Source organism: Rhinatrema bivittatum, chromosome 6, assembly GCF_901001135.1.
Source record: "Rhinatrema bivittatum chromosome 6, aRhiBiv1.1, whole genome shotgun sequence".
Classification (NCBI taxonomy): Eukaryota; Metazoa; Chordata; class Amphibia; order Gymnophiona; family Rhinatrematidae; genus Rhinatrema; species Rhinatrema bivittatum.
The window spans coordinates 366185150-366329328 of NC_042620.1; positions in this window are offsets into that span (position 1 = coordinate 366185150).

A 144179-nucleotide genomic window follows, 5' to 3' on the forward strand; every position below is an offset into this window, starting at 1 on the left:
ATGCCCGTATCTATATTACATCCCAATCCAGAGAAAAGCAAAACTAAATCTGCATTCTTTTGTTCAACAATTTTTTCAGGGGTATCACAATCATCCTTAGCCTCCATAATTCCACTATATAAACTTGACACCATTTTCTTTTTTCTTTTTAGAGCTCAAAAGAACCTCTAAAAGATTAATCGCCCTACGAGGCTCATTCAAAAGTGGTAACCTGTCCATCAGTGCCCTTATCTATAGGTATATATATGTCGTGTAACTGGGTAGGTCATATTTAATAGATGGTTCTTTGAAAGATATTCGGTTGTCCCCTTGCCACATCTGAGCCCAAAATTTAATCCCATTACCCCCCTCCACATCTCCATATCAATAGAAAAGGAACAGGGCATTTCATCCAGATTCCTATGCAAACTGTAAACTGGGGATATGACAGCTTTACACTCCATGATGGCTTTGCATACTGCTCTCCAAACTTTGCCTATACTGTATATGTGCAGTAACAGGACAGCGTCTACAAATCTCTACACTTCTTGGATTAATAGGGTCTAATGTAAGAAGGGTTCCCAAACCTAAACCTTTTGTCTGGTTTTCTTTCTGCAGATTGGCCTGAAGCTGCTCACTAATATACACTATTCTTACTTCCCAGAAGTACCTCCATAAATTGGGTAAATGTATTCTCCCTCCTCATTTTGGCAGTTTGTACAAAGCCTGAATTTAGATTCTCGGTACTTTATTATGCCAAATAAAACTCGATAAACAACCATTAAGATCAGTAAATAGGCTGGTTGGAATAAAATGAGGAACTGGACTTTTTTCTATAAGCTCACAACGTAAATTGAGCAGGAGGAATCTCAATTACAGTTTGTCTCTGAAATACCTCCATTTATTACAAAATCTGGCATGTCTTTTGTTGTACAGGTTCCATCAAACTACATTACAACATGGTACTGTCCCTTTCATAATGCCTTCTCTAGTACTCTTACCACTAATTTAATGAACTACTTCACTAGGGAAGAGAGTGCACCTCGCTATTCGCCTACTGCATCATTATTGTGTGGTGCAGTCCATTAATAGCGGGCAGTAGGCCTTCCATTAGTGAACCCTGCTGCACATCTAACCACCAGCAGATTCAGCTTCAAAAAGATAATGTCTGCATTTTAGCTCTGATCTGACAGCTCTATAATTTCTGTTTGCCCAAACGTTTTCCCTTTTTCAAAATGCACATGTTGTTACAGAAAGGCAAATAAGAGTAGTCGGAGAGAAAATTTGATAGATTTTTTTTTTGCTACATTCTTATTGCTGTAATTTGAATGTTTAGGAGCCTATGTTAACTTGTAATGCATTTCTCATTGTTGAGAATATTGCTGAACGTGTACATCATCATCCACCTCGATGTATCTTAAATTATAGTGTTTTCCAGAGCTCTCTTCTTAGTAGGGAGTGACAGACACGTTTCAGTTGTACCAGGGCTGTACTAAAAGAACACAAGGAAATCATCCTGTGTATACACAGTATTAAACAGGCATAAAAAGCCATATCCAGAAACCCCAGCACAGCAAATACTACACAGTGAAATACTACAACCAATAATAATACACATTACTGGAATAATATTTTAAAACATAATTGCTGATCCATTACAGCCCTTAACTAGGACTGCCAACTGTCCTGATTTTTTCTTTACTCTATAGATTTTTGGGGTAGTGTGCTTAAAAAAAACCAAACGCTAAAATGTTCAGATTTTAGCCCTCTATTTACAGGTTAGCATCCAATCCCCCACCTCAATTCTGCAATATAGTGTGTGCGCTTTGGCAACTCCTCCGTATTAAGTATGTGTTGAATACATTTATTTTGTGTCATTTACGTAGACGTTAGCCCACAGTTTACTGAGAGGCCTGCAACATTTTACAAGGAGTAGTTTGCCCCCCTCCCCCCCCGGGCTGATAAAAGCAAATATTTTTCGGAATAAAGAAGGTTTGGAGAATAGTGGTCATATGATGAGGCTTCAAGGGAGTAGACCTAGGGATAACCTCAGAAAATATTTGCATGACTCAGTAATATCCTCAGAAAAGCTGGAGGATGGTGGATGCATGGAAAACCTCCCAGGGCAGTGGTAGGGGGCAAAACCAAGAAAGCATGGAACAAGTACAGAGGATCCTTAATTGCAAAGAAGTGAAAGAAAAGTCAGAGATCAACTGGGGTCTATGATATGGTAACAGGAAGTAATCATACAGACTAGCTGGGTCTTTATCTGCTATTATATTCTACGCTTCTAGGGTTTTCTAATGATGAGGAGTAGCAATAAAAGTTTGCATGTGTGTAAAATCCATCAGAGAACATATTAAACAGCTTCTCCAAGTGTTCAGAAATTTGCTAGTTAAAAGTTGGCAACCCTACCTTCAACGTGTTTATACTCAACATGTGCCCGTCCACCTCCCTTCCCCTTTAACCTCTTGAAACTGCTCCCCCTCACTAGCAAGGAACCACACATGATTTACACAAATCACATTTATTCAGGGATAAATATATATGGCCGCAGAATAGCAATATCAGTAATGACAACAACACAAAACAGGCTAATACAATTATCATCTGGATAACCCCTAGGTTATAACCCCTAGGTGACCAGCCCCAATGCAATCGGTAAACAAGCCATTGACCGACTAAACCCAGCCATCGAAGCCTTGCTGGGAGCTGGACCACAGAAGTCACAGGATCTCAGGTGAGTGCTGCTCAGGCTCTCCCCTTTTTCTTCTCCTCAGAATGCCGTTGAAGCGCAGGGGTTCCTACCTTGCTGCTGTGTGGGCTGCTTGCCCTAATTTATCTTGCCCCTTCCCTTCCCCTGGGCTGCTGCCCTTGGCCCAATGACCATAATGATGGGAAGGGGCCCATCTAAATGCTGGTCACCATGCCACTGCCCCCTTGGCAACCATTCGTTTGCCAGGGCCCCACCCCCACCCAAGCGCTACAGTCATCCCTATCCAGCATTAACTCTAGAACATCTTGAATGCCACTGTTGAAGATGTTCTAGCCTATGTCTGACAAATGCACCCCATCTGAACGGAATAACCCAGGGCAGCTTTCTTCTATCAAATTGTAGGGTATGTGCAACCCCTGCACAATGGGCATAAATCTGCACACCCATCTGTTAATCTTTTGCTTTGCCCTATCTACCGCCTGGTGAGAGTGCTCCCCCACTCCAGATGCACCTAGGGGTGATAAAGGACCAAATGATACAGGTCTCAAGATAGCCAATTGCTTTTGAAAAAAAGGAAAGGCCTGCCAGACAATTTGCCACTGTGGATCTTGCAATGGCCTGACCCTTCCAAAGCATAATGTACATCATTAGCCAGTATACAGGTATAGGCCACTTTAAAGCCTCACTCTCCCCAGCCAGAAAAGTCTGAAAATCAAACAAGGCATGGCAGTAGCTCCTCTTTGTGTTTTCAGCCAAAGAACCCAGGATCAACTCCCAAACATTGGGGGCCCAAGTTGCCATACCTCTGCGGCTATTGGGGTGGTGTACTGCTCTGCTTCCAGGGCGAAGAACCTGAAAGATGCCCACAAAAAGTGGGAGAGAGGATTAGCAATATTATTTTCAATACCTGGGATATGCGTGGCATGAAACTTGGCTGTTTAGTGAAGCTTATTCTAGCCAATCTTAAAGGTGGTTTTGTTTTTTTTTTTTATCTTTGTTTATTGAGTTATTAAATAATAAACACAAAAAACATAGGTACCGAGATATAAACCATCCCCAAGTAACCAGAACATTATAAATCATTAGAAAAACAGTACAGTACATAAACCTCTGGTTCCCTTCCCTCTCCCAGTCCTCCCCCCTCCCCCTTTATGCTGACCCTGGAGGTCCATGTCTGTGAGTTGGGCTGTCCGTCTCCGTACAATAATTAGAAGTCATGCACAATGCCGGTCCTAGCTGAGGTGGCACATGGGCCGAGTCTTGGCCCACGTGCCAAGACTCGGCCCACTTAACTGCAGAGGTCCAGGATTTTGCTTCTAGCACGCTCAGGGAGAAATAGTAGATACGGATTCCAGATATCTACAAACCTCTCATATTTCTGTGCAGAGGTGGAGGTTTTTGCCGAAAGCTGCTCATAGATTGCCAGTTTGTGAAGGTGTAAGCACCATTGTAAGAAAGTCGGGGCATCTTTGCTAAGCCATTATGTGAAAATTGCATGAAAATTGCATGAAGCAGCACTGTGCTTGCAACATGGACTTTTTCATTGTGTCATTGAAAAGGTGCAGTAGGCAGAGTATTGCCTCCAGAGACAGAGGCTGTGCTAGTAAGCGTCCAACATATTCCAAAATCTTAGTCCAGAACCGCCGAATAGTTTTAAAGTCCCAGAGATTATTTGTTAATGTAACATTCTCCGCTCCACATTTCAGACAGGACGCAGAAGTGGCCAGCATTCATTTATAAGCTAATGGGGAGACATATATGCGATGTAAGATATTGGGTTTCTCTCAATTGTGCATTCTCTATGCAGCTGGGGATGCCTTTGAAACACTTCGTTAGCTGAATCATAGAGATCTGGCATCCCAGATCTTGGGTCCATTGATCCGCTAAGTGCTGCATCCGATCTTTTTCAGCCAAGAGCGCCAGTCGTTTGGTCATAAATGAACACTTTGCGTCCATTGACTGTGGTGAGAGAAATTGGGTCAGTTTGTCCTGGGTAGCAGTGGTGGAGTTGGTTTTCATCCATGCACGAAGAAAATGATGTTTTTGAAGATACGCAAAGAAATTGCCCTGGGGTTGGCCATATGTGGTTTGGAGCTCTGTAAAAGATACTAGGTGGTCCCCATTGGCGTCGAACAACTGGTGGACGTGTGTTACTTGTACTGCCTTCCAGTGTGTAAATACTGACCATTCCCAGCTTGGAGAGAAATTTGGGAGTCCTGCTGTGGTGGCAAATGTTAGTGTTTTCCACGGAACATGCAGTTGTGAGCATAGTCTCTTCCAAGCTGTGCGGCAAGTCATGATGTAAGGAAAATCCCGGACGTGGGAGGGGAGTTCTGATCTGGAAGCCATGAGAAGTTTACCGATCCCCAGGGGTTTGGACCACTCCTGTAGGAGGTCAGCCGGTATGAAGATGTGCGTGTCACAAACCCAGTCTTTGAGATGGCACATCAGATTGACCACATTATAGAGATGAGCTTTGTTTTTCCGTGTTGGGTCGGGTTTCGGTTTGGGCGCTTCGTGGGAAATTTTGTTTTCCCGTGGGTCGCTTTTCGGCAGTGCGAATCGGGAAACCAAACCCAAAAACAAATTGAAAAAAAAACCCCGAATCAGAAAAAAAACCCACCCCAACCCTTCAATTTTACTTTATTACAACCCCACCATCCCGATCCCTCCCCAAGACTTACTAAAAGCCCTGGTGGTCCAGCGGGGTCCCGTGAGTGATGTCTCCCTCTCGGGCCATTGGGCCAGCCAGAAATCAAAATGACGCCGGTGGCTCTGAAAGGGGCTACCGGTGCCATTGGTCGGCCCCTTTAACATGGTAGGAGCAATGGACGCTGGCACCATCTTAGAAAATGGCATGTGCCATCCATTGCTCCTTCCATGTGACAGGGGCCGACCAATGGCACCGGTAGCCCCTGTCACATGGTAAGGGCAAAGGGCCACTGGCTTCATTTTGATTTCTGGTAGGCCTGACGATCCGAGAGGGAGACATCACTCGCGGGACCCCGCTGGACCACCAGGGCTTTTAGTAAGTCTTGGGGAGGGATCGGGATGGTGGGGGGGGGGTGGGGTTGTAATAAAGTAAAATTGAAGGGTTGGGGTGGTTTGTTTATTTTTTTTTAATAAATGTGCCCTTCCCCCCCGCACTAATCTGAAAAACGAATTTTCCCCGAAGTTCGGCGAAAATCCGTTTCGGGTTTTGGGTCCCCCAAACCACGACGAATTAGGCAATTTCATTGAAATTGCCTAATTCATGATTAAAGAATGCACATCTCTACCACATTATACAGATGGATGTCAGGGCATGCCAAGCCCCCTGCTTTAAGCGGTCTCATCAGCATCGTCAGACTGATTCTCGCTTTTTTGGAACGCCAGATAAATCCCCACAGTGCGCTATGCAGCTCAGCAATCTGAGGCTTTCGAATTCACAGGGGTAACATGTGCATGATATATAGCCATTTCGGGAGCTCAATCATCTTGAATAATTGTATCCTCCCAGATATTGATAGGGGTAGGTTCGCCCATTCTTTCAGTTTCTGTTTTATCTTTGTGAGTAAAGGATGGATGTTAACATCATAAAGATGATGAATATCAATTGGGATATGTATGCCCAAATATTTCATTTCAGAGGCTACCCAATTTAGTGGAAACTCCTCCGGCCAATTCAGATGGACCTGACCTGTAACATCTATCGCTTGTGACTTATCTCTATTGATTTTTAAACCAGAAAATTGGCCAAATTGAGCTTGTAAGTCTAGATCCTTGCGCAATGAAATATTTGGGTTCGTTACAAAAACCAGCATGTCGGCAAACACAGCAATCTTAAAATGGGAGTTCCCCACCCGAAAACCCTCTATGTAAGGGTGTGCGGTGATTGCCCATAATAATAGGTCTAAGGAGAGAATATAAAGCAGCGGAGATAGGGGACATCCCTGCCTGACTCCCCTATGAAGCTCAAAGGGTCTAGACAACATTCCATTGGCAACAATTATCGACTGTGGATTTTGATATAGTTGTGAGATATTTTGCAATACATTCCCATGAAACCCGTATTTCTGCAGTACCAAAAAGAGATAGTTCCAGGCCACCCGGTCGAAAGCCTTTTCAGCATCGAAACCCACAGCCAATAAGAACATAAGAAATTGCCATGCTGGGTCAGACCAAGGGTCCATCAAGCCCAGCATCCTGTTTCCAACAGAGGCCAAAACCAGGCCACAAGAACCTGGAAATTATCCAAACACTAAGAAGATCCCATGCTACTGATGCAATTAATAGCAGTGGCTATTCCCTAAGTAAAATTGATTAATAGCCATTAATGGACTTCTCCTCCAAGAACGTATCCAAATCTTTTTTGAACCCAGCTATACTAATTGCACTAACCACATCCTCTGGGAACAAATTCCAGAACTTTATTGTGCGTTGAGTGAAAAATAATTTTCTCCGATTAGTCTTAAATGTGCTACTTGCTAACTTCTTAGAAAGCCCCCTAGTCCTTCTATTATTCAAAAGTGTAAATAACCGAGTCACATTTACTCGTTCAAGACCTCCCATGATCTTAAAGACCTCTATCATATCCCCACTCAGCCGTCTCTTCTCCAAGCTGAGCAGCCCTAACCTCTTCAGCCTTTCCTCATAGGGGAGCTGTTCCATCCCCTTTATCATTTTGGTTGCCCTTCTCTGTACCTTCTCCATTGCAACTATATCTTTTTTGAGATGCGGCGACCAGAATTGTACACAGTATTCAAGGTGCGGTCTCACCATGGAGCGATACAGAGGCTTTATGACATTTTCCGTTCTATTAACCATTCCCTTCCTAATAATTCTTAACATTCTATTTGCTTTTTTGACTGCTGCAGCACAATGAGCCGACGATTTTAAAGTATTATCCACTATGATGCCTAGATCTTTTTCCTGGGTGGTATCTCCTAATATGGAACCTAACATCGTGTAACTACAGCAAGGGTTATTTTTCCCTATATGCAACACCTTGCACTTGTCCACATTAAATTTCATCTGCCATTTGGATGCCCAAACTTCCAGTCTTGCAAGGTCCTCCTGTAATGTATCACAGTCTGCTTTTGATTTAACTACTCTGAATAATTTTGTATCATCTGCAAATTTGATAACCTCACTCGTCGTATTCCTTTCCAGATCATTTATATATATATTGAAAAGCACCTGTCCAAGTACAGATCCTCAGGGATGGGATGTGACGGGTTTGGCAATGTGTCATTGCAATCCAAAGGCTAAGTAAATGCGACTGGCCTTCCTCCCTTTTACAAACCCTATTTGATTATCGAAGATTACATGCGGCAATATTCCACTCATTCTCATAGCCAGTATCCTAGCAAACAGCTTTACATCATAATTCAACAGGGAGATAGGTCTATAGGACGCGGGACCTAGTGGATCTTTACCACTTTTTTGGGAGGACTATAATGTAAGCTGTGGTGGCTTCTTTGGGGAACCCATTATGGGTCACTGCCGAGAAATATTGCCGTAAGGAGTCCCTTACCTCTACTTTTAGTAATGTATAAAAGTCAGCATTTAAACCATTGGGGCCAGGAGCCTTATGGGACTGGCTGACCCCGATCCCTTCCCAGATTTCTTGATTAGTGAAAGGGGTGTTCAGGTAGTGTAACTGCACAGTTGTTAACTGGGGAGGGAAAGTGTATGAAAAAAATTACTTTCTGCTTCGGATGTTTGGAGGTTTGAGTCTGCTTCATACAGAGCTTCATAAAAGTCCCTGAAGAGTTTACAAATCTTTGAACCTGACGTGTGCCTATTTCCATGAGCATCGTTTAGGGCTGCTATGAATGCTGTTCCCCTATGTGCCTGAACCTGGTTTGCCAGAAGCTTACCCATTTTATTGCCAAATCGATATAATTTATGGGAGCGGAGAAGCAAGTCTTGCTGCGTTGTACGGTGAATATAGCAATTTAAAGTATACAGCAAATCCCGATACTCCTGTTTGGTCGTTCTATTAAGGTGTGCTATCAGCCTCCGCTTCACATTTTGAACTGTCATGCTGTTTGCTAGCTATCTTTTTCTGTCGAATAACATACGTGATTGCTTCCCCCTGCATTGTGGCCTTTCCCGCCTCCCAAAATAATGCGGGATTATCTTTGTGTTGCGAGTTATGATGAACATAGTCTTTCCACTTTTCTAGTATGTAGTCTTTAAAGCCTTTAACTTCCGACAGGTGAGCTGGGAAGCGTCACCTCGGCTGACCCAGATCATTGCATGATCCAAACATTCCGCCAGCCTAATCTCTGCCATCCCAATTTTATTAAAACGGTGGGGGGAAACTAGGATGTAATCAAGGTGGGACATGGAAACATGGAAACATGGGCCCAAGCTATGTGAGTATAATCTCTCAATTCCGGGTGAAAAATTCTCCAGGGGTCTACTAGGTGTAATTGCTGACAAAGAAATGGGTAATTGCCAGGTTCTTGTGGCCTGGTTTGGCCTCTGTTGGAAACAGGATGCTGGGCTTGATGGACCCTTGGTCTGACCCAGCATGGCAATTTCTTATGTTCTTATGTACATTAACCCGCAAATGAGGTCCCGAATTGGACCAGTCAAGCACCGGGTCCATCACTTGATTAAAGTCCCCAGCCAGGAATAATAGGCCCCGGGTATGCAAGGTCAAAGTGTGAGCCAAAGTTGTAAAAAAGCTATGCTGATAGGAATTTGGTGCATAAACACAGCACAGGGTTACTTCCTCACCAAATAATTTCCCCACTACTAAAACGTATCTCCCCTCCTCATCAGAGATCATCTGGGCTTCATCAAAGACAGTATTTTCCCAACAGAATAGCTACTCCAGCTTTCCTATGATGTGCCGGGGAATATAAAACACTTTCGATACCCAGTCCCTGGCCAGTTTTTTGCTTTCTGCTGCTGTTAAATGCGTTTCCTGTAAGAAAGCTATTTTTGCGTGCTACCTTCTAAGCGACTAAAGCACTTTCGCTCGTTTTACTGGTAGCTGAGTCCTGCCACATTTCAGAATATGCTACGTATCTTGTCAGCCATATTCCTTCTGACACATGCCCAATGTTTTAGAACTACTTTCTGCCCTTATTAACATGGAGGCAAACCCCTCCCAGCCTAGGGGTGCCCCTCTTCTGCATAGTTGTTGGTCCCCATAATGAAACTCAGGACCTAACACCCTAGTGATAAGTTTCTCAGTCAACGTGTGACTTACCCTCCATGGTAACTCAGCGCTACCCCCTCCCCTCCCCCCTTACCCCTAAGATCCCAACCGTTTCCGCATAATCCACTTGTGTCCTCCATAAAAAGGAGGAATGAGACCACCCGATTAACCGCACCGGCTCCCCTGCCTAACAGATATACACATCTGGCTTTAACTAAACGCATGTTAACAGAATGATTTCCATTCAGAACATACCATAACATGAGAGAGACCTGTATAGAACAGAGAACTTAAATAGCAAGAGAAGCTAAAAATTCTCCAGTTCACTTTGAGTCCACCTTCTCGTGAATAAACTGTTGCACAGCTTCAAAAGAGTCAAAACTTTGCCAAGTCCCTTTATACTCCAGACGCAGTCGAGCGGGAAATTGAAGTGTAAATTTCAGCTTCCTATTGAAAAGATCCACACAAATGGGAGAGAACTCCCTGCGTTTGGCTGACACTGCAGCTGAATAATCTTGAAAAATCAGAATGCTGCTGCCTTCATAGGTCAGAGGTGTGCTCTTGCGATAAGCTTCCATTATGGCTTGTTTTATGACAAAAATTCAGAAAATGGGCAATAACAACCCTGGGTTTGGTGGCCTCTGGTTTCCTAGTCCCTAATCTGTGTGCTCTTTCAACAGTCACACTGCCTGCCAGCTCTGTCAGGCCTAGTTCCTGCAGCAACCAGGTTTCTAATAATTTTGCCAGCTCTCTGTCCGGTACTGCTTCAGGGATCCCAACTAACCTAAAATTGATCCTCCTGGATCGATTTTCAAGATCCTCAACTTTGTCTTGCAGGGCTGCCACAGTTTTTAGCAGCTTTTCTTGCTTTTGCATCATGTTTTGTGCCTCCGTCTCTATATCTGCCAGCCTTTGTTGTGTATCTGCGACCTGATTTTTTATCTCTTGCAGCGTTTCATTCCCCACTGTGATCTTGTCAGCAAGGTCTGTGAAACGCGGTTCTAGGGCTTTAACAACAGCCATCGATACTTCCCCGACTAGATCGGGATTGTCTGTCAGTGAGCCGGGGCTCGAGGGTCCGGCAGCAATCTTGGCGTCTGGGTGCCCAGGGTCACCGCTGGCAAAAAAGTGGTCTAGGGTAGTTTGAAGTGACCCTACGTCAGTGGGGGCCGCCACGGTGTGTTCTGAGTGCCCGGAAAAAACGGCAAATCGGCGGGGGAGCCGGAAGCACGGTAAGCCTGCTGCCTACCCGCTCATGAGGTCACATGGTCTCCATAAAAGGTGTTTTAAGTTTTTACCCTAATGAGAGTTAGCTTGTATGGAGCGACAACCTGATGAATTTGCTTGTTTATTTGTATACTTTAAACAGATCTCTTGCCAATACTGAGGTCTTTTCTCTGAGAAAATCCCGATCTAGTTATATTGAGATAAATAAAGTTTTATTATTTTAGATAGAGACAATACTGGAGATTCAAAATGGTTCTCAGCAGCAAATATATAGCTAGTTATTTTCTATATTTGTATACTTTAACCTGTATTTTATGCTCTTAATTGTTATTATTAGATGTAAGATGCTTTATGATGTTATTAGAGAATTTTAAGTCTGCTTTTCTTTTATGATTGTAGGGTATATTTTACCAAAGATTAGTTTAAAGTTACCTGTGTTATAAATTAGGTACTTTAGGTTCATTTATTTGTATACAAGCCGTTAAGCCCGTTAAAACGGGCTACATCCCTCTGTCTCTCACCTCCCCCTCATTCTCTCTCCCCTACCTCCCTCATTCTCTCTCCCCTACCTCCCTCCCACCCACTCACCCACTCCTCCCCAGCCTCCCTCTCCTCTCACTCAGTCCCTCCCTCCCACTCAGTCTCACTCACTCCCTCCCCCTCTCTCCCTCTCACTCTCCCTCAGTCCCACTCCCTCCCTCCCTCTCCCTCAGTCCCACTCCCTCCCTCCCTCTCCCTCAGTCCCACTCACTCCCTCCCTCTCCCTCAGTCCCGCTCACTCCCCCTCACTCAGTCCCTCCCCCCTCACTCAATCCCTCCCTCTCACTCAGTCACTCCCTCCCACTCTCTCTCTTCGTCCCTCCCACTTAGTCCGTCCCTCCCTCCCTCTCTCTCTCTCCTCCCTCCCTCGCTACTGGCCGCTGCCGCTGCCCGCTGCCGCTACCGCCGCCGCCCGCCACCGCCGCCCGCTACCGCCGCCACTGCCGCCCGCCGCTACCGCCTCCGCTGCCGCCCGCTACCGCCGCCGCCGCCCGCCCCCCGCTGCCGCTACCGCCGCCGCCCGCTACCGCTACCGCCACCGCCCACCACCGCTGCCGCTACCGCCGCCGCTGCCGCCCGCTACCGCCGCCGCTGCCGCCCGCTACCACCGCCCGCTACCGCTGCCCGCTGCCGCTGCTACCACCGCTGCCGCCATGTTTTTTGGTTTTTTTTGACGCTGCCTAAGACTGACGTGCTCGCCCGCACATGCGCAGTAGAGCTGCTCTCTACTGCGCATTTGCGGGCACGTCGGTCAAGCTTCATTTATCTAGTTAGATCAGATTATTTACTGTTGTGAACCATTACGATGGTCCTCTAGTGACGGTATATAAAACTAAATAAATAAATATTATTGTGTTGTAAGCAGGTCAGCACTAACTTTCTAAGCGGTTCATTCACCCCTACGGACTTGGCTGAGGACCTATTGATGACCTCCACTAAAGCCATGTTGTCAGACCTAAAGACAATGCCAGCCCTGGCCAAATGTTCTCCCCACAATATTAAGGCTACTACTATAGGGAACAATTCCAAAAAGGTAAATCATTTAGTTAACCCACTCTCATGCCAGTGCAGAGGCCAAACCTCAGCACACCAGGCTCCCCTAAAATATATACTGAAATTGGACCCTCCGGAAGCATCTGTGAATAACTCTAATTCATTGCTTCCACAGGGGGAGGGGTACTACCAAAACTCCATCCCATTGAATTCCTTCAGGAAATGTTCTCAAACTTGCATGTCTTCTTTAATTGCGAAGGAAACTGATATGGTGGCACTTTTTGGTGACCCCCACTGTTGCTAAAGCCATTCTGTGGGCAAAAACCCTACCCATAGGGATCACCCGGGAGGCAAAGCTTAGGAGCCCAGTTAGGGATTGGAACTGGTGCACTGTTGCTTTCTTAGCCAGGCACATGTCCCGAATGGCCTCCCTCAGCCTCAGCATCTTATCCTCTGCTAACCTGGATAACTGGCTATCAGCTTCCCTGACCTGCCCCCACAAAATGGCCGATATTCTCATTTCCCTGAACAAATATGGGCTCTGCCTCTTTGGAGCACCGACTATGAGGTTCTGCTCTCAACCAAGATGGCCGCCACCATCCCTGCCCTACCACATCTGAAATGCCCAGCATCCCTGCCCCTGTAACTCAAACAAAAGCAGCATCCTTGCCCCTTGCCCTGTAGTCCCGATTAGCACTGCGCCCCCCCCCCCCCCCCCCCCAGAAATGAGGAGAGAGAAGCCATGGAACCAAGGAGGAATGCCCAGCCATGCAGAAAAGGCCTGCTATCCACACCACCAAACTGCCCTGAGCCTTCGACCCCACCTTTCTCCCCCTTTTTCTTTCCTCTTCCAAACAAAACCCGCTGTGAACTTCAAAGAAAAGGGGGAGGGGGTGGCCAGGACCATCCATCAACATGTATCCCAACTTAATTCCTACCGGCGATCAGTATGGGCCTCCTTTCCTTTAATTCGCAATCCCTTTAAGGGAACATTCGGCTACACCCTCCCCCCATTGGCGCTATCGTCCCTTATTGTGTGCTCCAAGGAATTTCTTAAGATAACTCCACACCACTCTTCTGCAGCTATCGGCACACACATATCCTGTCGCAGATCCTACCTTAGGCCCCACCGATTCACCAGCCTGCAACATTTCTCCCCCCCGTGCCTTACTCGATTTTGTTGCACCTCCAGGATGCCACACTCCACATCGTGATCCAAGTGTCTTTTTACTCTTTTTTTCTTTTTGTGGCATTTTCTGGTTGGTACTACAGCAATTCATGTAAATATAATGTACTTGTTGTAAGTGATATTTTTACCTCAAGACTGTACTTACAGTATGTCTATTTTGTTGTAAAATCTATGGTCAGTGGCTGCTACATAGCTAGATGTCCTACTTATCCAGCTATCTAGCTTTAAATGTGCTTTGAATATCTGCCCCTTTGTGTCTGAGTATGTGTGGGTGGGTATCTTTTTTTTTCTCTGACACAGAAAGGCATCCACATACACACACACTCTCTGTGACACAGGCAAGACACATTCACACAGAGAGAGAGAATGTGTGTTGAGTGTCTGTGTCAGAGAGAAAGACACCCATGCACTTTCTCAAACACAAAGTAGGTGTCAAAGAGTGTGTGTGTGGGGGTTTTGTCTGAGAGACTGTGAGTGTTTGTATCTGACACTGGCTGGCAGTATAGTTGTGTCATTACTTGGCAACTGATTCAAAAGCTGATTGTTTGGAGAGACTTTAATATTGGATGATGGGGGGGGGGGGGGGGGAGCACTACTGACTGCATGGATGGAAAGGGGCCTCCAGCTGTGTGTGCTCAACCTTGGTCTTGGGTATGGTCCATATACTGTAGTTTACATATAATGTAAACTACAGTATATGTTGGGGACTTTTTTGCTTAGGTTATGTTAGGTATATGTTGGGGACTTTTTTGCTTAGGTTCTGTCAGGCTCTAAGTCACATGATGTACCTCTGAAGGGTCAGTTTGTCATGCTTTTAGGAACTGTTGAAACACATGCAGCAGGGAAAGCACAAGGAAGTTAGTTATATTCCCTGAAAAAAATCCCCTGGGTTGATATTTTCCTGCAATATGCCCCTGTCTGCAGCCCTTTAATTAATCAATTCAGTTTTTTTTCTCTGTAACTTTTCTAGTTCCTCAGCCTCCTGGACCTTATATTCCAGGTGTGGTCTATATTCTCATGTTTAATACATTTCAAAATCTGACATTTACAAATTAAGATCCAGCTGTACCAAAAGGCTTTCCTTATGTGCCTATAGGGAAAATGCCTGGTAAATCTGGTCCTAAATGCATGGATAAGGACATCCAGTTGAGATAGAGTTATAGATTGCATAAATGCTATGCATGTGGTGGAAACTGTTTAAAAATTGTTGATTTCTGTGAGAAGGAGTTGATGTTCCCAACAATCCTCTTCTCAACAACTCCACACATTTACTGTTCATTAGTGCCAATTTCTCACGGAGAGCCAAGAAATGATTCCACTATCAATTGGTGTGCCTCAGGGTTCTGTCCTGGGCCTTCCCTATATATGAATTCCCTTGGAACTCTGATTTCCGCTCATGGCTTTCAATGCCATCGTTATGCTAATGGCTCTAAGATTTACTTCTCTACATCTGAAATTTCACCAAGAATCCTGTCCCAGATCTGAGCCTGCTTGTCTGATATTGCTGTCTGGATGTCCCACCACCACCTTAAACTCAACATGGCCAAGACAGAGCTCCATATCGTTCTCCCTAAGCCCACCTCCCCATTTCCTCCTTTGTCTATTTCTGTGGATAACATGGTCATTCTTGTGGTTCCCCTCAGCCCATAAACTAGAGGTCATCTTCAACTCTTCTCTTTCCTCCTCTACACATATCCAAAACTCTGCTAAAACTCTCCCTTTCTGAACACACTACCAGAACCCTTATCAACTCTCTCATTTCCTCCTGCTTAGACTATTGCAACCTATTCCTCTTAGGTGTCCCAGCAAGCCCATCTCTCTTCACTACAATCTATTTTAAATTCAGCTGTGCTACTTATAATTTTCCAAAGTTGCTACACTCATATAACTCCTCTTCTGAAGTCATTGCATTGGCTCCCTGTTAGCTCCTGCATATAGTTCAAGCTCCTCTTTCTCACTACAAATAACATAGTAACGATGGAAAAAAAAGTATGCCAATCAAGCTTCTTAAGGGAGTAACTGCTACTCCATGCAGTTGCCCCAAGCCTTATTTTAAGGGTAGTAATATTTACAATCAAAACCAAGCAACTGTCAAACCACAACAAATTACTGCTAGCAACATTTTTACTGGATGAGGAGCCTTCTTGATAATTCAGACAATGCTGCTTGAAATTCTTTGCTTTGGGACTTGGCCGTAGAAGCCATCTTGTGCTTTTTCCCTTATATCTGCATGTTAATACACTGGGCCTTAAAAATCAGGGCCCAGCATTGGTTGTCATCTGAATATAATTCCCTTTTTATTTATTCCCCCCACCCCATCCCAGCCAAAGTGGGGAGTGATGATGCAAAGAGCCTTCACTCTACACCACCTCACTTCCTCTCCTCTTTTATCTCTCTCTATACCCCTCCCTCATGCACTCTGTTCATCAGACAAGGCACACATATCTGTGCCCTTCTTCTCTACAGCCATTCCCAACTCTGTGCTTTTCATTTGGCTGCGCGATTTGTTTAGAATAGATTTCCTGAGCTAGTGTCTTATGCTCCTTCTCTCACCTTGTTTAAATCCCATGTAAAGACTCACCTTTTTGAGGCTACCTTTAAATCTTAACTAACATTTTCCTAACCATTATCTTACTTTATGAAGCCCCAGTCTTTTCCCTGTATGTTTATCTTATTGGATTGTAAACTCTATTGAGCAGGGACTGTCTTTTCTTATTGTTGTTGTGCTGGAGGTCGACCCTTGGCCTGGCGCAGGATTGGTACGGCCCTCTGAGGGATCCCAGAGAGCGCCTGCCACCAGGAGGCAGAGCACACAAGGAAACAGAGGCAAGCTGTAGCTTCACCAATAACGGCCCAGGGGCTCCACGGGTTGAGCCCTTGGATTCCCGGGCTGCCTGGGCTTAGGTGGGCCTCTGGGGTTTTCCCAGAGAGATGGTGAAGAGGTGTGCCCACAAGGAGTAGAGGTGCGTGGCTGACGGTGAACAGACCGGAACAGAGACCACGGGTACAAGGCAGGAACTGAAGATCCTCTGGGCAGGGTAGGCAGTGCCTAGTAGTCTAGCTCGAGGAAGGCCGCAAACAGCATCAAGACAGGTGGGTCTGGTGGTCTCAGGAGAAGCAAAGAGAGTGTCCAAATGGAGCGCAAGGGTCAAAGACAGGGTATTCATCCGAGTAAGGTCAGCCAAAGCAAGGATCAGTTCCATGTATCAGTCTGTGCGTGTTCAGGGGCAAGCAGAGGTCAGTTCCAGGTATCAGTCCAAGCATGGTCAGAGGTCAGTTCCAGGTATCGGTCCAAGCATGGTCAAAGGCAAGCAGAGCTCAGTACCAGGTATCAGTCCAAGCATGGTTAGAGGCAAGCAGAGGTCAGTTCCTGGAATTGGTCCAAGCGTGGTCAGAGGTAAGCCGAGGTCAGTACCAAGTATCACTCTGAGGTTCCGGTGGCTTTTGGGAGAAGACGGATAGGCCCAGAGGTTTCAGGAGCGATATGTGGAAGGCATTATGGATTCTGAGGGATGAGGGCAAGCAAAGACTGTTTGTGACTGGACCCAGCTGGTGAAGAACTGGAAAAGGCCCAATGTATCTAGGCACGAAACGGACCGATGGTAGTTTGAGTCGAATGAAGCAGGTACTTAACCAGACCATGTCCCCTGGTTTGAAGCGTGACGCTTCACGATGATGGATGTCATAAAACCTTTTGGAGGTCTGAGCAGCCTTTTGAAGCAGTTGTTTGGTGTGGTTCCATAACTGGTGTAACTCCTGAGTAATTGCCTGAGCCACGGGTGGAAACACTGAGAGGAGAGGATCACCTTGCTGGTGGCTGAAAGGAATCAGTAAGTGTTTGCTTGGGACATTGACTTTTTAAAAGTATAGGGGCAAAGTTAACTATTTGGGAATATTATTTAGTGTGTTTGTGCCTTTAATAGTCAGAAAGGCAGTGAATAAACAAGTTAGACTGTTTGCATTTTTAAATAGTCAGTCAATAAGGTAGCAGTAGGTAGGCAGTGAATAAACAAGTTAGACTGTTTGTACTTTTAGTCAGTCAATAAGGTAGCAGTAGATAGTGTGTTTATTTTTAAAAGTCTGCAGAACTGAGTGTTCTCCAGACTTTTAAAGAGCTGACTGTTTGTTTTTTAATACTAACTGAGTGCATTGTATTGAAAAAAAAAAACCCCACAAAAAAAAAACAACCCACAAAAAAGTAGCCAGAAGCTAGAAATAAGCTAGGAGCAGTATATACAAAAGTAAAAAAGTTGAATAGTTCAGCTCAGTTACTCACCTTGGAAAGGTGTTGAGGTAGTGTGATTGGGTTTGAATAGGGACCAACATTTGTTGATCAAGGGAGCAGTGAGTCACTCAGGCTGACTAACTGAAGTTAGACTGTTTGTATTTCCCAACCCACCCACCCCTAGTTCATCCCTTAATTTATAGGCAGGTGCCACTTTCACAAAAAAAAAAAAAAAACATCAACAAAAACTTTATTGAGAATTCGATCAGACCCCGATAGGCCACTACCAGACACATAGTGAATTCACTAATACATTTAAAGGAAGTTAGACACATTCCTACTATCATAGCAACCTAAAACTTAACTAGGAACTGATCAAAATTGAGATGAAGGCAGCAGTCCAGCAGCAAGAGGGGGGCTTCCCAGTCTTTTGCATCGAGTGTCACATGTATGATTTTTTACCCACCGGTGAGAAGTTGTACATGTGCATGCGATGCAAAGAGCTCCTGGCTCTCAGAGAACGAGTCCGATCTCTGGAGGCTAGAGTGGCAGACCTGGAGGAGCTGAGGCAGACAGAGAGGTATATAGATGAGTCCTTCAGGGACATAGTAGTCAAGTCCCAACTTCAGACTGGCAGCCCTGGTGCTGCCTTGGAGGAAGAAGGTCTCATAATGGGAGAGCACTAACCAGGTGTAGCAGGAAAGGATCCTGTAGCAAGGACCTGCTCTCTAGGTGATGCATTGTCCTTTCGCACTGAGGATATCTCCCCAAGGCCTACTGCCCAGGAAGGAAGGGTTAGGTCGGCCATCATAGTTGGTGATTCAATTATTAGGAATGTAGATAGCTGGGTGGCTGGTGGGCGTGAGGATCGCCTGGTAACATGCCTACCTGGTGCGAAGGTGGCGGACCTCACGCCTCACCTAGATAGGATTTTAGACAGTGCTGGGGAGGAGCCGGCTGTCGTGGTACACGTGGGCACCAATGACATAGGAAAATGAGGGAGGGAGGTTCTGGAAGCCAAATTTAGGCTCTTAGGTAGAAAGATTAAATCCAGAACCTCCAGGGTAGCATTCTCTGAAATGCTCCCTGTTCCACGCGCAGGTCACCAGAGGCAGGCAGAGCTCCGGAGTCTCAATGCGTGGATGAGACGATGGTGCAAGGAAGAGGGATTCAGTTTTGTTAGGAACTGGGGAACCTTTTGGGGAAGGGGGAGTCTCTTCCGAAGGGATGGGCTCCACCTTAACCAGGGTGGAACCAGACTGCTGGCGCTAACCTTTAAAAAGGAGATAGAGCAGCTTTTAAGCCGACAGTCGCCCAGCAGCGCATGGTTCTGAGAGAGGTATCTTTAAAGGATACTAATGATACATTAGAATTAGGGCATCCCGACAGTGAGGTTCCAATAATTAGAAAAGTAGTCCAAGTGCCTGTAACTAAAAGCTCACCTGAGCTAAAAAATTCTAACTTATCCCTATCAATTAAAAAGCATAATAAAAATACAAACAAAAAACAAACTTTGAAATGTTTGTATGCTAATGCCAGAAGTCTAAGAAGTAAGATGGGAGAATTAGAATGTATAGCAGTAAATGATGACATAGACTTAATTGGCATCTCAGAGACATGGTGGAAAGAGGATAACCAATGGGACAGTGCTATACCGGGGTACAAATTATATCGCAATGACAGAGAGGAGCAGTCGGGAGGAGGTGTGGCGCTTTATGTCCGGGATGGCATAGAGTCCAACAGGATAAACATCCTGCATGAGACTAAATACAAAATTGAATCTTTATGGGTAGAAATGCCTTGTGTGTCAGGGAAGACTACAGTGATAGGGGTATACTACCATCCACCTGGTCAAGATGGTGAGATGGACAGTGAAATGCTAAGAGAAATTAGGGAAGCTAACCAAATTGGTAGTGCAGTAATAATGGGAGACTTCAATTAACCCAATATTGACTGGGTAAATGTATCATCGGGTCACGCTAGAGAGATAACGTTCCTGGATGGAATAAATGATAGCTTTTTGGAACAATTGGTTCAGGAACCGACGAGAGAGGGAACAATTTTAGATATAATTCTCAGTGGAGCAATGGACTTGGTGAGAGAGGTAACGGTGGTGGGGCCGCTTGGCAATAGTGATCATAATATGATCAAATTTGATTTAATGACTGGAAAAGGAACAGTGTGCAAATCCAAGGCTCTCGTGCTAAACTTTCAAAAGGGAAACTTTGATAAAATGAGAAAAATTGTTAAAAAAAAACTGAAAGGAGCAGCTACAAAAGTAAAAAATGTCCAAGAGGCGTGGTCATTGTTAAAACATACCATTCTAGAAGAACAGTCCAGATGTATTCCACACATTAAGAAAGGTGGAAAGAAGGCAAAACGATTACCGGCATGGTTAAAAGGGGAGGTGAAAGAAGTTATTTTAGACAAAAGATCTTCATTCAAAAATTGGAAGAAGGATCCAACAGAAGAAAATAGGGTAAAGCATAAACATTGGCAAGTTAAATGTAAGACATTGATAAGACAGGCTAAGAGAGAATTTGAAAAGAAGTTGGCTATAGAGGCAAAAACTCACAGTAAAAACGTTTTTAAATATATCCGAAGCAGAAAGCCTGTGAGGGAGTCAGTTGGACCGTTAGATGATCGAGGGGTTAAAGGGGCACTTAGAGAAGATAAGACCATCGCGGAAAGATTAAATGATTTCTTTGCTTCGGTGTTTACTGAAGAGGATGTTGGAGAGGTACCCGTAATGGAGAAGGTTTTCATGGGTAATGATTCAGATGGACTGAATCAAATCACGGTGAACCTAGAAGATGTGGTAGGCCTGATTGACAAACTGAAGAGTAGTAAATCACCTGGACCAGATGGTATACACCCCAGAGTTCTGAAGGAACTAAAAAATGAAATTTCAGACCTATTAGTAAAAATTTGTAACTTATCATTAAAATCATCCATTGTACCTGAAGACTGGAGGATAGCAAATGTAACCCCAATATTTAAAAAGGGCTCCAGGGGCGATCCGGGAAACTACAGACCGGTTAGCCTGACTTCAGTGCCAGGAAAAATAGTGGAAAGTATTCTAAACATCAAAATCACAGAACATATAGAAAGAAATGCTTTAATGGAACAAAGTCAGCATGGCTTTACCCAGGGCAAGTCTTGCCTCACAAATCTGCTTCACTTTTTTGAAGGAGTTAATAAACATGTGGATAAAGGTGAACCGGTAGATATAGTATACTTGGATTTTCAGAAGGCGTTTGACAAAGTTCCTCATGAGAGGCTTCTAGGAAAAGTAAAAAGTCATGGGATAGGTGGCGATGTCCTTTCGTGGATTGCAAACTGGCTAAAAGACAGGAAACAGAGAGTAGGATTGAATGGGCAATTTTCTCAGTGGAAGGGAGTGGACAGTGGAGTGCCTCAGGGATCTGTATTGGGACCCTTACTTTTCAATATATTTATAAATGATCTGGAAAGAAATACGAGTGAGATAATCAAATTTGCAGATGACACAAAATTGTTCAGAGTAGTTAAATCACAAGCAGATTGTGATAAATTGCAGGAAGACCATGTGAGACTGGAAAATTGGGCATCCAAATGGCAGATGAAATTTAATGTGGAGAAGTGCAAGGTGGTTCATATAGGGAAAAATAACCCATGCTATAATTACACAATGTTGGGTTCCATATTAGGTGCTACAACCCAAGAAAGAGATCTAGGTGTCATAGTGGATAACACATTGAAATCGTCGGTTCAGTGTGCTGCGGCAGTCAAAAAAGCAAACAGAATGTTGGGAATTATTAGAAAGGGAATGGTGAATAAAACGGAAAATGTCTTAATGCCTCTGTATCGCTCCATGGTGAGACCGCACCTTGAATACTGTGTACAATTCTGGTCACCGCATCTCAAAAAAGATATAATTGCGATGGGGAAGGGCTACCAAAATGATAAGGGGAATGGAACAGCTCCCCTATGAGGAAAGACTAAAGAGGTTAGGACTTTTCAGCTTGGAGAAGAGACGACTGAGGGGGGAAATGTAGAGGAGTTTAAAATCATGAGAGGTCTAGAACGGGTAGATGTGAATCGGTTATTTACTCTTTCGGATAGTAGAAAGACTAGGGGACACTCCATGAAGTTAGCATGGGGCACATTTAAAACTAATTGGAGAAAGTTCTTTTTTACTCAACACACAATTAAACTCTGGAATTTGTTACCAGAGGATGTGGTCAGTACAGTTAGTATAGCTGTGTTTAAAAAAGGATTGGATAAGTTCTTGGAGGAGAAGTCCATTACATGCTATTAAGTTCACTTAGAGAATAGCCACTGACATTAGCAATGGTAACATGGAATAGACTTAGTTTTTGGGTACTTGCCAGGTTCTTATGGCCTGGATTGGCCACTGTTGGAAACAGGATGCTGGGCTTGATGGACCCTTGGTCTGACCCAGTATGGCATTTTCTTTCTTCTTATTCTTAACTAACTCCTGCAACACAAGAAATTCTATTCTCCTTTCTCCTGCCATAACTTAAGTTAGGTTGAATAGGATTCAAGCTCTCCCGATGGTGAGAGAAAGTGGAGGGGGGGGGGGGGGCCTCTTAAAGACAAAGGCTCACAGATTTTTATCCTAGGTTACCAAAGATTATTGCCTGGGGCTTGCATCTGAAGTGCAACAATTGTAAGTAAAGTTTACTTGTGCAGTAAACAATTTCAGACTTTACAGAATTTTTGTCATGAGGACTGATTGGGAGGAAAGTTTAGCTGCCTGGGTAATAAAACATGGATGTTTTATGTGAGCCAGAACAAAGAGACAGACACTATGAATGCTTGGTGATGCCTTTTGGCCTTTCCAACGCACCAGCTGTATTCCAGCAGATGATGAATGAAATTTTCAGGGATCAGCTATATATCAAGGCTGTGATCTATCTGGACGATATCCTCATATTCTTGAAGGACCTCAACATCCACCAAGTCGATGAATGAATGGTAATACAATGCCTATGAGAAAATCACTTGTTTGCAAAACTGGACAAGTGTTTGTTCGAGAGGTCCTATTTACCGTTCCTTGGCTATATAATCTCTCCTCAAGGCTTTTCCATGGACCCAGATAAATTGAGAGCAATCCGGGATTGGCAACAACCAGTGGGACTTAAAGCACTCCAGTGCTTCTTGGGATTCCTTAATTATTATTGCCACTTTATCCTGGCTGCACCTCTGATGGCCCTGACATGAAAAGGCCAAAATACACGGAATTGGCTGCCCGAGGCCGTTACCGCTTTTCATTGTTTGAAAGAAGCCTTCAAAAAGGGATCCTACTTATGTCACCTTGACCCGACTCGTCCATTTTTAGTCGAGGTGGACGCTTCTGCCATTGGGGCTGGAGCTGTTCTAAGTCAGCGCACTGCTTCTAGTACCAAAGCTCCATGCTCATTCTTTTCTCAAAAAGTTTCATCAGCAGAGCAGAACTACAGTACTGGGGACCGCGAACTGCTCGCCATTAAATTGTCTCTTGAAGAGTGGCACCTTTAGCTCGAGGTCACACAGCATAAATTCACGGTGTTCACAGAGCACAAAAACTTAGAACATCTAAGTCACACTCAGTGCCTCAATGCCCGTCAAGCTCGATGGGCCTTATTTTTCTCAAGGTTCAATTTCAAGCTCCAGATCCGTCCTGCGGATAAGAATCTCTGGGCAGATGCCTTATCCCAGTCTTTTGAACCTGAAGACATCCCCAAAGATCCAACTCACATCATCGTCCCAGCTTGTATTTCCTTGTCTGCTACCCATCCAGTTCCTACCGGGAAAACCGTGGTGCCCTGACGACTTCGGGAAAGAGTTCTTCGCTGGGCACATGATTCCAAATTTGCCGGCTACCCAGGACGTGTTTGAACCGTGGCACTGCTCCAGAGGTTTTTCTGATGGCCTACTTTGGTCTCCGACGCTAATGCATACGTCGAATCCTGCAATGTGTGTGCACAACAAAAACCCCTGGTCGGGCGACCTCAGGGACTTTACAACCAATTCCAGCACCCGAGGAACCGTGGACTCATTTATCTATGGATTTTGTCATGGCCCATTTTGTACCTCTTCCAGGCCTACCATCTGCACCACCACTAGCACGTGTCTTTTTTCTTCATATTTTCAGACTGCATGACCTACCAGTGGATATTGTTTCCGATCGAGGTCCTCAATTCGTTGCCAGATATTGGCGCTCCCTTTGCTGAAAGTTCGGTATTAACATCAGCCTCATGACCGCCTACCACGCCCAAGCCAACGGGCAAGCTGAATGGATGAACTGCTCCCTGAAGGCATTCCTGAGGGCCTATATTAATGACCAACAAGACAACTGGTCGGACCTGTTATCCTGGGCAGAGTTTCCCACAACTCTCACATCGCCACAACTACTGGAACATCACCATTCTCTATAGTCTATGAGAAACAACATCGAACACCACTACCCATACCTTTCTCCATGCCATCTGCTGCGGCACAGGCTACTGCGTATACCCATAAAACATTGTGGGAACAGACGAATCTTCGCCTGCACCAGACCGCTTCCCGGGCCAAGAAAACTGCTGACAGTCATCACCGTGGAGCTCCTGAATTCCTCCCTGGCCAGAAAGTCTGGTTGAGTACCAAGAATATTAGACTCCGAATTCCTTCGCAGAGATTTGCTCCAAGATTCATTGGACCATTCCCAATTACCCGACGCATCGGACCTGTGACTTACAAGTTCTGGTTCTCTTCTTCCTTAGGTATACATAATACCTTTCATGTGTCATTGCTTAAGCCAGTAGTGTTGTCCTGGCCTATCCAGAAGGTCCCTGAGCCACCTGCATTGGTGCCAGAGACTGATATCATGTATAAGGTCCACAAAGTGCTGGACATCTGCCATAGAGGCCACCGATGGGAGTAACTCCTTTCTTGGGAGGGTTATGGACCCGAGGAAAATTTGTGGGAGCCTACTCGCAACATCTTGGACAAGACCCTCCTCTCAAGTTTCCATTGTGCCCATCCAGGCAAACCTCGATCTCCAGGAGGGGGGCTTAAAGGTGGGGATACTGTTACGCTTGCCGCCCATGGCAGCCCTGCACTGTGGCCCTCTCACCTCTCTATACAAGCTTCAGGCTCCAGCTCCTCATTGCTGGTGGTGGTGGGCCGCCAGTCTCAAGCTTGGACTTCCACCAGCACATCCAGTCCTGCTCCACTTCCCAGGACCTCTGCCAGGATGCCTCCATCCATCGGGCCTCTCCACAGGGTTCACGGAGAGATGCCACCGGCTGCGCTGCGCCCCTCCCTAGGCGCGTGCATCAGTGAAACCTTTAAAGGGCCCGCAGTGGGAACCTGGCCGCAGACCCGGATGTTGGCGTCAGTTCCCTCAACATATTAAAGCTCAGGCAGTGCTCCTCAGCGTTGCCTTTGCAACAGGTTGCCTTGGTCTCCTGTTCTGGTTTCCGAGTTCTAGTAGCCTTGCGCTTGTTTTGTTCCTGTGATTCCTGGTTCCTATTCCTTCTGTTCATGTCATCTGTCTACTGGATTGTCTACCTGGTTCTGACCTCCATTACGCCTGACTTCGCCTGCCTACTCCAAGCCTGACCTCTGCTATGTCTGACTACGCCTGCCTTCTCTGCCTTGACCATTGCTACGTCTGACCATGCCTACCTTCTCTGTGCCTTGATCATTGCTACGTCTGACCACACCTGCCTCCTCCATGCCTTGACCATTGCTATCTCTGACCACGCCTGCCTTCTCCATGCCTTGACTGTTGCTAAGCCTCTGCCGTGAATATTCTCGTTTGTATGTCCACCAGATTTTAAAAGACCAGCGAGAGCTCACTAGACACCAATGGAAGCATCCCACTCTAGGGGCGAACCCATTCTAGGGACCTCTTTCCTGCTCAAAGGAAAGGGAACTCTCCCTGGGGCCAGCCTGTCTTGCCCACTATCAGCTTTCTGCCACTTTACCTTACTGCCATACACAAGATGACTCATTCAACTCCTTGTGGTGTTCTTGCCACTATCATGGTTCCTCAGTGTGTTGGTGCTAGTCTTTCTGCTTGCTATGTTCCCCCTTCATTGCGCTATAGGATGTTGATGTCACTTGTCTTGCCACTTTGCCTGTCGTGCTGCCTTTGAGGGTTCATGCATCTGTTATCGGTGCTCTCTTTTGAAGCTGTGGTGTATTTTTGACACTCTTGCTGCTGCTTTGCACCTCTGTTAAAGCACTCTTGCCACTCCTGGTACCCCTTTGCCCCTTTAAAGTGCCTTAGGCTATTCATGCCACTTTGGTGCCACTTTGCCACAGTCTAAGTACCTTGGAGCTCTTTTCTCTTTCTGATGATTGCTCCCCAGAAGTTTCATCAGAATTGATAAGAAAACTCCAATTCTGCAGCCAAAAATAAGCTGCAAATTCTTCCCCCATTGACTTTAATGGGAAATAGGAAAACAAATACAATGTATCAACAAATTGATTTTCCCCTTTATGAAACAAATGCAACAGATTTGGGTCCCGGCGAAATTAATTCTGAATCGCAATTATGAATGTCATTAATAGTTGTTTCTTTTAGCTTATACGGGGACCTTCATTTTTAGTTTTTATTTATTTTTCCTGGGAATTTTAATATTTTAACAAAAAATATCTGTAGAAATATGATTTTGTTATAATATACAGGAGAAAAATTAGTATAAAAGTCACTTTTTCACTTTTTCACTGATTATTTTTTTTGTTATAACATTGAAAGTCCAACTAAAAATAAAATAAAATCTAAAAGCAATGGTCCCTAGTTATACAAGGGTTGCATTTAAACTTTTCTTAGCTGGCACATGGAGACTTGTTCTACTATTCAATACCCATTACTACTGCAAAGGCTTCTTTCTTGGTGCTTTTACAAGTTTGAAGAACTGATGGAATACAACACCTTTAGAAATTCATTCTGATCCTAATTATGTTACTTTTAGGGAGCCACTAAAAGCATGGATTTGGTCTAGGCTTTTTCATAACTGATTCTTTTCCCAGGTACCCCTGGACTTGAATTTTGGTCATTCCAGAGTGAGACTGTACCTTGAATACTGTGTGCAATTCTGGATGCCGCATCTCAAAAAAAAATATTGTTGCACTGGAGAAAGTACAGGGAAGGGGTATGGAACGGCTCCTCTATGAAGAAGTAAAGAGGTTAGAGCTGTTCAGCTTGGAGAAGATATGTTCAAGAGCAAAAAAATGCTGGGTCGCCATTTGTCAAAAAGGAGTAGAAACGGATTAAAAGAAGAAAAAACATTCACCCGGGTCATCTAGTTATTTGCAAATTGAAGCAAGACTACTATGAAGGTTGACGGAATGAAAGAATAAGATAAGTGCAGATTTTTGGCACACATATAAATTTTAATTGAAGTAATTTTAAGTGCAAAAAAAACTTTTTGAAAAAAATGGAATAATTTTCTCAAATAAGAACTGAAATGACCACATGATTAAATATAAGGCAGAGTTGAGATATGCGTGAGCTAAAACGATGATGCCTATTATGACGGTCATAAATATACAGTAGTCGAATATCATCTATAATCAGTGCGTCTACAATTTCTGGGCATTTCTGAATTTGTGTTGGCTACATTAAATATAACATAAGAGTTGCCGATACAGTCAAGCATACAAGAGTTATTATTCTCACTCTTTTTGGTTCAGCTTGGAGAAGAGACAGCTGAGGGGGGATATAATAGAGGTCTAGAAAATCATGAAAGAACTTGAATGTGTAAATGTGAATTGGTTATTTATTCTTTCAGATAATATAAGGACTAGGGGCAGTCCCTGAAGTTAGCAGGGATGCATTTAAAACAAATCAGAGAAAATTCTTTTTCATAAAGCAGATCTAAAGTTTTCCAGTTAACTACCCCTAGATTCATCAAAATGCATTATTAACACATGGATGGATATAAGAGAGAGAGACAGAGAGACTATCAAAAAAGCCTGTATAGTAGTGAAGCATTTATATCTCTATAGGAGGGTCATCTAATAGCTCTAGATGAGGTGTTGATGGTGCTTTGGGGTTTAGGGACCAGTTTCTCATGTAGAGTGAGTCCTACGACCAGCTTAGTACAACTCAGTGAAGATTTGACATCATTTGGAGTGAGGAAAGTCTCATAAAGATACCATTTCTACCATGTTCTCTTACTCTAGCATGATGGACTATAAAATTTCATCTTTGTGAGAATTTCCACTCCAAATGATGCCAAATCTTTATCAAGGTGTACTGTGCTGTTCATACATTTCAATCTACATGAGAAACTGGCCCCTAAACCCTAAAGCACCACCAACACCTCACTTTGACCTATTAGATGGTAGAGATGTGAATCGTGCCCTCGATCGTCTTAACGATCGATTTCGGCTGGGAGGGGGAGGGAATCGTATTGTTGCCGTTTGGGTGTGTAAACTATCGTGAAAAATCGTTAAAATCGTGAGCCGGCACACTAAACCCCCCTAAAACCCACCCCCGACCCTTTAAATTAAATCCCCCACCCTCCCGAACCCCCCCCCCCAATGCTTTAAATTACCTGGGGATCCGGCGGTGGTCCAGAACGGCGGCGGTCCGGAACGGCCCCCTCAATAGAATCGTGTTGTCTTCAGCCGGCGCCATTTTTCAAAATGGCCGCCGCAAAATGGCGGCGGCCATAGACAAAAACGATTCGACGGAGGAGGTCGTTCCGGACCCCCGCTGGACTTTTGGCAAGTCTTGTGGGGGTCAGGAGGCCCCCCCCAAGCTGGCCAAAAGTTTCCTGGGAGTCCAGCGGGGTTCCGGGAGCGATTTCTTGCCGCAAATCGTTTTCATACGGAAAATGGTGCCGGCAGGAGATCGAGTGCAGGAGGTCGTTAAGCGGTGGTCCCAAACCCCCGCTGAACGACCTCCTGCAGTCGATCTCCTGCCGGCGCCATTTTCCGTACGAAAACGATTCGCGGCAAGAAATCGCTCCCGGAACCCCACTGGACTCCCAGGAAACTTTTGGCCAGCTTGGGGGGGCCTCCTGACCCCCACAAGACTTGCCAAAAGTCCAGCGGGGGTCCGGAACGACCTCCTCCGTCGAATCGTTTTTGTCTATGGCTGCCGCCATTTTGCGACGGCCATTTTGAAAAATGGCGCCGGCTGAAGACAACACGATTCTATTGAGGGGGCCGTTCCGGACCGCCGCCGTTCTGGACCACCGCCGGATCCCCAGGTAATTTAAAGCATTGGGGGGGGGGGTTCGGGAGGGTGGGGGATTTAATTTAAAGGGTCGGGGTGGGTTTTAGGGGGTTTTAGTGTGCCAGTTTTCCTGCCCTCCCCCTTCCCCCGATTTACGATTTTTTAACGATAAATCGGGGGAATTGGTATTGTATCGTGGCCCTAACGATTTTTTGACGATTTAAAATATATCGGACGATATTTTAAATCGTCAAAAAACGATTCACATCCCTATTAGATGGCACTCCTATAGTGATATAACTAGTTGCACAATGTGGGGTAGATTTTAAAACCCCTGCGCGCGTAAATCCGGCAGGATTTACGCGCACAGGGCCCTCGTGCAGCGGCGCGCCTATTTTGCATAGGCCGCCGGCGCGCATAAAGCCCCGGGACGCGCGTAAGTCCCGGGGCTTTCGAAACGGGGAGGGAGGGGGCGTGTCCGGGGGCGTTCCCGGAACGACGCGGCGTTTCGGGGGCGGGCCCGGGGGCGTGACGGCAGCCCGGGGGTGTGGTTGAGGCCTCCGGACCACGCCCCCGGGACTGGAGGACGGAGTGGGGCTGCCGGCAACGCGTGCAAAGTTACGCCTGCTTTCAGCAGGCGTAACTTTGCCGACAAAGGTAAGGGGGGGGTTTAGATAGGGCCGGGGGGGTGGATTAGGTGGGGGGAGGGCGAAGAAAAGTTCCCTCCGAGGCCGCTCCGAAATCGGAGCGGCCTCGGAGGGAACAGGCAGGCCGCGCCGGGCTCGGTGCGCGCAGTTTGCACAATTGTGCACCCCCTTGCGCTCGCCGACCCTGATTTTATAAGATACGTGCGGCTACGCGCGTATCTTATAAAATCTGGTGTACTTTTGTTCGCGCTGGTGGCGCGAACAAAAGTACCGGCACGCGTATTGTTTTAAAATCCGCCCCTGTGAGGGCTTCCCCAGAGGTTCTCTGTCTCTCTCTTCCCCCCCTCCCCTTTCCCTTTCCAAGCCCAGAAATGGCCAAAATGTAATTCTAAAAATGTATCGCAAATTGTGTTATGGCCATTTCAGGCATATCTCACAGCTTAATGCCAGGAAAAAAGGTGTAGTTATTTTCAGCATTAAAACCATACGATAGGATGTGTTATGCTATCGCATGGTGAGATATTGCCCCCTCATTTTCATAAATTCCACCCAAACTCCTCCCTGATCCCACCCCTTCCAAAAATTTGCATTAATGCTGTGCGCTAGCGTTATTATTGCATGCATTATGGCATTAACGCATGCTTTAACGCCATGACACATTTTGATGAATGACCCTGTTAGTTGGTTATAGTTATCTAGCATAGCAGATTTTAAACTCCTTCCTGGAATGCCTCTTTTTTTTATCCATATACATTTTAGCGGGATAATGACTTATCCAACTAAAATCTAATTAGACAAGGGTTTAATATACCTAAACTTTGCCTTTTAGAAGGATAACGTTTAGTTACACGTCTAAATGGCTTTTGAATGTTGACCTCTTCGTTTTCAGCATCTTTTAAAGGATGGACTAATCCTAGAGATACACGTAGGCAGACTAAAACAATATAATCCTCATGTGTCTATATGTCTGCCTTCTCTCGCTTTGGTCTGTTTTTTGTGTGTGTGTTTGTGTGTGTACCTTCCTTTTTATCATTAGACTTTCCATTCTACGCATGGTGCATTATAGTGATGTGGACTGGGCAAATAGAAACACCAGTCCTTTTAAAGTACCTGAAAGAGGAAACCTTCAGAGCAGCATAACATTTAAATTCACAGAGTGTGAGTGGCATTACAGAATTGATAGCACACTCCATTTTGCCTGACTTTTACTGTTATTATTGTAATTATCATCTTTATTATAAGAACACCTTTTTCCATTCCTTCCAGCTTATATCCAGCAATATAAAGAGATTGAAAGACACATTTAGAGTTTGCTAATGAATGAGTTCTACACATGGTACACAAAGAAAAATAGTTTTCTGCATTTTTTACAGCCAGGAGAGCTAGCCAAACGTGGCTGTATTTTCTATGCAAATATCTGGCTGGTTCTGAGCGGACACAAACTGATGCAAAGATGTTATGTTTGCTTATTTTATTATACACTGTAAACCTGTCTCAAAAGACTATAGATAATGTACTTTATGCACACTTTCATAATCAATCTGTTGACATTTTTTATGAAAAAATGATGGCATCTCATACTTAAAGATTTAAAACCTTTAATTCCATTGGTCATTGCTAGGATGCATTTGTCTTTTTAAGGCATAAATAAGGAGATTTAACTTCTGTTGGATAAATATTCTGCTTCAGACTGTAGCATGTCCTGCACAATAAGATTGTTACCATTTGGTGTCTACAGTAGATGGCATACATCCCTGCTAACTCTGACCTGGCACGTTGTGCCATATTCTCTTATGTAGGACAGGGGAAGGAGTGGCCGAGTGATTAGAGCAATGGGCTGTGAATAAAGAGTTCAAATCCCATTTTTCCCACTAAATATTCCTTGTGATCTTATGCAAGCCACTTTATCGAATATTGCCACACCTACTAGCTTAGACTACAGGCTCTTTGAGGCAGGACTTATTCCTGAAAAAATATGTTCTAAATTGCCTTGAGTTAAATTGGAAAAATGGTCTACAAATTAAAAAAAAATAAAAATAAATATTGCTATCAATTCAATGATCTTGTCACAGAGTGACAAGATCATTTTCAACATATGTAGCATGCCATTTCGATGGGAACATTCTCAAAACTGTTTACAATTCAACTAATTAGAAATTTGAGGGGGCAATAATGAAAATGTTTTACATGGGCAAACATGTTAACCCATGTAAAAGCACAGTTTGAATATTTCTGTCCTCCACTCCCTCCCCCCATGTGCACACACTTTTACCTACATGGAAAGATGGCTGGGGACAGGTCTGGGGAGTGAACGTACACACGCAGATTACATTTTGAAATCTCTGCAAGTCCTTTGCACTTGTTTCAAGGCAGGTGCAAAATATGCAGGTGAATAAATAAATAAAATAGAATAAATAAGTATTTACTTATTTAAGCATTTTATATACCGTTTTAACCTCCCCCTTCTTGCTATGAGACCTTCTCCCATTTCATGGTGGATATGGTTCAGTGTACTGATGTTTCAAAATTAGGATGTTTTTAAAGGGAAAATCCCTTTCACAAGTGGGGGTGATTAAGAGGAATACCCTCCTTTCATTCAGGGCACCTGACCAGGACTACTTGGGAATTACTTCCACCTGAACTCGTCCCTTGGAGATAGAGGTGAAAGGCAGGGTCAATAAGAGAATGTAAATGAGGAAATACCTTTCAATTTTTTCTTTTATTTATATGAATTTAAATATATTTGTTGTTATAACAATCTTATATTCTTATGCAAGTTATTCAATATCAATAGAAAAATGTTTCAACATAAAACTCTAAAATTTTTACAATCATGTTTGTTAGATAAGTACTCTTTTTTTCTCCTCTTTACTTAACATTCCTTTTAAAAATTATTAAAACTAATTTTCTTATCTATAAAATTAATAAGAGCTCTAAGTCTTTGTGCACTTTTATGTATGGCAGATGTGACATGAATTTAGTATTCCAGAACCAAAAGGTAAGTGTTCTTCATTTTTTTTATATTAATGTATTTTTTCTTGTCTATTCTCTGTCTTTAAATTCTGTATAAACTTGCCTCCTTGCAGTTTCTCATTTATGTTAATGTCATTCAGTGTTGGTGTATGCATACACTTATCTTTATTTTTTCAGTATTGTCTTCTTTCTTCTTCTTTGTTTTCTGTATTCTCTTCTTCCTTTAACCTACTAACTTATGCTTTAACAAAATCAAAAAAAGAAACTTCCTTCCTACAACTGTACCACTCCAGATCTTCCTTACGCTAGTCAGTGTGTTCCCTCAATATGTCTTTGGCAGCTTATTGATACTGAATTTCTAAGTAAAAAAAAAAAAATAATTGAAATGACCCGACGGTACGGAGGGAGAAATCACTCACGGGATCCCGCTGGACCACCAGGGATGTTAGTAAGTCTTGGGGAGGGATCGGGATGGTGTGGGGGGGTTGTATTTAATGTATTATAGTAAATTTTAATGCTTGGGGTGGGTTTTTTTTAGCTTCGTTTTCCCGCATCATTTTTTGAGCCCATTTCATTTTTCCCCGCTTAGTTTTTTGTTCGTTTTTCCAAAAAACTAACCAAGGAAAAACTAACTTTACCCCGAAGCGTCCGACTCAAAAAAACGACATGGTACAAAAAAACGAAGCTCAACTCTAATTGTTATTACTGTTGCTATTAACAGTTACTCTGTCATCCAACAGTATGTTTAACAACTCCTCAGGATAGAGTATGTCTCTTTCATGTGATCTCCACTTCCTTTGATGAAGCGCTCTGAATTCTCAGTTTTTCAGAGTTCATCAATAATCACAATCATGATCACTCACAATCTAATATTGATTCTAATAATTACTGTGTTAACATGTGGTACAGCAACAAAGTTTATATTTAAACTTCCCTAAATTACATCTTACCTTTAGCAGGAACCTACAAACACTCATTCATTCATTCATTCATTCATTCATTCATTCATTCATTCTTTCCTATCAGTGTGAGTGTTCTTTCATTACTTAAAAGTATTTATTATACTTTATATAGGCCTTTGAAGTCAGAGTACATTTACAGCAGTTCTGATATATTTGATTTCAGGCTCTTAACTGATGCCTCAGATCCTGAAATTCTAAACTGTCCTTCAGCTATCACTGACCATTTCACTTGTAACCAGGGAAGCCAAAAGCAAGTTAGGCCTGGTTATGGCTATAGAATTTTTCTATAGTCCGCCCCTCTCGGAGTTACGGGTGCCCTGCTGATGTCACCACAGAGGCCTACCCATTCTATTTCTCCATCAGGGTCTCCCATAGCTCCACTGTCAATTTCCTTTCTCTTCTTTAAATAAACAAGATGGCAGCAGTGGTCAGCCTCTGAAACAAAAATCAGGGACTTACCCCCACTCCCTGCAGTCAGCATCAGAGCAAGGAGTGCCCTGCTCCTGCTAGAGGGTGTTTAACCTAAGCAAACAGATGAAAGAAAACCCTCTTTTCATCTGCATTAAAGCAGATATTGCCCTGCCGGCTTTGCCAACATTCTCAGACATCGGAGCAGCAAATAAACAACACAAACATGCCTCAAACAGCACCAGGGCTTTCACAGCCCTCTCTCCCTTTTCCACACTCCTCCCTACAAATGCAGCAGTTGTTACACACAAAAAAACCCAAACCAACCCTCAATGACAGGTCAAATTCTTTAAAGAAAAAAGTCTTGCTACCCCTGGAACTCTGCCTCTGCCTTTCCTGCTCTTGCTTCAGTCCCAGATAACTATTTATTTTTATTATTTTATTATTATTTATTTATCTTTTTAATACCTATTACACCGTCATTCCAAAAGAACATCACAACGGTTTACAAAAGTGGCATTCATGTTATAGTACCCACATCCCTTCGCCATCTCACATTCTTCAAAGGGAAACACCATTGGGTTTTCCTTTGAGAATAAGCTTGCAATCCTGAAAATACAAAGCTCCCATAGAGTTTCATTAATTTCCTCCCCAACTATTCTGATCATATTGTGACAGGTTTTTCAGTAGTTAAAAGTAGGGATGTGAATCGTTTTTTGACGATTTAAAATATCGTCCGATATATTTTAAATCGTCAAAAATCGTTAGAAGTGCGATACAATAGGAATTCCCCTGATTTATTGTCAAAAATCGTAAATCGGGGGAAGGGGGAGGGGAAGGGGGAGGGCGGAAAAACCGGCACACTAAAACAACCCTAAAACCCACCCCGACCCTTTAAAATAAATCCCCCATCCTCCTGAACCCCCCCAAAATGCCTTAAATTACCTGGGGTCCAGAGCGGGGGTCCCGGTGTGATCTTTTACTCTCGGGCCTGCGGTGCGTTGTAGAAATGGCGCCGGCGCTACCTTTGCCCTGTCATATGACAGGGCAAAGGTAGCGCCGGCGCCATTTTGTTTTTTGTCCCCCGACATCAGGAGCGTAGGAGATCGCTCCCGGACCCCCGCTGGACCCCCAGGGACTTTTGGCCAGCTTGGGGGGGCCTCCTGACCCCCACAAGACTTGCCAAAAGTCCAGCGGGGGTCCGGGAGCGACCTCCTTCACTCAAATCGTTTTGCCGTACAAAATGGCGCCGGCCATACGGTGTATGGCCGGCGCCATTTTGTATGGAAAAACGACGTCAGGAGCGTAGGAGATCGCTCCCGGACCCCCGCTGGACCCCCAGGGACTTTTGGCCAGCTTGGGGGGGGCCTCCTGACCCCCACAAGACTTGCCAAAAGTCCAGCGGGTGTCCGGAACGACCTCCTGCAGTCGAATCGTGTTGAAGTACGGCCAGCGCCATTTTGCACAAAATGGCGCCGGCCGTACGGCAAAACGATTCGACTGCAGGAGGTCGTTCCGGACACCCGCTGGACTTTTGGCAAGTCTTGTGGGTGTCAGGAGGACCCCCAAGCTGGCCAAAAGTCCCTGGGGGTCCAGCGGGGGTCCGGGAGCGATCTCCTACACTCCTGAAGTCGGGGGACAAAAAACAAAATGGTGCCGGCGCTACCTTTGACCTGTCATATGACAGGGCAAAGGTAGCGCCGGCGCCATTTCTACAACGCACCGCAGGCCCGAGAGTAAAAGATCACACCGGGACCCCCGCTCTGGACCCCAGGTAATTTAAGGCATTTTGGGGGGGTTCGGGAGGGTGGGGTATTTATTTTAAAGGGTCGGGGTGGGTTTTAGGGATGTTTTAGTGTGCCGGTTTTCCCGCCCTCCCCCGATTTACGATTTATACGATATTTACAAAAACAAAACCGCGACGATCCGATTCCCTCCCCCCCCCCAGCCGAAATCGATCGTTAAGATGATCGATCACACGATTCACATCTCTAGTTAAAAGTACTAATGCTGATTCTTGTAACACATTGTCATTTTTAGTCATTCCACTATATGGTAGCAGTGTTCTGTGTCACAATAAGAAAACTTATAATGTACCTTACATCAAGGTAAGTCTTCCATGATAGGGATAGCCCAGTGGTTCAATGGCAGTGCTAGGCACACTCATGAGGAGGGTCTTAGATTTGATTCCCAGCTCAGGGCCTCTGCTCCACAGACCAGCCACTGAGGGCTTGTAATGCCACAGAGGTACTCTCTCCCCTCCCTTCATAGTACTTGGGAGGGGAGAGAGTATAGTTGTCATGCAACAACACCAAGTGGCCAGATTTAGGACTCTTAATGGCAAGATCTGGAAGGGGCCCTGAGACAAGGTCCCCTGCCAACAATTGCAATGATTAGGATAAGTGAGTTATGAGGTGATGTAAAAGAGGGAAAAACATGTCTGGGTAGTAGCAAATGAAGAATTATGGTGCTATACCTCAACTTCACTTCTGAATAAACTGGAAGCCCAAAGGAGCAGGAGAATACTGATGGGTCCAAACAAATTTTTTCAATCGAAACATGACAGCAAAAAGGATCATACAGCCTTATACCAAGAGCTCAGTTCTAACAATCCCACCACTTCCTCAGAGATCCCTTGTGCTTGTCCCATAATTTCTTGAATTCAGAATCTGTCCATGTCTCCCCCACCTCCACAGGGAGACTGTTCTATGCATCTACTATCCTTTCTGAAAAAGAAATATTTACTTACAATATTTCAAACATATCCTGTTTTACCGTAATAGCTATTTATTCTTCTATTTCCATCATTGCTCTCCTGGCTTCTTTCTCATTTTCCTTAGCTTTCCCAGATATTACCTGTCTTCCTCCTTTTGCAATCTCTTGTAGTTTATTAAGAAACATAAAAATGACAGCAGAAGAAGACAAAACAGCAATCCATTCTTCCCAGCAAGCTTTTGCACTTATTTTTTTTCTCATACTTATATATTATTATTTACTGACATATCATATCAGTTTATATTCAGGTACTGTAGGTATTCCTCTATCACCAGAGGGCTTATAATCTAAGTTTTGTACCTGAGGCAATGGAAAGTAAAGTGACTTACCCAAGATCACAAGGAGCAACAGTGGGACTCAAACCCTTGTCTCCTGGTTCGTAGCCAACTGTTCTAACCACTAGGCTATTCCTCCTTCCTGCATACTTATCTGTTACTCTTGGCCCTTAGTAACCTTTTGGTTCTATTTCCCTTCCACCCCCACCATTAATGTAAAGAGCAGTGTTGGAACTACATCTAAGTGAAATATCTAGCTTAATTAGTTAGGGGTAGTAACTGCCGCAATAATTAAGCTACTTCCATGCTTATTTGTTTACCCAGCCTGTGCAATTCAGTCCTTGTTGGTTGTCTGAATATAAATCAACTTTTCTTCATTAACCCCTGCCATTGAAGCAGTGAACTGCGCTGCATATGTATTTCAAGTAAAGTATCAGGCTTAACTGATTCGGGGTAGCAACCGCCATAACAAGCAAGCTACTCCCATGCTTATTTGTTTACCCAGACTATGTAATTCAATCCTTGTTGGTTGTTGTAGGTATATAGATCCATTTTTCTTCATTCCCCCTGCCATTGAAGCAGAGAGCCACACTGGATATGCATTGAAAGTGAAGTATCAGGCTTATTTGGTTTGGGGTAGTAACCGCCTTAACAGGCAAGCTACTCCCCGCTTTTTTGTGAATGCAAATCCTTTTTTCCACATTTCCTCTTGCTGTTGAATCTTAGAGCAATGTTGGAGTCGCATTAACTGTGTGTATGTTTATTGAATAAGGGTATTATCTCCAGGTAGTAGCCATCATTCCCACAAGCCACCCTCTCTTCATTCATATCCTCTAGACTTTATGGATCCACAGTGTTTATCCCATGCCCCTTTGAAGTCCTTCATAGTTCTGGTCTTCATTACTTCCTCCGAAAGGGCATTCCAGGCATCCACCATCCTCTCCATGAAGAAATACTTCCTGACATTGGTTCTGAGTCTTCCTCCCTGGAGCTTCAAATCGTGACCCCTGGTTCTGCAGATTTTTTTCCAACGGAAAAGGCTTGTCGCTATCTTTGGATCATTAAAACCTTTCAAGTATCTGAAAGTCTGTATCATATCAACACTAACCTTTTTTCCTTATCTTTTCAACTACTCTCTTTAGAAAATAGTAGAAAACTATAACATCTTCTTCTAACTCTTACCATTTCTTTCCTAACAAAAATGTTAGCTGCACTTACAATACAGTATTTCCTTTTAGTTTCCTCACTAGTCTACTTCCCCTGGATTTTCTCATTCAGCTAATGATTCCTTGAGATATTCCCCTATTTTAACAAAGTTAGTGTTATGACCGTCGGCTGCAGGCGGACGCAGCCATACCCACTCTCGGCCCTGAATCACAGGCCATGTCAGATTAAAGTAAGGAAAACCTCGCACGGGGGTTCATCTGTCTCTCCACGTCCCCTGCGTGAGCGGGGTTTTTCTTCGTACCAAAGAAGGATGGGTCTTTAAGACCGTGCATAGACTACAGGGGGCTCAACGCCATCACTCGCAAGGATAGTTACCCTCTCCCTCTGATACCAGAATTATTAGACCAGTTGCACGGTGCTAGAGTCTTCTCAAAACTCGATTTATGTGGAGCCTATAACCTGGTCCGAATTAAGCCCGGAGATGAGTGGAAGACCGCTTTTAATACCCGTAATGGCCACCATGAATTCCTTGTTATGCCTTTTGGCCTGTGTAATGCACCTGCGGTCTTCCAGAATCTTATGAATGAGGTATTTCGGGACATGTTGTATAAACAAGTGATCATTTATCTGGACGATATCCTTATCTACTCGAAGGATCTGGCTACTCATCGCAAGGACGTTAGACAAGTTCTACAACGGCTAAGAGAAAACCAGTTATTCATGAAACTGGAGAAATGTCTCTTCGAAAGACAATCTATACCCTTTTTAGGGTTTATAGTATCTACCACTGGTTTTCAGATGGATCCAGAGAAAGTGGACAGTATTCGAGACTGGCCACAACCTATGGGACTTCGGGCTATCTAGCAATTTCTTGGTTTCTCTAATTTCTATCGAAACTTTATCCCCTATTACTCCCACATTATAGCACCCATTACTGCTCTGACCAGGAAGGGGGCGGACACCAAGAAATGGTCTCATGAAGCCGTACAAGCATTCAAGGATATCAAGACGCTTTTCTACAATAACCGTGCCTTCATCACCCAGACCCCAATCGACCATTCATAGTGGAGGTAGACGCATCCGAAGTGGCTGTTGGAGCAGTCCTCAGTCAGCATTCGGACCGAGGGGTGTTATTCCCCTGCTCTTTCTTCTCCCGGAAGTTTTCGCCCGCTGAAAAGAACTATGGAATTGGCGATAAAGAGCTATTGGCTATCAAGATGGCCTTTGAAGAATGGAGACAATGGCTAGAAGGGGCACAACACACCATCACAGTTTACACTGACCACAAGAATTTAGAATATCTCAACAAAGCTCAACGGCTCAATCCTCGCCAAGCCCGCTGGTCATTATTCTTTTCACGATTTGATTTCATACTTCGATATTGTCCAGCGGCCAAGAATTGTCGCGCGGACACTCTTTCCAGGTCTTATGAAACAGAAGACTCCCCTGAGACTCTTAATTACATTATAGATCCTGCCAAGCTGATGCTTGCGGTCACCGAAACTGTACCCCCTGGGAAGACAATAGTACCACTTAGGCTTCGTCCCAAAGTGCTTTCCTGGGCAAACGACTTCCTTTCTGCAGGACACCCTGGGAGAGCACGAACCTGGGAGCAACTATCTCGCTACTACTGGTGGCCTCAGATGAAGGGAGATGTGCGAGCTTATGTTTCTTCATGCCCAAAGTGTGCACAGCAGAAGCCTTTACCTGGTCGACCCTGGGGCCTCCTCCAACCCTTTCTGCCTCCTTAAGAACCTTGGACCCATATTCCCACGGACTTCGTAGTTGACCTTCCACTATCTGGCAGGAATCAGGTAATATGGGTCATAGTCGACCGGTTCTCGAAGATGGCCCACTTCGTGCCTTTACCCAAGTTGCCCTCTGCTCCTGAATTGGTGGACCTATTCTCTTCACACATTTTCCGTTTCCAGGGACTTCTGCTTCACATCACCTCGAATAGAGGGCCTCAATTCACGGCCAAATACTGGAGCGCGCTTTGCAAGAAGTTTGGCATACAACTAGACTTTACTACTGCTTTCCACCCGCAAGGGAATGGTCAGGCGGAACGAGTCAATAGAGGATTAAAGTTGTTCTTACGCCTTTTTGTGAACCATCGTCAAGATGATTGGGCCAGTCTACTATCCTGGGCCAAATTCTCTCATAACTCCCATGTACACTCGGCCACTGGACAATCTCCTTTTCAGATTGTTTTTGGTAAACAGCCACGACCTCCTCTACCTCTACCGCTTACCGTGGCTTCGCCGGCAGCTCAATTATCAGCACAGCGGCTCCATGAACTTTGGGAAGTCACCAATGCTCGGCTTTGCCGGGCGGCCGAGACCGCAAAACGTATGTCTGACAAGCATCGTCGGCCCACTCCACAATTGATATGCGGGAGATCGGGTTTGGCGCGCCACCCGTCATTTACGACTCCGGGTCCCTTCCATGCAACTCGCTCCTAGGTACATCGGGCCGTTCCTCATCAGTAGACGTCTGGGTCCAGTAACCTATCGACTGTGACTTCCCTCTACTCTTCGGATCCACAATTCCTTTCACGTTTCGCTGCTTAAACCTTTGATTTCTTCTTCATTTCATGAGACTCCACATTCACCTTCAACCGTAGAATCTGAGGAAGACACCATCTATCAAGTTCGGGAGATTCTGGACATTCGTCGCCACCACAGACTATGGGAGTATTTGATTGCCTGGGAGGGGTTTGGTCTGGAGGAAAACTCCTGGGAACTAGCGGCAAATATATTGGATAAGTCTTTACTTCACCACTTTCACCTTACGCATCCTGATAAACCGGGTCCGTCCAGGAGGGGGCATAAGAGGGGGGGTACTGTTGTGAGGTCCCATTGCGACCGCATGCGACCGGACCTTCCTACCTCTCCCACGCAGGCTGGACGGGGTCCTCATCTCGGCGGTCCGCAGTGCACGGGCAGCGGCGCGACGGCATCTAGCCGTCAGAGAGCAGCGTCGGGAGAGCCGCGGCTGGCCCCGCCTCTTAAAGGGGCCGGGTCGCAGAATCGAGGCCGGCCCCGGAAGATGACGTCATCAGGGAGGGAGACTTAAACTAGAGATGTGAATCATGTGATCGATCGTCTTAACGATCGATTTCGGCTGGGGGGGGGAGGGAATCGGATCGTCGCGGTTTTGTTTTTTTAAATATCGTGTAAATCGTAAATCGGGGGAGGGTGGGAAAACCGGCACACTAAAACATCCCTAAAACCCACCCCGATCCTTTAAAATAAATCCCCCACCCTCCCGAACCCCCCCCCAAAATGCCTTAAATTACCTGGGGTCCAGTGGGGGGGGGTCCCGGTGTGATCTTTTACTCTCGGGCCTCCGGTGCATTGTAGAAATGGCGCCGGCGCTACCTTTGCCCTGTCAGGGCAAAGGTAGCGCCGGCGCCATTTTGTTTTTTGTCCCCCGACGTCAGGAGCGTAGGAGATCGCTCCCGGACCCCCGCTGGACCCCCAGGGACTTTTGGCCAGCTTGGGGGGGCCTCCTGACCCCCACAAGACTTGCCAAAAGTCCAGCGGGGGTCCGGGAGCGACCTCCTGCACTCGAATCGTTTTGCCGTACAAAATGACGTCAGGAGCGTAGGAGAGCAAGGAATACAACAAACACAGAGACCTGTTGTGAAGGCGTCCAAACCTTCACTGAGGGAGTTTAAATTAGGGATGTGAATCGTTTTTTGACGATTTAAAATATCGTCCGATATATTTTAAATCATCAAAAATTGTTAGAGGCGCCGGCCATACACCGTATGGCCGGCGCCTCTAACGGCAAAATGATGTCAGGAGCATAGGAGATCACTCCCGGACCCCCGCTGGACTTTTGGCAAGTCTTGTGGGGGTCAGGAGGCCCCCCCAAGCTGGCCAAAAGACCCTGGGGGTCCAGCGGGGGTCCGGGAGCGATCTCCTACGCTCCTGACGTCGGGGGACAAAAAACAAAATGGCGCCGGCGCTACCTTTGCCCTGTCATATGACAGGGCAAAGGTAGTGCCGGAGCCATTTCTACAATGCACCGGAGGCCCGAGAGTAAAAGATCACACCGGGACACCCCCCCACCTACTGGACCCCAGGTAATTTAAGGCATTTTGGGGGGGGTTCGGGAGGGTGGGGGATTTATTTTAAAGGGTCGGGGTGGGTTTTAGGGTTGTTTTAGTGAGCCGGTTTTCCCGCCCTCCCCCTTCCCCTCCCCCTTCCCCCGATTTACGATTTTTGACGATAAATCGGGGGAATTCCTATTAAATATTGCCTCTAACAATTTTTGACGATTTAAAATATATCGGACGATATTTTAAATCGTCAAAAAACGATTCACATCCCTAATTTAAACTCCCTCAGTGAAGGTTTGGACGCCTTCACAACAGGTCTCTGTGTTTGTTGTATTCCTTGCTCTCCTGTGTTCCTGGTTTGTTCTTTGGACTGTGTTTTGACCCTGCCTTGTGCCTGCCGCCTTGCCTCGACCCCGGATTGGACCTTGGACTTTGCTTTTGCCTGCCACCTTGCCTCAACCCCGGATTGGACCTTGGACTTTGCTTTTGCCTGCCGCCTTGCCTCGACCCCGGATTGGACCTTGGACCTTGCTTTTGCCTGCCGCCTTGCCTCAACCCCGGATTGGACCTTGGACTTTGCTTTTGCCTGCTGCCTTGTCTCGATCCCAGATTGGACTTTGGACCTTGCGTTTGCCTGCCACCTGCCTTGACCCGTGCCGGGTATCTGGACTGAGGTCACCGTGTGGTTGGCTGTACTATGGGATTTCCACCTTCCGGAGGTGAAGTTCACTGTGATACCTCAGGTGGGTGTTCTTTCATCCCGGGTCAAGGGTCCACTATCATAACAGATTCTCCTCTTCAACTTCACAAGATCTTCTCAGTCCAGCCTTGCCTTCCGACGGTAGGAACTTGGGAGTGAGTTTACTCTCTTAAGTGGTGCCAACCTACCTCGGATCAAGGGTCCACCTTCCGGGTCATAACATAATCCATGTTTGTAGTCCTGTTTGCTTGCTCAAGTGTTGCTTTGAAGTATTAAGTGGTTTATCTTATCCTTTCAGAATACAGTATGAATTTATATATAAGAATATAACATAATCCAGGTCTCAAGTACCTGGCAGGATCCTAAAAGGTCAATAGATTCCATACTGCTTATCCCAGGGATAAGCAATGGATTTTCCCAAGTCCACTTTAATAATAATTTATGGACTTTTCTTCCAAAAACTTGCCCATACGTTTTTTTAAAGCCAGTTACACTAACAGTATTTACCACATCCTCTAGCAACAAATTCCATCGAGTAAGAATTATTTTATATTTGTTTTAAATGCACTACCTAGTAACGTCATTGCATGTTCCCTGGTCTTTGCACTTTTTGAGAGAGTAAACAACTGATTCACATTTACCCATTCCACTCTTCTATTTTATAGACCTCTATCATATATCCCCTTAGCTGCATCTTCTCCAAGCTGAAGAGACCTAACCTCTTTAGCCTTTACTCATAAGATAATTGTTCCATCCTCTTTTATCATTTTAGTTGCCCATTTCTGTACTTATTCTATTTCTGCCATATCTTCTTTGAGAGGGGATGACCAGAATTGCACACAATATTCAAGGAGCAAATGAACCATGTATCAATAAAGGCATTATGATATTCTCTGTTTTATTCTCTATTGCTTTCCTAATAATCTGTAGCATTCTATTTGCTTTCTTGGCCACTGCCACACACTGAGCAGAGGATTTAAACATGTTATCTACAATGACACCAAGATCCATTTCCTAGGTGGTGACTCCTAATGTGGAACCTTGCATTGTGTGTAGCTATAATTTGGGATGCTCTTCCATACATGAATCACTGGGCACTTATCCACATTAAATTACATCTGCCATTGGGATGCCCAGTGTCCCAGTCTTGCAAGATACTCTTGCAATTTCTCAAATGAGTTGTATAGTTTTGTGTGGTTGCACTTGTAGAATTTTGTTGCTTAAGGTATAAAAGTAAATCAGACCAAAAAAATAATAACCACAAAGATCTAATATGATTCTACCGATCAAGCTCCCCTAGGAAATTACTTAATTTTTTAAATTCTGTTTGCAAATGACAAAAATTTTACTTAAATCATTTATTCTCCCTTCCTAGTACAAAGTAATGTTTTCTTTAGTTGATGACCAGTAATTTCTCCTAATCTGTTTATATATGATCTCTAATAGACTATTTGTTTCAATTTTAGTCAGATTTAAGTTTGCACTTTTTGTTTGTTATACTGTTATGTAGTATTCTCCATATGAAGTTTGAGTGAGGGTTAATTTTGCACCTGCAATATTTGTTGAAATTACGAGTTGGCTCCTATTATGTAAATATTCTCACTTACCTTAATTGGGCAAGTCTTTAGGTATAGATTTGAGATAGGGATGGGTGGGGTGATATTTAGTGCCCATTAACTTATGCATTCATGCCCTTTAATCTATTTCATGCATTGATAAAGCTGTATTTACAAACTTTAAGCTAACTTTTTCAAATGGGACTGTAGAAGCATTTTTGTGCAATTAAACAGAATCAAGCTTACTGAAATCTAAAGCCGGAAAGAGCAACATATTTTAAGTATTTTAATATTCAACTACTCTTAAATCACATTAACATTAAAATGTTCATTTGTTTTGCCTTATTTATTTATTAGATTTATATTCCACTTCTTGGCACTTCAAAGCAGATTACATTCAGGTACTGTATGGGAGCTTCTTACTCACCGATTTCCTTCTCACTCACATTTACCCTCTACAGTTAATTCTCAGCTCTTCCACCCACTTAAATCTTCCATTCAAGAAGCTCAACATCCTTCATTTCGCTCTTTGAATGACCTCTTACATCCTCCCCCTTTCTTCTGCCACTCTTCCTTGATGAAGTTATTTTATCTAACGGGATTCCTGGCTTTGACCTTGGCTTATTCATATTTGATATGCCTTAAGTTTATAAGCAGATTTACATACTGCTAAGCAGTATGCAGTATGTAAATCTGCAAATACATTTTATAGATATAGTACATTTTACTTGTTTATTAGCTATTGCAAACAAATCACATTTTTATGCCAGCTGTCAAAAGAATCATAAAAGATCATTTGGAACTAAAAGAAGACATCCATATTCTGAGTCCTTGTTAATAAGGCTATGAACCCATCTGGGATCTTCCAGATCTAATGCAAGGACCATTGTCAAAGTCCAAAACTGGAAAAGCAATTAGTATACATTTGTTCACCTAAATGACACTAACGCACACTAAATAATAAAAGTTAAAGAGTAGAACAAAAACAACTTGCTGTTTAGAAGACATTAATGGCGTTTCATTAACAAACAGTAAATAGTAACTGCACAGACTAGCATAGGATATGGCTTTCACAGGTCATAAATGCTTAATGTTTATTACCAATAAAAGTCAAAGGAGCATTTAGTAAAGCAGTTTACTAAACATTAAATACTTTAATGCATTAGCTTGAGTGGGCAAAATAAGCCTATGTAATTAACACTGAGTAATCCTGTTGATGATTAATTTTGTATATTCGTTATCTAGCAAACAGAGAGGTGTAATCACGCCTCATTGTCCAGAAGGAGTAGAGTTATGGCTAATGTGGTTATTGAAAAGTGGAAGAGATTACAAATATGTGCCTGGAATCTATTGCAAACTCTCCTTCTTACCTTCCAACAGTATTCTGGCTTTTGACGCTGCAAGAACAATGTTCAAATTATTTTACTCAGGTAACTAAACAGCTACCCAGGTAGAGTCAGTGGATGAACATTGTTCCCGCTTCTCTTTTCAGGTAAATATGCCCATGTTGTTTCACAGTGCAGTTACTGTAACCAGTGCTGCAAAGGGGCAGAGCTGGGGAATGGACAAATGAGCAATGTGCAGAGATTTTATTTTGAAATGCCCATGTGTGCTTTATGGCGCTGACTTTGCACCTGCTATAAAACAAGTGTAAAATCAGCAGGTACAGAGGTGCTAACTGCTAATAGGTTGGTCAAACTCCAAATTTCCAAAGGCAAACTGTTCAGAGAGTGCCATAATTAAAGCAATTAAGTTTTAGATGTGTTAATTATAAATGATCAAACATTATCTATCTTTGTTCTTACTTCCAGTATATCTGTTGAAGAGGCCTGTAAGTATGCTGCAGTATTGTTTTTTTTTATTGGCTCTTTTCAAGGTCTTACAGAAGATCAAAGATGGTGGAAGTGCAGCTGCTATGTTTTATCTCAGCTCCATAGGGTTAACTGCATGAGCTACTTTACGGTGAAATGAATGGCTGACCTACCATATGGTGAAATGTGAGGCAAAGACAAATCTTTCTTGCAGACCCTGGGGTTTCAGCTACTCATGTCCCAGTGGACTCATTTGTTATCTGTGCAGGGGTCATTATGATGGAATCCAGTAGGGATGTGAATCGTTTTTTGACGATTTAAAACAATCGTCAGATATATTTTAAATCGTCAAAAATCGTTAGAGCCGCGATACAATAGCAATTCCCCCGATTTATCGTCAAAAAATCATAAATCGGGGGAGGGCGGGAAAACCGGCACACCAAAACAACCCTAAAACCCACCCCGACCCTTTAAAACAAATCCCCCACCCTCCCGAAACCCCCCCAAAAATATTTTAAATTACCTGGGGTCCAGTGGGGGGTGTCGGGTCGTATGACATAGTGAGGGCAAAGGTAGTGCCGGCGCCATTTTGAATATTGGCAATACGGCCCGAGTGCAGGAGGTCGCTCCCGGACCCCCGCTCGACTTTTGGCAAGTCTTGTGGGGGTCAGGAGGCCCCCCCAAGCTGGCCAAAAGTCCCTGGGGGTCCAGCGGGGGTCCGGGAGCGATCTCCTGCACTTGTGACGTCGGGTGACAGGAACCAAAATGGCGCCGGCGCTACCTTTGCCCTGTCATATGGTAATGGCAAAGGGCCACCGGTGCCATTTCTATTAATGCAGCCGTGGCCCGAGAGCGGGAGATCGCGCCGGGCCCCCCCCCCCCCCACTGGACCCCAGGTAATTTAAAACATTTTGGGGGGGTTCGGGAGCGTGGGGGATTTGTTTTAAAGGGTCGGGGTGGGTTTTAGGGTTGTTTTGGTGTGCCGGTTTTCCCGCCCTCCCCCTCCCCCGATTTACAATTTTTGGACGATAAATCGGGGGAATTGCTATTGTATCGCGGCTCTAACGATTTTTGACGATTTAAAATATATCTGACGATTGTTTTAAATCGTCAAAAAACGATTCACATCCCTAATTTTAACATACATTTATGCATAGGGATCCTAACTTTCAAACCTAGCCATGGTATAACATTTGCAAATGTATGAGGACACAAGGAGATGCTAATATTTTATAAACTGTGTGGCAGGAGTTGCACAGTTTATAAAATACCATGTATTTCTGCTCTGAAAATACATATGTATATTTTCAGTATGAGTGAATATTTTCAATGCAAGAAAATGCATACTTTTTCCAAGCATTTTATAAACATGTCGTGATTATTTTACACGTGAAATTATCATGACACAACGTAAACAAATGCCAAAAATGAAATATGAAGGCAGGTATTTTATAAAGTATGTGCATATAACACGTTGAAAATACTTACTTAAGCGCGCACTTGAAATCACCAATTCACTTATACTTCCACCAGTTCACCTGGTACTTCTCCAGTTCACCTAGACCCTCTAGATTTCACCCTGAACCCCTACTCATTACCTCAGACCTACCATTCAAAAACTGCAGGTAACAGACAAGTCCAATTTCACTTGGTCAGCATATGTAAAAATATACGACTGAGTTCAGTAATTTCTACGCGTAGGTCTCTTACAATATACCAACTATCGTGCATTAGGGATGTGCATTCATTTCATTCGTCTAATTTGTTTCATACGTTTCCCATTATATGCCAATTAGATGTGCATTCGTTTCATATGTTTCATACGTTTCGTATTCCATGCTTGCATAGGAAACGTATGAAACAAATGCACATCCCTATCATGCATACTTCTGAACCCTACCCTGGAGCAATCCAAGACCAGCTCTTTTTTCCACGGGCAAAATGTATACATGAAATTGAAAGTGCACGCATACCCTCAATGTTTTTATATATACGCACAAACATGCTACTTATGCACTATTTCTACATGCAGAACACCTTTGAAAATTCACTCCATTGTGTCATGCACTACTGATGACTTCTGCATTTATTTTACTTGTTAGCATGAGCATTGGCATTAGTTTAGTACTTGTTTAAAACAATGATACTGCAACACTAACACTTCTAGCACACTTGTTAATGACCCTCGTGCATTCGTGTTTGTTAATGGTATGTGTTATGCCTAACATGATTTCATATGTGTTGCGCTGGGAGTGGACCCTTGGCTTGGTGCAGGATTGGTACGGCCCTCTGGTTGGACCCGGAGAGCACCTGCCACCAGGAGGCGGAGTACAGGAGGAGACAGAGGCTAGCTGGAGCTTCACCAATAGCAACCCGGGATTCCCTCAGGTTGAGCCCTTGGTTACCCGGGCCGCCTGGTCTTAGGTGGGCCTTGCAGGGTCTCCTAGAGAGAAAGTTCAAAGGAGTGCCCACCACAAATAAGGGTGCGTGGTTGGTGTTCAGATAAGGAAATATGGATGTCGCAGGAGGCCAGAATAGAGTGTCTGAGTGTATAGCTAGAATCAAGGCCAGAGTCTATATGCAGAATAATCAGCCAGGCAGGGTCAGTAGCAAGGTCAGTCCAGACATACAGGTCGATACAGTTATGCCGCATTACAAAGAGTGCAGCAGTGCCAGGCGCACCCTTGTTCCCCGCACGCACAGTTCTCTTCACCTACCGCTCGATACTCTCTTCAAATTGCATGCAAATGCATGCCGCGTCTGCGAAGCGTTAGGCGAAGGTTAGGCCCGCGCAACCCATTTTACTGTATTGAGTGCCTATACAGTATCCTGGGTGTGCGGGCCTAACGCTTCACGGCCACGCTGGTATCTGTCATTTCAAATGTCATTTCAAATGACATTTGAAATGACAGGTACCAGGAAGTGGACAGTTATGTTCTCCGATGCTCGGCAAACTTTCCCCCAGCCCCCGCTCACCTGCCCTGGCCGCGTCCGGTCTCCGGTGCAGCCCCAGTCTTGTCCCCTCCTCCCGAAGCAAAAAAAAACAAAACCGAAAAAGTAGCAAGAGAGCGAGGGGAGAGACGGGCAATCCTAGGCTCGGGCCTGCTACGGTAGTCCCTTCTCCTCTCCTCCCGAAGCAGGGGGCGAAAAGCAGCCTTGCTCCGGGAGGAGGAGGCGGGGCAGTTTAAAGCGATGAAGCAACTTACTTTTGCAGCCCCCCCCCTCCGGACATTGGCGACGACCGCAGCTCCAGCCTCCAGCTGTCAGACAGACGTATCGCACGTGGGAAAGCGGCCCCTATGCGTGCAATTGGCTGCTCAAGACGTGACGTCACGACGTTTGGCGTCACGGCATGTGACGTCACGTCTTGAGCAGCCAATTGCACGCATAGGGGCCGCTTTCCCACATGCGATGCTTCTGTCTGACAGCTGGAGGCTGAGGCAGGAGCCGCGGTCGTCGCCGATGTCCGGAGGGGGGGGGGGGGGGCTGCGGCGCAAGGAGAGGAGGAGAGAAGACGCAACTTACTTCAGCCAGCCCCCACTTCGGCAGCTCCCCTTCGGCAGCCCCCCTACGGCAGAGACGGCAGTGTAAAGCGAGACGGACCTTCGGCGGAGACGGCACTGTAAAGCGAGACAGACCGCGGCGCAAGGAGAGGAGGAGAGAGAAGACGCAACTTACTCCAGCCAGCCCTCCTCCGTATAGCGGCTCCTCTGCCTCCCAGCTGCCGGTGAAGATAGACGCCCGAATGGGTAGGCCCCTCGTGCAATTTGACCTCAAGGCGTGACGTCGCATGCCGTGACGCCAAACGTCGTGACGTCATGCCTTGAGGTCAAATTGCACGAGGGGCCTACCCGTTCGGGCGTCTATCTTCGCCGGCAGAGGAGCCGCTGTCCGGAGGAGGGCTGGCTGGAGTAAGTTGCGTCTTCTCTCTCCTCCTCTCCTTGCGCCGCGGTCTGTCTCGCTTTACAGTGTCGTCTCCGCCGAAGGTCCTCCGTGGTCCGTCTCGCTTTACACTGCCGTCTCCACCGAAGGGGGGCTGCCGAAGGGGAGCTGCCGAAGTGGGGCCGCATTGGATTTTTTTTTTTCGCTTTTTTTTTGCTTCGGGAGGAGGGAGAGGACTGGGGGCTACCCCAGAGACCGGCACCCATGGATGCGGCCAGGGCAGGTGAGCAGGGGCTGGGGGAAAGTTTGCCGCTTACCCTTACTCCTGCCTCTATCGCAGGGGTAGGGGTAGGCGGTAAACTAACAGGTTAAACGCGCGGCAAATCGGCAGGGAAAAAAAGCGATAGTCGGAGCGCGCGTCACAGTATCAGAGGGAATAGCTAATTCGTTCATTAAATAGCTAATTCATTCATTTACATATCATTTACATGCTGCGTGCGGGAAAGGTTACGGGTCAGTTTCAAGAAGCGCTAAGGACGCGTGAAACTGGAGATTGTATCGCAGGATCGCCTTACGCGTCCCAATTGTGCGCCCACAGCGAGTTAATCTCCAACCGCACCTTACAGTATCGAGCTGATAGTGAGGTCAAGCAGGAGGTCGGTTTCCAGGTAGCAGATGAGAGTAGTCGGTGTTCCAGGCAGAGGTCAGGGCAGGCAGCGATCAAGGATAGTCAGAGTTCCAGGCAGAGGTCAGGTCAGGCAGCAATCAAGAATAGTCGGAGTTCCAGGCAGAGGTCAGGGCAGGCAGTGATCAGAGAGAAGTCAGAGTTCCAGGCAGAGGTCAGGTCAGGCAGCAATCAAGGAGTAGTCAAGAACAAGCAGAGGTCAGTATCGTGAGATCAGTCTGAAGGGTAGTACTACCAGGGATGGAGAGGTGAAGGAGCAGGAGACGCTGGGACAGGAGACACAGGAGACGCTGGAACTGGAGACACAGGTGACACTGGAACTGGAGACACAGGAGATGCTGGAACAGAGAGACTGGAACAGGAGACACAGGAAACGCAGGAAAGCAAACTTGCTATCACGAAGTGATCGACCCGATTGCCAAGGAGAGGTCCTGGGGGACAGGGCCTCGCTTATATAAGGCAGGGATGTTGTCATCACTGAGCGACCCAGCCGGGTTTCCCTGGCGGGAGCTCCGCTGTGAGGACAGCGATGTTGCCGAAGTCGAGGGGACAGCCGGGACCGGCAATGGAAGGGAGACCTGAGCTCGTAGACGACCGGGAGAGGTGAGCAGGCCCGTATGTGGAGCATACAAGGCCAGGAAGCGCAACAGTACCCCTCCTTCTAAGCCTCCCCCTTACCGGCCTTGGTTTGTCAGGGTGTTCTCGGTGGAATTCCTGGAGAAGTTGCTTGTCATAGATGTGGTGGGAGGGCTCCCACAAGTTCTCCTCAGGCCTGAAGCCCTCCCACTAGAGGAGATACTTTCAATGGCCGTGCCTTTTCCTGACGTCGAGGACTTCCTTACTTGTAGGGTCTCCTGATTTTGCGGAAAGTTGTGGAGGATGAGGAGCCCTACAAGATGGCCAGGAGAGTATGAGTGGCTTCAGCAAGGATTTGTGAAAAGTATTGTGGATACCCATTGACCTTGGTAACTGGAGTTGGTATGTTACTGCTCCGACACGGCGAAGGACTGGAAATGGCCCGATGAATTTTGACGCCAGCCATTGAGAGGGTAATCTCAATCTAATATGCTTTGTGCTTAGCCAGACCTTTTGGCCTGGTCAGAACAAGGGAGTGGTGCGACGATGAGCATCAGTAGAGCGCTTTGCTTGTTCGGCAGCTTGGCCCAGCCTTTCTTTAACTTGGTTCCATAACCTTCTTATTGTTTGAGCTGTTGACTGGGCCACAGGTGATGGCACTGAGAGTGGAACTGGTAGGGGTAGACGTGGCTGGCGTCCAAATACCACAGAGAAAGATGATACATCAGTAGCGGAGGCGGCATGAGTACTGTGAGATAACTCAGCCTAAGTTAACAGGTCGGACCACTTGTCATTAACATAGGAACGTAAGAAGGTTTTTAAGGACCTGTTTGTTCTTTTTGCTTGGCCGTTCACCTGGGAATGATAAGAGGAAGTTAGACTCAAGGTGATTTCAAATTTCTTGCACAAGGATCTCCAATATCTGGCGGAGAACTGTGGGCCACGGTCCGAGATGATCGGACCGTGTTTGGGTAGCCCGTGTAGGCAGAAGATGTGTTTGAGAAAGAGCTTAGCCAGTTCAGGAGCAGAGGGAAGCTTCTGGAGTGGGATGAAGTGGCCCATTTTCGAGAATCAATCAATGATGACCCAGATGACTGTGTGGCCTTTGTATGGAGGTAGGTCAGTGATGAAGTTGGTGGAGATGCTCGACCAGGTTTCTGTTGGCGCCGGGTAAGGTTGGAGGAGTCCCCATGGACGGCCAGTCGGAGGCTTCTGTTGCGCATATATGGGACAGGAGTCCACGTCGTTGCGGGAGTCCTTGACCATGTTAGGCCACCAATAGTATCTCCTTAGCATTTCAAGGGTCCGAGCCCGGCCGGGATGGCTGGCCAACTTCGAGTCATGGGCCCAGCAGAGGATGCGTTTGCGGAGGCAGTGTGGAACCATTCTCTTTCCTGCTGGCACAGTATGGGTGACTGTGAGGGTTATGCAGGCAGGGTCAATGATATGCCTGGGGGTATCAGGTGTATTCTCTCGTTCAAGGGAGCGGGAGAGAGCATCCGCTCACATGTTCTTGGCTGCAGGACGGTAATAAAGTTCAAAATGAAAGCATTCGAAGAACAATGCCCAGTGGGCCTGTCTGAGATTCAACAATTGAGCTTCCTTCAAGTGCTCAAGATTTTTGTGATTCGTAAAGATCATAAATTTATGCTGTGCTCTTTCCAACCAAGGATGCCATTCTTGGAGTGCTTACTTTACTGCTAGGAGTTCACGATCTCTGATCATATAATTTTGCTCTGCAGGGGAAAACTTGTGCAAATAGAAGGAGCAGGGTACTAGGGCTCCTTTGGGGGACTACTGGCTCAGGACTGACCCTGCCCCAATGGCGGAGATGTCGACTTAGACGATGAAGGGGCGGTTAGGATCTGAGTGACGTAGACAAGGTCCAGTGCAGAAGGCCTCTTTCAAGGCCTGGAAGGCAGATTGAGTGTTGGGACTCCATTCCTTGTGGTTACTGCCTTTCCTAGTCATGGCAATGAGTGGAGCAGCTAATGTGGAGTAATTGGCGATGAAGTTCCTGTAATAGTTTGTGAATCCAAGGAACCTTTGTAGGGCATGGAGACCTACAGGTTTAGGCCAGTCTTGGATTCCTTGGAGCTTTTCAAGGTCCATGGTAAAAACACGATTGGAAATAATATATCCCAGAAATGGAAGACTAGTCTGTTCGAAGATACACTTCTCTAGTTTTGCATAGAGAGTCCCTGAGACGTTGAAGGACTGGCTGAACATGAGAACGACGGGATGTGAGATCCTTGGAAAAGATCAGTATATTGTCTAGATATACAATGACACACGAGTATAGTAGGTCCCGGAAGATCTCGTTCATCAAGCTTTGAAAGACCGCAGGGGCATTACAAAGTCTGAAAGGCATCACTACATACTCGTAGTGACCATGCATGGTATTGAAGGCAGTCTTCCAAATGTCCTCTGGTTGGATCCTGATGAGATTGTATGCCCCTCGGAGATCTAGCTTTGTAAAGATCTGGGCTCTTTGGAGGCGATTGAAAAGTTCGCTGATGAGTGGTAGAAGATAACAATCCTTGCGGGTTACAGCGTTTAGCCCATGGTAGTTGATGCAAGGGCGAAGACTGCCATCTTTCTTCTTCAAGAAGAAGAAACCGGCTCCTGCCGGAGAGTCGCAGGGTCTTATGAATCCCTTTATTTATTTATAGATTTTATTTATTTATAGATTTTTATATACCGTAGTTCATCCAAGGATATCGCGGCGGTTTACAGGAAACAAAAACACGACAGAGCGTAGTACATAGAACAAGGTAGTAATAATTATGAACTAGTATAAACGTAATTGAACAAGTGTAACATTATACATATAACAAGATAAAAGAAAATAATGAACTAAGGCATAGATAACTAACAGTGAAAAAACTAAGGAATGTGAACGGCAAAACTAAGATTATAGAGAAGGCAGGTAGGGGAGGGGGAGGCAGAGGAGGGAGTGGGGGGAGGAAAAGAGGAGGAGACATTCAGGCGTAATTAGAAATATTGCATCAATGGGAAGGAGTTGCAAGAGAGATAATATGTAATGTGATTGAAAGTAGATAGTATGAAAGGAGCAGTAGCAAGGGGATCAAGTGTAGGCTTGGGTAAATAGCCATGTCTTGAGGTTTTTTTTAAAAATCTTGGGGGACTGTTCGAGTCGTAGTTCAGTAGGCATAGAGTTCCATAAAGTAGGGCCAGCTAGTGACAGGGCGCGGGCTTTAGTGGATGAATATTTATAGAGTTGAGGTGATGGGGATTGCAATGTAGCCATGTATGGGTTTCTGATCGGCCTGCTGGAGGTGTGATATTGTAAGGCATTAGAGAACCAGTTCATTTCGGAATTATGGAGGGCTTTGTGTATGAGAGTTAAAACCTTATATTGAATACGAAAATGAATGGGTAGCCAATGTAGTCGTTTAAGGTTAGGTGTAATATGCTCCTTTGAGGTAGTGTTGGTGAGGATGCGAGCGGCAGTGTTCTGTAGTATTTGTAACGGATTGATGGCATTTTTGGGTAGTCCTAATAGCAGCGCATTACAGTAATCAATTTTAGAGAATACCATGGCTTGGAGTACGGTGCGGAAATCAGCAAAATGCAGTAGAGGTTTTAATTTTTTAATTGTGTGGATCTTGAAAAAACATTCTTTCAGAATTGTGTTGATACATTTTTTGAATGTCATATGGTCATCTAGTATTACTCCCAAATCACGTAGTTGATGGGAAAATAGGGAGTGGGGTAATGTGATAGGCATTGTCGGCGTAGTAAGGGATGGTGTGGGAGAAGTTATAACCATAAGTTCAGTTTTTGCAGTATTAAGAGCAAGTTGTAAAGAATTAAGTAGGTTGTTGATTGCGTTGAGTGTGGCATGCCAGATATCAAAGGCTTTTGGTATGGAGTCGGTGATAGGAATTAGAATTTGTACATCATCGGCGTACAGATAGTGCGGCATCTTAAGGTTGGACAGGAGCTGGCAGAGGGGTAACAGGTAAATATTAAATAGCGTGGAAGATAGGGAGGAGCCTTGGGGGACTCCATGAGCAAGGGGAATTTCCTTAGATTCATGGTTGCCTAGTTTGACTTTATAATTCCTATTGCTGAGGTATGAAGTGAACCAGTTGTGGGCTGTGCCAGAAATTCCAATCTCATCAAGACGTTTGAGGAGTATCTGATGGCTAACTGTATCAAATGCCGCCGATATGTCTAGGATTATTAGCAGATGGGATAGTCCATTGTCTAAACTTCTGATCAGGTAGTCGGATAGTGATAAGAGTAGGGTTTCTGTGCTGTGTAGTTTCCAGTTTGTTCAGATTCTCTTTAATGTACTCAGACATTGCCTTAGTTTCAGATAGCGAGAGTGTGTAGGTCCTGCCCTTGGGAGGAGTGGTACCTGGTAGGAGCTCGATGGGGCAATTACATTTCCAGAGAGGAGGTAGGATGTCAGCATTCTGTTTAGAGAATACATCTTGGAAGTCTGAATATGGAGCAGGCAACCCAGTTAGGGTTTCAACACGGTGACTGCTGGAGACACTTGATGTAGGCAGCGGTGTTGACACTGGGGTCCCCACTGGATTAGCTGTAGGGATTGCCAATCAAATTGCAGACCATGTACCTGGAGGATTACTGGATGTGTGGAACACTTCAGAACGTATAATTTTATTTATTTATTTAAAATTTTTTCTATACCATCGCTAAGTTAAATACCATCGCAACGGTTTACATGTAGGCACATAAATTAAGGTTGGTGAATGGTACTATCGTACATTCTAACAGGTGCCAAAAGGTTCAGTTACAATATATCATAATACAAAAACAATTGATTTATTAGTAATGTAGTTCATGACCAAGTGTACCTGTCAGGTACTATTTACAGGTAAAAATTCATATTCTCTGTGTTATATAATTACGTAGGTTGTGTGTGTTGGTGCTCTTCTGCCTTTCCTGTATATTTTCTATTCTCCGTTCTCTTTAGAAAATGCTTGTTTGAAAAGCCATGTTTTTAAACTTTTCTTAAAGGTTTTGCGATCTCTTTGTAGTCTGATCTCTAGGTGCATAGTGTTCCATAAAGCGGGGCCTGCTAAAGTTGTGCCCTTTCTCTGACTTGTGTTAGTCTCGCTGTCTTTACTGAAGGAATGTTTAAGAGAGCTTTGTTTGCTGAACGAAGGTTTCTGTGTGGGACGTGCACTCGTAGTGCTGTGTTTAGCCAGTCCGATTTTTCATCATGTATTAGTTTATGTATGGTACATAAGGCTTTGTGTTTTATTGTGTTCAATAGGTAGCCAATGCAATTCAGCTAGAGTTTCAGTTATATGGTCCCTCCTTCTTTTTCTGGTTAGTATTCCAGCTGCTGTGTTTTGTAGTATTTGAAGTGGTCTTAGTGTTGTATTTGGGAGCACTAGTAAAAGAGCATTACAGTAGTCAGTGCTGGAGAAAACCAGTGCCTGAAGTACTGTTCTGAAATCAGCTGGTGTTAGTAGTGATTTTAGTTTTCTGAGGGTCATGAATTTTGTATAGCCTTCTTTTACTTTTAGTGTTATGTGTTGTTTTAAATTGATTTCTGGATCCATTACTATTCCAAGATTCCGTACTTTTTCAGCTAGTTTGATTTTCTGGTTGTTTTTGAGTATTATTGGAGTTTGGATGATTTCGATATTTTTTCATTCTAAGTGTAGAAATTCTGTTTTTTCAATATTAATCACAAGTTCCATTCGGTTTAGCAGTTGTTTTATAATGTCTAGGTACATGTTCTCTAGGTTTAATGTTTTCTTTAATGTGTCCTCGATTGGTAGAATTAATTGAATATCATCTGCATAGATGTAATGTATGATTCCCAGACCTGCTAGTAGATGGCAAAAGGGTAGCATGTAAATGTTAAAAAGTGTTGCGGACAGGGCTGATCCTTGCAGTACTCCTGTTTCAAGTTTGATTTTTTCTGATAATACGTTGTTGATCTGGACTTGAAAGAATCTATTGTTTAGATATGAATTAAACCAGTTTATTGTTTTGCTGTGTAGTCCAATTTCTTCTAGTCTTTTTAGTAGTATTTTATGGTTTACTGTTTTGAATGCTGCTGATAAGTCCAGCATTAATAGAATGTAATGTTTACCGCTGTCAAAACCTCTCCTCCTGTTAGGGAGAGTAGTAGTGTCTCAGTGCTGAATTGCTTGTGAAATCCATGTTGTGATGGATATAGCATGTTGTTATTGTTTAGGTGTTCAGATAGCTGTTTCTGTACTGTTTTTTCTATTAATTTAGGGGTAGATTTTCAAACCGCGCGAATTGGCATACTTTTGCTGGCGCATCAGGCGCCAGCAAAAGTACGAGGGATTTTAGTAGATACGCGCGTAGTCGCTAAAATCCTGGATCGGCGCGCGCAAGGCTATCGATTCTGTATAGCCGGCGCGCGCCGAGCCGCGCAGCCTACCCCCGTTCCCTCCGAAGCCGCTCCGAAATCGGAGCGGCCTCGGAGGGAACTTTCTTTTGCCCTCCCCTCACCTTCCCCTCCCTTCCCCTACCTAACCCACTCGCCCGGCCCTGTCTAAACCCCCCCCTTACCTTTGTCGGGGGATTTACGCCTCCCAGAGGGAGATGTAAATCCCCGCGCGCCAGCGGGCTGCTAGCGCGCCGGGACGCGACCTGGGGCGGGTACGGAGGGCGCGGCCACGCCCCCGGACCGCCCCGGGCCGTAACCACGCCCCTGGGCCCGCCCCCAAAACGCCGCGCCGACCGGGCCCGCCCCCCGACACGCCCCCCTCGCCAAACCCCGGGACTTACGCGAGTCCCGGGGTCTGCGCGCGCCGGTAGGCCTATTGAACATAGGCGCACCGGCGCGCAGGGCCCTGCTCGCCTAAATCCACCCGGATTTAGGCGGATTTAGGCGAGCAGGGCTCTGAAAATCCGCCCCTTAGCTATTAAGGGAAGATTTGAGACTGGGTGGTAGTTGCTCAGGATCATGGGGTCACTGTTTTTTTTCTTTATGATTGGTTTTATAATTGCCCCTTTTAGTATATCTGGCATTTTTCCTTCTTCTAGGGATAGGTTTATGATCCTAGCTAGAGTTGGGGAGACTTTCAGGCCGATTCAGTAAAGTCCGCGGGAGAGCGGATGAACGCCTGCTCTCCCGGTGCGCGCACAGGCCACTTGCCTTTGCACGTGATTCTCTATTTAAATGAAGCCTGGCAGTAGAAATGGGCAAAAGGAGGTGCTACGGACATGTTGAGGGCGCTATTAGGTTCCGCGGGTTGGACGCGCGTTTTCCACCCCTTACTGAATAAGGGGTAAGAACATAAGAACATAAGAACATAAGAAATTGCCATGCTGGGTCAGACCAAGGGTCCATCAAGCCCAGCATCCTGTTTCCAACAGAGGCCAAACCAGGCCACAAGAACCTGGCAATTACCCAAACACCTAGAAGATCCCATGCTACTGATGCAATTAATAGCAGTGACTATTCCCTAAGTAAACTTGATTAATAGCAGTTAATGGACTTCTCTTCCAAGAACTTATCCAAACCTTTTTTGAACCCAGCTACACTAACTGCACTAACCACATCCTCTGGCAACAAATTCCAGAGATTTATTGTGCGTTGAGTGAAAAAGAATTTTCTCCGATTAGTCTTAAATGTGCTACTTGCTAACTTCATGGAATGCCCCCTAGTCCTTCTATTATTCGAAAGTGTAAATAACCGAGTCACATCTACTCGTTCAAGACCTCTCATGATCTTAAAGACCTCTATGATATCCCCCCTCAGCCGTCTCTTCTCCAAGCTGAACAGCCCTAACCTCTTCAGCCTTTCCTCATAGGGGAGCTGTTCCATCCCCTTTATCATTTTGGTTGCCCTTCTCTGTACCTTCTCCATTGCAACTATATCTTTTTTGAGATACGGCGACCAGAATTGTACACAGTATTCAAGGTGTGGTCTCACCATGGAGCGATATAGAGGCATTATGACATTTTCCGTTTTATTAACCATTCCCTTCCTAATAATTCCTAACATTTTATTTGCTTTTTTGACTGCTGCAGCACACTGAGCTGATGATTTCAATGTATTATCTACTATGACGCCTAGATCTCTTTCTTGGGTGGTAGCTCCTGATATGGAACCTAACATCGTGTAACTACAGCTAGGGTTATTTTTCCCTATATGCAACACCTTGCACTTGTCCACATTAAATTTCATCTGCCATTTGGATGCCCAATCTTCCAGTCTTGCAAGGTCCTCCTGTAATGTATCACAGTCTGCTTGTGATTTAACTACTCTGAATAATTTTGTATCATCTGCAAATTTGATAACGTCACTCATCGTATTCCTTTCCAGATCATTGATATATATATTGAAAAGCACCGGTCCAAGTACAGATCCCTGAGGCACTCCACTGTTTACCCTTTTCCACTGAGAAAATTGACCATTTAGTCCTACTCTCTGTTTCCTGTCTTTTAACCAGTTTGTAATCCACGAAAGGACATCGCCTCCTATCCCATGACTTTTTAGTTTTCGTAGAAGCCTCTCATGAGGGACTTTGTCAAACGCCTTCTGAAAATCCAAATACACTACATCTACCGGTTCACCTTTATCCACATGTTTATTAACCCCTTCAAAAAAATGAAGCAGGTTTGTTAGGCAAGACTTCCCTTGGGTAAATCCATGTTGACTGTGTCCCATTAAATCATGTCTTTCTATATGCTCTACAATTTTGATCTTGAGGATAGCGTCCAAGGGCAGGTTGACAGTGCGCTCTGTCGGAGCACACTGTATTGTATCAGCCTGTGTGTTAGCTGGTTTTTTTTAAGTCAAGTGTTGGTATTGAGTCGATTTTGTGTGGAGCCGGGTTTAGGTTTTTTAGCATGGATTCTACTTCTAGCTCTGATATTTCGATGAATGATGACCATTGGTTAACGTCTCTTTTTTGCATTTTAATTTCTTGTTTGGTGGTTGGCAATTTGGATCTTAAGTTCATAATTTTGTCACTGAAGAATTTGGCTATTTCGTTGTATTTTGATTCTGGTAGGTTTTGAGGTGATTCTTGTTTGTCATTGGTGAGGTTTCATACTATGGAGAATAAGGTTCTTGGGTTGTTAGCAAATTTTTCTATTTTACTGCTGTAGTATTCTTTCTTCGCATTAAAGATTTGTTGTTTGTAATAAGCTAGTTTTCTGTATTTAGTTAGGGTTTCGGTTGTTTTGAGTTTTCTCCATCTTTTTTCTGTTTTCCTGAGTTCTTTTTGCATCTTTTATTTTTTCGTTATTCCAGGGGTTATTTTGTTTGGATTCTTTTTTACATATTTATTTGATGGGGTTTATTTCGTCAGCTATTTTTTTGGTTGAGTCTAACCATGTTTCCGTAGCAGCATTACAGGATTTGTAGTCAATATCTGTTAATTTTTCCTCTAGTTTGTCTATTAGTTTTTCAATGTTATAAGGTGGACGATACTTAAATTCTGTGGATTTATCATTTAGTTTGATTTGTGGTTTAAGGAATTTGGTGTTGGAATGAATAAGGAAGTGGACTGACCAGGGAATTTGTGTGTATTTGGTTTTAACATGTTCTAAACAGTTGTGGTTTATGAAGGTGAGGTCGAGAGAGTGTCCAGGTTTGTGTGTTGGTTGGTCTGTTATTAGTGAGAAACCTAATGCTATCATGGTGTCTATTAGTGTCTGGAAAGTATTTGATAATGGGTGGACGTCCATGTGAAGATTAAAATCTCCTAGCACTATGGTAGGCTTAGAGATGTTTACGTGTGTTGAAAGAAACTCAATTAGTGGTGAGATATTTAATTCTAGCAGGCTTGGTGGGCAGTAGATAAGGCAGATTTGTAAATTGGAAGATTCAAAAATGGCAATTTCATGATTTGGAGGGGTGGTGTTATTGGGATTAGTTTACATTTGAAGGTTTTCTCAATGATTAGTAAGAGCCCGCCTCCGCGCTTATTTATTCTAGGGACTGAAAACACCTCATAATTTCTATGTGCTATTTGATTTTTTAGAACGTCGTCTGATTTTTTTTAACCATGATTCAGTTATTGCAATGAAGTTTGGTTTATTGTCATATAGTAAATTCATAATGACTGGGAATTTTTTTGTGACCGATTGTGCATTTACTAAGAGGAATGTTAAAATTAGCATGTTATATATGGCTGAGTTTTTAGCACTAGGTGCCTTTTTTTATTTGTATAAGGTTATTTTGTGATATTTTTTTTTTACCTCTTTTGTTATATGTCTAAATCTGTTCTTTAAATAATATATTTTTTTTCATATTTACCTTTAATCAGGCAGACCATGATTGGATGTTTAGTTAATACTTCACCGTCCTTGTCCATGATCCAAGTTGACGGGTTTTGGCTTGTGGAATGTATGTTGGTTCTTAGTTCCTCTGGGGTGTACGAAGGGGTGTATAAAAGGGGCATGGTCCTTTGTTGCGCCCCTTCGGTGCGTGGTGCCTCCAGCTCCCTTCCTGCAATTTAAATCCCCCCTCTTGGCATGCTTTTTGATGTTGGTGATGTCAGAAGCGTCAGCCAAGGGGGAGGAGCGTGGTTGGTCTTCCGGGTTCATCAGGGCGGAGTGGGACGGCATCTGCAACAGAGAAAAAAAAACAAAGTAAAGAAAGAGGCAGCGATCAGATGAGACAGAAAGCACAGGGGAAAGAAGGGGACAGAAAGACAGGGAGATAGAGTAGAGAGGGAGAGCAGATAATAGGCAGGAGCCTTCGGTGTTTCGTCACGCAGGTCAGCTGGTCGGCGGGTCGCCGGTCGCACTTCTTCCTCGGCTCCCTTCCTGCAATTTAAATCCCCCCTCTTGGCACGCTTTTCGACGTCAGTGACGTCAGAAGCATCAGCCAAGGGGGAGGAGTGTGGTTGGTCTTCCGGGTTCCTTGTGTTCAGCTCGGAGTTAACAGTCTGCTTGGAAATTAGCAATCTGTTCAGTTCGGAGTTAACAGTCTGCTTGGGATTAGCAATCTGTTGATATTTAGGAGAGTTGTGGGTGGATCCTTGGACCGGTGGCAGATGACCACGCCCCCGGCAGAAGATCCCGAGAGGGGCCACCGGTCAGGCTCAGAGTATGGAGACAAACACACACCAGTTCTTTTATTAGACAGTATACTGAACCACCAGAGGTGGCAGTACTGAGCTGGAATGCCCGGTTGGGCTGCAGTCCCTCAGATACTGGAACAGCGGTCCCTGGAGGCTGAGCTGTAGAGAAACTGAAATATAGTGAATAGGCAGGGTATGTAGAGTTCATGTACTGAACCAGATGGTAACACTCACACAATGTCTCATAGAAGCCCAGGAGCTGGAATGTATAGGCCCTGGAGGAGCGAGAACCTGGTTCCAGGGAAAGCTCTGAGAGAGCGATGGTAACTCACTGATGTAGTTGGCAGTGATGACTTCCAGGCAGAAGAGAGTACCGAGTAAGTCTGGGAACGAGGACCCTCGAGGAGCGAGTACCGGTTCCAGACTGTCACCTGAAAAACAAAGGAGAGAGCGAGGCCCCCGAGGAGTGGGTATCCCTAGTAAGTCAGAGGAAGCAGAGGAGCTTAGGTAGAGTAACCCTTGCTAACTACAAGGAGGCAGAGTAGCTTGGAAAGTCGAAGCGAGTCCGTAGTCAATCCCTTCCTTGCTAACTCCCCATGTTAGCAAATTCTAAGACCTTATATATCCGTCGCGGGTGATGTCATCTTCGGGGGATGCCCCCGAGGTTCGCGCCATCGCCGGTACTTCATTTGGGGCCACGCCGCGTGCGCGCCCCTAGGCCTCCAGGAAACATGGCGGGTTGCAGCGTCTAGCCGGTCCAGGGACGCCGGAGGACCTCGGCAGAAGGACGCCGCGGCAGCCAATCTTCCCGCGGATGAAGAGGGAGGCGCCAAAGAGGTAAGGAGGGCTGAGAGAGGGTGTCAGGAACCGATGGACACAACACCTTGGGGCGTCATGGGATGGCGTCTGCAACAGAGGAAAAAAAACAAAGAAAAGAAAGAGGCAGCGATCAGGTGAGACAGGAAGCACAGTGGAAGGAAGGGGACAGAAAGATACGGAGATAGAGTAGAGAGGGAGAGCGGACAATAGGCAGAAGCCTTCGTCATGCAGGTCAGCTGGCCGGCAGGGTGCCGGTTGCACTTCTTCCTCAGCTCACTTCCTGCAATTTAAATCCCCCCTCTAGGCGCGCTTTTCGACGTCGGTGACATCAGAAGCATCAGCCAAGGGGGAGGAGCGTGGTTGGTTTTCCGGGTTCCTCGGGGCGTCGTGTGACAGCATCTGCAACAGAGAAAAAAAACAAAGAAAAGAAAGAGGCAGGAAGCACAGGGGAAGGAAGGGGACAGGAAGCACAGGGGAAGGAAGGGGACAGAAAGACAGGGAGATAGAGAGGGAGAGCGGATAATAGGCAGGAGCCTTCGGTGTTTCGTCAGGCAGGTCTTCTTCATGGAGGGTTCCCACGGAAAGGCGGAAGGCTATGGTACGATGAGTGATGCATCCTGGAAGGTGCTGTCCCTGGATGAATGCAATCCTGACAGGAAAGTCCAAAAGTTGAAGCGGAATTTGGAGGAGTTTGACGATATCATCCAAGATGAAATTGCCACTCGCCTTGGTGTCCACAAGGGCAGTGGTGGCAAAGGCTTATGACTCTCAGGGGAGAGGCACAGGAAGTAGTAATTGGGGGCCAGCAACTATGGCACCCAAGCTCGGGACCCCCGCTGGGCTCAGGCTCTGCAGTTTCCTAGACGAACTGGACAGGCTTGTAAGAGATGTCCGGAGCTGCCGCAGTACAGGCAAAGGCCTTCTCTCTTTCGTCGAAAGTGCTCTTCACGGGATAAGCACCCACAGTTGATCTGCATCGGCTCTTCTTTGATGGAGCTGCTGGTAAGACCTTCAGCTGAGGACTGGTGGTATGAACTGGGCAAATGGTAGAAGGCTTAGAGGCATTTACCTCCTGATGTCGCTGGCGTAGGCGGTGATCGATCTTGCCAACCAAGGTGATGATGCCATCTAGAGATGTGGGAATCTCACGAGCAGCCAGCTCATCCTTGAGGGCAGGAGATAAGCCATCCAGATAGATTGCACATAGGCAGTCTTCTTGCCATCCCAGTTCGGTGGCTAATGTCCTGAATTCCACTGTGAATTCGATGAGCGAATGTGAGCCTTGACGGAGATGAAGGAGCTGGTGACCCACAACCGCCTGTCAGCCGGGGTCCTGGAAGGTTCACTTGAACACGGAGATGAAGTGAAAGAGATAACGGAGATTGTCATCCAAACGTTTCCAAAGTGGGGAAGCCCATGCCAGGGACTTCCCCTCAAGGCGTGAGAGGATGAAAGTGATCTTGGTATTCTCACTTGGAAACAGTTCAGGCTGTAATGTAAATTGCATGAAACATTGGTTGAGGAAACCTTGACAGAGACGTGGAACTCCATTGAAGTGGGGTGGAACAGAAAGGGCCAGAGATGCTCGTGAGGGTGCTGGTTGGACCCAGCCCCTTGAGTTGGCCTTAAGAGACTCATCAAGTTGAGACAGTAGTCTCTCCACAGAAGAAGTCAATGCTTCTAGGGTTCGCTGTTGTTCTCCTACATGAGCTGCTAGGATAGGGATGACCTGCAAGGCGAGAGATTCCGCCGAGTCCATGGCCTTGGCAACCTGTTGCATTGGGAGTGGACCATTGGCCTGGTGCAGGATTGGTACGGCCCTCTGGTCGGACCCGGAGAGCGCCTGCCACCAGGAGGCGGAGCACAAGAGGAGACAGAGGCTAGCTGGAGCTTCACCAATAGCAACCCGGGGTTCCCTCAGGTTGGTTACCCGGGCCGCCTGGTCTTAGGTGGGCCTTGCAGGGTCTCCTAGAGAGAAAGTTCAAAGGAGTGCCCACCACGAACAAGGGTGTGCGGTCGGTGTTCAGATAAGGAAATCTGGAGGCCAGAATGGAATGTCCAGCTAGAATCAAGGCCAGAGTCTATATGCAGAATAGTCAGCCAGGCAGGGTCAATATCAAGGTCAGTTCAGACGTAGTGAGGTCAAGCAGGAGGTCGGTTTCCAGGTAGCAGACGAGAGTAGTCAGTGTTCCAGGCACAGGTCAGATCAGGCAGCAATCAAGGATAGTCAGAGTTCCAGGCAGAGGTCAGGGCAGGCAGCAATCAAGAATAGTTGGAATTCCAGGTAGAGGTTAGGGCAGGCAGCGATCAGAGAGAAGTCAGAGTTCCAGGCAGAGGTCAGGTCAGGCAGCAATCAAGGAGTAGTCAAGAATAAGCAGTGGTGAGTACCATGAGATCAGTCCGAAGGGTACTACCAGGGATGGAGAGACAAAGGAGCAGGAGACGCTGGGACAGGAGACACAGGAGATGCTGGTACTGGACACACTGGAACTGGAGACACAGGAGATGCTGGAACAGAGACACTAGAACTGGAGACACATGAAACGCAGGAAGGCAAACTTGCTATCATGAAGTGATCGACCCGATTGCCAAGGCGAGGTCCTGGGGGACAGGGCCTCACTTATATACTAGGCAGGGATGATGTCATCACTGAGTGACCCGGGTGACAGGGACAGCCAGGACCGGCAGTGGAAGGGAGACCTGAGCTCGTGGACGGCTGGGAGAGGTGAGCAGGCCCGGCCCTGGAGCGTACACAGCCAGGAAGCGTAACAATATGTAGGACCCGATAAGCATAAGTCAATAATATGACTCACTCAGATCTTTGAAATTCTCTCTTATTACAGCAGTGCTATCATTATATAACTGTATGACAATAACAAGATTTCATTAATCATATCCATTAAATATATTCCTGCTTCTTTCAGAATGTTTGTGACATCTATTAAATGGAGGACAGGTGACAAGTTGCTTTTAATATCTTCTTTACTGAATAGTTCACATGGATATGCCAATCTCTCAGCATCACTTTTAGTTTCACATTTACTGTCAGTTTTTTATTAGCAAGGATAGCCAATTCATTTAGGGCTCAATTCATTCAAATTGTGGGACTTAGATACATTTTATTAGCAAATGTTGTTTGTCAGCTTTGGCAAATAAAAATAATCAAGTCTCTAGTTACTACCAAGATGTTAAGATGCCACAGTGGATGTTCTCCACTCAGTCCAAAGTTCTCTAACTAATTTACTCTGTTTCCCTGTTATAATGCCATAAGTTATAATGTTGTAATGTAACAATAATATTTACCCCTGTTTCCCTGTTATAAGGTTATAATGCTGTAAGTCATAATGTTATAATGTTAACAAAAGACATCTTAGTCATATTATTCACGAGTTATAATGTAAACTGATGTCATACACACCAATGAATGTCGGTATATAAAAATAAATAAATAAATAAATAGTGGGGGAAAAAAACCATGTGCATATCCTGTAACAGTCACATAAAGAAGGGCAGATGGTAGGGGTCTAATATGTGAATCACTGCATAGGTTGAACACTTCCAAACAGTGCACATCATTACCAGTATATTTTTAAATTGCTTTACAGAAGCATATTCACAAAGGACACTTTTCTATGGGATTCACAACTAAAAAGTTGCTCACATTACCACTCTTCCGTCCATGTGGAAGTAAAGGAGGCACTTTTTAAAACCATGCAAGTAGTTGAAAAGTCCGCTGGTAAGTTTGCAGGCAGACTTTATGCCAGTTCTCAAAAGAAAAGTGAATGTTTTCTCCCTCTTTGAACATTGCTATCCCATGGATACTTTTTTCCCCCCCTGTTTTGAAAATGTGAAACTGTGCTCATTGTTGCCTCCCCTGACCTAACCCTGCATTTGAGGCTTCTGTGGGTTAAAATAGCATGCGTTGGCAATCACTGTGCATTAGGGATGTGAATCGTTTTTTGACGATTTAAAATATCGTCCGATATATTTTAAATCGTCAAAAATCGTTAGGGCCATGATACAATACCAATTCCCCTGATTTATCGTTAAAAAATTGTAAATCGGGGGAAGGGGGAGGGCAGGAAAACCGGCACACTAAAACCCCCTAAAACCCACCCCGACCCTTTAAATTAAATCCCCAACCCTCCCGAACCCCCCCAAATGCTTTAAATTACCTGGGGATCCAGCGGTGGTCCAGAACGGCGGCGGTCCGGGACGGCCCCCTCAATTGAATCCTTTTGTCTTCAGCCGGCGCCATTTTGCAAAATGGCCACCGCAAAATGGCGGCGGCCATAGACAAAAACGATTCGACGCAGGAGGTCGTTCCGGACCCCCGCTGGACTTTTGGCAAGTCTTGTGGGGGTCAGGAGGCCCCCCCAAGCTGGCCAAAAGTTTCTGGGAGTCCAGCGGGGTTCAGGAAGTGATTTCTTGCCGCGAATCGTTTTCCGTACGGAAAATGGCGCCGGCCATACGCGTATGGCCGGCGCCATTTTCGACTGCAGGAGGTCGTTCAGCGGTGGTCCGGAACCCCTGCTGAACGACCTCCTGCAGTCGATCTCCTGCCGGCGCCATTTTCCGTACGGAAAACGATTCGCGGCAAGAAATCGCTTCCTGAACCCTGCTGGACTCCCAGAAACTTTTGGCCAGCTTGGGGGGGCCTCCTGACCCCCACAAGACTTGCCAAGTCCAGCGGGGGTCCGGAACGACCTCCTGCGTCGAATCGTTTTTGTCTATGGCCTCCACCATTTTGCGGCGGCCATTTGCAAAATGGCGCCGGCTGAAGACAAAAGGATTCAATTGAGGGGGCCGTTCCGGACCGCCGCCGTTCTGGACCACCGCTGGATCCCCAGGTAATTTAAAGCATTTGGGGGGGGGGTTCGGGAGGGTGGGGGATTTAATTTAAAGGGTCAGGGGTGGGTTTTAGGGGGTTGGCTCACGATTTTAACGATTTTTCACGATATTTTTAAAACCCAAACGGCAACAATACGATTCCCTCCCCCTCCCAGCCGAAATCGATCGTTAAGACGATCGAGGACACGATTCACATCTCTACTGTGCATACTTTTACCCTATGTATAGGGTGGGTGATTTGCAGACAGCCTGTTTTGACTGGCTTTGGGAACTTAGGCTCCAAATCAACCAATCAGATTGGCTAGTCAGATGTGACCAAGGCATACCTAGAAACTGCATTGGAAGAGTTTCTCTGAGAAGTTATGATTTAGAAGAAAGTTGAGCAAAACAAAGTTTGTGCTTTCTGTAGGTTTATTTTTCATTCTTAAACTGTTTTTAAAAAACACGCATAAATTATATTTAACTATAAATAAAACCGTGCTAAAATATTAGTTCCATCTTTAACCAATATTGCTTGTAGAAAACCTTCCAACGCTTTGCTGAGCAAATGAATGATACAAAGTGCATTTGAAAGAGAGTGACAATCAAAACTTGTGAAATGTGGAATTAATTTTTTTTTAATTCTTATTCTCGACTCAATTTACTCGGTGTTCTCATGAGACAAAACAAATAAATTAATCATAAAAAGTTAAATTCAGTGAAAACCAACCAACATAAATAAGTTCCAATAACAAACAGTACAAATCTTAGCAAGAGGCAATTACAATTTTCAAAGAGTTTTGAAGCATTTCATGTCAGTGTTTCTGTATTCATAGCAATGTAAGCAAGCTCTTCTCTCACAGAGGCGTTTCCAGTCAAACTTCCCCCAGTGACTTTTTAGTACGATACATAAGTAGTTGCAAAATTGATTGAAACAGAGAGTGAGAGTGATTTATATTGATCTGTATTGATACAGTGGATGAGTGATTTATTTTATTTGTCCCTTGGCTGGGTATTTGTGGAGTTCTTTGTCTGTCATGTAGTTACAGCAGGTAGTTAAAAATAAGTCAAGAATGCTTAGATGTGTAAAACTGAAGTAATGTATTGTCCCCCCGGGTACCATTTTCCTTCAACTCACCTTTAACCGGAAAAAATTCTCTTGCATGTGTGTGAAAGCAGGCATCTTCCAAAGGTAGGGTGGAGCTGTATATCTGAGAGCAACAGAAGCTCCGATCACTCTTTATTCCAATGTTTTGCATTTATGAAAATTCATTAAGGGCATTAACAAGACTATTTCTTCTAAGCGTCCTGTAGCCATGGAGCATAAATAATGTAAAACAATTACAGTATACTGATTTCTTTTCTATTATAGCATTTTTGCTGTCATTTTCTGACAGATTTTCTAAATTGCAAAAATCAGGTTTGCGGAAAGTAGTTCTTTTGGTTCCATAATAAGGCAGTCCACAAAGCAACTATCAAAATTGTACAGCATCTGGCACATCAACCCTATGACATGAGATTTATGAGCTTAAGTGAAAAAGGATAGAGCTTCAAAAACCCTCATAGTTGTTCCCTCTGCAAGCAAGCTATGTTGGTCTTGCAGCCCCTTCTCACATATGTTATACCTTTGTTCTAATCTAAGGAACTACTGGGACAAGATTTGGGAACATGTCTGGGTTACACTTCCTTTTCCTTTTCCAGGAAACTCTTGCTTTCAAGGTTGTCACTTTGAAATCTTTGGTGTTGGACACACAACTTTCGCACTGAGATCAAAGAACTTTAGACATCATGCTGTCAGTTGCAGTCTAGTCCTTCACAACTTGAAAGATAACAAGTCTGGGCACAAACTTGTGGTGGAACACTTTGTTAGGGATGTGAATCATTTTTTGACGATTTAAAATATCGTCCGATATATTTTAAATCGTCAAAAATCATTAGGGCCACGATACAATACCAATTCCCCCGATTTATCGTCAAAAAATCGTAAATCGGGGGAAGGGGGAAGGGGGAGGGCAGAAAAACCGGCACACTAAAACACCCTAAAACCCACCCCCGACCCTTTAAATTAAATCCCCCACCCTCCCGAACCCCCCCCCAAATGCCTTAAATTACCTGGGGGTCCAGCGGCACACTAAAACACGGCACATTAAAACCCCCTAAAACCCACCCCGACCCTTTAAATTAAATCCCCCACCCTCCCGAAACCCCCCCCAAATGCCTTAAATTACCTGGGGGTCCGTAGCGGCGGTCCGTAGCTTAAATTACCTCCGTAGCCTTAAATTACCTCCGTAGCGGCGGTCCGTAGCTAAATCGGGGGAAGGGGGAGAGCAGGAAACTGGCACACTAAATCGTGTAGTCTTCAGCCAGCGCCATTTTGCAAAATGGCCGCCGCAAAATGGCGGCGGCCATAGACCAAAACGATTCGACGCAGGAGGTCGTTCTGGACCCCCGCTGGACTTTTGGCAAGTCTTGTGGGGGTCAGGAGGCCCCCCCAAGCTGGCCAAAAGTTCCTGGGGGTCCAGCGGGGGTCCGGGAGCGATCTCCTGCCGCGAATCGTTTTCCGTACGGAAAATGGCCCAGCAGGAGATCGACTGCAGGAGGTCATTCAGCGGGGGTCCGGAACCCTAAAACCCACCCCGAACCTTTAAAACAAATCCCCCACCCTTTCGAACCCCCCCAAAATGTTTTAAATTACCTGGGGTCCAGTGGGGGGGGGGGGTCCCGGCGCGATCTCCCTCTCTCTGGCCACGACTGCGTTAAGAGAAATGGCGCCGGTGGCCCTTTGCCCTTATCATGTGACAGGGCAAAGGTAGCGCCGGCGCCATTTTGGTTCCTGGCTCCCGATGTCACGCGTGCAGGAGATCGCCCTGGACCCCCAGGGACTTTTGGCCAGCTTGGGGGGGCCTCCTGACCCCCACAAAACTTGCCAAAAGTCCAGCGGGGGTCCAGGAGCGACCTCCTGCACGCGTGACGTCGGGAGCCAGGAACCAAAATGGTGCCGGCGCTACCTTTGCCCTGTCACATGATAAGGCACCATTTCTCAACGCAGCCATGGCCAGAGAGCTGGAGATCGCGTCGGGACCCCCCCCACTGGACCCCAGGTAATTAAAAACATTTTGGGGGGGTTCGGGAGGGTGGGGGATTTGTTTTAAAGGTTCGGGGTGGGTTTTAGGGTTTTTTTGGTGTGCCGGTTTTCCCGCGCCCTATTTAACGATACAATACAAATGCCCCTGACGATAAATCGGGGGCATTTGTATTATATTGTGCACTCTAACGATTTTGGACGATTTTAAAATTATCTGACGATAATTTTAATCGTTCAAAAACGATTCACATCCCTAGTAACTGCTGCACATGCTGATTACCACCATGCTCATAAGTTTTGCATGCCGTAAAATTCGGGAAAGTTGGGACCCTCAATGATTGCTGTCTAAATCGAATTCACCTTTTTCCCTGCTGTTGAAGCAGAGAGCAATGTTTAAGTTGCATCAAAAATATCAAGGTTTATTTGGTTAAGGGTAGTAACCGCTGCACCAGCAAGTTACCCCCATGCATGCTTTATTCATTTCCTTTAGGACTTGGCCATAGAAGCAGTCCTGTGCTTTTTTCCTTATGTCCGCGTAACAGTATCCCAGACCATGGAAGTCAGGGCCCACGGTTGTCATCTTAATCAAATTCCTATTATCCCCTTGCCGTTTAAGCAGGGAACAATGTTGCAGTTGCATTAAAAGCATAAATGCATGTACATGGTGATGCAGAGATCACATACGAGTGTATTATAAAATTCTCATATCTGCATCCTGTGTTGAACGTGCATACTTTTCCTACCAATTGTAAAAATACACATGCATATATTTTACGTGCGAAAAAAAGTAGGACTTGGTCGAGTAAAACTAGATATACATATATATAAGCCAGCATATTTTTAAACATGCACATGAAATTGAAATTACAAGATTTCTGATTCCTCTACCACAGAGCTTTCCAAAGTGTGTGTCGCGACACTTTGGTGTGTCGCCTGAGGTGTGCCGGTGTGTCGCGCAAGCCCGGTGCACGTGACACACCGGCAAGTGGGAGCCAATGCGGCCGCCGGTGGAGCTCATCCCACTGGCGGCTGAGCAGCGAAGAATCGTTGTGCTGTGTGCCGCAGACACACAGCCGGAAGATCGGTAAGGCCGTGGTGAGTTCACGTCACCACGGCCCGAAGAAAAAGGGCACGTCTAAACGTGCAGGTGCTCCACCTCCTTCCTGCCCACGCGGCCCCGGAAGAAAAATGTTGCCGGAGCCACACGGGCAGGAAGGAGATGAAGCAGCCGCGTGCAGAAGAGGAGCCGCGTTGTTGCAGCGGGTGAGAAGAGGCCCGGTAGCAGGGCCCCCACCACGGATCGGATCGGCCCGAGAAGATCAGGGCCGCTGCAGAGCCGATCCTGCAGCGACCCGTGAAGAGGAGGCCCAGAGGTAAGTGAGAGGCTGAGGACCCGTAGAGTGCGTGTATGAGCTGAGTTGAGAGATTGGGTGCGTGTATTAGTTGAGTTGAGAGATTGGGTGCCTGTATGAGCTGAGCTGAGTTGAGAGATTGGGTGCCTGTATGAGCTGAATTGAGAGATTGTGTGCATGTATGAGATGAGTTGAGAGATTGGGTGCCTGTGTGAGTTGAGAGATTGGGTGTGGGAGTGAGGATCTCAATGTTTGCAGAGACAGCATGTGAGAGCCTGTGTGTGTGTGAGAGAGAGACAGCATGTGACAGTGAGAGCCTGTGCATGAGCAAGACAGCATGTGGGAGTGAGAGAGAGCCTGGGTGTGTGAGAGTCAGACAGCATGTGCAAGAGAGAGAGACTGAACATAAGAACATAAGAAAATGCCATACTGGGTCAGACCAAGGGTCCATCAAGCCCAGCATCCTGTTTCCAGCAGTGGCCAATCCAGGCCATAAGAACCTGGCAAGTACCCAAAAACTAAGACTATTCCATGTAACCATTGCTAATGGCAGTGGCTATTCTCTAAGTGAACTTAATAGCAGGTAATGGACTTCTCCTCCAAGAACTTATCCAATCCTTTTTTAAACACAGCTATACTAACTGTATGAATGATTGTATGAGAGAGAGAGCATGTGAGAGTGAGAGCCTGTGTGTGTGTGTGTGAGAGAGAGAGAAAGCATGTGAGAATGAGAACCTGACTGTATGTTTGAGGGAAGAAGATAGATGGAGAGAAAAGAAATAGAAAAAAAGACAATATGAAATGAATTGGCAAAAAAATAAGAAAGGGGAGGTGGAACAAAAAAGCCTGGGACCAACCAATTAGAAAACTAAGATCAGACAGCAAAGGTAAAAAAAAAAAAGAAATAAATTACTTTTTACTGATTGGCATATGTAATCTTTGGTAATGTCAAGAGTAGCACTTTCTCTATGCGGATCTCACAATATACGAGATCAACATGGAGGAACTGGAAACCCACAGGGCCTGCACAGAGGAGGCAGCAGAATGGGCTTCAGTGCCAATAGCAGCAATCAGCGCCTCCCCAATAGCCATGCGGCATCAGTGGCAGCAGAGGAATGAGAGAGGCTCCGAGGTTGCTGGCAAAAGAAAGAGAGGGGGTCTGCCTTTAGTGTGTGCATGTGTATGAATGGGTGCCTGCCTGGGGGTGTATGTGTGTGAATGGATGGGTGCCTGCCTGGGGGATGGTGAGGGAGTGGTGTGAAAATGAATGGGAGCCCGCCTGGGGGTCAGTTTTAGTGTGTGAGAATGACTGGGAGCTTGCCTGGGTGTGTGTGTTTGTGTGAGAATGATTGGGAACTTGCCTGGGTGTGTGTGTTTGTGTGTATGTGAGGGAGCCAGAGAGAGTGTGTATGAGAAAATCCAGGGGACTAAGAGTTTGTGTGTGGGGTGTGTGTGGAGGGGGAGAGAGTGTCTTAGAGCCTGAGAGTGTGTCAGTGTCTGTGAGAGTGAGAGGTTATGGTGGGTATAAGAGCATGAATGTTTATGTATGTGACAGTGTATGTGTGAGAGAGAATGGATATGTGAGTCTGTGTGAGAGAGGATAACCTCTGGGAAATTGTAAAAAAATGTATATGATTTTAATTAATAGAAATTCTATTTATCAGTAGTTTTAAAATATTCTTTTATTAGTTTGGTTTTACTATTATAACTGATGCTTTATGTTTCTTGATTTTGTTTGTTTTATGAGGAATGGTGGTTCTGTTTTTCCATTGTTAATACACAGAGTCTGGCTTCTTGGAGTTTCCATTTCAGTTTTTGTCTAATTTGTGCTCCTTTATTTTGTATTCTGTATTTGGTGAGGGTCTGTCTCTGCTCTGTGTGTGTGACCATGATGAGAGATTCTGCTAGCATAGGGATCTATAGCAATCGGGTTTGTTTTGTTTCCTCAATAGGTAGTGTATTGGTATTCTAGGACCCAGTGTAATATTTACCCATGCTTTTTCACAGGTAGGGTTATTGTTGTTTGAGTCCTTGGTGTTATTACTGTTATGTTACAATGGGATTGCAGTATAGATTTTGAGTGTCTTTTTTGCGAGGTTTTATTTTAGTTCACAATGTGCCTGGCAGTGGAAGGTGTTTGTGCTGCTGTTACTGTGAGGTGACACCAGCATTTGAAAATATCTTTTAGTATGATGAGCTGTAAGGGAAACATCCAAGCTCCATTGTTTGGGGGAATTTCAGTGGATGCACAGAGTTACAGAACTGGAGGTGCAGGATTTATATTGACATTCTGTCCCTTCCTATAAATTCCAGACTTCACTCTCATAGCCATGTAGAATTAGTTGAATGAGGCTATCAAATAATTATATAGTGTGAAACTGGCCAGCTTTTTAAAATTATGCAGAAGACCCTTTGGACTTTTTTTATTAACACCAAATATTCAAAAGCTGTGTTCATCCCATCAAGCTCATATATCTCATTAAAGAGGTAAATTGAATAACACAATAACTTTGTTTTATTATTGTTACTCATAAATTATAACAATAACATTAATCTTGGAATATTATATATTTTTAATATAAACGAAAGGTTTTCACAAGATATGTTGTGTCGTGAAACATTTTATTATGTATATATTTAAGGAAACATACATAAATTGTCGAAATACATTTCGTTCATTTAACCTTTAACCTCTGGTTTGCTTGTAGACTAATTACTGTGTCCCGAAATTATGTTTGTCTAAAAAGTGTGTCACCAACATGAAAAGTTTGGAAAGCTCTGCTCTACCAGTTCACCCAGTCCTTCTCTGGGGTATTGAAACCATCCTGGATCTTCAGCACAAATTCCTCCCAGTTCACCCAGACCTTCCACTACTACACAAACACAATTAGCAGGTGTAATATTAGGCAAGTAAGTTGCCAAAATTACCCTCATAAGTCTCTTAAAATAGCAACTTGCATGCGTAACTATTGGCCTTGCCTCAGAATGCCCCTATATTGCCCCTTTTTTATGCACATATATTTGCATATGACACCTACAGTACACTCATACTTTAGATGTTTACAAAATAGCAATTGCTCGAGTACAGACTACTTATGCACACATGACTCTTTGAAAATTACTTCCTATGTGTGATACATCATTCGCACTCATAGATAGACACACAAAGATTAATGCTAGTAATTTATAAACTACTAGCGGTACCCAGCCACGCGTTGCAGTGGCAGAGTCAGGTTCTTTACCCTCCCTCCCCCTTCCCCTTGCTCATTTACCTCAGTCACTCATCCTCCTCCCCCTTGGTCACTCACTCCCCCCTTCCCTCCCCTGTCCCCACTCCAACTCTCTCCCCTCACACTCACCTCCCCCCTCATTCTCCCTCCCCTCACTGACACCTCCCCCCGCCTACTGCCTACCCTTCAGATCAGAAAACCTTTGTCTTTCTATTTCTGTGGGAACCCCCCCACCCCCAAAAAAACTGCCCAATCCCAACCCTTTAAATCAAATAATAACTCCCCACCCTCCTGCCCCCTCCCAAGACCTGGGAAATTAAAATTGTTGGTGCTACATGTGGTCTGTCTCTGGGCGTCTGTGCGCGTTATGTAGCCAAATAGGGGAGTGCCTAACCAAATTTGCACTTCCAAATTTGTTTTGTGGTCTGGGAGGGCTATTTTGGTGTGTTCCCGAGATCGTGCAAGTTTAGTGTATGTATTTGTGTGTGAACCTCCCCCTTCCCCCAAAAAACAACCTGCCCCCCCTCCCCCAGCCCTGCGAAAAACAGTAGCCCACCCCCCTGCCCCCCCAGAGTTGCAGAATGAATGAAACCTGCCCCCCCCCTCGTAACCCCCTCCCCAAGATGTTCGCAATAAATTCATTACCACCCCCCATCCTCCAGACCCCCGAGACCTGATAAAAATGACAGTCGGTGGAGTGGGCGTTCAGGAGCGGTCCGGGAGCAATGTATTGGCGTTGGTCCGTCGGCTGCGAGCACTGAAATGGGTTCTGACGGCCCTTTGCCCTTACTATGTCAGTGGGGTGGAGCAATGGCAGCGGTAGGTCCTCTGACATAGTAAGGGCAAAGGTCCACCGGCTGCCAGTCCTGAAAATGGTGCCGAGGGGCCCTTGCCCTTACTATGTCACATGGGCTACTGCTGCCATTGGTGTCCCCGAGTGGCATAGTAAGGGAAAGGGCCGTCGGCGCCATGTTGAGTGCTGGCAGCTGATGGCCGTAGTGCAGGAGATGTGTCCCGGACCGGTCCTGGCCCCCCGCTGGAGCCTCCCGGACTTCTGTCAGGTTTTGTGTGTGTTGTGTGGGCCTGGGAAGTAAATAAATTTGGCATGTGTGTGGGGGGTGTGAGGAGGGTGGTTTTGTGTGTGTTGGGAGGCTGTGGGAAGTAAATCAATTTGGCATGTGTGTGGGGGGCGTGAGGAGGGTGGTCGTGTATTTTATCTGTAAAGAAAATAGTTATCTTCCGGCGAAAAAAGTGCGCGAACGTGTTAAAATGGAAGTGAAACGTGGACCTGGACTGGCGAAATGATTAGTGTAGCGTGTGTTAGTGTAAGGTGTAACAGATGGCGCTTATGTCGAGCAGATGTCGCTGTTTTCTTGAAAACATTTTTAAGCCTATTATACCTGTCATAGGTGTGACATATCTATAATGTAAGTACAGAAGAACCTTCCTGTATGCGAAATGAAGGTTTTGTCCAAATTTGAAAGCAATCGGTTTAGTGGTTTCTGAGATTAGTGATTTTGTCCAAACTATTTAACATTTTTATTTATACAGATGTAGTAAGAGCTATGCATGTATGCTTCAGTACATGCTAATATTTTCTATGCAGGTAAACACTTACTTCACCATTATATAAACATATGTGTGCACATTTTATGTGTGAAATAATTGTGAAACTGTCATGGATGTGAGCCCTTGGGCTGTGGTGTGGTTGACGCATCCTAGTAGGCAAACGTAATAGGCCCATGCCAACAGTGGGTGGCTACGTTCCTACTGGGATTGGAGCTACAGCATCACCTATACCAACCCCGTTCTCCACATGTTGAGCCTTTGAGTTCCAGGGGCTGGCAGAGTTTAGGTGACTGTCCCTTAAGGCATGGTCAGAGAGAGTCCAGGAACAGGCAGTGGTCAGGGCTGGCAGCGAGGAGACAGGAACCTGGTACAAGCCGAGATCAGAAGAAGCAGAGTACAAGGATAAGCCGGTGTCCATAGCAGAAATTTCTTCCAGACGGCAGGCAAGAGAGTAGCCTGGGTCAGTAGCAGAGATCAGTACCAGGTGGCAGGCAGTGACAGATGGACAGGGCAAGACACAGGAGATCAGGACACAGGCAGGCTGGACAGGTAAGGCAAGGCAGGACAAGGCAGGACAAGGCAGAGAAGTAACAAGGAAACAAGGAGCAAGGGATCAATGAGAAGACAAGGAAAAAAGGCACAGAATACAATAGCACCATGCACTGCAAGACAGAAGGACCTGTGGTTGGGGCATTGAACTAGAGCATGACTGGAATTTAAATACCCAGCCAAGCTGATGTCATCCACAAGCACTGCAAAGGATTTTCCTGCTGCAGGGTCTTGAAATGTGGCAGAAGCATTCACATGTGCACCTAAGGGGTGCACAACAAGAGCGGTAAGGCAGGTTATGGTGGTGTCCCTGCTGATGGAGAATCCTGGTGGTGTCCAGGTATTTCAGCAGTGTTGGAGGTAGGTATGGCCAGTTGAGGGGCCTTAAATTCTTCAAAGCCCTCTCCCCAAGCCTCTTCACTTTGGATTCTGGGGATTGTGTCGATGGAACTCTTTTGTGATTTGGGGGGTTTGGACATTGGAAGCAGGTTCCCACTAGTTTTTTTCAAGGACAAAGCCTTTCCATGAAATGAAGTAGTAAAGCCTGTTTCAGATCCCTTTGGAGTCAAGCATCTCCTGGACTTCATTCTCTGTATCCTTCTCAGATGTAACCTTAATAGATTTAGGTGGGGGTTGTGAAGATCACAGCAAGTGTAATGGTTTAAGTCCACGACATGGAACATGTCATGGACTTTGAGAGTGGGTAGGAGTTTCAACTGATAAGCCACCAGACCAATCTGACAAATGATGGGGAATGGCCCAACAAAACGAGGTAAAAATTTGACAGGGGGGTTCTTGATTCATAGGTTGTGGGTACTCAGCCATACCAACTCCCCGGGTTTGAGTTGAGGTGTAGTTGATGCGTCTTTTCTGCTTGTCTTTTGTATCTCTAGGCAGTTGAAGTAAGGAGTTAGCGAGTATTCTGCTACAAGTCCTTAAGGTCATGGCTCACGGTGTTAGCTACAGGACATGGGACCAATACAGGGATAGGTAGTGGTACCTGCAGATGTCTGCTAAATACAATCTGGAAGGTTGACAATCCCAAAACGTTCCCTATATTGGTTATAGCAGAATTCTACCCAGGGAAGGAGAGATGCCCAGTCGTCCTGACGTTAGTTGACATATGCTCTCAAGAAGCCCTTAAGGACCTAGTTGGTTTTCTCCACCTGTCCAATACTTTGCAGGTGATATGCAGACATAAAATCCTAAAGGATTCCAAAGTTCTTGCATAGACTTTTACAAAAACAAAATGTTGAATTGTACTTCTCGATCAGAGAGAATATTGTTAAGTAATTTGTGAAGGCAAAAGATATGCTGAAATAAAGAGACAGGCTAATTCTGGTGCAGATTTAAGGTGGAGAAGTGGTGTGAAGTGAGTCATTTTAGAAAACTGACCCAGATGGAGGTGCAGCCATTAGAGAGGGAAAGGTCAGTGTTGAAGTCCATGGCCAGATGGGTTCAGGCTTCCTCGAGAGCTGACAATGGCTGTAACAACCCCAGAGGCAAGCATGGGAACTCTTATGGATTGCACAATTGAGGAGAATTCTACATAGTGCTGTACATTACGCTTTACATGAGGACACCAGTAATGGAAAAGAAGTAGCTCCAAGATTCTAGTGACTCCAGGGTGCCCTGCCAGACAGGAAATTGTAGGCCCTTTTAAGTTTTCTCTCTAGCGGTACTCTCTCTTGCGGTAACAGTACCTGTCCCCCTGGTGGGACAGGTTCTGCTACCACAACCACAATTTTTACTGGGTCAATAATGTGGCAAGGAGGTTCTAAGGAATCCTCAGTCTCAAAGGACAGCAAAAGAGCATCAGCCCATTTTTATTTTTCTGCCCACAAAGAAGAATCCTACCCCTGCAGGAGATGAAGAAGAGCAGATAAAGCCTGCTCTAGGTTTTCCTGGATGTACTTAGTCTTGGCTGTGGTTTCTGAGAGAGGGTAGACCCTGCCAGTAGGAGGGCATATTACCTGGGAGGAGGTCAATTGAACAGTCATAAAACCTGAGAGGGAGCAGGGTTTCTGCTTGCTGCTTACTTAAAACATTGGCAAAGGTTGCATACTGATGGAGAAGGCCTGAAAGGTCTGGATTCTGTGCCCAAGCTAGGGTGACCGATGGGAGGACCCGGGAGAGACAATGTTCTTCACAGGAAAATCTCCAGCGGGCAATCTGTAGAGCCCCCCCCCCCCCCCCCTCCAATCTATGGAGGGATTGTGGAGCATGAGCCAGGGCAATCCGAGAATGATGGGATTGACGGTCTTGGGTAGAAAGCAGAAGGAGATAATCTCCTGGTGCAGGAATCCTATCTGGAGCATAATAGGAATGGAAGCCACTAGGTGGCCAAGAAAAGATTTGCCATATACTGGATGGTCACTGCTTTATCCAAGGACACCATAGGAAGGTTGTGTTGGAAGACCAATGCTACATCTATAAAGTTGCCTCCAGCTCCAGAATCCAAAAAAGGCCTTAGTTTTCACCTCGATATCTTGGGAGGTGAACTGGCACCACAAGCTGTGGAGAAGACGAAGGCCAGTCTAGAGTTGCCTCTCTGACCAACCCTAAGCTCTTAAGTTTCCTGCCTTTTTGAGACAATGGCAGGCAAAGTGCCTCTGAGCAACATAATGAAGACAGAGGTTGAGTTGCCTTCAGAGAGTTGGGATCTCCAAAGTTTCATGGGCTCTTCTGAGGAGACAGCAGTTGGCATGTACATCATGGTGATCAGAGGCCACTGGAAATTAGGTGCCAGTTTGAAATGCCAACAGGATGCCTTCCTCTCACGGGCTCACTCCTGGAACCAGAGTCCACCCATATGGCCAGGGTGATGAAGTCCTCTAATGTGGGTGGAAAATCCCAACCTGCCAGCTCATCTTTTATATGCTCCGCCAGCCCCTACTTAAAGATGGTAGTCAGGTTGTCTTTGCCTAATGGCCAAGGTGAAGTCAAGGTGCAGAATTGAATGGTCAAAGTAAAGCCAAAAGTGCAGAATTGAATGGCCAAGGTGCAAAATTGAATGGCATAGTTGCCCACAATGCCTGATGTGGAGCAGCTTCATTGATGCAGATGAGGCCCAACCAGTCTCATCAAAAACCTATCAGAATAGGTGGAGGAAGTTGTTCAGTTTTCCTATCAATGGATCGTCTCACTCCCATAGCAGCGATGCCCAGGCTAGTGCAGGACTGCCTATAGAGACAGCATGAAAGTTACTTTGGTACTATTCAAGGGAAAACTGGTGGCCTGCAATTCAAAGTGAATTCTGCACTGTTTGATGAAACAGGCGGTGATTAGGTTTGCCCTCATACCTGGGCGGTGGCGGGAGATGTGGCCTGGGTCCTATTGCCCAAGTTGGGGTGGCTGGGGGAGGTGCCAGTGCAGGTGCCAGTTCTGCATGGACTCCATTCTGGCCGCCCGGCATTGAAGGATGCTGGTCATGTTGTTGAGCTAGTCTTGCTGTTGCGGGACCTGGAGGACCAACCCAGAAATAGCCTGAACTGAGGACAAGTCCATAGAACTCATGTCCTCAGCAAACTGTCACTGATGTGACCCCTTGGGCTATGGTGTGGTTGACATAGCCTAGTAGGAACACCTCCTAGGCTGTCAGCTGGCAGACATGCCCCTATTGGGACTAGAGCTGGAGCTTAATGTATACCAGTCCTGTTCCCTGTAGATTGAGCCTTTAGGTTCAAGGGGCTGGCAGAATTTAGGTGAGTGTCCCTTAAAGAGTGGTCAGAGAGTCCAGGTATGGGCAGTGGGCAGTGCTGGCAGTGAGGAGACAGGATCCTGGTACAAGCTGAGATTAGAGCAGGCAGAGTTCAAGGAGAAGCCGGTGTCCATAGTAAAGGTCAGTACCAGTGTTACACGTGGCGGCCTCAGCAGACCCGCAGCTTGGCCCCCTCACCTCTCTCAGAGTAATCCAGTGTCTGGTCCCTCATCTCAGGCGGCAGTGGGCTGCCAACTCCATCCTTGGGCCACCCCTGGTGCCTCTGGCTCTGCTACTGCACTCCGCACCAGGCCTCTCCACGTAGCCCGCGGAGAGATGCCGTTCTGACCAGCGCCGCACCCCTCCCTAGGCACGCTTGCACAACCAGACCTTAAGTAGGGCCCGCGGCGGGAACCTAGCCACAGGCCCCAGATGATGACATCAGCGGAGCTCTGGTATATAAGGCCGGGCCCCGCTACCTCAAATTGCCTTTGCAACAGGTCTCCTCGCTTGTCGAATGCTCATTGCTTCTACTGTTTCTGGTTCCTGATCCTGAGTATCCTTGTTCCTGTTTCCTCATCCCTATGTTCCTATTCCTTCGTCTGCCCTTAAAATTGCTGACCTGGTTTGACCTCTGCATTTCCTGACTACTCCGTTGCTTCTCTCCAGCCCTGGATCTCTGCATTGCCTGACTACTCCGTTGCCTCTCTCCAGCCCTGGACTTCTGCTTCGTCTGACCATCCACTTGCTTCTCTCCTCCTCCAGACCTCAGCCTTGCTTGCCACTGATTCCAGATTTCCACTAGCCCTGAACCCAGCTTGCTCAATGACGCCGCTTCAGCCCTTGTCCTGGACGTGTCTTATTCAGGCTTCAGCCTGCTCTTGCTCGGGAGCCCCCTGACTGACTATGTTCCTATTGGCACCCAGGTCTCTGGGACTCCGCCTCATCCAGTATGTGTGGCGGAGGAGTTTGGCTTTCCAGGCAGCTGGAAAACCACGTCATGGGAAGAACAACTCCATTGCCACGTCTGACTGTTTTCTCCTTAGGCCTACGCTTAGTGTAAAGAAAATGTCATACTCTGACCGCAGCATATGAACAGCCTCCAGCTAACAGGAAGTCAGCAGGAAACATATTTAGTGCAAAGCTCTTGCAGCAGCTCATGACCTACTTGCATTTATGTGCCTTTCACACCTAGATAGTTTAGTACAAATGACCAGCTAATGACCTCCCCCCTCCCTGCCTGAAGACTGACCGCTTGCACCTACTGCCCACTTGCACCCACGTAGTAAAAGGTTAGCATAAACACTTGTGGTGGAAAACATTGTAGCAGGAAAATATGTGACGTATGTATCATATCAAATGCTATGAGATCATTTACAATAAAAGAGCAGCCTTCCCAAAAGCCTGGGAGAGCACGCTTCACCCTGAAGACCGTCTGAGGTGTTTTCATTGCGACAAGTATGGACTGATACCTTCACCTGCTGCTGCCTCTGGGCTGACCTCCATCCATCCATCGATGACACCGACGAAGGCCACCTAAGTCCAGCTGGCCCCGGCACCCAAAGGCTCATCCCATGAGGAATGAGGGCTGGTATTGGTGAAGTAACTGCCAGCCTCCGTCCATCAACCCTCTCTGCCTGCCAATGGTAGGGACCCATAGGATCCCTCCCACGGGTAGCATCAACCCCACCTCGGCCCAAGGGTCCACCTCTGGCACAACAGATTGCAAAGGCCATGGACTCCGTGGTGCCCTCCAGGTTATTCCTGGCCTGGCCTTAAAGGTACAAGAACAGCAACAGTTTCTCGACGCCCGGGCCTCTTCTCTCGAGCGTCTGCATACACGGCTAGATGCCATTTCTAGCAACGCAGTTCCAGCGACGGTTTCCTCTTCGTCCTGCTGTCTACTTCTTTCTCCAGAGCCTTACTGGCCCTGCCAGCCCCGCCTCGTTTCAACGGTGACTCCAAACTGGGTAGAGGGTTCATTCATCAATGCTACATGCAGTTTGCTCTTCAATCCTCCATCTTTCAAGATGAACTCACCAAGGTCAACTTCATCTTTACTCGCCTAGAAGGAAAGGCACTGGCGTGGGCTTCTCCCTTGTGGGAGCGATCGGACTTACTCCTACGTGAACTGTCTCGGTTTGTGGCCATGTTCCAGTGAACCTTTGATGATCCTGGGCGGTATGCTGTGGCAAGTACTAGCTTCTTACACCTTTGACAAGGTCAAAGAAGCGTTTTCGACTATACCATTGAATTCCAGACTTTAGCGTCTGAACTCGCTTGGCAGAAAGACTGCCTGTGAGCTATCTACCTGGACAGGCTTTCCCCACAACTAAAGAATGAACTGGCAGCACAAGAGCTCCCTCCCTCTCTTATCGATCTAACTGGCTGAATTGACCATCATCTCCAAGAGCGTCACCGGGAGAATCGGATGTCCAAGAAACCCTCTCGGGTCTGTTCCAACTCACCACCTGCTACCAACTCCACTACTGGTGGGAATTCTGCTGTGGCTAAGTCTGACGAACCCATGCAGTTGGATCGTGGACGTCTGTCCCCGGAAGAGCACCTCCAGCGGAAACAAACAGGCCTGTGTCTGTACTGCGGAGCACCCGGCCATCACCTACAGACTTGCCCGGGAAACTTCCTGGCCCAAGTTCAGTTGGGGTCCTGAACATGGGGGCTACATCTTCGGCCCCTCAGCTATCCATGCCTGTTACTATCATCTGGGACTCTGTCCTTGCTCTGGTAGATTCTGGAGCAGGTGATAATTTTATTCTTAAGGACTTAATTCAACTCTTGGGTATCAATACTCATCCTCTCGAGACTTCCTGGTGCATTGCTTCAATCTATGGAGAAACATTACCCGGTCGAGTCTCTTTATCCACAGAGCCTGTTCAACTTCTCACTGGTGCTGTCCATTCTGAAGAAATTGAACTTTTGGTTCTAGAGAAATCCATCCACCTGGTAGTTCTGGAACTACCCTGGCTCCAACGCCACTCCCCCCAATTTGATTGGGGGTCTCTGCAGCTGACAGAATGGGGCTCCTCCTGTTACCAGACTTGTCTACAGAAAGTGGCGCCCCCACCAGTGGCTCCTCTGGTGACCACTTCCTCAGGCATACCTGCTCCCTATGCAGAACTCGAAGATGTGTTCTCAAAGCAGAAGGAGGATCTCCTATCACCTCCTCAGAGATTTGATTATCCCATCGACCTCCTACCTGGAACTATGCCCCCCCCCCCCCCCCGAGGGCGTACCTATCCTCTGTCTCTTCCCGAGACCAAGGCCATGATGGAATACATCCATGAGAATCTTGCAAAGGGGTTCATTTGCCCCTCTACCTTCCCTGCTGGCACAGGGTTCTTTTTCGTCACAAAAAAGGACGGATCCTTAATACTGTGTATTGATTACCGCGGTCTGAATGCGATTACTCTCAAGGTCAAGTACCCTCTGCCCTTGATATACGAATTGTTTGATCATTTACACGGAGCTTCTATCTTCACCAAGTTAGACTTACGCCCTGATGACATCTGAAAGACTGCTTTCAACACCAGGGATGGGCATTACGAATATTTAGTGATGCCCTTCAGCCTTTGCAATGCACCCGCAGTTTTCCAGCGAATGATAAATGAAATCTTCAGAGACCTCTTATACATCAAAGTTGTGGCATACCTGGATGACATTCTTGTCTTCTCCAAAGACCTGGCTACACACCATACCAATGTTCGTAACATACTTCAACGTCTTCGGGAGAACCATCTGTCGCAAAATTGGACAAGTGCCTGTTTGAAAAATCCAGCTTGCCCTTTCTGGGGTATATAATTTCCCAACAAGATTTCTCGATGGATCCTAAGAAACTTAAAGGAATCCAAGACTGGCCCCAACCCATACAAATTACTACCGCCACTTTATACCGCACTACTCTACATTGGCAGCTCCTCTCTCAGCTTTAACCCGCAAGGGTCAAGATACCCGAAACTGGACCCCGGAGGCTGTCTCCGCCTTTCATCGCCTCAAAGAGGCTTTCTCAACAGGATCCTGTCTCCACCATCCAGACCCCAATCGCCCCTTCCTGGTGGTGGGAGATGCCTCCATGATTGCAGCAGGGGCAGTCTTGAGCCCAGGGCCGGTGCATTAGGCACCCAGGCAAACCTTACAGTCTGGCGCCCCCTCCCCATACACAATTTTAAATTATGCATTTATAACATATTTTACATGAAAAGTGACATTCTGAGGTAAAATTAATATACACGTTATTGTGATAATTTCATGCACTGTTGTGATGCCAACAAGAAAACTTTGCATCGTGGAATTCATATGGCATCATACCTATTGTGATATATTTTGGCATGGTCCTCCCGTATCAACACAGTACTATTTGCCAACACTCAAAGAATTACAACCCCACCTATGAAAAATAATACCACAAATATTACGCCAAAATCTAAAATATCAATACACCTCCTATCGGGAAAACAGAACAGGCCAAGCTACTACAGATCCCTACAGAGAAACCACATGCTAAAAGAATGCTTCATCTCAGTTTTTGCATGCAGAGCACAAACCCTCACCAAATACAGAATAAAGCCACATAAAGTATAAATAGAAATGTGCAGACAAAAACTGAACTGTAAAACGCATCACGCCTTGCTCTATACAGTGTAACAATGGAAAAACAAAAATTTCACCATTCCTCGTGAAACAAATCAATAAAATCAAGATATATAAATCATTAATCATAATTATAAAATCATACAAATAAAATAATTTCAAAACAGCTGATGAATAGAATATCCAATAATTAAAGACTCATGCAAATTTTAAAATCTTTACCAAACACCAATAAAATATTTCAAACAGCAGACTGTTACGGTCCCAGCCCATGCCCCAGTTCCTTCACCTACCTTGGGGCCGGCCTGGGCCGCTGCTACTCCTCCCTGGCCGGAAAGGCCCTTCCTGGCCTCTGCCGCGGTGCTCCCTCCTTGAGGGAGACGCCGTTGATCCTTGGCACCTGGCCCCGCCCACTAGATGCGCACGTGCACGGGGGCTCAGAACTTAGAGGCCAGTGCGGGAAAAGTGAGGACGGCCCACAGATGACGTCAGATGCTGCAGGGGTATTTAAACCCTGCAGCTGGGTCTATGCATTGCCTTGCAACAAGGTTCACTCTCTGTTGAGAGCTACTAATTTCTGCTTTCGACTACTGGCTTTTGACCCCGGCTTTCGTTTACTGGCTTCTGACTTCGGCTTCCGACTACTGGCTTCTGACTTCAGCTTCTGACTACTGGCTTTTGACTTCGGCTCGTCCACTGGCTTCTGATTCCGGCTTCTGTCCACTGATTCCTGACTCCGGCTTTCATCCAGGAGGCCTCTCCTAAGTCCAAGCGGCTTGGGTCTTCACGAGCTCCTCTCGGGGGGGCCGCGGGCTTCCAGTGGTGAATATCCCTCTGGAACACTTGAGCCAAGCCCAACATCTCAACGCTCGTCAAGCCCAATGGGCTTTGTTCTTTTCCAGATTTAACTACGAGCTTCGCTACCGCCCGGCAGAGAAAAATCTCAGGGCGGATGCCTTATCACGTTCATTTGAACCCAAAGACAAATCCGAAGAACCCAGTCATATCATTGACCCAGCCTGCATTTGTCTTTCGGCTACTCATCCTGTTCCTATGAGGAAAACCGTGGTACCCCGTCACCTCCATGAAAGAGTCCTCCGGTGGGCACATGACTCTAAATTTGCCGGTCACCCAGGGCGAGCGCTGCTCCAGTGGTTCTTCTGGTGGCCCACCATAGTCTCTGATGCTAAAGCGTATGTCGATTCCTGCAGTACCTACGCAAAACAGAAGCCCCCAGTCGGGTGACCTTGGGGTTTACTCCAGCCACTTCCAGTTCCCGAAGAGCTGTGGGCACATCTTTCCACGGATTTCATCGTGGATTTGCCACCATCTAAAAGCCACATGGTCATATGGGTTACAATTGACAGATTTTCCTAAATGGCCCATTTCGTTCCACTACTGGGCCTACCATCCGCACCCGAACTGGCACGCTTGTTCTTTCAACACATTGTCTGACTACACGGCTTACGCAAGGACATTGTTTCTGACAGAGGCCCACAATTTATCGCCAGATACTGGTGCTCTCTTTGTAAAATGTTTGGCATTAACATCAGTTTGACAACAGCTTACCATCCTCAAGCCAACCGACAAGCCGAGCATACTAACCGCTCCTTGAAGGCCTTCCTCCGCGCATATATAAACGACTGTCAGGACAATTGGTCGCAGCTTCTTCCTTAGGTGGAGTTCTCCCACAACTCTCACATTGCCACTGCCACAGGCACGTCGCCATTTTTCATCGTTTACGGGAAACACCCACGACCACCGCTACCCATAACATTGTCTGTGCCTTCTCCTGCTGCGTACGCCACTGCCGATGCCCTCAAGGCACTTTGGAATAAGACAAATCTTCGCTTACGCCAGGCCGCATCCCAGGCCAAGAGATCTGCTGATAGCCATCAACGCCCAGCTCCTGAGTTCCTTCCTGGCCAGAAAGTCTGGTTAAGCACCCATTATATTCGACTCAAGATACCTTCTCAGAGGTTTGCACCAAGGTATATTGGACCTTTTCCATTCATTCATCGTGTCGGACAAGTAACTTACCAACTCCGGCTGCCGTCTACATTGGGAATCCACAATATGTTCCACGTATCCCTCTTAAAACCTGTGGTCCTATCCTGGCCTTCACGAAAGGCTCCAGAACCTTCTCCGCTGGTCGCAGAGACCAACATCACTTATCAGGTCCACAAAGTCATTGACGTCTGACGTAGGGGCCACTGGTGGGAATACCTCCTCTCCTGGGAGGGTTATGGCCCTGAAGAAAATTTGTGGGAGCCAGCCTGTAACATCCTAGATAAGAAACTCCTCCTCCAGTTTCATCGTGCCCATCCGGGCAAGCCCAGACCTCCAAGGGGGGGGGGGGCACTGTTATGCGCACTGGCCGCAGCAGACCTGCGGCTCAGCCCTCTCACCTCTTTCAGAGTAATCCAGTGCCTGGTCCCTCGTCTCTGGCGGCTGTGGGCCGCCGGCTCCATCCTCGGCCGCCCCTGGTGCCTCCGGCTCTGCTACTGCTCTTGGTGCTCCGCGCCAGGCCTCTCCACACGGCCTGCGGAGAGACGCCATTCCTACCAGCGCCGCACCCCTCCCTAGGCGCACACACGTACAACCAGACCTTAAGTAGGGCCCACGGCGGGAACCTAGCCACAGATCGCGGATGATGATGTCAGCAGAGCTCCAGTATATATGGCTGGGCCTCACTACCTCAGATTGCCTTTGCAACAGGTCCCCTTGCTTGTCAAGAGCTCATTGCTTCTACTGTTCCTGGTTCCTGATCCTGAGTATCCTTGTTCCTGTTTCCTCATCCCCTTCAGATTCCTGACCTGGTTTGACCTCTGCCTTGCCTAACTACTCCGTTGCCTCTCTCAAGCCCGGGTCCTCTGCATTGCCGGACCACTCCATTGCTTCTCTCCAGCCCCGGACCTCTGCATTGCCTGACTACTCCGTTGCCTCTCTCCAGCCCTGGACATCTTCTTCGTCTGACCATCCACTTGCTTCTCTCCTCATCGAGACCTCAGGCTTGCTTGCCACCGCTTCCAGATTGCCACCAGCCCTGAACCCAGCTTGCTCAATGACGCCTCTTCAGCCCTTGTCCTGGACATGTCTTATTTAGGCTTCGGCCTGCTCTTGCTCGGGCGCCCCCTGTCTGTCTGACTGTTCCTATTGGCGCCTGGGTCTCCGGGACTCCACCTCGTCCAGTATGGACTGATACCTTCACCTATTGCTGCCTCTGGGCTGACCTCGATCCATCCATCGATGACCACTGATGGAGGCCACATAAGTCCAGCCGGCCCCGGCACCCAAAGGCTCAACCCGCGGGGAACGAGGGCTGGTATTTGTGAAGCACCAGTTGGCCTCTGTCCATCAGCCCTCTCTGCCTGCCGATGGTCGGGACCCATAGGATCCCTCCTACGTGTAGCATCAACCACACCTCGGCCCAAGGGTCCACTTCTGGCGCAACAACCAGGAGGCAAGCAAGAGAGTAGTCTGGGTCTATAGCAAAGGACAGTACCAGGTGGCAGGATAGACAGGATAAGACACGGGGACCAGGACAAAGGCAAAGCAAGGCAGAGACAAAGCAGAGATGTGATAAGGAGGAAGGAAACAACAAGACAAGGAGGCAAGGATGCAAGGCACAGAATACAATAACATCATGCACTGCAAGGCAGAGGGACCTGTTGCTGAGGAGTTGAGCTAGAGCATGTCTTGGGTTTAAATACCCAGCCACCCTGTTGTCATCCGGGAGAATTTTCCCACCATGGAGCCTTGAAATGCAGCAGAAGTGTGCACACGTCTAGCGGAAGGCAGACCAAGAATGGAAAGACAGAAGAAGACAGTGTCCCTGCCGCAGGGGAATCCCAGCAGCTTCCAGGAGTCTTGGTGGTGTCTGAGGTAGATGCGGCTGGTCTCTGGGCCTTTCCATGGCCGATCAGAATGTTACAGAAGCTTTGCAAATAAACATCCAGAATTAAACGCAGAATCATGTATTTTTTTTTATAAATTATGCACATATGCCTTCTTCAAAATACTTACTTGCACATGTACTTGGAATCTCCAGGTCGCTGATACCTCCACTAGTTCAATCAGTCCTTTTCTAGTTCATCTAGAGACCCTCTAGCACTTCACCCTGAACCTCTACCAGTTATCCAGACCTTCCACTATATATCTGCAGGAAATAGATTTCACTTGCATGAGTCAATTAGCAGGTGGAGAAGTGTACAAATAAGTTTGGTAATGTGTACACAGATATCTCTTACAAAATAGTAACTACTGTGGGTACTTCTGAACCCCACCGCAGAATGGCCCTAGACTGCTCGTTTTTTTTCCCTGATAAAATGTATGTGCGAAACTGACCATTAATATGTGCTTTCAACATTTATAAATAGCACAAACATGTTTACATACTAATTGTGTATGTACATGCTATTTTTACATGTAGAACACCTTTAAATCTATTAGCTAAAATAGGGGTTTTTAAGGGATTTGTTTTTGGGGAGGAGGATTTGTCAATTATTTTTCTTCATATGAAGTTTTAATTTGATCCTTAATTATTGCTATAATAATTAACTGAAATATTTTCAGTATAGTGTGTGTACATAATATAAATCATACAGCGTCTCTCCCCCCTATTAGAGAATTATATTATAATCCAATTTTGAGCACGGGAAGGTAAATTAACTTGCTCAGGGGTACCACAGTGGATGGCACAAACGAAATCAGAACCAAAGTTTTATAACATTATCTTCTAATCATAGAACCTACTGCCATCAAATTAACGTATCTGGAATAGCAGTGATTAAGATTTAATATGCCTGAGGCATGCCCTTTTTTTGACTGTACTCGAGTCACTAATATTATAGTTTGATTTTCAAGTGAGTCTCTTGCCAAGGATCAATAAAGCACCTACAAAGATCAACTGATGATTGCATGGTGGATATTAGGCTTAATGTGATGCACCACTCCCCATCCCCCCCTTTAGAATTCTTAGAATATAGTGCACCCCATGACAGCATTTATTGAAAGCTGAAAGAATTTGGGCTAGCGTTATAGCCTACCAGTCAGAGCCCAGACCTGCAAGCTTCAAGATAATCTCTACCATTCTCACTGTGTGCCCTCTAGCAATTTATGCAAATTCCCTCCTGTCCAAATTTCATTGTGATGTTAGTCACAATTAAATAATTAGGCAACTGTGAAAGGACTCAAAATGATCTTGTACATAATGGGTACAGTTATGTGCAAAGCCCATGGACATAGTAGGCAATAAAAAAAAAAATACCTGTGTAGTTTTTCTGTTGAAAATTCATTTGTATCGGGTACCTGATAACAAAGATACCCATGAACGGGGTAAATGCATGCCTGCAAAAATTTGAAAATTACATTGTGTACATATACTTTGACCCAGGCAAGCTCCAAGAATGTTCTCTTCTGCAGATAGAAGTACGCAAGTTGCGAACCCCATGTGTACTTTTAAACCATTCTGAGGATCGCAGACTTCAGACAGGGTATATACAGCTTTGAAAATGTCCTCAAAAAGTGCAGTTTAAAATCCACCATGGCATAGACAGTTCAGGAAGACATCATCCTAAGATGTGTAACCTTCTGAACCACATTCCCCACCATGTTTGGCCGGAAAGATAATCAAGCTGCGTACATGGGTTTAAATGCTGCTTCTGCTGCTTTTCTCCAGTGCCTTGAGAGAAGACTAGGGAGGAGCTGGTGGCTAAGTTGGCAGGCAAGTACAGGGGAATCACTTTGCTGAGGAAAGTCTGGTTGGGGCGAGGGAGGTTAGTAGGCCAGTTCTAGAGGGTGTGGTAATGGAAGGGAACCAGTGAGTGCACTAAGAATGGCTGAGGGTTACCTGTGGTTCCGATAAGGTGACTCTAAACAGCCTATCTAGCTAAAACTGGTATGACAGAGGATAAACCCTGCAGATCTGCCTTCATTTCAAACAAAACAGGAAATGTCAACTGTATTTCCTATTTCGCTTCATTTTAGGCGTGAAACAAGAGAAAAACAAACAAAATTTTGTTTGCTTTTTTTGGGTTTGTTTTCTTTCATTTTGGGGCTCCCATTTTCAAAATTCCAAGCCACTTGAATTTAAAAAGTCTACTCCCTGGCTTTCTTCTACGGCCCTCCCAAAACTCCTCCCCAAGGACACGCCAAACTCCCCCCATAGTCCGAGGTCCAAAGAGTGGCAGGAAGCAATCTCCTGTTCCTGCTGGTGCCGCCTGCCCCCCAAAAATTCTGTCCCATTTTGAAATATGGAATCAATGGGGTGGCAGCAACGGGGGCTTATTCCTGTTCCTCTTTGGACCTCAGACACTACAGGTTAAGTTGGGAGAATCAGGAGGGGCGGGGATAGGAAAAGGTTTAGGCAGGGTTTTTAAAAATCCCATGCCCTTGGTATTTTTAAAATGCTGGCATATTTTGTAGACGGGGTTAGAGCCCCATAACAAAACAAAACAAAAACCTTTCAACCAAATAAAATCAAAGAATGAAACTCTTCCCACCAATGAAGCCAAAATATCTAGCGCACACCCCTAATACACAAGGTATTTGACAGAGAATTTGGTTAATGCACACGACGCAGTGCTCAAAATCTTAATGTGGCTTGTTCTGCTGTAGCCTGTGCAGTTCTTCTGCCTTCGTTAACACTCAGCATCTTGGCTATAAGCACTTCTGGACCTAGCCCTTCCAGTTTTTCAAATATTTTTGTGAATACATGCAGTTAAGGAAGAAACTAGAGAAACATCATTAAAACATGTTCATTGAATTCACAGGCCTGCACAGTAACTCAGGTTTGTTAAAAAAATATTTTACGCTAACGTAAAGTTGGATTTCCTAAAGCAACAGACTGCTAAAGTCAAGTATGACATGCAAATAAATTACAATTTAATGAAAAGTATAACCCTAGCAAAGCGCAGGCAGTGGCTAGGAGAAAGCTAATCTATTCTTAACCTTTCTGCATAAGTGACAGGAGAATTAAAAGGAGGCAATCATGAATCACTGGAGGATCAGAGCTGGCTAACTAATTGGCCTAATTTCTGAACTGTCAGAATCCTCTCAAGCAATTTTCCTCAATTATAACTGGATACGAGCATGTCAGTTCCTCCACAGAAGATAGCCATTGCTCGAAAACTAACTAGGTGTCCCAGGTTCCATTTGGTAAATACTGCAATTAGTGGAATTACCTATTATCCATATGAGTAAAAAAAAAAAAAAAAGTTGTTATGCTCAGGCCTGTGAACCCTTGGGCCGACGGGAGGATGGTATACCTTAGGAGGAAGATCCATAGATTCTCCCGTCGGGTGGTGAGGCAGGAACAGAAGACGTGACCAGCTGACCCTCGGTACTGGAGACGAGCGAATGTGGAGGCAGACAAAGAGTCGTGACGTCGAGGAAGCCACTGGAAGCCCGCGGTCCCCCCAGGAGGAGCCCGAAGGGACCCGGACCGCTGGGACTTAGGTGGACCTTTGAGAGGTCAAGGAGTTGGGCGTTCGATGCAAGGGCTGACTGGAGCTTCACCCCTGGAAGCCCGCAGTCCCCCCAGGAGGAGCCCGTAGGGACCCGGGCCGCTGGGACTTAGGTGGCCCTTGGAGATGATGGTCCAGAAGAAGTCTGAGGTCACGTGCCAGAGGGTCACCACTACCAGTCCGAGGTTGTATACCGAGGGCTCGCCACTTGCCAGTCCGAAGTCACACACCAGGAATCACCGCTTGCTAGTCCGAAGTCACACACCAGGAATCACCGCTTGCCAATCCGAAGTCAGGAACCAGGACCAAGACAGGACAGGACAGGAAAGGACCCAGGAACCAGGACGCAGGAACGAGGATCCAAAGCACAGGAAGACTCACTGAAGCAAGCAGACCTGATGAACGAAGGACGTTGCCAAGTCAAGGAATGAGCAGAGGAAGTCTCCTTTTATACTTCCCCTGCTCTGGCTCATAGGAAACAGGTGAGTATAGTTAAAGGGATCAGGTCACTTTAAATCTGACAAGGAGGCATGGCCTCGTGCCTAAGGATGGTGGCGGCCATCTTGGATTTCCTCCGTGGAGGAAACGCCGCTGGATGCTGTGAGGGAGGAGCAGGGACGGCTCCCCACCCGGCGACCAGCACTGGGGTTCAATATGGAGTGACGGGCATCAGATCCGGGGCTTCTCCCGGAGTTCCCGTGGCGGGTCACTATCGAGGGCATGGTAGGGGACCGTGGTCGTGGCCTTCCACGGCCGCAGAACACAACAGTACCCCCCTCTTTAGGGCGCCTCCCCGGAGGTCTGGGCTTAGACAGATGGTCTTTGTGGAATTGCTCAAGCAGACCCCGGTCCAAGATGTTGGCCAACAGCTCCCAGGTGTTTTCTTTGGGGCCGAACCCCTCCCACGCTACCAAGTACTCCCATTTCTTCCTATGCTTCTTCACGTCCAAGACCTCCCGGACTTGATAGGTGAGGTCATCTTCGGAGGCAATAGGTTGGGGAGTCGGAGGCGTGCTGGAAGGCCATGATAATACCAGAGGCTTCAAGAGGGAAACATGGAATGTGTTGTGTATCTTGAGGGAAGGCGGAAGACGAAGCTGATATGAAACGGCACCAACCTGTCGGATGATGGGGAATGACCCAATAAATCGCGGGGCCAGTCTCGCTTGTGGCAGCTTCAGGCGGATGAACTGCGTGCTCAGACATACCTTTTGACCCGGTCTGAGAGGCGGGGTATGGTATTCTTCGCTGATCATCATACCTCTTTGCCGCCTGACTGGCTTTGATCAGCGCGCATTGCGTGGAGATCCATAGGCGTTGTAATTCGTCTGCAGAGAGTTGGGCTACCGGGGACATAACTGAAATGGGAACTGGCAGCGGCGGGTGTGGCTGCTTCCCATACACTATCTGAAATGGTAAGGACCCAGTAGCCATGGAGAGATGAGAATTAAGTGCAAATTCTGCCCAGGGTAGCAGGCTAGCCCAGTCAACCTGTTTCTCATTGACATAAATACGGAGGAACTGCTTTAAGGTCTGGTTCGTTCTCTCCACAAGAACATTGGTCTGTTTCTGTGGGTGGTAAGCAGACGTATAGTCTAAGGTAACGTCGAACTTCTGGCAGAGGGCCCTCCAAAACCTGGCAGTAAATTGAGGCCCTCTATCTGAAAGGTTGCTTCTTGGTAGGCCATGTAGCCTGAAGATGTGCTGGATGAACAGCTGGGCCAGCTGTGGTGCTGGCCAGGCTGGGAGTGGCACAAAGTGTGCTATTTTACTAAACCAGTCGACAACCACCCATATGACCGTGTTGCCACTGGAGAGTGCAGATCGACCACAATGTCAGTTGCCATATGGGTCCATGGTTCTGAAGGTGCTGGTAAGGGCTGAAGCAAGCCTGGGGTCGAACCAGGGATCCTCTTGTGGCGAGCACATGACTGGCAGGACTGTACGTACGCCCGGACATCTTTGTTGACCTTAGGCCACCAATAGTATCGGCGCAGAGTCTGTAAGGTCTGGGATTGTCCAGGATGACTGGAACAGCAGGAATCGTGAGCCCATGCCAGGACTTGTTTCTGCAAGTGCGGCGGAACAAGAGTTTTCCTGGGAGGGATGGTCGTGGAAGCAGACAGAAGGATGTGAGACGGCTCGATGATGAACTGCGGTTCATCAGAATTCTCTGTAGACTCAAAGATCTGTGACAAGGCGTCATCTTTGAGATTCTTTCCGGTAGGTCGATAGCGCAGGACAAAGTTAAAACGGGTGAAAAATAACGCCCAACGTGCCTGCCGGGGATTTAGTCGCTGTGCTCAATGCAGATATTTGAGGTTTTTATGGTCCGTGTAGACCGTAAACTGGTGCTGTGCCCCCTCGAGCCAAGGGCGCCATTCTTCTAGGGCCACCTTAATGGCTAGGAGCTCCTTGTCACCGATGGCGTAGTTCCATTCTGCTGGGGAGAACTGATGAGAGAGGAAGGCACATGGGCGTAGCTTGTGATTCTCTGAAGTCTGGCTCAGAACGGCCCCTACGCCCTCCGAGGACGCATCCACTTCGACGACAAACGGCCGCTGTGGGTCCAGATGCTGAAGGCACGGTTGTTGCAGGAACGCCTCCTTGAGACGATGAAAGGCGATCTCCGCTCCCGGAGGCCACTTCTTAGGGTCCGCGCCTTTCTGGGTCAGGGTGGTCATCGGGGCAACGATGGACGCATAATGTGGTATGAATGATCGATAATAATTTGCGAAACCCAAGAACCGTTGGAGTGCCTTTAGTCCGGATGGCTGCGGCCATTCCCGAATGGCTTTTAGCTTCTGGGGGTCCATACTGAATCCTTCACTGGAGATGATGTACCCCAGGAAGGGAAGGGACTCCTGCTCAAAAAGGCACTTTTCAAGTTTTGCATACAGCTGATGTTCTCGGAGGCATTGCAATACCTGGACGACGTGCTGATGGTGGGCGGTCAGGGAGTCCGAGAAAATCAAAATGTCATCCAGGTACACGACCATGCACTTGGTCAAGAGATCACGGAGTATCTCTTTCATGGTGTTCTGGAACACCGCTGGAGCATTACAGAGACCGAACGGCATCACTAGATACTTCTAGTGGCCATTTCGGGTATTGAAGGCCATCTTCCATTCATCACCCTCCTTGATTCGGATCAGGTTGTAGGCCCCTCGGAGATCTAACTTGGAGAAAATCCTCACACCTTGTAGGCGATCGAAGAGCTCGGAGATGAGGGGCATGGGGTAATGGTCCTTGACCGTTATAGCATTCAGGCCCCGGTAGTCAATGCAGGGGCGAAGGCTTCTGTCCTTCTTTCCAACGAAGAAGAACCCCGCCCCTGCTGGGGACATTGACTTCCAAATGAAGCCCCTCTCCAGGTTCTTTGATGTACTCTGCCATGGCCTGCGTCTCCACAGGCGAAAGGGCATAGGTGCGCCCCCGAGGAGGCTCAGTGCCCGGGAGGAGTTTGATGGCGCAATCGAAAGATCGATGAGGTGGAAGTGTCTTGGCCTTTTGTTTTGAAAAAACATCCGCATACGAGGCATAGGAGGCCGGCAGGCCCGGAAGACTGGTGGAGGCAATGGGACATGAAACTAGAGTCACTGATTGGAGGCAATTGCCGTGACAATTCCGCCCCCAGTGAGATAGCTGCAAGGTCTTCCAGTTGAACTGAGGCTCGTGTTCCTGAAGCCAGGGAAGGCCCAAGACAACCGGATGTATGGAATACTCCAAAACATAAAATACATCTGTTCCCGATGAAGGATTCCAACTCTCAATGAGACGGGAACCGTGGTGTGTGTCACGCATTCCGGGAGAGGTTTCCCTTGGATCGAGGAGATGACCAAAGGAGCTGGAAGATGAACTTGTGGGATTTTTAAATGTTCCACCAGGCTCTTCATAATGAAATTGCCGCCAGCGCTGGAGTCCACCAGGGCTAAGGTATGGAACTCACCGCCAGCAGATGTTAACGCCACTGGTAGCGTTAGTGGAGGTGCAGGTGAAGTACGGCCCAGGAAGAGACCTCCTTCAGGTCCTAGGCCCGGGAGTTTCCTGACCGTGTCGGGCATGCGGTTATTTGATGGCCCGCTGCTCCGCAGTAAAAACAAAGTACTTCCTTCATCCGCCGCCGGCGCTCTTGTAGAGAGACTCTTCCCTGGCCCAACTCCATGGGCTCCTCGGCGGGTGTTCAAAAGGCTCCTGATGCACTTTTGGAGGAAGGCGAGGGCCTTCTCGCTGCCTTTACTTCTGGAATGCGAAACCGCATGTGACGATCCACTCGATTGGCCAATTCTATCATGCCATTGAGGTCGTCTGGGAGTTCCTTTGCTGCTAGCTCATTCTGAAGGTACGAGGCTAGCCCTTCCAAGAAGATCCCGTGGAGGCAATCTTCTCTCCAATTCAGCTCTGCGGCCAGGGTGCAGAATTCTGTTGTGTATTCGGCCACTGTCCAAGTACCCTGTCGCAATCGGAGCAATTCTGAGACAGCAGTGGGTTTGCGGACAGGCTCATCAAAAATCTGTCAGAAAGCAGACAGGAACTGATTCAAGTTTCTAAACACTGTGTCTCTCCTCTCCCAAAGGTGAGAGGCCCAGATCAAGGGCTTTCCATCAAGAAGGGACATGATGTAACTGGTTTTGACCAGGTCACTAGGAAACTGCGTGGTCAGCAAGGAAATGCGGACCTGGCACTGGCTGAGGAATCCCCGACACAACTTCGCATCTCCAGCGTATCGAGAGGGTGCTGGGAGTTGCGTGGGAATTACCTGCCCAAGATAGCCCACGGTGGCCTGGACGGCGCCTCGCTGAGTAGGGTGGTCTCCTTGAGCCACGGGCAGGGACGGCAGCGTGGGGGTTCATGGGCCCTAACGCCTCGAGGCATTGGTTCAGGCCCTCCACAGCAGAGACAAGAGCATCCAGGGTCTGTTGCTGATCCTTCAGATGCTGGGCCATTCCAGGAATGGCCTGGCGGGCAGATACCTCGGCCGGGTCCATGGACTTGGCAATCTGTTATGCTCAGGCTTGTGAACCCTTGGGCCAACGGGAGGATGGTATACCTTAGGAGGAAGATCCGTAGGTTCTCCCGTCGGGTGGCGAGGCAGGAACAGAAGACGTGACCAGTTGACCCTTGGTACTGGAGACTGGAGTGACTGTGGAGGCAGACGAAGAGTCGTGACGTCGAGGAAAGGAACAGTGTCTTCGCCACTGGAAGCCCGCGGTCCCCCCAGGAGGAGCCCGTAGGGACCCGGGCCACTGGGACTTAGGTGGACCTTTGAGAGGTCAAGGAGTCAGGCATTTGATGCAAGGGCTGACTGGAGCTTCACCCCTGGAAGCCCGCGGTCCCCCCGGGAGGAGCCCGTAGGGACCCGAGCCGCTGGGACTTAGGTGGTCCTTGGAGACGATGGTCTAGAAGAAGTCCAAGGTCACTACCAGTCCAAGGTCGTATACCGAGGGATCGCCACTTGCCAGTCCGAAGTCACACACCAGGAATCACCGCTTGCCAATCCGAAGTCAGGAACACCAAGACAGGACAGGAACCAGGAACCAGGATCCAAATCACAGAAAGACTCACCGAAGCAAGCAGACCTGACAAACAAAGGACGTTGGCAAGTCAAGGAATGGGCAGAGGAAGTCTCCTTTTATACTTCCTCTGCTCTGGCTCATAGGAAACAGGTGAGTGTAGTTAAAGGGATCAGGTCCCTTTAAATCTGACAAGGAGGCGCGGCCTCGTGCCTAAGGATGGCGGCGGCCATCTTGGATTTCCTCCGCGGAGGAAACACCGCTGGACGCCGCAAGGGAGAAGCAGGGACGGCTCCCCACCCGGCGACCAGCACTGGGGTTCAATGCGGAGCAAAGGGCATCGGATCCGGGGCTTCTCCTGGAGTTCCCGCGGCGGGTCGCCGTTGCAGGCATGGTAGGGGGACCGCGGTCGTAGCCTTCCACGGCCGAGGAACACACCAAAAGTAGCTTATCCATAAAAACAAATGTATTCATTATCATTAATTTCAACAATATTTGTCATTGTCTTTTTAAAAATACATTATGGTAATATATATATATATATATATATATATATATATATATATATATATATATATATATATATATACTCTGCATATTTTGTAAACATAATTGTTTTAAACTGCCATCTATTATGGTTGTCCACTGGGAGGTGGGGTATGGTGGGTAGAAAGGAGGTTGTTGCAAAATCTATGGACCCAGTTTTAGAAATCATCCTATTTTCTGAATCTCCTTGTACATTCACATTTCAAGACTTAGGAATTTTATATTTTTCTTATTCTGAATATTAAGGACTTGTATAATATGTTCTTTCCTCATGTTTATATAAATTGATGCCTAAAATAAAAAAGTTTCTGAATCATATCGAATGTTTCTGTACTTTCTTTATATTCTCAACCTTCATCTATCTCTGAATCCTTAATCTTTCTCTACAAGAGCTTCTAATACTATGTCATCAGTTTTACCTCTTTCATCTACTTTATTCATGTTTTTTTTTCTTTAGACATGTTATTCAATATGAGCATCATATATTATGCACTACTTACCTAAAGCCTAGGGATGCTGGAGCATTCCATAATGAGTTCAATATTCACCTACATGTAGAATAATTCTGAAGGTATGTCCAATTAAATCCCTATATCTCTCTCTCGCACTTACCCATCTCACCCAACACTACAATGGCCCACTCATCAATACTTTGACTTTTAATATTTTTGGCTCGATTGCAAACTATGACCCAGATCCAAATTCGGTCCAAACTATGATTTCTAATCACAGATCAAGAAAGTTGAATTTAATGGTCAACAAAACACTCAGAGATACCTATGTAAGAATTAGAGCTGCAGCCTATAGTGAGTTAATTAAAGCAATCCATCTCTTTGCATTTCTCTTCTGACTTGAAGCGTTTTTTTGCCATTCATATCGATGTTGCTCAGTTTTAATTCCACATGCTCCAATTCAGGTTCTTTCTTAATAAAGTCAGTTCATTCTCAATGGATGCTTATGCTTGCTTTGAGTGTTACCAAAAAGTCTAAGGGTGCAGGTTGAACTTGGCTAACATTCAGGCGGTCCAGAGCATTGAAACACAATAAGACTCTGTACATTAATCAAACATAAGCAGCAAACAATTTTAAGAGAAGGGACCATTAATCATTGGTTAATAAGTATGTAATGGTGAACCCAGATTGCGAGTAGAGACTGGGCTATGGCAAAAGATTAATAAAAAATAGAAAGACTACATGGGCGTTATAAGCTTTTATGCTCCGATGTTCCATTTCAAAAAATGTGGGTTTGAAAAAATATCAAAATTCAAACGTAAACCATGCAAATGTGATCTTATGTTAAGATACAGATATCTGGGACTCTCTGTGACTTCTTCCTTGCCTCATTTAACTGAATAATAATTGGATCATAAATACTTTTTTAAAAATGTGAATAGCAAGCTTTTCAGGGGAGAAGTCATGTTTCCTAATTTCACTGTACACCGCATACCCGTGGTGCTCCATAAAATTTGCTCTTTGTATAGTAGAGCACTAGCTGCTATAATTCTGGGGGTTGTCACTCAGATGAAGAAGCCCTGTAGGGGGCTTCATTAAAAGTAATAACATCTCCCAGTCTATATCATCAAATCTGGAAAAGTAAGACACACTTGTGCAAACATCTTTATCAGCAACAAGTTATACAAAGCACATGCTAAAGGTCGGCAAAAGTAAAATTCACTACCCTCTCCTGGCAGCCCTCCTTCCTAAAAATGCTGCAAAGCTGGCAAACATGGGGAGCAGCAATGGTGGCAGCAAGGCCTCCCGCTGCTTCTCTGACATCCTGTGCTGCTGCCCGGCCTGCAAACATGAGGAACACCAGCAGCAGTGGTGACACAGACTGCTGCAGTCCTTCCCAGGGAGGGAACAGGAGGACCGAACAAACAAAACAAGCTCTGCCCCTACACTTCAGCCTTCTCTCTCTATGCCTCCCTCTGCCCCTTATCCTCCTGACCATCTTTTCTCCTACTTCTGCCCAGCCTCCCATCTCATTCCCCCCCTCCTTCCTACCCAGCAGCATTCACATTCCTTCCCCTCTTCTTATGGCTCCCAGGCAATAGAAGAACCTCTAGTGCAGGCACCCTCTCTCCATTCTTCTCCATTTGACTCTCTTATTCACCTCAGGGCTGTCAGACGAGATGGCAACAGGAAGCAGGTGTGGAAGGAGGTAGCTCTCGCTTCCAGCCTAGCAGTGGAAGGAGGTGGTGGACACGATGGCATGGCAAACAGCAGGGGGAAAAGGCTGTGGATCTCTCAGCCCGGCAGTGACAGAAAGCAGCAAAGATGGGGGAGAAGGAGAAAGAGCATTTATTTTTCAGCCCAGCTACTGAAGGAGATAGCGGTGGCACCACTTCTGCCATGGTTGCGCCACTGACACAGATTGACAATGGAGATAAGAGGGACTCTGACTCTTTGCCCGTTAAAAATTGTTACAGTCATGGCCTGGGTAGCTGACCCCATTCTGCACGCCATGCTCCCAGGTCCTGTGTTGCCATTGGTTTTCCAGAAACAGGGAGGAGTAATGGCACCACAGCCTCCTGCTGCTCCTCCCATTCTCCTCCCCTTCCTTATGACCGTGCATGGCCACCAGACACCTCACTGCATAGATGCAAGGGCGGCTCAAGGCAATCTGCCGCCTGAGGTGAGGGATGAAATGGTGCCCCCTCACCCCGCTACCTCTTGCTTTACCCCCCCCCCCCCATCCCTCCTCCCTCCTCCACGTTGCCAGCCTGGCTTCCAGCGGCGGCAGCAGCATCCCTCCTCCATGCCACCGGCCTGGCTTCTGGTGGTAGCAGCGACATCCTCCCTCCTCTATGTCGCCAGCTTGGCCTCTGGTGGCGGTGGCCATCCTCCCTCCTCCCTCAAAATTCTGCCGCCTGAAGCGGGCGCTTCACCCTGCCTCATTATAGAACCGCCCCTGCATAGATGGATGATGGACAGATAGCTATAGCTCTCGCTTTCTGCAAAATGTGCCTAAAAATTGCTTCTTTGCTTTATTCCTCAATGATAATGGGGTTTTTTAAGGACTGTAATGGAATTCTAGCTCTGTATTCCTCAATTTCTGTTTTCAGTGGGACTGCTGACAGTTTGTCTCATACTTTAAGAGGTAGTTGTCTTGAGTTAAAAACAAAGAACGAGATCTTAAGTATAAGTGAAACTGGAAGTTATACCAAGCAGCTGCACTAACTTCATGATTAGGTTCATTGCAGGGGTTAAGGTAAGCGGAATAACTTCAAATGGAACGCCAATACCCATGAGTAGAACAGGTTAAATACTTGTTACAGAGTTAAATTGTACTCGCAAAATAAGCAAGAAAACAAAATGAACATTGCTGGCCTCTATTTACTTTCTTGGCTGCTACCACACACTGGTCAGAGGATTTCAACACGGTGACTGCCAACGTGGAACTTTGCATCATGTAGCTATAATTTGGGTTCCTCTTCCCTATGTGCATTGTCCACATTAAATGCCATTTGCCATTTGGTGCACAGTCTCTTAAGGCTCGCAAGGTCCTCCTGCAATTTCTCACAGTCCTCTTCTGATTTATTAATGTTGAATAATCTTAGTCATTGGCAAATTTGATCATCTCACTTGTTGTTCCCATTTCCAGGCCATTTATAAATATATTAAAAGGTAGTGGTCCCAGTATAGATCCCTGGGCACTCCACTGAGAAAATTAACCATTTAGCCCTTGTTGCGCATCCGTCCGCGCTCGGCCCGCGCCAGGGCCTGCTCACCTCACCTCTGCTCCGAATCCTGGATCGTCCTCCCCCACTGCTGCTGCTAGCTTGGCTCAGCCTCGGCGTCCTGCAGTGGTGACCACCGGGCCTTCCTCCTCCCACCAGGCCTCACGGCAGGGCTCGGCATCCTAGGTGCGCATGCGCACAGACCAACCAGCCTCTTAAAGGTCCAAGAGTGTGTCCCAGCTCCACAGCGCACCCTGATTGATGTGAATTCTTAAGGAAGTGGTCAGACATCACTTCCTCACCTTGGCAATCGGGTTGTACACTCCGGTGTGTCTAGTTTGCCTTCCAGCGTCTCCTGTTCCAACCTCTCCAGTGTCTCCTGTTCCAGTGTCTCCTGTTCCTGCGTCTCCTGTTCCTTTGTTTCTCCATCCCTGGTAGTATCCTTTGGACTGATCTCATGGTACTGACTTTTGCTTGTTCTCTTGATTGCTCCTTGGATCTGACCACTGCCTGTTCTCCAACTACTCTAGATCGCTGCCTGGAACCGACTTATGCTTGACTACTGACTACTCCTTATCGCTGCCTGGAACTTGACCCCTGCCTGAGCTGACTACTTCCGGATTGACTACAGGTACTGACCCCTGCTTCGGCTGACCATTCTGGACTGATACTCTGGCCTTGATCCTCGCTATACACTCAGACTCTCTGTTCTGGCCTTCTGTGCCCTTTGGACCTTCTGCTCTGTACATCGACCGCGCACCCTTATTCGTGGTGGGCACACCCTTGCGCTTCCTCTCAAGGAGATCCTGTGAGGCCTACCTAAGACCAGGCAGCCCGGGTAACCAAGGGCTCAACCTGAGGGAACCCCAGGCTGCTACTGGTGAAGCTCCAGCTAGCCTCTGTCTCCTCCTGTGCTCTGACTCCTGGTGGCAGGGGCTCTCCGGGTCCGACCGGAGGGCCATAGCAATCCTGCACCAGGCCAAGGCCATGGACTTGGAAGAGTCTCCCACCTTGTAGGCCATCCCTGGCCTAGCCGCCCATGTCCAAGAATAACAGCAAATCCTTGAAGCATTGGCTTCATCCATGGAGAGACTATGGTCTCAGCTACAGGACTCTGTCAGAGCCAACTCAGGGGGTTGGACTCAAACCCTGCCTCCACGGGCATCCCTGGCCCTCCCAGATCACCCCATTTCAACAGGGATCCTCGACTTTGCTGAGGTTTCATCAATCAGTGCTTTATGCACTGCACTGCAGTCTGCATTGTTTCCAAGTGAGACCACCAAGATTAACTTCATACTCTCATGCGTTGAAGGGAAGGCCCTGGCATGGGCTTCCCTACTTTGGGAGTGTTCTGATGATATCCTCCATCATTTCTCCCACTTCATGACGGTTTTCAAGTATATCTTCGAGGACCCCCGCTGACAGGCGGTTGCGGGTCATCAGCTTCTCCACCTCCGTCAAGGCTCACGTTCACTCACCAAATTCACTGTGGAATTCAGGACATTAGCCACAGAACTGGGGTGGCAAGAGGACTGCCTAAAGGCAATCTATCTTGTCTCCTGCCCTCAAGGATGAGCTGGCTGCTCATGAGATTCCTACATCTCTAGATGACCTGATTTCCCTGGTTGGCAAGATTGATCATCGCCTTCATCAGCGACACCAGGAGGTAAAGGTCTCCCGGCTGCCGGCCTCATGGCCAGTCCATGCTACAAGTCCCCAGTTGAAGGCCTTACCGGCACCTCTTCCATCATCAGAGGAGCCGATGCAGATCAATTGCGGGCGTTTGTCTCCATAGGAGCACCTTCGTCGCAAGAAGGAAGGCCTTTGCCTATACTGTGGTGGTTCCGGACACCTCTGAAAATCCTGCCCTGTACGTCCAGGAAACTGCAGAGCCTGAGCCCAGTGCAGGGCCTGAGCTTGGATGCTACTGTTATTGGCCCTCAATTGCTGCTTCCCATGTCTCTTTCTATGGAGTAACGTTATTTTGCCAAAACCGCGTTCATGGATACTGGCGCAAGTGGTAACTTCATTCTGGACGATTTCGTCACCCTGCTCCAAATTCCTCTTCAGCCTCTGGAGGTGCCCCTTCGCATAGCATCCATCCAGGGAGAGCACCTCCCTGGATGCATCACTCATCGTACCATAGCCTTCATGAAGAGGAGATCTCCCTATACATCCTAAAGCATTCTACACATCGGTAATCCTAGGACTTCCATGGCTCCAGGTTCATGGACCCCAATTCGACTGGCAATCCCTACAGTTGATTCAGTGGGGACCCCAGTGCGAGGACCGCTGTCTGCAACAGGTGGCTCCAGCAGCCACTGCCCTGAACTCCACAACCCTTACCCAGTTACCTGCTCCATATTCCGATTTCCAAGGTGTATTCTCTAAACAGAACGCTGACATCCTACCTCCACTCCATGAATTAAATTGCCCCATTGAGTTCCTACCAGGTACCAGGCTTCCCAAGGGCCGGACCTACCCTTTCTTGCTACCAGAAACTAAAGCAATGTCTGAATACATTAAGGAGAACCTGAGTAAAGCTTTCATAAGAGCCAGATTCTTCTTTGTGAAGAAGAAAAAGGATAGCAGCTTACGTCCTTGCAATGACTACCGTGGGCTAAACTCCAAGAAAGAGATCTAGGTGTCATAGTGGATAACACATTGAAATCGTCGGCTCAGTGTGCTGCGGCAGTCAAAAAAGCAAACAGAATGTTGGGAATTATTAGAAAAGGAATGATGAATAAAACAGAAAATGTCATAATGCCTCTGTATCGCTCCATGGTGAGACCGCACCTTGAATACTGTGTACAATTCTGGTCGCCGCATCTCAAAAAAGATATAATTGCGATGGAGAAGGTACAGAGAAGGGCTACCAAAATGATAAGGGGAATGGAACAACTCCCCTATGAGGAAAGACTAAAGAGGTTAGGACTTTTCAGCTTGGAGAAGAGACGACTGAGGGGGGATATGATAGAGGTGTTTAAAATCATGAGAGGTCTAGAACGGGTAGATGTGAATCGGTTATTTACTCTTTCGGATAGTAGAAGGACTAGGGGACACTCCATGAAGTTAGCATGGGGCACATTTAAAACTAATCGGAGAAAGTTCTTTTTTACTCAACGCACAATTAAACTCTGGAATTTGTTGCCAGAGAATGTGGTTCGTGCAGTTAGTATAGCTGTGTTTAAAAAAGGATTGGATAAGTTCTTGGAGGAGAAGTCCATTACCTGCTATTAAGTTCACTTAGAGAATAGCCACTGCCATTAGCAATGGTTACATGGAATAGACTTAGTTTTTGGGTACTTGCCAGGTTCTTATGGCCTGGATTGGCCACTGTTGGAGACAGGATGCTGGGCTTGATGGACCCTTGGTCTGACCCAGTATGGCATTTTCTTATGTTCTTATGTTCTTATGATATGCAAGGATTGTTACCCACTACCACTCATCAGCAAACTTTTCAATAGTCTAAAAGGAGCTCAGATCTTTACTAAGTTAGATCTTCAAGTGGCATACAATCTGGTACGGATCCAACCAGAGGATATCTGGAAGACCACTTTCAATCCTAGGGACGAGTACATATTAGGGACGAGTACATACTAGGGATGAGTACAGAGTAATGCCATTCAGACTTTGTAATGCTCCTGCGGTCTTTCAGCACTTGAATGAAATCCTCCGGAACCTACTATATTCACTTGTCATTGTATATCTAGACGATATACTGATCTTTTCCAAAGTCCTGAAGCCCTCCATTCACACGTCCGAACTGTCTTCCAACGTCTTAGAGATAACTGTCTCTACGCAAAATTAGAGAAGTGCATCTTCGAACAGACTCGTCTTCCATTTCTGGGCTACATTATCTCCAATTGTGGTTTCACCATGGACCCTGAGAAACTCCAAGGCATTCGAGACTGGCCCCAGCCAGTAGGCCTCCGTGCCTTATAGAGATTCCTTGGATTTACAAAGTATTACAGGAACTTCATCACTAATTACTCCACGCTAGCTGCTCCACTCATGGCCATGACCAGGAAAAGTAGTAACCTTCAAGTCTGAAGTCCCAAGGCTCAAGCTGCTTTCCACACCTTGAAAGAGGCCTTCTGCACCGGACCCTGCCTACGTCACCCGGATCCTAACTGCCCCTTCGTCGTCGAAGTGGATGCCTCCCCCATTGGGGCAGGGGCGGTCCTGAGCCAATATTCCTCCAAAGGGGTCTTAGTACCCTGCTCCTTCTACTCACACAAATTTTCCCCCGCAGAGCAAAACTACACGACTGGGGACCGTGAACTCTTAGCGGTAAAATTGGCTCTTCAAGAATGGTGTCCTTGGTTAGAAGGAGCCCAGCATAAATTTACGATCTTTACAGATCACAAGAACCTCGAACACTTAATAGAGGCTCAGCTATTAAACCCCATGCAGGCCCACTGGGTGCTGTTCTTTGAACGTTTTAACTTTGAACTCCGCTACTGTCCAACAGAGAGAGCTCTCTCCCGCTCTCTCGAGCCAGAGGACATGCCAGAAACTCCTAGGCTCATCATCGACCCAGGTTGCATAACCCTCACAGCTACCAACACAGTGCCAGCTGGAAAGAAGATAGTCCCATGCCATCTCCAGGAGTGGGTCTTCCACTGAGCCCACGACTCGAAGTTGGCTGGCCATCCTGGCTCAGCTTGGACCTTTGAGATTTTAAGAAGACATTGCTGGTGTCCCAGCATGGTTAAGGACTCCCGCAGTTATGTAGATTCCTGCCCCATCTTCGCACAGCAGAAGCCTCCAACCGGCTGCCCTTGGGGACTCCTCCAGCCTCTTCCGGCTCCCACCAAACCTTGATCAAGCATCTCAACTGACTTCATCATCGATTTGCCCCTGTCAAAGGGCAACATGGTCATCTGGGTTATTATCGACCGCTTTTTGAAAATGGTTACTTCATTCCTCTGTCAAGCCTCCCTTCGGCTCCTGAATTGGTAAAGCTCTTTCTGAAGAATGTATTCTGCTTACATGAACTATCCAGAGAAATTGTTTCTGATCATGGGCCACAATTCACCGCCAAATACTGGAAATCCTTGTGTACCAAGTTTGATATCTCTCTGAACCTGACATCAGCCTATCACCCTCAAGCGAACGGCCAAGCCGAAAGGACTAACCGCTCACTAAAGATGTCCTGAGGTCCTATTTCAACGATCAACAGAATGATTGGGCCGACTTCTTGCCATGGGCTGAGTTATCCCACAATACTCACATCGTCTCTGCCACTGACATGTCACCCTTCTCGGTGGTCTTTGGCCATGCCTGCCTCTTCCAGTGCTGCTTTCAGTGCCCTTGCCCATGGCTCAGTCCGCAGCACAGACAATACGTTGCTAATGGAATCAAGTTAAAGAAAGATTAACCCATGCAGCCAAAAGTGCTAAATGACTCACGGACCTCATTGTCGCACTGCACCCTTGTTCCGACCTGGCCAGAAGGTTTGGCTGAGTACCAAACACATCAAGCTTTGGCTCCCGTCTCAATGTTTAGCCCCCAAATACATTGGGCCATTCCTGATTCTCAGATGTATAGGGCCAGTTACTTAAGACATCCAGCTTCCTTGCAATATGGGTATACACAACACATTTCATGTGTCCCTCCTGAAGCCCCTGGCATTGTCCTGGCCTACCAGACATCCACCAGCTCCACCACAAGTCTCCGCAGAACAAGACGCTACCCTCCAGGTAAGAGAGGTCCTTGACATCCGTTGGTGTTGAGGCCGTTGGGAATATCTTCTTGTCTGGGAGGGATTTGGGGCCGAAGAGAACTTTTGGGAACCCTCACAGAATATCCTTGATAAGACTATTGTGAGACTTCCATCAGGCTCACCCAGACAAGCCTCGACCAAGGAGGGGGGAGGCCCAGAGGGGGGTTACTGTTGCGTGTCCTGTCCGCGATCGGCCTGTGCCTGGGCCTGCTCACCTCACCTCTGCTCCAAGGAGTCCCGGGTCGTCCTCCACCGCTGCTGCTGCTAGCTCAGCTCGGCGTCCCATGGTGGCGACCGCTGGGCCTTCCACCTCCCACCAGGCCTCATGGCGGGGCTCTGTGTCCTCCATGGCATCATCCCCGCCCCTAGGCACGCACATGTGGACCACCCGGCCTCTTAAAGGGCCATGGACGGGTCTCAGCTCCGCGGCACACCCTGATTGATGTGTATACTTAAGGAAGTGGTCAGACACCACTTGGCAATTGGGTCGTACACTCTGGTGTGTCTAGTTTGCCTTCCAGCGTCTCCTGTTCCAGTGTCTCCTGTTCCAGCCTCTCCAGTGTCTCTTGTTCCAGCGTCTCCTGTGTCTCCTGTTCCTTCGTCTCTCCATCCCTGGTAATACCCTTCGGACTGATCTCATGGTACTGACCTTTGCTTGTTCCTGACTACTCTTGATCGCTGCCTGGAACCGACCTCTGCCTGACTACTGACTACTCCTGATTGCTGCCTGGAACTTGACCCCTGCCTGACCTGACTACGTCCGGATTGACTACAGGTACTGACCCCTGCTTCGGCTGACCATTCTGGACATACTCTGGCCTTGATCCTTGCTATACACTCGGACTCTCTGTTCTGCCCTTCTGTGCCCTTTGGGCCTTCTACTCTGTACATCCACCATGCACCCTTGTTCGTGGTGGGCACGCCCCTGCACTTCCTCTCAAGGAGATCCTGTGAGGCCTACCTAAGTCCAGGCGGCCCGGGTAACCAAGGGCTCAACCTGAGGGAACCCTGGATTGCTATTGGTGAAGCTCCAGCTAGCTTCTGTCTCCTCCTGTGCTCTGCCTCCTGGTGGCAGGCACTCTCTGGGTCTGACTGGAGGGCCATACTAATCTCTGCACCAGGCCAAGGGTCCACCTCCAGCGCAACAGCCCTCTCTGTTTTCTATCTTATAACCAGTTCTCAGTCCACAATGCACATTTATTTTAAGCAAGTGCAGATTCCTAGTCTAGAGATATATACAAACTAGAGTTCATAGGATGAGCATTGACCATACCTTCCCCCCTTAACAATAGAAAGATAGTCATCTGATCAGCAATTTTTAAAGCTACAAGGTGAACTCTGTTTATTAATATCAGCCTGCAGCCTCCAATGTGATGAAATGTACAAATAATCAATACTTATAATGCTATTCTACTTCTCAGGAGGGGCAAGGGAGTCAGTTCAAATTAGGTTCAAGCTGCCTCCATATCTGGGGAGGAATAGTTTTCAACTTGAATTATTGGAGCCATAACTAAAGGAGTATGAGAAAAATAATCAGCAAAGCAAGAATGGCACAAAAGATGGATTTTAATCTTTGCAGAGAAAATATGTGCGTATGTATTGGACAAGTCATGAAAGACACAACAAGCAGTAGCATCAATCGGCAAGATTTCAACTTTAACTATTATCCTTTTGTGCATTTTTCATATCCATTCATAATAAAATTCTTAAACAATACACAAAAATAATATCTCTAAAGTGAAATTTCCCGTATCCCCCAGATCAGCAGGGGGATCTTGACGGGTAACCATGTAGCCCAGCGATAGTCCTGAGTTTATCCATTTGGGATGGGTAGATGGTCCAGGTTTCTAAGAATCTGAGAGATCTTGTATACTGGCCATCAGTGGATTAAAGGGAAAAAAATAAATAAATAGCAAAAAGCAAAAGCCACAAAATCACAGAGTAAATTATTTTTGCTGGCCTAAAACTAAAGTCTCATTGAAAGCAAGTTTCAAAACCATTATTTGGGCAAAAAGTGATTTACTCACATTAATTGGCTGACTGAGATCTATCCTCTTTCAATCCACCTGAAAGTGAATTTGCTGTTAGCTGAATAAGGGGAGAGATGTAGCTGGCAGTGTGTTTTAGGCAGGATTGGAAAATTACTCATATAGATTGTATTTTTGAGTCTATGCACATTGTTTTGCAGGAAAAATCTACCTACCCCAAAAGCAGATACAGAAGTCTTCAGATACATAAGTTTTAAAGGCAAAATGTGCAATTACTTTCCCTTGGAAATTTGGTGCAACGTATGCAGGTGAAAAAGAACACACAAACTTTGAAAAATGGAAAATTTCCCCCCTACAATTCTAATTGCCAAATAAATGAAATTGAAACTTTACTTTTAAACATCTATTAAGCTTATCTATCATCAACTCAAAAGGAAGATAACTTTCAAACTTATTTGTGTTACTGGATTTGCGTGTGTACTTGGATACTTAGAGATTTATCCTATTATATTATACAACTGTGTGGCAGGTAGCTGCTAGGGGTGTTCAGGGAAAAAAAAAATCATTTTTGTTTTTTGGTTCATTTTCAGAAGGATTTTTTTCCCCCATAAATTTCGGTTCATGGAATGTTTGATTCGTTTCATGCATGTGAAAAAAAATCAAACATGAAAAAAAAAAAAAAACCTGCCAAGAAAACAAAAACTGGGCCTCCCAAGACATCCCACCCATCTGGAAAAATTCCGGAGCCAGGATCCCTCCCGGCCCCCACTTACCTAATCCAGTGGTGATCCACTGGCGAGACCAAGGTCTCACCAAGGTCACAGTAGGTCACTGCAACCTCAGCCTCTGCCTACACAAAGCTGACACATTAGCCTAGGGTAGAGCACAGGCCAGGCATGATACCAGATGTAAAATTGTATGGAAACGTTGACTAATATATTTGCATAAATCTCTTATAAAATAACAACTTCCATATGTACCTCTTGACCCTGACCCAGAATGCCTGTAGACGTCTCCTTGCACCAATAAATATGTACATGACACCAAAAATACATGTACATTTTTTGTTTATAAAATAACATAGGCTACATACACGTGTTCATGCTAATTTTCCGAGCATAACCCTTTGAAAATGTATTAAAAATGTTACCTGTTACGGGAGGCGGCCGCAGAGACCCACGACCAGTTTCCCTTCCTTACCAGCATGGCCGGCTTCATCTCCTTGGCCCCGGAAATCTTGCCGTGGCCAGGAACCATGGCTGATGCACTATGCCGCTGCCTCTCTCCCAGGCCGCTATGTCGATGCCACGCGCTGACCGGCACACTATCGGGCCCTGCTCAGGCCTTCCTCCTGACCCTCGGTCTCCCAGGCGCGCACCATGTGACCCCTTTTCAGGGCTCACTGCGGGAGGGGTCAGACTCCTTCTCCCAGGCCTCCAACTATTTAAAGCAAGGCCTGCTCCTTAGGCCTTGCCTTGGCTACTCCTGGCTCCTGCTAGTCTTTTGACTCTCCGTTCGCCTGTTTCCAAGTTCCTGCCTGCTTCGGACCTGACACTTGCCCGCCTGACTACGAGATATTCCACTTGCCAAGACCCTTGCCTGCCTGACTATGAGATACGCCACCTGCCAAGATGCTTGTCTACCTGACTACGAGATACGCCGCCTGCCAAGACCCTTGCCTGCCTGACTACGAGATACGCCGCCTGCCTAGACCTTTGCCTGCCTGACAGCGAGAAACACCACCTGCCAAGACCCTTGCCACCTGATTACGAGATACACTGCCTGCCAAGAACCCTGCATGCCTGACCATGAGTTTCGCTGCCTGCCTTAGAAACATAGAAATGATGGTCCGTCCATCTGCCCAGCAAGCTCCCACACTTATTGTCCCATACTTATCTGTTTCACCGGCCACCAAGTTCAGGGACCTTTTTGGTAACTGTTTGATTCAAATTTCCTGCCACCCCCTGCCATTGATGCAGAGAGTAATGTTGGGGTTGCATCAAAGGTGAGCATAAGCCTTAATGGTTATGCCGCATCAAGCAAGTTACCCCGATGCTTGTTTACCCAGACTGCCTTGTTGATGTTGTCTGAATGTAAATCCTCTTTTCTACATTCCTCCCTGCCATTGAAGCAGAGAGCAACGCTGTATATGCATTCAAAGTGAAGTATCAGGCTTAATTGGCTTAGGGTAGTAACTGCCGCAGTAAGCAAGCTACCTCCATGCTTATTTGTTTACCCAGACTGTGTAGTTCAGTCCTTGTTCTTTGTTGTCTGAATGTAAATCCTCTTTTCCACATTTCCCCTTGCTGTTGAAGCAGAGAGCAATGTTGGAGTTGCATTAACCTTGTGAAGGCTTATTGAGTAAGGGTAGTAATCACCAGGTTGTAGCCTCCATTCCAGCAAGCCACCACCATCGCTCTTCTCTTCATTCCCATCTTCTGGCCTTTAAGGATCCACAGTGTTTATCCCATGCCCCTTTGAAATCCTTCACAGTTGTTTCGCCCGTCGGTCACAGACGGCTGCGACCTCTGTTGCTCACCTCCTTTATTGCAGCTTTGACTCCATGGGGAAGACTTGCGACCTCTGCCAGCTATCTCTGGTCTGCCCACCATTTCCAGGCCTCCCCAGATGCTGCGGACGCTGCCAACCGCCATCTTGCCCTTGGAATCTCCTAGGCGCGCGCACGCACAGGTCAGTTTTAAGCACGTTATGGCGGGAACCGCTCCGGATGACGTCAGTCCTCCAGGACATTTAAACCAGCTGGCCCTGCATACCGACGACTTGGCAACGGGTTCCCTCATTGCTGAATCTGCTTCACTTGCTATGGACCTCCCTTTCCAGTCCCTGCTCCTTTGGCGTGAGACGCTATGGGTACCTGCTCCTCGGGGGCCCTTCCTCGTCTCTGGCTATCCACTCCTCGGAGGGCCTATTGCCTTGGACTATCTTTTGCTTCATTTACCGGGACTTCCCCTGGAACCTCTACTACTGTGAGTACCTCTGCACTACGGACCACCACCGTATCATGCTTGTGTGAAACCTCATCGGTGTACCCCACGTTGCAGACCACTACCATGACATATCTAGTAAGGAACCCTCACCGGTATACTCTGTGCTGCGGACCACTACCCTGACATCTCTAGTGAGGAGCCTCAACAGTGTACCCTGTTCTGCGGACCATTGCCGTATCTTCTATAGAGGTATTCCCCTTGAGTATACCTCACCGCACAGACTCTGTGACTTTCTCCTACACTCCCCGCTTCCTGGGCAGTGCCTCTCTATTCTCTAAGAAAGACTCTATTCTACAGCTGTGTCTGACATCTGCTGAGACCTCGCCTCCCGACGGTTAGGCTCACAGGCTCCTCCCTGTGGGTGGTACCATCTCTCACCTCGGCCCAGGGCCCACATACCTACTAATCCTGACAAATTGCCAAGTCCATGGACCCAGTACGGGTCTCGGTGATTCAGGTCATCCCTGGCATGGCCCAACGAATTACAGAGCAGCAAAAGGTATTAGAGACTTTAGCTAACGCCATTAATCACTTGAATAATCGGCTGGACTCTGTCCCATCTCCTGTCAAGTCAAGCCCTGCTTCACATGCATCACCGTTCTGGCCTCCAGTTCCCTTGCCGGCACCCCCTTGTTTTGCAGGTGACCCCTTGTATAGGGGCTTTTTGAACCAGTGCAGCATGCACTTTTCTCTACAACCTGCATATTTCCCCGACGTAGTGTCCAAAACTATGTACATCTTGTCCCTCCTGGACGGAAAAGCTTTGGCCTGGGTGTCACCCCTCTGGGAGTGAACAGATCCTATCCTCAACGACTTGCTGGGCTTCTTTGCCCTATTTTGCTCTGTATTTTATGACCCTGGTCGCAAGACCATCGCTGGATTTATGCTCCCGCATCTGAATCAAGGTGCCAGGTCATTGACCGATTATGTCATTGAGTTTAGGACTCTCTCCTCAGAATTACATTGGGATCTGGGCTGCTTGCGTGCCATATTCCTAGAAGGCCTAAGTTCACGCATCAAGGATGAATTAGCAGCACGAGAACTCCCTGAGACTTTGGATTCTCTCATTGACCTTGCCGGTCGCATTGATTGCCGTCTGCATGAGCGATCACAAGAGGCTAGGGGATCCAAGACGATGTCTTCAGGTGCACCATGCATTCAACCAACACCATCCACCCAGACTGCTCCTATACCAAGCACCAAGGAAGAGAAACCGATGCAAATGGGTCACAGCCATCTATCCGCAAAGGAGAAGCGCCATCGGCAAGGACTGGGTCTTTGCCTGTATTGTGGCCAACTGGGTCATGCGGTACCCTCCTGTCCACTCTGTCCGGGAAACTCCCAGGCCTAGGATCTGCTGGAAGACTCCTCTTAGGCCTGACCACACCCTCTCCTCCACTGACACTGCCAGTCTCTATCAACTCGGATGCTCTGGAATTTCACACCCTGGCACTGGTGGACTCCGGGGCTGGTGGACATTTTATACTCAGACAATTCATGGAACACCTTCGGATCCCCACTGTCTGGACTCCTGCGTCATTGCTACTTTCTTCTATTCATGGTGAACCATTACCAGCAAAGTTATCTTCTCCACGGTCCCCATCCAACTTGGCACCGGGTCACTGCACACGGAGACCATTTCTTTCTTGATCCTGGATAAGGCTATACACCCTGTGGTTCTCGGACTGCCATGCTTACAACTGCACACACCACAGTTCAATTGGGGCACTCTACAATTGTCCCACTGGGGCAACTCCTGCAATGGGAAGTGCTTGGAGGTCGTGTCCCCGATACCTTGTCTAGCTACAACAACATCCATTCTGGGTCTTCCATTGCAGTACACCTCCTTTAAAGACGTGTTCTCCAAGAAAGCCGCGGACACTTTACCACCTCACTGAATATTTAATTGCGCTATAAACTTATTATCCAACACTGAGCCTCCCCGAGGAAGGGTATACCCACTTTCTCTGACTGAGACAAAGGCCATGTATGAATATATACAAGAGATAGGATTTTAGACAGTGCTGGGGAGGAGCCGGCTGTCATGGTACATGTGGGCACCAACGACATAGGAAAATGTGGGAGGAAGGTTCTGGAAGTCAAATTTAGGCTCTTAGGTAGAAAGATTAAATCCAGAACCTCCAGGGTAGCATTCTCAGAAACGCTCCCTGTTCCACGTGCAGGTCATCAGAGGCAGGCAGAGCTCCGGAGTCTCAATGCGTGGATGAGACGATGGTGCAAGGAAGAGGGATTCAGTTTTGTTAGGAACTGGGGAACCTTTTGGGGAAGGGGGAGTCTCTTCTGAAGGGATGGGCTCCACCTTAACCAGGGTGGAACCAGACTGCTGGCGCTAACCTTTAAAAAGGAGATAGAGCAGCTTTTAAACTAGAACAAAGGGGAAAGCCGACAGTCGCTCAGCAGCGCATGGTTCGGAGAGAGGTATTGTTACGCTTGGGCTCCGGTCAGGAGGCGTGAACACCACCCAGCAGGGTGGCTCCAGGTGGAGAGAGACAGGAAGCTAGAAACAGTGTCTGGTTCCAGGCTGGGTCAAGGCAGGCAGCAATAAGCAGTGTCTAGTTCAGGCTGGGTCAGAGCAGGCGGCAAGGAGCAGAGTCTAAGTTCAGGCTGGGTCAGGGCAGGCGGCAATGAGCAGAGTCTAAGTTCAGGCTGGGTCGGGGCAGGCGGCAATGAGCAGAGTCTAAGTTCAGGCTGGGTCAGGGCAGGCGGCAATGAGCAGAGTCTAAGTTCAGGCTGAGTCAGGGCACAGTAAGCAGGGCAAGGCAGGTCAGAAGGCCCGTAGGCCACACACACACAGAAGGCCCGTAGGCCACACACCATAAGCGGGGCAAGGCAGGTCAGAAGGCCCGTAGGCTCCACACACACAGACAGAAGACCCGTAGGCCACACACCATAAGCAGAGCAGGGCAGGTCAGAAGGCCCGTAGGCCACACACACACAGAAGGCCCGTAGGCCACACACCATAAACAGAGCAGGGCAGGTCAGAAGGCCCGTAGGCCACACACACACAGAAGGCCCGTAGGCCACACACCATAAACAGAGCAGGGCAGGTCAGAAGGCCCGTAGGCCACACATACACAGAAGGCCCGTAGGCCACACACAGTAGTCAGGGCAAGCAGGTCAGAAGGCCCATAGGCCACACATACACAGAAGGCCCGTAGGCCACATACCGTAAGCAGAGCAGGCAGGTCAGAAGGCCCGTAGGCCACACATACACAGAAGGCCCGTAGGCCACACACCGTAGTCAGGGCAAGCAGGTCAGAAGGCCCATAGGCCACACATACACAGAAGGCCCGTAGGCCACACACCGTAAGCAGAGCAGGCAGGTCAGAAGGCCCGTAGGCCACACACACACACAGAAGGCCAGTAGGCCACACACCATAAGCAGAGCAGGGCAGGTCAGAAGGCCCGTAGGCCACACAAACACAGAAGGCCCGTAGGCCACACACCGTAAGCAGAGCAAGCAGGTCAGAAGGCCCGTAGGCCAGGTGAGAACAACGAGGAAGGAGGCCCGAAGGCCGCGCAAGGCAAGGCAAGGAAAGGCCCGAAGGCCGCGCAGGGCAAGGCAAGGAAAGGCCCGAAGGCCGCGCAAGGCTAGAGCAGGGAGCCCAGGTGAGCTCGATGCAGAAGCACTGAGGCAACTGTCAGGCAGGGTTATAAGGACACACCCAGAGCACAGAGTGGACAGATAAGATGGACTGGGCCTGTCCGGAAAGCCAGCACTAGAGGGACCCCTGGTGGTGAGGCGGTTGCACTGCAGCCAAAACTGTAACAGTACCCCCTCCTCAAGGCCTCCCCCTCCTCCTGGGTCCCATCTTAGCAGGGGGTACTTAAAGATGAGATCTGGCCCCTCCGAGGGCAACAACAGCTGGAGCAATTCAACAGGCTCAGATGGCTGAGTTAGAAAGTCTGTTAGCGGTACCGGTTTGAGCCCCTCCGGGGGTGGCAGCAGGACCGGTTCAGCAGGCCCTTCTCGGGGTAGTGCAGCAGGTTCGGGCCCCTCTCGGGATGAAACAGCAGACTGGAACACCTCTGCGGGCATTGTAGCAGGATCGGACCCCTCTCGGGGCGATGAAGCAGGCTTGGCCCCCTCTCGGGGCAATGCAGCAGGCTTGGCCCCCTCTTGGGGCGATGTAGCAGGCTTGGCCCCCTCTTGGGGCGATGCAGCAGGCTTGGCCCCCTCTTGGGGCGATGCAGCAGGCTTGGTCCCCTCTTGGGGCGATGCAGCAGGCTTGGCCCCCTCCTGGGGCGATGCAGCAGGCTTGGCCCCCTCTTGGGGCGAGGCAGCGGGCTTGGCCCCCTCCTGGGGCGATGCAGCAGGCTTGGCCCCCTCTTGGGGCGATGCAGCAGGCTTGGCCCCCTCTTGGGGCGATGCAGCAGGCTTGGCCCCCTCTTGGGGCGAGGCAGCAGGCTTGGTCCCCTCTTGGGGCGATGCAGCAAGCTTGGCCCCCTCTTGGGGCGATGCAGCAAGCTTGGCCCCCTCTTGGGGCGATGCAGCAGGCTTGGCCCCCTCCTGGGGCGATGCAGCGGGCTTGGCCCCCTCTTGGGGCGATGCAGCGGGCTTGGCCCCCTCTTGGGGCGATGCAGCAGGCTTGGTCCCCTCTTGGGGCGATGCAGCAGGCTTGGTCCCCTCTTGGGGCGATGCAGCAGGCTTGGCCCCCTCCTGGGGCGATGCAGCAGGCTTGGCCCCCTCTTGGGGCGAGGCAGCGGGCTTGGCCCCCTCCTGGGGCGATGCAGCAGGCTTGGCCCCCTCCTGGGGCGATGCAGCAGGCTTGGCCCCCTCTTGGGGCGATGCAGCAGGCTTGGTCCCCTCTTGGGGCGAGGCAGCAGGCTTGGTCCCCTCTTGGGGCGATGCAGCAAGCTTGGCCCCCTCTTGGGGCGATGCAGCAAGCTTGGCCCCCTCTTGGGGCGATGCAGCAGGCTTGGCCCCCTCCTGGGGCGATGCAGCAGGCTTGGCCCCCTCCTGGGGCGATGCAGCAGGCTTGGCCCCCTCTTGGGTTCAGCAGGCCCTTCTCGGGGTAGTGCAGCAGGTTCGGGCCCCTCTCGGGATGAAACAGCAGACTGGAACACCTCTGCGGGCATTGTAGCAGGATCGGACCCCTCTCGGGGCGATGAAGCAGGCTTGGCCCCCTCTCGGGGCAATGCAGCAGGCTTGGCCCCCTCTTGGGGCGATGTAGCAGGCTTGGCCCCCTCTTGGGGCGATGCAGCAGGCTTGGTCCCCTCTTGGGGCGATGCAGCAGGCTTGGTCCCCTCTTGGGGCGATGCAGCAGGCTTGGCCCCCTCCTGGGGCGATGCAGCAGGCTTGGCCCCCTCTTGGGGCGAGGCAGCGGGCTTGGCCCCCTCCTGGGGCGATGCAGCAGGCTTGGCCCCCTCTTGGGGCGATGCAGCAGGCTTGGCCCCCTCTTGGGGCGATGCAGCAGGCTTGGTCCCCTCTTGGGGCGAGGCAGCAGGCTTGGTCCCCTCTTGGGGCGATGCAGCAAGCTTGGCCCCCTCTTGGGGCGATGCAGCAAGCTTGGCCCCCTCTTGGGGCGATGCAGCAGGCTTGGCCCCCTCCTGGGGCGATGCAGCAGGCTTGGCCCCCTCCTGGGGCGATGCAGCAGGCTTGGCCCCTTCTTGGGGCGAGGCAGCAGGCTTGGCCCCCTCTTGGGGCGATGTAGCAGGCTTGGCCCCCTCTTGGGGTGATGCAGCAGGCTTGGCCCCCTCTTGGGGCGATGCAGCAGGCTTGGCCCCCTCTTGGGGCGATGCAGCAGGCTTGGTCCCCTCTTGGGGCGATGCAGCAGGCTTGGCCCCCTCTTGGGGCGATGCAGCGGGCTTGGCCCCCTCCTGGGGCGATGCAGTGGGCTTGGCCCCCTCTTGGGGCGAGGCAGCGGGCTTGGCCCCCTCTTGGGGCGATGCAGCAGGCTTGGCCCCCTCTTGGGGCGAGGCAGCAGGCTTGGCCCCCTCTTGGGGCGAGGCAGCAGGCTTGGCCCCCTCTTGGGGCGATGCAGCAGGCTTGGTCCCCTCTTGGGGCGATGTAGCAGGCTTGGCCCCCTCCTGGGGCGATGCAGCAGGCTTGGCCCCCTCTTGGGGCGATGCAGCAGGCTTGGCCCCCTCCTGGGGCGATGCAGCAGGCTTGGCCCCCCCCTGGGGTGATGAAACAGGCTCAGATGGCAGAGCAGCAAGGTTTGAAGCAGTGCACATAGAAGACTCAAGTAGCACTGCTGTGGGCTTGATACCTCGAGCCACAATCTGAGGCTCCTTATTTTGTTTCTGGAGGAGCAGTTTAGAGAAGGCACAGGCAGTTCTAGGACGTCTAGGGAATGTGCTCGTTAGTGTCTCAACAGCAGCTGTGGGAAGCAGAGCCCTGCTAGAGTTAATCAACTCTCTCCGTTTGAGAGAAACCTGTTCCTGAGGCTCTAGCATTGGTGTCACAGAAGCCTTCTTGGCCAGGTAAGTCCTGGGTTTTTCTATCCACAAACTGCCAGCAAAAATGTCTGTTTTAGTTGAGCCAGAAACAGAATACTGGTTAGGAGAGCTGATAGCTTTTTTTAATGGCACAGCTGGTCCTAGAGCAGAACACCGGGGGCAGGGTTTGCCTGGTGGTAACAAACACGGAAGACAGGAGCATTTCCACCACCCTGGTTTAGGAGCCAGACAGTTCAAACATTCCTGATAGACAGAGACATTTTTCTTGTTGCAATTATTGCATGACCAGTGTTCCTGACCAACAAGTTCACAGGCTAGACAGTTCTGATAGCTTGGATAATTCAAAGTCTGACAGGAATTGCAGGTATAAAACTTTAAAGAAGGAGGCATCTTGAATTAGTGAAAAATTGACTCACCAGCAGGACACAGACCTATCTCTTCCCCTGGAAATTTGATGGCTTCGGCATACTGTTACGCTTGGGCTCCGGTCAGGAGGCGTGAACACCACCCAGCAGGGTGGCTCCAGGTGGAGAGAGACAGGAAGCTAGAAACAGTGTCTGGTTCCAGGCTGGGTCAAGGCAGGCAGCAATAAGCAGTGTCTAGTTCAGGCTGGGTCAGAGCAGGCGGCAAGGAGCAGAGTCTAAGTTCAGGCTGGGTCAGGGCAGGCGGCAATGAGCAGAGTCTAAGTTCAGGCTGGGTCGGGGCAGGCGGCAATGAGCAGAGTCTAAGTTCAGGCTGGGTCAGGGCAGGCGGCAATGAGCAGAGTCTAAGTTCAGGCTGAGTCAGGGCACAGTAAGCAGGGCAAGACAGGTCAGAAGGCCCGTAGGCCACACACACACAGAAGGCCCGTAGGCCACACACCATAAGCGGGGCAAGGCAGGTCAGAAGGCCCGTAGGCTCCACACACACAGACAGAAGGCCCGTAGGCCACACACCATAAGCAGAGCAGGGCAGGTCAGAAGGCCCGTAGGCCACACACACACAGAAGGCCCGTAGGCCACACACCATAAACAGAGCAGGGCAGGTCAGAAGGCCCATAGGCCACACATAAACAGAAGGCCCGTAGGCCACATACCGTAAGCAGAGCAGGCAGGTCAGAAGGCCCGTAGGCCACACATACACAGAAGGCCCGTAGGCCACACACCGTAGTCAGGGCAAGCAGGTCAGAAGGCCCATAGGCCACACATACACAGAAGGCCCGTAGGCCACACACCGTAAGCAGAGCAGGCAGGTCAGAAGGCCCGTAGGCCACACACACACACAGAAGGCCCGTAGGCCACACACCATAAGCAGAGCAGGGCAGGTCAGAAGGCCCGTAGGCCACACACACACACAGAAGGCCCGTAGGCCACACACCGTAAGCAGAGCAAGCAGGTCAGAAGGCCCGTAGGCCAGGTGAGAACAACGAGGAAGGAGGCCCGAAGGCCGCGCAAGGCAAGGAAAGGCCCGAAGGCCGCGCAGGGCAAGGAAAGGCCCGAAGGCCGCGCAAGGCTAGAGCAGGGAGCCCAGGTGAGCTCGATGCCGAAGCACCGAGGCAACTGTCAGGCAGGGTTATAAGGACACACCCAGAGCACAGAGTGGACAGATAAGATGGACTGGGCCTGTCCGGAAAGCCAGCACTAGAGGGACCCCTGGTGGTGAGGCGGTTGCACTGCAGCCAAAACTGTAACAGGTATCTTTAAAGGATAGTAATGATGCATTAGAATTAGGGCCTCCCAACAGTGAGGTTCCAATAATTAGAAAAGTAGTCCAAGTGCCTGTAACTAAAAACTCACCTGAGCTAAAAAATTCTAACTTATCCCTATCAATTAAAAAGCAGAATGAAAATACAAACAAAAAACAAACTTTGAAATGTTTGTATGCTAATGCCAGAAGTCTAAGAAGTAAGATGGAAGAATTAGAATGTATAGCAGTAAATGATGACATAGACTTAATTGGCATCTCAGAGACATGGTGGAAAGAGGATAACCAATGGGACAGTGCTATACCAGGGTACAAATTATATCGCAATGACAGAGAGGAGCACTTGGGAGGAGGTGTGGCACTTTATGTCCGGGATGGCATAGAGTCCAACAGAATAAACATCCTGCATGAGACTAAATACAAAATTGAATCTTTATGGGTAGAAATCCCTTGTGTGTCAGGGAAGACTATAGTGATAGGCGTATACTACCGTCCACCTGGTCAAGATGGTGAGATGGACAGTGAAATGCTAAGAGAAATTAGGGAAGCTAACCAAATTGGTAGTGCAGTAATAATGGGAGACTTCAATTACCCCAATATAGACTGGGTAAATGTATCATCGGGTCACGCTAGAGAGATAACGTTCCTGGATGGAATAAATGATAGCTTTATGGAGCAATTCGTTCAGGAACCGACGAGAGAGGGAGCAATTTTAGATCTAATTCTCAGTGGAGCACAGAACTTGGTGAGAGAGTAACGGTGGTGGGGCCACTTGGCAATAGTGATTATAATATGATCAAATTTGATTTAATGACTGGAAAAGGAACAGTGTACAAATCCAAGGCTCTCGTGCTAAACTTTCAAAAGTGAAACTTTGATAAAATGAGAAAAATTGTTAGAAAAAAACTGAAAGGAGCAGCTACAAAAGTAAAAAATGTCCAGGAGGCGTGGTCATTGTTAAAAAATACCATTCTAGAAGCAACGTCCAGATGTATTCCACACATTAAGAAAGGTGGAAAGAAGGCAAAACGATTACCGGCAAGGTTAAAAGGGGAGGTGAAAGAAGCTATTTTAGCCAAAAGATCTTCATTCAAAAATTGGAAGAAGGATCCAACAGAAGAAAATAGGATAAAGCATAAACATTGGCAAGTTAAATGTAAGACATTGATAAGACAGGCTAAGAGAGAATTTGAAAAGAAGTTGGCTGTAGAGGCAAAAACTCACAGTAAAAACTTTTTAAAATATATCCAAAGCAGAAAGCCTGTGAGGGAGTCAGTTGGACCGTTAGATGATCGAGGGGTTAAAGGGGCACTTAGAGAAGATAAGGCCATCGCAGAAAGATTAAATGATTTCTTTGCTTCGGTGTTTACTGAAGAGGATGTTGGGGAGGGTACCCGTAATGGAGAAGGTTTTCATGGATAATGATTCAGATGGACTGAATGAAATCATGGTGAACCTAGAAGATGTGGTAGGCCTGATTGACAAACTGAAGAGTAGTAAATCACCTGGACCGGATGGTATACACCTCAGAGTTCTGAAGGAACTAAAAAATGAAATTTCAGACCTATTAGTAAAAATTTGTAACTTATCATTAAAATCATCCATTGTACCTGAAGACTGGAGGATAGCAAATGTAACCCCAATATTTAAAAAGGGCTCCAGGGGCGATCCGGGAAACTACAGACCGGTTAGCCTGACTTCAGTGCCAGGAAAAATAGTGGAAAGTGTTCTAAACATTAAAATCACAGAACATATAGAAAGACATGGTTTAATGGAACAAAGTCAGCATGGCTTTACCCAGGGCAAGTCTTGCCTCACAAATCTGCTTCACTTTTTTGAAGGAGTTAATAAACATGTGGATAAAGGTGAACCGGTAGATATAGTATACTTGGATTTTCAGAAGGCGTTTGACAAAGTTCCTCATGAGAGGCTTCTAGGAAAAGTAAAAAGTCATGGGATAGGTGGCGATGTCCTTTCGTGGATTGCAAACTGGCTAAAAGACAGGAAACAGAGAGTAGGATTAAATGGGCAATTTTCTCAGTGGAAGGGAGTGGACAGTGGAGTGCCTCAGGGATCTGTATTGGGACCCTTACTGTTCAATATATTTATAAATGATCTGGAAAGAAATACGACGAGTGAGATAATCAAATTTGCAGATGACACAAAATTGTTCAGAGTAGTTAAATCACAAGCAGATTGTGATAAATTGCAGGAAGACCTTGTGAGACTGGAAAATTGGGCATCCAAATGGCAGATGAAATTTAATGTGGATAAGTGCAAGGTGATGCATATAGGGAAAAATAACCCATGCTATAATTACACGATGTTGGGTTCCATATTAGGTGCTACAACCCAAGAAAGAGTTCTAGGTGTCATAGTGGATAACACATTGAAATCGTCGGTTCAGTGTGCTGCGGCAGTCAAAAAAGCAAACAGAATGTTGGGAATTATTAGAAAAGGAATGATGAATAAAACGGAAAATGTCATAATGCCTCTGTATCGCTCCATGGTGAGACCGCACCTTGAATACTGTGTACAATTCTGGTTGCCGCATCTCAAAAAAGATATAATTGCGATGGAGAAGGTACAGAGAAGGGCTACCAAAATGATAAGGGGAATGGAACAACTCCCCTATGAGGAAAGACTAAAGAGGTTAGGACTTTTCAGCTTGGAGAAGAGACGACTGAGGGGGGATATGATAGAGGTGTTTAAAATCATGAGAGGTCTAGAACGGGTAGATGTGAATTAGGGATGTGAATCGTTTTTTGACGATTTAAAATATCGTCCGATATATTTTAAAACATCAAAAATCGTTAGGGCCACGATACAATACCAATTCCCCCGATTTATCGTCAAAAAATCGTAAATCGGCACACTAAAACCCCCTAAAACCCACCCCCAACCCTTTAAATTAAATCCCCCACCCTCCCGAACCCCCCCCCCCAAATGCCTTAAATTACCTGGTGGTCCAGCGGCGGTCCGGAACAGTCTCCTGCAATTGAATCGTGTTGTCTTCAGCCGGCAGGAGGTCATTCAGCTGAGGTCTGGAACCCCCGCTGAATGACCTCCTGCAGTCGATCTCCTGCCGGCGCCATTTTCCGTACGGAAAACGATTCGCGGCAGGAAATCACTCCCGGACCCCCGCTGGACCCCCAAGGACTTTTGTACAGCTTGGGGGGGCCTCCTGACCCCCACAAGACTTGCCAAAAGTCCAGCGGGGGTCCGGAACGACCTCCTGCAGTCGAATCGTGTTGGTCTATGGCCGCCGCCATTTTGCAAAATGGCGGCGCAGAATGGCGCCGGCTGAAGACAACACGATTCAATTGCAGGAGACCGTTCCGGACCGCTGCTGGACCCCCAGGTAATTTAAGGCATCTGGGGGGGGGGGGTTCGGGAGGGTGGGGGATTTAATTTAAAGGGTCGGGGGTGGGTTTTAGGGGGTTTTAGTGTGCCAGTTTTCCTGCCCTCCCCCTTCCCCCGATTTAGCTATGGACCGCCGCTGGACCCCCAGGTAATTTAAGGCATTTGGGGGGGTTCGGGAGGGTGGGGGATTTAATTTAAAGGGTCGGGGGTGGGTTTTAGGGGGTTTTAGTGTGCCGGTTCACGATTTTAACGATTTTCACGATACTCTAAACACCCAATTGGCAACGATACGATTCCCTCCCCCTCCCAGCCGAAATCGATCGTTAAGACGATCGAGGACACGATTCACATCTCTAATGTGAATTGGTTATTTACTCTTTCGGATAGTAGAAAGACTAGGGGGCACTCCATGAAGTTAGCTTGGGGCACATTTAAAACTAATCGGAGAAAGTTCTTTTTTACTCAACGCACAATTAAACCCTGGAATTTGTTGCCAGAGGATGTGGTTAGTGCAGTTAGTATAGCTGTGTTTAAAAAAGGATTGGATAAGTTCTTGGAGGAGAAGTCCATTACCTGCTATTAAGTTCACTTAGAGAATAGCCACTGCCATTAGCAATGGTTACATGGAATAGACTTAGTTTTTGGGTACTTGCCAGGTTCTTATGGCCTGGATTGGCCACTGTTGGAAACAGGATGCTGGGCTTGATGGACCCTTGGTCTGACCCAGTATGGCATTTTCTTATGTTCTTATGTAGAATTTGGCAAAAGGCTTCATTCGACCTTCTAAGTCTCCCACTGGAGCCGGGTTCTTTTTTGTGGGAAAAAAGGATGGCTCCCTTCGGCCGTGCATAGATTACCGTGGCTTAAATGAGAGTACCCAGAAGGATCGCTACCCCCTGCCATTAAACTCTGAACTTTTTGACAGGCTCCAAGGAGCCAAGATTTTTACCAAATTGGACCGCAGAGGAGCCTATAATTTGGTTAGGATACACCAGGGCGACGAATGGAAAACCGCATTTAACATCCGCGATAGCCATTTTGAATATTTGGTAATGCCGTTTGGCCTCTGCAATGCTCCAGCAGTATTTCAGAATATGATGAACGAAATCTTCAGAGACATTGTTCTACAGTTGTGTCGTGGTTTATCTGGAAGACATCCTGGTATTTTCGCAAGACCTTCAGAGCCACCACTTAGATGTCACCAACATTCTACAACGCTTAAGGGATAACCAGTTATATGCTAAGATGGAAAATGCTCATTTCACCAGTCATCTATCCCTTTTTTGGGCTATGTGATCTCAAGCTAGGGGTTCCAGATGGATCCACAAAAGACCAAGAGTATTCGAGATTGGCCTCAACCAACGGGTCTTAAGGCGCTTTGAAGAATCCTTGCTTTTACTAACTACTACAGGTCGTTCATCCACCATTATTCAACAGTGACCGCCCCACTCACAGCTAAGACTCAAAAGGGAGCCAATCCCTTCCAGTGGTTGTCTGAAGCCGTGGCCGCCTTCCAAGAACTCAAAGAGGCATTCCTACAAGAACCATGTTTACGTCACCCAGATCCCCAACGACCCTTCATCGTCGGGGTTGGTGCAGTCCTCAGCCAGCATTCAACCAATCACACCTTGCACCCATGCTCATTCTTTTCCCGACACTTCTCCCCGGCAGATTGTAATTATGGAATCAGGGACAAGAAATTACTGGCGATTAAACTGGCCTATGAGGAGTGGCGTCCCTGGCTCGAGGGAGTGCAACACCAAATCACAGTATACACTGACCACAAGAACCACGAGTACTTACACCATGCTCATTGCCTGAATCACAGGCAGGCCTGCTGGTCTCTTTTTTTTACCTGGTCCAATTTTTTTCTTGAGATACCAGCCAGACAACAAGAACACCAGAGCCGATGCACTCTCCCTTTCGTTCACCACGGAAGATGTTCCAGATGTCCCACAGCACATTATCGATCCCACAAGAGTTCTCCTCTCTGTCATGCACACGGTCCCATCCGGGAAGACGGTGGTTCCCTGACCACTCAGAAGGAAAGTCCTCCACTAGGCGCATGATTCCTTGCTCGCAGGCCACCCCAGACAAGCTAGAGCTCTTTCCACTCTGCAGAGATTCTACTGGTGGCCCATCATGAAAAAAGACGCTCAAACATATGTAGAATCATGCCCCATTTGCGCCCAGCAGAAGCCCCTGGCAGGCCACCCTTGGGGGCTCCTTCAACCTCTTACTACACCTAGTGAGCTGTGGACACATATAGCCACGGATTTCATTGTAGATTTACCTCTATCCAGTGATAACAACACCATTTGGGTCACCGTGGACCGCTTTTCAAAGATGGCTCACTTTGTGGTATTACCTGTTCTACCTTCAGCCCCAGAGTTAGCAAAATTGTTCAATCACCACTTTTTTCGTCTCCATGGACTCCCAAGACACATACTCTCTGATCGAGGGGTTCAATTTATGGCAAAATTCTGGAGGTCATTATGCAAGAAATTCGATATATCCTTGGATCTCACATCAGCCTACCATCCGCAGGCCAATGGACAGACAGAGAGGATGAACCGTACTCTAAAGCAGTTTCTCTAGGCATATGTGAACTCTCGTAAAAATGACTGGTCCGACTTACTACCCTGGGCTGAGTTTGCCTTAAACTCCCACCAGTCTGCTTCTACTGGTTCTTCGCCCTTCCAAATAGTTCACGGATGCCATCCTCTGCCTTCTCTTCCAGTACCCCTGTCTGTGTCATCTCCAGCAGCACAGGCCTCGGCACAAGAATTACACCAAATTTGGGAACACACCAAACAACTTCTACAGCATGCTGGTCAAAAGGCAAAGAAATTCTACAATGCCCATCATTGGGCACCTCCTCAGTTGAACCCAGGAGATAAAGTGTGGCTCAGCACCCACTTTATTCGTTTGAAATTACCCTCAGCTAACTTCGCTCCCAGAAACATTGGGCCTTTCTCCTTACTTCACCAGCTGGGCCCGGCCACTTATAGCCTTCATCTACCCACATCACTTAAGATCCACAATGCCTTCCACATCTCACTATTAAAGCTGCTCATCCTGTCGGAATTCTCTAAGAAACCGCCTGAACCTCAACCTCTGGCTGCTGAAGAGGATATAACGTATCAGGTTGAGGACATCTTGGACGTGAAGCAGCACGGATGGTGTTGGGAGTATCTGATCTCGTGGGAAGGATTTGGCCCCGAAGAGAACCTTTGGGAGCCTGCAGTTAACATCCTCGATAAAGAGCTGATCAAACAGTTCCATACTTCTCACCCAAGAAAATCAAAACCCCAGGGGAAGAGCCCTAAGAAGGGGGTTACTGTTACACCCGGTCGCAGACGGCTGTAACCTCTGTTGCTCACCTCCTTTTTTGCAGCTTTGATTCAGTGAGGAAGACTTGCGGCCTCCGCCAGCTATCGCCGGCCTGCCCACCGTTCCCGGGCCTCCCTGGACGATGCGGACGCTACCGACCTCCATCTTGCCCTCTGAATCCCCTAGGCGCGCGCGCACAGGTCAGTTTTTTGTTTTTTTTTAATTTATATCTTTATTGATTTTTCACTATAATACAGAAATAGAACAACAAACTCGGTACAGTTTGATACTCCTTCAAACTCAATACCTACATCTTTTCTTAAGTAATCATACTTATTTATCTTGACATCATCAATAGAAATTTTTTCTTACAACAATAATAGGAAACCAGAGGCTATGTAATAATAGGGAGATTCTAAGAAATCTTGTCAATATATAAATTAACATTCACAGTTCTGCTCTGACATTTACTGTTTTATTCACTGGACAGAGGGGAAGAGGTGACTATTCTTCTCTGCTCTATAAAATTTTTCAAATGATTAGGTAGAAAGAATACATAATCTTGCTCTTTCTTTAATAGACATTTACAGGGAAATCTCAGGATAAATGAAAATCCCATAGATATCACTTCCTGACGGAAGACCAAAAACCCCTTTCTTCTAAGCTGTGTAGCAAATGATAGATCAGGAAAAATCTTTACTGAATTATCATAAAAGGAAATAGGGTAATTGGAAAAATATCTTTTCATAACCTTATTCAGGTCAAGCAAATTTACAAAGGCAACAAGTAATACACCCCGATCTATAATTTGATTAGAGTTTTCTAGAAAGTTGGTGAGATTCCCTTGAAAAGGTAACTCCGTTGTTTCCAAATTTGAGTTTTTCTTGGGAAGAATATAACAGAAACTAATAAGTGGTAATTCATCTTCAGAAAAAGACAAAACTTCCCTTAAGAATTTTTTAAACATCTCCATCGGAATCTGTCCAACTATTCTAGGAAAGTTAAGTAATCTTAGATTTAGACGTTTGGAGATGTTTTCAAAGGTTTCCAATCGTCTAGATAATAATTCTCTGTCTTTTGCTACTGCTGCCTGAAATTCTAAATTCTTTTTGTCTGTATCCTCTAGGTTTTTAATTCTTTCCTCAGATTTTTTAACCTCATTATGAATTACTGATATATCCTGCTGACTTTTCCCTGCAATAGAATCCATCTTCGTTTCTAACCCCTTCATATTAGTAGCCATAACAGCCATCAAATTCCACAATAGTTCCAGTGTTACCACTGTAGGGTGTGTCAAAGTTTCCAAGGTCTCACCTCTGGCAGCCAGATCTATTCCTCCGGTAGCGGTCGCTTGGGGTATCTGCTCCTCCAACACTCCTATCGAATCCACTTCAGCTCCATCCGCAACTGGGCTACCGTCACCAGGGTTTACCAAGAGAAACTTGGATCCTGGCAAACTTAGCTGATCCAAGATATTCTCAGGGGAAGCCTCACATGCCCTATGCAAAGGTGGTAGCCCTAGATTTGGACTCAGCGATGCCTCCTCTATAGATCCAGTTCTTCCTCCCAAATGATCTGGATCAGCAATATCCTTGGTTGCTGGACTTTTCAGAGCAGATGCGGTCATATATCAATCTCCTGCTGAATGGGAGATGGAAGGGGCGCCGGAGGATATATCCTTACCTTCCCCTTACGTTTTGGAGGCATAATAAAAAACTAATGGCAATATTAACTCCTTTCAAGCAGGAGTCTCGTTTATGGTCAACAAACTGTGTTATTTATTAGCCCCTGTGGCAGCCAATATACGGACAGAGATTCTCTCCACTAATCCTCACTAATCCGGACTAAGCTGGACAAAGCCGGTGCGTGCGGCTTTGGCGGCGCACCGGCGGCAGCAGCGTGCCGCTGTGGCGCCGGTTTTGTAGGCGCTGCGGCTCCCCTTGATGATGTCAGGGTCGGTGGGAGAAGTTAGTTGGCAAGTCTCTGGGGCTCTCCCAGGTATAGCTCTCTCGTCCGGAATCAGCTGCAGTTTGAACGCCGCTGTGGCGCGGTTTTGTAGGCGCTGCGGCTCCCCTTGATGACGTCAGGGTCGGTGGGAGTTGGCAAGTCTCTGGGGCTCTCCCAGGTATAGCTCTCTTGTCCAGAATCAGCTGAAGTTTGAACGCCGCTGTGGCACCGGTTTTGTAGGCGCTGTGGCTCCCCTTGATGACATCAGGGTCGGCGGGAGAAGTTAGTTGGCAAGTCTCTGGGGCTCTCACAGGTATAGCTCTCTTGTCCGGAATCAGCTGCCGCACAGGTCAGTTTTAAGCATGTCATGGCGGAAACCTCGCGGGAGTCCCCTCCGGATGACATCAGTCCTCCAGGACATTTAAGCCAGCTGGCCCTGCCTACTGACGAATTGGCAACGAGTTCCCTCATTGATGAATCCGCTTTGCTTGCTACGGACCTCCCATTCCAGTTCCTGCTCCTTTGGTGTGAGACACTCTCGGTACCCGCTCCTCGGGGGCCCTTCCTCGTCTCTGGCTATCTGCTCTTCGAAGGGCCTATTGCCTTGAACTATATTTTGCTTCATTTCCCGGGACTTCCCCTGGAACCTCTACTACTGTGAGTACCTCTGCTCTACGGACCACCACCGTATCATCCTTGTGTGAAACCTCATCAGTGTAGCCCATGCTGTGGACCACTACCGTGACATATCTAGTGAGGAACCCTCACCTGTGTACCCTGCACTGTGGATCACTACCGTGACATCTCTTTAGAGGAGCCTCATCAGTGTACCCAATGCTGCGGACCACTACTGTGACATCTCTAGTGAGGAGCCTCACCAGGGTACTGTAGAATAGTGAACTGCATATATCCTGCACATATGTAGTTATAGCACTGTGAAGCACTAGGATGATTGAACTTGCCAGAGAATCATCCAGCACAGATGACATCATTCCTGGAAGGATGGAACTAAGTTTGTTATTCTAACTGATAAGAAGAGGCCTGTGGCCTATAGTAAGAGCAAGCTGCTGTACACATGTTAACATATATATTGATTGGCTATTAAAGGTAAAGGGTGTGGATTATGCAGATGACTGATAATAGCAGACCCCAGACCCTTTATAAGCTGAAGCACACATCTTGAAGCTCTGAGCAGATTTTAAACAGACTGTACACCTTTGCTTGTATTATTTTCTTTCTGTATATTCTGCTCCATAGAGGAAACTTTCTGCATTCCTCTATTAATTACTTTTATTAATAAACCTCTTTCTTTATTACCGTCTGAGGCTGGTATTCATTCTATAATTAGATTGAGGGGAAGCCCCTCTTTTAACAGTACCCTGCTCTGTGGACCATTGCCACATATTCTACTGAGGTATTCCCCTTGGGTATACCCCACTGCACAGACTCTGTGACTTTCTCCTACACTCCCCGCTTCACTGGCAGTGCCTCTCTATTCTCTAATAAAGACTCTATTCCACAGCTGTGTCTGACATCTGCTGAGACCTTGCCTCCCAATGGTGAGGCTCACAGGGCTCCTCCCTGTGGGCTGTATGATTGTATGATCTCTCACCTCGGCCCAGGGCCCTCATACCTTCTAATCCTAACAACAGTTTTAGTCTTTACCACTTCCTCCAGCAGGGTATTCCAGGCATCCACCACCCTCTCCGTGTAGAAATACTTCCTGACATTTGTTCTGAGTCTTCCTCCCTGGAGTTTCAAATTGTGACCCCTAGTTCTACTGATTTTTTTTCCAACGGAAAAGGATTTTTGTTGACCATGGATCATTAAAACCTTTCAAGTATCTGAAAGTCTGTATCATATCGCCCCCTGCTCCTCCTCTCCTCCAGTTTATACATATTTAGGTTCTTCAATCTCTCCTAATAAGTCATTTTATGAAGACCATCCACCTTTTTGGTCGCCCTTCTCTGGACCACCTCCATCCTGTTTCTGTCCCTTTGGAGATACGGTCTCTAGAACTCCAGGAGAGGCCCCACCAAGGCCCTGTACAAGGGGATCATCACTTCCTTTCTCTTACTAGATATTCCTCTCTCTATGCAGCCCAGCATTCTTCTGGCTTTAGCTATCACCTTGTCACATTGTTTTGCCAACTTCAGATCGTTAGACACTATCACCCCAATGTCTCTCTCCTGCTCCGTGCACATCAGCCATTCACCCCCTATCAAATACAGTTCTTTCAGATTTCCACAACCCATATGCATGACTCTGCACTTCTTGGCATTGAATCTCAGCTGCCATATCTTCGACCACTGTTCCAACTTCCTTAAACCCCATCTCATTCTCTTCATTCCTTCCAGCATGTCCACTCTGTTGCAGATCTTAGTATCATCTGCAAAAAGACAAACCTTACCTTCTATCCCATCCGCAATGTCGCTCACAAAGATATTGAACAGGACTGGTCCCAACACTGATCCTTGCAGCACTCCACTTTCACCTCTCTGTCTTCAGAGTAAGTTCCATTTACCATCACACATTGTCTTCTGTCCATCAACAAGTTTGCAATCCAGGTCACCACCTCGGCACTCACTCCTAAGCTTCTCATTTTACTCACAAGCCTCCTGTGCGGGACTGTATCAAAACCTTTGCTGCAATCCAAGTAGATGACATTGAGCGCTCTTCCTCGATCCAATTCTCTAGTCACCCAATCAAAAAAGTCAATCAGATTTGTCTGACAGGACCTTCCCCTGGTGAATCCATGCTGCCTCTGGTCCAGCAATTCTTCTGACTGTAGATAGTTCACTATTTTTCTTTCAGCAGCGAATCCATTACTTTTCCCACCACCGAGGGAGTTTCCAGCCTCCTCTCTGCTCCCACTCTTGTGAAGCGGGAGCACCACCGCTCTTCTCCAATCACTCGGCACCACTCCCGTTTCTAGTGATCTATTGAACAGGTCACGCAGCAGGTCAAGCAGCGGACAGGTCACGCAGTGGACTGTGGAGACAAAGGCTTTGCTCAGTAGCTGGCAGACCACACTGGGCCTTGCTGCATCGACACTTCGCAGATTTCTCTGTACTTCCTTATCTGCACTAAACACACACTGAGCTTGACTGTGTCAGCATTCCTCAGATCTCTGCACTTCCTTATCTTAGGCTCACAGACAGCCCCCACCTCTTCACGAGGAGGTTGCTTGCTTCACCCAGAAACTGGCACAAGGCTATCACGCGCACAATATAAGATGTAGTAACCAATAGCAATGAAGGCATGCATGCAGCACGCAGGCAGCATGTATTAGCACGTAGCAGTATAACCAATAGTATGCTGAATAGACTCCAACTCAGCTATATCTTCATGGCTCAACATCACTAAAAAGGTAGCCGACCAGCTATGTCCCATGAAAACAAAGATCATCAACCCAGACAAAGACAACAGGAAGCCTTGGTTCACTACAGAGCTGAAGTCACGCAAACACGAACTTAGAAGCAAAGAAAACCAATGGTTCACTACAGAGCTGAAGTCACGCAAACACGAACTTAGAAGCAAAGAAAACCAATGGCGAAAAAACCCAACTAAGGCATCCCTCCTTAACTACAAATCATGTCTCAACACATACAGAAACGAAATCAACAAAACAAAGAAAGATTTCTTCTCCAAAAAAATACACCACTTCTCATTTGATTCTAGAGCACTCTTCGCCTATGTCTCAGCCCTCACAACACCTCCTGGTCCGCGCATCCCTGATGACCAAGCTCACAAAAAAGCCAATGATCTAGCCATCTACTTTGATAATAAAATTACCACACTCATTGCCCCTCTCAAAGGGACACCCCCGCATACAAACAGCACCAGCCTCCACAGCTCGCAAGCATCTATAGCCCCAGCTCCTCAACCCAACACTTACACTGCAGAGCTTACTTCGCTCGAACCGACATCCGCCTTGGAAATAGCAAACATTCTCAAAAAGATAAAACCGTCCTCTCACCCCCTAGACCATATCCCATCAAACCTGCTGAGTTCCATCCCTGACACCGTGGCCAAGCCACTTGCAGATATCATTAACCGCGCTCTTGCCCAAGGACAAGTTCCCGATCAACTCAAATCTGCAAGGCTCAAACCTCTCCTCAAAAAACCTAACCTTCCCACGACAGATCCTGCCAACTACAGACCGATAGCAAACCTTCCTATGTTAGCCAAAATTATGGAGAAAGTGGTTAACCGACAACTTTCTGAATTCCTAGATGACAACAATATCCTCACCAATAACCAATTTGGATTCCGGAAGAAAAAGAACACCGAATCACTATTAGCTACCCTAGCTGACACCATTATCTTCAATCTTGAAAAAGGCCATCCTTGCCTTCTCGCACTCCTAGATCTATCAGCAGCATTCGACACCGTGAATCACACCAGCTTACTACAACGACTCACAGATATCGGCATCACAGGAGCAGCGTTCAATTGGTTTAAATCCTTCCTGGAGAACAGAACATACAGAGTAAAAATAAATAACAAGGAATCTCATCCCATACAAGCCAAAATGGGGGTACCACAGGGATCCTCACTCTCCCCCACCCTTTTCAACATATATCTTCTCCCACTCTGCCACCTGCTCACCAACCTCAAGCTTAACCATTTCATATACGCGGATGACATTCAAATCATCATCCCCATAACGGACACCTTACACAAGACCATGTCCTACTGGAATAAATGCCTCTCCACCATAAAAGAGCTTCTGACCAGCCTCAACCTGGTTCTGAATACTAACAAAACGGAAATCCTGATAATAGCACCGGAAAAATCTACCCTGCTGACCACTAACAACTCTCCAGTCACCTTAGGATACACCACCTCACCGCAAGTCAGAGATCTGGGTGTAATACTAGACGACAGATTCAGCCTCAATAATTTCATCAACAACACCACCAAAGAATGCTTCTTTAAATTATTTATTTATTTATTTATTTATTTATTTAAAATTTTTATATACCGACGTTCATCCGGGATATCACATCGGTTTACAGTGTAACTGAAACAGGCGCCTGGGATGGCGGTTTACATCGAACAGATATAACGAATTACAAGTTTACATCGAACAGATATAACGAATTACAAGTTTTAAAGAAACTAAAGCCACTTCTACGCTACAGAGATTTCCGCACAGTACTCCAAGCCATCATTCTCCCGAAACTGGACTATTGCAACTCTCTTTTGCTGGGACTCCCCGCCTGCTCCACCAAACCCCTCCAGATGGTACTAAACTCCACAGCAAGAATACTCACCAACGCCAAAAAAAAAGACCACATCACCCCGATCCTCCAGCACCTCCACTGGCTCCCCATTAAATACAGGATACAGTTCAAAAGCAGCATGATGATGCATAAGGCACTTCACAGCTTATCCCCACTCAACTTAACCTTCAAACTGCAACTACATACTTCAGATAAGCCGACTAGAAGAGCATATCAAAATAGAATGATTACCCAGCCCGCAAAATCCTCCCTAAGAAAACGCGCTCTATCAACTGCGGGCCCGTCCCTCTGGAATTCCCTACCACCAGACCTCCGCCTTGAGCCGTGCCACACTACTTTTAAGGCGAAACTAAAGACTTGGCTCTTCCTGCAAGCATTCCCAGAGAGCTAAGAACTAGAAGATATAACAACCCCTGCCCTTTGGTTCTAATGTACTTATCCAAGATTATAAATTGCCCTATTTATATGTTTAAAGTTGAGACTAATTAGTTTCTGTCTTCTTATTACTTAGATTGAGTATTCTGATTTGTTCCATGCAAATGGCCATGTTAACTGTTCCTCGTAAACTGTTCCTTGTAAACTGTTCCACGTAAACTGCCACCCGGCAGTAATTATTACTGTTCTCTGTGAACCGGAGCGATATGTATTGTATACAGGAGCTCCGGTATATAAAAACCATAAATAAATAAATAAATAAAATATGCTGTGGAATTCTGTAAACTCTGTATAATAAAAAGAGCACTCTGACTGCGTTCGGGGTGCCTTCCTGAGAACTCTGCCTGACGTGTCTTCTTCCATGTGTCATCCATCACAACAGCGGACAGGTCACACAGCGGACCTGAGGGGAATGAGGACTGGTATTGTTGAAGCCCCAGTGGGGGCTCAGGTCTCTCCAGCCTCATCTGCCAATGGCGGGCACCTGTAGGCTCCTCACCACTGGTGGTTCTCCCCCCATTGGTCCAAGAACCCACACCCGTAACAGCTAGCCAAGGCCATGGATCTGGCAGGGGCTTCCTCAATACAGGCAATCCCGGGACTCACACAAAAAATCCTTCAGCAGGACCTGGAATCCTTAGCAGCATTGATGGAGCACCTCAATGCCTGGTTGGACTCAGTGGCTTCCACCTCCACCCACGTTCCTCCAGCACCTGGCTTCGAAGCGGTTGTCCCTGTTTCCCGCCTGGTAGTTCCTTTACCGGCTCCACCCTGCTACCCAGGTGACCCACAGCAGTGTCGTGGGTTTCTCAACCAATGTAACATGCACTTCTGCCTGTAATCCACCCTCTTCCCTGATGACCTGACCAAGATGACCTATATCCTGTTGTTACTCAAGGGAAAAGCCCTGGCCTGGGAATCGCCCCTGTGAGAGCATTCGGACCCACTTCTACTGGACCTCTTGGGGTTTCTGGAACGCTTCCGGGCCATCTTCGAGACTCCCAGTCGGCAGACTCATGTCAGTACACGGAGCTTTTACACATCCGGCAGGGAGGACAGTCTTTAATGGACTTCACCGTGGAGTTCCAAACACTTTGCACAGAGCTCCATAGGGAGGAACCATGCCTTCGTACCATCTTTTTGGATGGCCTCTCACCCAAAATTAAGGATGAGCTAGTGACCGTGACCTTCTGGCATCCCTGGATGCGCTAATTGATTTAGCAGGGAAGATTCAACCACCGCCTCTGAGAAAGGTCCCTCAAAATTGCTGGTGCCAGATGACGCTCCAACAGGTCCAGTCGGCCGCACCCTTCCTTGCCCGGCTCTCGCACACAGTCTCCAGTGGAGGTTCCGACTGAGAAGCCCATGCAGTAGGGCTGAGGGCCATTATCTCCTGAAGAATTCCAATGATGTCAGTGAGCTGGTCTCTGCCTATATTGAAGGACTTACAGGCACCTCCTGGCCCAGTGCCCTGTGCAGCCATCAAACTCCAGGACCTAGGGTTCACCGGGGAAGTGAACCTAGGCCTCATCTCACCAGTCCCTCTACTAACCTTACCAGTGACTCTAGTCATACAAGGCCGCGACTTTCCGATGTTAGCGCAGGTAGATTTAGGGGCCAGCGGAAATTTCCTCATGCAAGAGATTGCGGACCAGCTTTCAATTTCTACTCGGCCTTGCCCAGTCTCGCTTGTACTTTCCTCGATCCACGGGGATCCTCTGCCAGGGAGGATCATGCACACGACTGTTCCTCTAGAATGGCACATTGAACCTGGCCATCAAGAACGAATCTCCTACATCATTCGAAAGGCCATTCACCCAGTGGTCCTGGGTATCCCTTGGTTGCAGCAAGATAACCCCCACTTTAACTGGACCCCCTTGCGACTCGACCACTGGGGCTCCCCCTGTCACCAAAAATGCATTCTAGCCACCACAGATACCCCACCAGCAACTGCTCCGAGGCTCCCGAGGGCCTTCCTCCGCAATACGCCCAATACTTCGATGTATTTTCAAAGAAGGTGGCCAATAATTTGCCTCCTCACCGTGTGGGAGGATGTACCCTCTGTCCGCACCTGAAACTCAAGCTATGTCCGGCTATATCCAGGAGAACCTACAGAAGGGCTTCATCAGTCATTCCAACTCTCCAGCTGGGGCCGGCTTCTTTTTCGTGGGGAAAAAGGACAGCTTTCTCCATCCGTGTATTGACTACCGGGGCCTACACACCATTACAGACAAGGACCGGTACCCACTGCCTCTGATAACCGAGCTATTCGACCAGTTACAGGGGGCCCAGGTCTTCTCTAAGTTGGACCTTCGAGGAGTATATAATCTCATCAGAATCAAGGAAGGCAACAAATGGAAGACACGTTCAACACCAGGGATGGCCATTATGAATACCTAGTCATGCCATTTGGCCTCTGTAACACACCCACCGTCTTCAAGAACCTAATGAATGAGATTCTCCTTGACCTACTGTACATCTGCATTGCTGTATACCTAGACGACATCCTGATCTATTCTAAGAACCTGCAAACTTATCACCAAGACGTCTGCCGAGTGTTGCAACTCCTGAGAGAGAACAACTTGTATGCCAAACTGGAAAAATGCCTTTTCGAAAAGGCCTCTCTGCCCTTTCTGGGGTACATAGTGTCCAATCGTGGTTTTAGTATGGACCCAATCAAACGTAAGAGTATCCTGAACTGGCCTCGACCGAAGGTGTTACGCGGTCTCCAATGGTTCTTGGGGTTTGCCAATTACTATCGTAGCTTCATCAGAAATTACTCCCAACTGGCTGCCCCTTTAACCACCTTAACACGAAAGGGGGCTCCCATGAAGGATTGGCCAGCTGAGGCACAGGATGCCTTCCAGGCCCTTAAACGTGCCTTCCCACACCGACCCTGCATTCACCACCCAGAGCCTCGGCTCCCCTTCATTGTAGAAGTGGACGCCTCCTCTGAAGGAGTCAGAGCGGTTCTGAGCCAACTCGATCCGGCTGGGTCCTTACATCCATGTGCATTCTTCTCTAGGAAATTCACTCCAGCCCAGCGGAACTACACCATTGGTGAATAAGAATTCTTGGCCGTTAAACTGAATCATGTATCTGAACAACTGCGGCACCCTCTGTTTAAAGTACAATCCATTTCGATTTTATTTATGTGCCTATTTCTAAATCGTTGTGATGGTATATCACTAAGCGACGGTATAGAAAAGTTTTTAAATAAATAAATTTGAAGAATGGCGCCAGTGGCTGGAGGATGCTCAGCACTACATAACGGTCTACACAGACCATAAGAACTTGGAGGATCTGCAGCAAGCTCAATGCCTCAACCCCAGCCAAACCCGCTGGGCTCTTTTTTTCACACGCTTCAATTTTGAGCTACGTTACTGTCCAGCATCCAAAAACCAGCGCGCAGATGCCCTCTCTCATTCATTTTCATCTGAAGAGCAACCTGAACCGGTGAGACACATAATCGACCCAGCATGGGTTATCATCGTGGCAACACAAACAGTTCCACTGGGGAAGACGGTGGTACCATGCAGACTCCGAGATCGAGTTCTGACACTGGGGCACGACTCCCCTTCCGCCGGACACCCAGGTCGAGCAAGGACCCCGGCACGTTACAGCAGTTCTATTGGTGGCCCGGTTTGCGCCAACATTTCAATGCATATGTAGCCTCCTGCCCAACTTGCACCCAGCAACACCTTCCACCACCCAGCGAACCCTGGACACATCTCTCGACTGATTTCCTTGTGGATCTGCCGCCCTCCGGAGGAAATACCATCATTTGGATCACTGTTGATCGCTTTTAAAAAATGTCCCACTTTGTTGCACTGCCCAGCCTCCCGTCGGCCCCCCGACTAGCACAATTATTCATGCAGCACGTCTTTCAACTCCACGGACTTCCACGGCATATCACTTCGGATCGTGGTCCTCAATTTACTGCCAAATACTGGCAGACTCTTTGTTAAAAAAGCAGAATGGACCAATCGGTCCCTTAAACAATTCCTTTGGGTGTATAATCAACACTTGCCAGGATGACTGGGCTGATTTGCTCCTGTGGGCCAAGTTCTTTCACAACACTCGCCCCTGCACGGCCACGGGAACCTCCCTGTTCCAAATTGTCTAAGGCAAGCAACTGCTTCCCCCATTACTTTTGCCTCTCTCTGTTCCTTCTCCCACCACCCAGTTGAGAGCCGAGAGTTTGAAAGGCTGTCAACTGGGTGGCGGGTGGCGGGTGGCGGGTAACTTGGCCAAAACGTTTGCTGATCGCCACTGTCGACCTACCCCCCCGCCACTGTCGACCTACCCCCCCAATAATAGATGGAACCCTCAGCCGAATGAAGCACTTGCTTCATTCGGCTGAGGGTTCCATCTATTAGCCTTGCGCCCTGCTATATTGGGCCATTCCCCATTCTCCGGCAGCTGGGATCAGTGACCTATCAACTACGTTTACCGTACTCCCTCAAAATCCAAAATGCCTTCCACACCTCCCTGCTGAAGCCCCTGGTACTGACTTGGCTCTCCAGGAAAACATCTGAGACCCCGCAAGTCTCAGCAGAAGAGACCAGCTTTCAAGTCCAGGAGATCATTGATGTGCGAAAAAAGGGCTGAAAGTGGGAGTACCTGCTCTCTTGGGAGGGTTTTGGCCCAGAAGAGAACTCCTGGGAGCCCTACACCAACATCCTCGACAAGAACTTGATCAGTTAATTCCACAAGGATCACCCCAAGAAACCCAGACCACTGGGAGGGGGTTAGAGGAGGGGGTACTGTTATGGGAGCTGGCCACGGAGACCCGCAACCGGTCTCCCTTCCTTACCAGCATGGCCGACTCTGCCTCCTCAGCCCCAGAAGTCTTGCTGCGGCTGGGAACTGTGGCCAACACGCTCCGCCACTGCCTCTCTCCCGGGACACCACGCCAATGCCACGTGCTGACCAGCACACTGTCGGGCCCTGCTCAGGCCTTCTTCCTGACCCTGAGTCTCTCAGGTGCGCATGTGTGCATGCATGCCATGTACTACTTTTCAGGGGTCACCATGGGAGGGGTCAAGACTCCTCCTCCCAGGCCTCCAACTATTTAAAGCAAGGCCTGCTCCTCAGGCCTTGCCTTGGCTACTTCTGGCTCCTGCTAGTCTTTTGACTCTCCACTCACCTGTTTCCAAGTTTCTGATTTCTGTCTGCTTCGGACCTAACCCTTGCCTGCCTGACTACTAGATAGGCTGCCTGCCTGAGACCCCACATAAGTCCATCTGTCCAAGGTACCCAAGGGCTTGACCTGAGGAGAAAAAGGGCTGGTATTGGTGAAGCCCCAGCAGGGTCTCAGGTCTCTCCAGCCTCACTTGCCGACAGCAGGCACCTGTGGGGCTCCTCGACACTGGTGCTTCTCCCCCCCGTCGGTCCAAGGATCCAAACTCTTTACATTACCATAACTCAATCTGCATAATTTCCTTTTCCTTCTAGCAGCACAAGATGCAATCCATCTAAATTTATTGAACTGCAGTGAAATTTGTTATAGAAAGTTCTTGTTTGGGGGCTTGGTTGTTCTTCCTTTCCACTTCTTCTTTCAGTTCAGTCAGGAACAGTGCTGGCATCATGGCAACATGAGCCTCCATTCTTAATTGTTCTGGCATTATTTCTCCTAATTAAATAGGAATTGAGATCCTATGAAGGAAGTATTTTGCCCTCTCAACAGCTAAATGTAGCCACTGAGATAACAGGTGGCCCTACAGGAATTCCCCGGGGTGGTGGACGATTTAGTCATCTACCCTGATTTTCAGTGCAAGGTGAATAAATGTATCCAGCTAACTCTGGTTGGTCAAATGCAGGCCTCAGTTATATCAGCTGCCAAGGTTGCTGATTTTCAACTGCAAAGAGTTGTGGGCTGAAAATGTACCTAAAATTACTAGCTGAACACCAGCCCCCTGGTAATAATTAAGAGGTGAAGTTGCTCTTCATGGAGCCAACTCCAGTACAGAAGGGATGCAAGCAAATCTGTTTTTCAGAGTGCTGCAAAGAATATTCATGGGACACATCTGCATATAATATGTTTGATTTAAATAACAGCATGCCTGATTTGAATATTTTGTTTACACAGAGAAACAGACCAGTTTGCAGCTCTAGAGGATAAGATTTGGACTTTCCTGCTATGCAAAACCAATCCAAGGAAAAAATCTCCCGTCTGGCCCTCCTCCCCGCGCGATCGGTGCTGACCCATCGGGGTCAGGGGAGGCAAGGGAGACAGCGGCCACGCAAGAGGCTACCTCGGGCCAGCCCCGGACCCCGAACCGGCGCAGAAGGAACAAAAAAGAAAACCTCGACTAAACGCGGTAAGCCCGCCCACCTCCCAGTTACGCCGCCACTGCACCGACAGAGCCCTTTAGAGGGCCTGACGGCACCAAGTCGGCCATCTCCCATCCGGCCCTCCTCCCCGCGTGATCGGCGCTGACCCATCGGGGTCAGGGGAGGCAAGGGAGACAGCGGCCGTGCAGGAGGCTACCTCGGGCCAGCCCTGGACCCCTAACCGGCGCAGAGGGAACAAAAACAAAACAAAAGAAAACAAAAAAGAAAACCTCGACTAAATGCGGTAAGCCTGCCCACCTCCCAGTGACGCTGCCACTGCGCCGACAGAGCCCTTTAAAGGGCCCGACGGCATCAGGCGTCGTGCGCCTAAGGAGCGCGACAAAAGGCCTGCTCCTTTGTGCGCCCCTTAGTGCGAACCGTGCCAGAACCAACTGCCAGTGCCTCTCTCACCCAAACCTCAACAGAGCCCACTCCACGGAACAATTCGCAACTAGATATCAACATTTCCTACTCCTCCCAATGCTCACAGATTTCAAACATAAACCTAACACAGGCATAAGACAAAGAAAATCGGATCTCCAAGAATCTACCAGCACCTGGAACCTAACTTCCTCCAGACGAACCTCTCCAACTGTTCACCTCGAGAAGCAAGATGCTAACCCACCCTATCCCCATCATATATCATCGCCACCATTCTTGCATAAATTCATTTCAACAGCTCCCGACTCGTACATCCAGATCTCTCACTCCAATCATGACCTCTCCCCTGACTCAGCTTCTGGGGCTCACGATATTCTCTCAAACCCTCTTCAACGCACAGTCATTGACAAAGAAAACACACATCCTTAACGACTATCTACTGGACTCAAAGCCTGGCATCTGTGCCATCACAGAAACCTGGCTCAAAAACTCAGACATTGCCCTGATAAATCAATTACCCACACACCTATATGACATCTTCTCAATCCCCAGACACAAAAAACGAGGAGGCGGCTTTCTTTTAGCCATCAAAAAAGAACTCAGACTCATCTCACATCCAATAAAGTCCGCTTCCAAACTTGAACTAGGTCTATCAAATCTAAT